A 144,179-nucleotide genomic window follows, 5' to 3' on the forward strand; every position below is an offset into this window, starting at 1 on the left:
GAATCGAATTACTGTAACTTCGCTCATCTCTACTGAAAGGGGTACTCCGCTGGAAAACATTTTTTTAAATCAACTGGTGCCAGAAAGTTAAACAGATTTGTAAATTGCTTCCATTAAAAAATCTTAATCCTTCCAGTACTTATGAGCTGCTGTATGCTCCACAGGAAGTTATTTTCTTTTTTAAATTCTGACACAGTGCTCTCTGCTGACACCTCTGTGCATTTTAGGAACTGTCCAGAGTATAAGCAAATCCCCATAGCAAACCTATCCTGCTCTGGACAGTTCTTAAAATGGGCAGAGGTGTCAGCAGAGAGCACAGTGGTCAGACAGAAGAGAAATTTAAAAAAAAAGAACTTCCTGTGAAGCATACAGCAGCTCAAAAGTACTGGAAGGGTTAATATTTTTAAATAGAAGTAATTTACAAATCTGTTTAACTTTCTGGCACCAGTTGATTTAAAAACATTTTTTCCAGTGAAGTACCCCTTTAAGGTGCCTATGTGTATGAGATCTGATGCAGATCGTTATAACAAGATGCGTTTAATTTAGAATTATGTATTTTGGAATGTTTTGCATTATTGTATTAAAAGCCCTTTAAGCAGAAGGAAATATATGTATGTTACATCAAAGATGTAGAATGCAGTTCATGTACTTTATTGTAGTCAAACAGTCTTGGAAGCTATGCTCATATGATAATGGCTCTAGCCCAGTGGGGACTGACGGATGGGCCGTGATCAGAGAAATCTCAGATCCAGGATATTTTACCCCTTAGATATCACTAGTCAATAGCAACAACATTATCTAAGATGATTGACACCATAAATATTGACAAAAAATGCTGGAATAGCTTTTTCCTTGTGGGTTTTTTTTTCATCCCCAAAAAAAGAAATTGTAAAAAATAATTAATAAATTATATGTTCCTCAAAACCAAACCAACAATAATTTCAAAATGTTCTGCAAAAAAAGGCATAAAAAAACTAAAAGATGTGTAAAATTTGTAAAACATAGTTGCTATTTTTTTACTGTACGGACATAACTATGACAGAATTGCTGGCTTAAAAATAAATAAATAAAAATGTTATGGATCTTGGAAAGTGTGGATAAAAAGGCAAAGAAAGGCTCTGTTTTTAAGCTCCTTTGTTCTTAAAGGGGTACTCCGGCCATAATACATCTTATCCCCTATCCAAAGGCCATCACGCCCTCTCCCATAGACTTGCATTAAGGGAGCGGGCTGTGGTATCACCAGGGGGAAGAGCTGTGATGTCACAAGGGAGCGGGACCGTGACATCACGATGCTCTGGCCCCTGTATCGACCGTCATTACGCACAGAGGGAGTTTGCTTTGTGCAGTTATGACAGTGGGGTGCCGCACCCGGGATCCCGGGGGTCCCCAGTGGCGGGACCCCTGCGATCAGACATCTTATCCCCTATCCTTTGGATAGGGGATAAGATGTCTAGGGGTGGCGTACCCCTTTAAGGGGTTAATCATGTCTAAATGTAAACTTTTAACGCACATACATCAAGGGGAATTTATCATTGGTCCTGGTGTGTAGTTGTTTTTCTCTGTATTTCTTTTTGAGTTGAATTATGTAGAGGTGAAGGACAGTTATTAAAAGTTTACAAGATGCGTGGTAAATTTTGCACAAGTACACTAAAAAAGGCTGTGGGATTAAAAACGTGTAAGAAATACTTTTTTTAGAGCTCTACTTGGATGGTGTAGATTTGCAAATTTTTTATGAGTTAGCGTCGTGTCTTTCTGTTTTCATGCAAATTTCGCACTTGATAAAATCATTACTACTGTATGTACATCCAGTGGAAAATGCCTAGTTAGTCACTTTTGTTGAAAGCGCAGTGCCAGCAGATGTTTGAGAAATCCGCAAAAATTGCAAATGAATAGAATTAGGTGCACAAATGACACAAAAACTCAGTCCAAAATGATTGATATATCCATCTCATCATCTTTTCACATTTTATTTATTTTGTAATAATTGATAACCACCACAAGAGGGCACTGCTTTCTTTCATGTTATTACATTAAATCAGAAACTATACTGTCCTTAGTAAAAGAAAGATTACAAATGCACACATGCATATCCATACTTGTATCCATCTGGTATCAACACCGCTGCAAAGTGTGAACTAATGTAGTTGGCTGTGAGAATGAAAAGCATTTACCCAAGCAGATGTAGAAACACAAACACGTACAATTTCTAATTCTGTTTTATTAGCTAATGAATAGCTGTACAGTAATAAGAAGTATATGCACAGTATCACCCTCTATCATATTCTCCTTGCTCAGATTTTCATGTAACCCCTTATTTAGCTTTGCATCTTTAAGGTTTAGTATTAGGTGTTTTTATACCTGTCGATTTACAGGGGTACTCCAATGGAAAACAGTTTTTTTTTTTTTTTATCAACTGGTGCCAGAAATTTAAACAGATTTGTAAATTACTTCTATTTAAAAATCTTAAAGGGGTATTCCAAGAAAAAACTTTTTTTTAAATATCAATTGTAAATTACTTCTATTAAAGGGTACCTCTCATCAAAAAAACTTTTGATATATTATAGATTAATGTATACAGAATAACTTTACAATTGCATGTCATTAAAAAATATGCTTCTTTCTATTTCATTTTCCACTTTGAAGAAATGACCACTAGGGGTCTCCCTACCAGTCCTGGCAGCAAGCATTTCAGACTCATGCTGGAGTCCTAAACACTACGAGCTGCCAGTCTGCTTTGTTCACAAAGGAGAACACTCAGAGCTGCCAGCCTGCTTTGTTCACAGCCTGTTTGGCTGTGAACAAAGCAGGCTGGCAGCTCTGAGTGTTTAGGACTCCAGCATGAGTCAGAAATGCTTGCTGACAGGACTGATCGGGAAAAATACAATGGAAAGAAGCATATTTTTCATTAACATGCTATTGGAAAGTTATTCAACATTCATTAATCTAAAATATATCAAAAGTTTATTTGATGAGAGGTACCCTTTAAGATATCTTAATCCTTTCAGTACTTATGAGCTTCTGAAGTTAAAGGGGTTCTCCGGTGCTTACACATCTTTTCCCCTATCCAAAGCATAGGGGATAAGATGCCTGATCGCGGGAGTCCCGCCACTGGGGACCCCCAGGATCATGCACGCGGCACCCCGTTTGTAATCAGTCCCCGGAGCGTGTTTGCTCCGGGTCTGATTACAAGCGACCACCGGGCCGGCGGCGTGTGACGTCACGCCTCCGCCCCCGTGTGACGTCACGCTCCACCCCTCAATGCAAGCCTACGGGAGGGGGCATGACAGCTATCACGCCCCCTCCCGTAGGCTTGCATTGAGGGGCGAAGGCGTGATGTCACACGGGGGCGGAGGCATGACGTCAAGCGCCGCCGGCCCGGTGGTCGCCTGTAATCAGACCCGGAGCGAACACGCCCCGGGGACTGATTACAAACGGGGTGCCGTGTGCATGATCCCGGGGGTCCCCAGCGGCGGGACTCCCATGATCAGGCATCTTATCCCCTATCCTTTGGATAGGGGAAAAGATGTGTAAGCACCGGAGAACCCCTTTAAGGTTGTTCTTTTCTATCTAAGTGCTCTCTGATGACACGTGTCTCGGGAACTGCCCAGTTTAGAAGAGGTTTGCTATGGAGATTTGCTTCTAAACTGGGCGGTTCCCGAGACATGTGTCATCAGAGAGCACTTGAACAGAAAAAGAACAACCTTATCTTCAGAAGCTCATAAGTACTGAAAGGATTAAGATTTTTTAATACAAGTAATTTACAAATTGATGAAAAAACACTATTTTGTAAGTTTTGGGGGGCTTTCGTTTCTACGTAGTACATTTTTCGGCAAAAATGACACCTTATCTTTATTCTGTAGGTCCATACGGTTAAAATGATACCCTACTTATATAGGTTTGATTTTGTATCACTTCAGAAAAAAATCATGAATACATGCAGGAAAATTTATACGTCTAAAATGGTCATCTTCTGACCCCTATAACTTTTTTATTTTTCTGCGTTCAGGGCGCTATGAGGGCTAATTTTTTGCGCCGTCATCTGAAGTTTTTAGCAGTACCATTTTTGTTCTGATTAGACTTTTTGATCACTTTTTATTCACTTTTTTGTGGTATAAAAAGTGATCAAAAATGCGCTATTTTGGACTTTGGAATTTTTTTGCGCGTACGCCATTGAACGAGCGGTTTAAAAAGCAGTATATTTTTATAATTCGGACATTTCTGCATGTGGTGATACCACAGATGTTTATTTTTATTATTATTTACACAGTTTTTTTTTATTCTTGGAAATGCCGGGTGATTCAAACTTTTATTAGGGGAAGGGATAATTGAAAGGGTTAATGATTTTTTTTACACTTTTCTTATGCAATATTATAGCTTCTATAGGGGGGGCTATAACATTGCATTAACTGATCTTTTACACTGATTGATTCATCTCCATAGGAATGGATCAATCAGTGTTTTCGGCGATTGAATGCTCAAGCCTGGATCTCAGGCTTGAAGCATTCATTCGGCGATCGGACAGCACAGGAGAAGGTAAGAGACCTCCTCCTGTAGTACAGCTGTTCGGGATGCTGCGATTATACCGCGGCGACCCTGAACAGCTCCCTGAGCTAACCGGCAACTTTCATTTTTAGCCGCGCGGCTCAGCTTTGAGCGCGCGGCTAAAGGGTTAATAGCGCGCGGCACAGCGATCAGTGCCGAGCGCTATTAGAGGCGGGTCCCGGCTTCACTATGACGCCGGGCCCGCCACGATATGATGCGGGGTCACCGTGTGACCCCGGGTTACATCGCAGGACCGGGACCCAGGACGTACCCATACGTCCTGGGTCCTTAAGAGGTTAAAAAGTTTGAGGACCCCTGAATTAGGGCCTAATGTGTGGGTGAACAATGCCTGTGCCTAACGTTTTGGTGTCAACAAATGGTAACGTACCCTATTATTGCTAAGAAAGCGCTGGAGATTTTCATACCGTTTGTTATAACATATCTTTGCGAGCAATCCTTTTCCAGGATGCTGAACATAAAAACAAAGAAAAGGAACAGACTTTGTTGTGAAAATGACATGAGAGTGGCACTTGCCAAGGTAAAGCCGCGCATTTCTGAACTGGTCTCTGAAAGACAACAGCAGAAGTCACACTGATTTGCAGTAAATATTCATTAAGTTTTTGTGTGAAAATCATGTTTTCATGGATTTGTTCTTTGTTCTTAATGGTTTTGTTCATTTTGTGCACCTATGTATAAATATATACTTAAATATATACCTCCTATGTTTTGTATTTGAAAAAATCATATTTTATTTGTCCAATTAAGAGGGGTTCAGTGAATGCGCATATGAAACTGGTGGGGTTCAGTACCTCCAACAAGGTTAAGAACCACTGATCTAAGGCTTGCCCAGTCCTCGAGTCCTGTTTACAGGTTATATTTTCAGGATTTCTTTAGTCTTTCACAGGTGATATAATAATGGTCAGTGTATAAAGCATCACAACAAGTGTCCTCCATATGGCATGTCCCCAAATCATTTTGGGGGTACTTGAGGACTGCGCTTGAGAAAAACTGAAGGAAAAGAGATTGGAACCACGAAGAAACTAATAACCCTTTTTTATTTAAATTTTTTATCTGAGGGTCTTTCATTTGTCCTGTAGGAAAATATTATGTGTTTGCATGAGTGGGGGATGTAAATTTGTTCACAAGAAAACTAATGTGGCATGAACATTTCCCCAACATGATGAACAAAGGGGTCATGGATTAGGAATAACTAGGGATAACATGGTTGATGTAAGATTATGGGGTCAGACTTAAAAGTCAGACTTAAAGGGGTACTCCGTTGGAAAAAAAATATTTCATATCAACTGGTGCCAGAAAGTTAAACAGATTTGTAAATTACTTCTATTAAAAATGTTTAATCTTTCCAGTACTAATCAGCTGCTGTATACCACAGAGGAAGTTTTATAGTTCTTTTCTGTCTGACCACAGTGCTCTCAGATGACACCTATGTCCGTGTCAGGAACTGTCCAGAGCAGGAGAAAATCCCCATAGTAAACCGTTCCTGCTCTGGACAGTTCCATTCTGGCACATGTAGATTTGAAGAAAAAAATGGAAGCACTGGAAGGATTAAGATTTTTTTTAATAGAAATAATTTACAAATGTTTTTAACTTTCTGACACCAGCTAATTTGAAACAAATATTTTCCCACCAGAGTACCCCTTTAAATTGACAGCAATAGGATGCAACCACCAATAGATTCTCCAGCTATTGACGTATTTTAGAAATTGGGAGTAGATTAAATGGACAGACAGACTGACAGATGGCTGCATTTTGATAATATTTTTTCAAAATCGCAAATGATTTAAATGCCAAGATTTTAGTACGTACCTGGCAGACAGTAATGGACATGCTTAGGAAGCATCTGTGCTTGTCTTGGGGCTAAATGGCTATGTTGTGAGATTACCATAATACTGTGACTAGCTTTTTGTGAACTAGTATTTCCTGTTTGACTTTTCTTTTTTTGACTACAAATCCCACAATTCCATTTTCCTCCCTCCCACTGATCAGCCACCCCACCCATTGAAATATAAATGAGCTGCATCCATTCAAAGACCTGTGGTTTTCAATCAGGGTGCCTACAGCTGTTTCAAATTGATCTCTCTCCCACCAAACGATCACTTCAACCATTGAAGCAGACAGGCTCCCGGTCATCAGCTGACTAGTGAGTCATGTCTCGGCCGCATTGCAACCTGGGAAAAATCTGAGACAACAGTAATTTTGTATGCTGTTAAAAATAAATTTTGGAGTGAAAATCACAGAAGAATTGTGAGAAAACCATCAAACACAGGTATATACGTTATTGTTAGGATTCGGCAGGCTGGATGTGGATCCTCTGTGTCAGCGAGGGATTGGCGTGGACCGTGTCGGTGGACCGGTTCTAGGGTTGCTACTGGTTTTTACCAGAGCCCGCCGCAAAGTGGGATGGTCTTGCTGCGGTGGTAGCAACCAGGTCGTATCCACCGGCAACGGCTCAACCTCGCTGACTGCTGAGAAGGCGTGGGACAGAAGGACTAGGCAGAAGCAAGGTCAGACGTAGCAGAAGGTCGGGGCAGGCGGCAAGGTTTGTAGTCAATAGTAATAGCAGGAGGTCAGGAACACAGTAATGGTAAACACAGTAGTAGCTTTCTCTAGGCACTAAGGCAACAAGATCTGGCAAGGAAGTGCAGGGGAAGTGAGGTTATATGGACAGGGGGGAGGTGAAAGCTAATCAGACTGATTGGGCCAGGCACCAATCATTTGTGAACTGGCCCTTTAAATCTTAGAGAGCTGACGCGCTCGTGCCCTAAGGAGCGGAGCCGCGCGAGCCAGGACGTGACATCTGGGGACCGGGACAGGTGAGTGACTTGGGATGCGATTCGCGAGCAGGCGCGTCCCGCTATGCGAATCGCATCCCCGCCGGCAGAGTCAGTGCAGCGCTCCCAGTCAGCGGGTCTGACCGGGGCGCTGCAGAGAGAGGAACGCCGCGAGCGCTCCGGGGAGGAGCAGGGACCCGGAGCGCTCGGCGTAACAGTTATATTATGAACAACCCTAACTTTACATCCCCTGCAGCATGGTCAATTGAAAAAAAAATCCTGGGATACCCCTTTAAAACCTTTTGACAAGGGAGGAAACAGTTTTATATTGTTCATGAGAGAGGATTACTATGTGTCTTGATCTGTTTAAGGATAGGCATATACCATTCTGACCAGCAGTTCCACTGAAAAGTTTCAGAAAGAACTGAGACCCTAGACAAAAGACTAATAAGAGATTAACTCAACTTCCTGTTTCCTAAGAACCCTCAAATCGGAACAAATTGGGAGCATAAAGCGCACCATCTGATATCTGAAAATACTTGTGCTAATTGGGCTAATTGTGCTGACTGGGTCAACTAAGATGGTGGCCAGAGTCCCCCAGTGCACCTCTGGTACGCTCTATGTAGATTTTCTTATACAGTCTGCATTGGCAGGCTGTATAAGCAAAGTACCAATAACAGTGATCAATGCTATGCTATGGCATAGCATTAAACAGTGTTAGCAATTGAAAGATTGCATGTCATAATCCCCTTATGGGCACTAAAAATGTGTAATAAAAAATTAATGTACAGACAATATCTTTATACTCTTGAATGGCACAACTGACCTTTTTCTGGAATTTGTTATCTCTCTATCAAAATGATCTAGGCCTAAGATTCGTCTTGAGCTTCAAAAGAACATTAAGACTTCCTTAAATGGGTACTCCGGTGAAAAACAAAGTTAAATCAACTGGTGCCAGAAAGTTAAACAGATTTGTAAATTACTTCTATTAAAAAATCTTAATCCTTCCAGTACTTATCAGCTGCTGTATGCTCAACAGGAAGTTCTTTTCTTTTTCAATTTCTTTCCTGTCTGACCATAGTGCTCTCTGCTGACACCTCTGTCATTGCCAGGAACTGTCCAGAGTAGAAGCAAGGCCCCATAACAAACCTCTCCTGCTCCGGACAGTTCCTGACATGGACAGAGGTATCAGCAGAGAGCACTGTGGTTAGACAGTACAGAACAACTAACTTCCTCTGTAGTATACAGCAGCTGATAAGTACTGAAAGGATTAAGATTTTTTAATAGAAGTAATTTACAAATCTGTTTAACTTTCTGGCATGAGTTGATTTAAAAAAAAAAATTGTTTCCTACCGGAGTACCCCTTTAAGATAAGTGAAAGTGGATCAGAACATCCTTAGAACAGACCCACACTTAAGAGAGGTCTTATCAGAAAGATCCTTGATCACATATTGAAGGGGAAGGTCTTTAGGTTATAGCCGTTATACACCAATAGGTCGTGATATGTGGCTGAAACTTTTTGTTTCTTTTAGGTGCGGAGAAAACTGTATAGCATTTCCTGTATTGGAAAAAAGCAAAACATTTTTAAATGAGACAACTGTTCTCACATACAAAGTGAAAACAAATGCTAATAGTAAAATATCTGGTGTTAGGTACCTGCACAAGTAAACATGCCCACTTAGCTACATAGGAAAAATTAAGAGATGTGGTTTCCCGGTACCGTATTGCATACCGTACCTAGTGTGGTGGTCCCATAAGTCAGAGAACTACACTCAGGTAGGGTACCCCCGGGTGAGACAGCCCCTTGTCGCCTCTTCTCTACTCTAATTCTATACTGTTAATACATGTACATATTTAGTAATAAGGTATATTTAATATAATGTATAGTACTTAGCTTGTTTAGCGTCGCAGGACCTTAGGTCATGTGACCATGTTAACATCCTCTATGTTGGAGGACCTTTGGAGGTCCTTGGGTCACATGTTACCCATAATCCTTTGTAATGGTGATTGACACAAGTATTGGGCCAATTAGCACTAGTCCAGCCCCTGCCCATATAAGGGAGCTGTAGTCAATTATCGCTCTCTTGGGTTGCTGCTCTCGTGGATGCCGGACGATGAGGTGGGGCCGAATCAACCAGCACCAACTGTTAGTCTCAATCCTAAAGTGTCACACTCTACCCTTACTAATGTGGTGTGGAAGAGCCACATTAACTCTTTGCCTGCTCGTGATCCTGAGAGGGGTAGAGGCTCTAGGCGAGGAGCAGGACGTCATCGCCAGTGTTTCGTCTGAACTATGACACTATTCTTGTCTTAAAGTTTTTTTTTTGTCTTCACAGACTTTCTGCAACGTTTAAGAAAAGTGCCTAGCAGGACTATGCTAAGACTGTTTAAGTTGAAACCGTAACCGTCAAGCTTTTTTGCCTGGTCCTTAGACCAAGAGACTCCTAGCGGTAGGAGATTAGTAAGTGTGTGCCCGTCTAATAGCTCTAGCCATGAAATTTGGACTCTTAGTGCAGGTGGACTGCTGATCCTTGCACGTCTGTTTACATGTATATACCTCAATAGTAACGTGACATTCTTTGCTAAAATTGCACTTATCAGGTGAATGCACCTGAACCCTGTTGGAGTGTTTAATAAATATTTGTGCTAAGGTAACTCAATGTAAATGGTTATTGTACACAGAAAAATTAGCCTTGTACATGTGTACATAAAAAATTTAAATAATAGGTGTTGTAGTAGTTGCTAGTAGGTGGCTTTCTCAGCTCCTCTGAGGATAACATTTTTGTCACCCATCACTTACACCGTCTCAAAGGTCCACTCAGGGAAAACTACCCCTAAGGTATCAAGACTGACCTCTCACATTGTACTACACACATAGTACCTCAAAATAATCACTTAAGTGTACTTACCTCACTTAAACTTAGTACACCAAACAACAAAAAAATCATCTCACACTCAAGTTAATGCTTTGGGAATTGTAGCTAATGTCATTTCCCTATTCCTGCCACTGTTATGTACACTAACTCATCTCTCTCCTACGTGTGCGAGATGCCCTGCCTGGCCAGTAGGTGCTCTTGCGAGCTAAAAATAATACACGTAATGAAAAGGTAACCTAGGTAAGGTTTATTTGTTGTGTTCTAGGGATAAAATCGTGTAGCCAATGGACCCTAGTAGCCAGTTTATTGGTAGAAAGCCTCAGACAAGCCAGTAAAGTTCTCAGTGTACTAAACAGGTATCTAAATGGCAAAAATATATAGTAAAATTCAAAATGTCTAGAAAGCTTTAAAAATGCTAAGTAGGATGTATCTCATGTAAATAACATCATCCTGTTACTAAATTCATGAACCTAACAATCCTGTTCATGAGTTTACCCAAGCAAATGTATGTACCTCAGAAAAAGTTAAGTAGCTTTATAATGTTGTTAACCGACCTTCACTTCATCCCTCTGTCTTGGGGGACAGACGTTGAGGCCGACTTATTTTAAGTAAGGGATTTGTGGTGTCCCAGTACCGTATTGCATATCGTACCTAGTGTGGTGGTCCCCAAAGTCAGAGTAACTACGCTCAGGTAGGGTCCCCCCGGGTGGGACAGCCCCTAGTCACCTCTTCTCTACTCTAATTCTATACTGTTAATACATGTACATATTTAGTAATAAGGTATATTTAATATAATGTATAGTACTTAGCTTGTTTAGCGTCGCAGGACCTTCGGTCATGTGACCATGTTAATATCCTCTATGGTATGTTGGGGGACCTTTGGAGGTCCTTGGGTCACATGTTCCCCATAATCCTTTGTAATGGTGATTGACACAAGTATTGGACCAATTAGCACTAGTCCAGCCCCTGCCCATATAAGGGAGCTGTAGCCAATTATCGATCTCTTGGGTGGCTGCTCTCGTGGATGCCGGACTAGCAGGATGGATCTGCGCAACTTGCAAAGACACGCTAGGCCTGAAAACCTACCGGCCTCAGCGGAACTTAAACCGTGAGTTCTAAACTACCCCCACTAAAGCTAGCGTTACTACTGGACTGCAACTAAATCCACTAAATCCAGTGGAACAGCGCATATTATCCTAAAGACTCTAAATTGCTAAAGTCACAACCTTTATCAATCTCCCAAAAAAAGCTTGCATGTATAGCAACTGTTCCGGTTATGAAGCTTGCATAAAATCTTCAGTAAAAGTTACAACTGTTTCAGCAAACTCTCCGGTTGTGGACATTCAATTATTATCTACCTCCCTATCGCTCTTGGGAAGGTTGGCGGTAGGACAAGCATTACTGAGGAGCCCGCACCCTTGCGTCACGTATAGCAAGGATTAACAAGCACCCTTTAGTCACCGCACAGCTACACTCCCCATACCTTACTCCCCCAGGCTATCACAAAGACATCTGCCATAGAAGAGATAACCCAATAGCATATATTATACAAACGTGAAGGTGATCTTTAGCTTTATGTGAAAAAAGTGATTTGGGTAAAAAGACTTACAAAAAAATCCTAAGAGAAAAAACAGAATGGTTCTATTACTCAACAGTAAACCCATTGGGATTAAATTGAATAGTAATTCTGCCCACATACTGTAGATTTTTACTTTTTTAAATATTCAGGTTCAAGATTTAATAATGATATTTTGGATCGGTGCATATATATATATATATATATATGTATATGTATATAGCCAAGGTGTCACATAAGACATCTCATGGTGGGTAAAAGCAAAGAGCTGTCTCAAGACCTTCCCAACCTAATTTTTGCAAAGCATAATGATGGCGTTGGTCACAGGCCCATTTCTAAGCTTCTGAATGTTCCAGTGAGCCCTTTTGAGGCCATAATACTGAAGTGGAAAGATTTCTGACAAAGGAGTCAAAAGAATAATCAGAAGACATGTCTAAGAGCCAAGGACCACTCATGGAGAGCTTCAAAAAGACCTGGAATTAGCAGGTACTGGTGTCTAAAAGAAACAGTATTTAGTGAGAAAATTGTGACGTGTTCAATACTTGTTTCACTCGCTGTATATAAAAAGTGGTACTAGTTTACTGTGCTCCCCCTAATGGTTTATTGCTAAATCTCCATTGGTGCTGGTATTGCTGCAGGACATAAAGGAAAGTGCCATTTTTTCTCACCATAAATTCTTTTTCCTTTAGGTCAACAGCACATATACTGTACATCCACCCAAGCGAATTGTTATACAGTAGACATTAAGGATTCTTGTTGTAGATGTTAGAAGAACACAGTATTTCTATGGAGTAGTAGGTATTACATAGATTGTGCAGATTAATTGGTTAGGATTGGTGTTGTCATAGGTAACACCCACAGGGCATTCATTAGGTTGGACTAGGTGAACAGTTGTCTAGTTTCCAAGACATAAGCAACCAACTAATAAAGTAAGGTTTATAAAATGCATGATGCTACTTACACCATAGATTACATAGTCAATATTGGTGACCAATAGAAAACCGCCAAGCGTACCAAGATGATACAATAGTACGTCACCAAATTCTATAAAAGTCACAGTATCTGTTGCTTGGTGAGTTTAAGATGGGTTCACACTGTATTTACTAACTACAGGAACCGGATCCGGCTGGGGGAGTTAAAACAGGGGGCTCCCATATCCCAGTTGGAACCGGCCTCCTTCTCATTCATTTGAATGAGCCGACCAGGGTCACATATTGACCCTGGTCGGCTCATATTTACCCCGTATCCGATTTTCGGAACAGACTGAAAATCACAGCATACCACGGTTTTCAGTCCGGTCAGAAACCCGGATCCGGTTCCTGTAGTTAGTAAACGCAATGTGAACACACCCTAAACTCGCCAAGCAACAGATACTGTGACTTTTATAGAATTTGGTGAGCCAATATAAATTTTTTTATGTTATATTAGTTTTTAGCACCCCAAAATTATGGAAGAACAGCTTTTTTCATGCTCACAACTTTTTACTTGTAGAACAGTGCAATTTATTTGTGTTCTCTTGACTCTCGATTCATGAGAAAACCCCTTAATCTCTTTTACTGTCCTAGATAACTCGAGATGTTAGATAATAAAAATCTAGTTCCCAAAACCTAATCCCCCTTTAAAAAATTATATATATATATATATATATATATATATATATATTATTCCCATGTCCTTTGGTTGTTATACTGTATCACAGAACATAGAAAGCAGAGATATTTTGACACAAATGGCTGTAAATTTCCAGTGAAATAGATTGCACATGGTGCCACAGTAATGATTTAACAAGCTTTGTTAGATAACAACTTTAGATGCTTTTGACATATATTAAATAAATTCATTTATTTAAACAAAATTATGTTTATTGTATTTCCATGTTCTGGTTTAATTTGTTTATGGTTGGCTATTTAATCATTAAAAAAGTTTGTCCCATTAGGGGGCTTTTAGTTTTAATTTCTGTTTTTAAACCATAATGTACTATATGTAGATGTGTACCATAAGGCTAGAATTCCACTGAGGTTTCTCATGCAATAACGCCAATAAAAACGCCCATTTTGCCGCATGGTGTTTTTTCTGTGAAAAAACGCCGTGGTCAGATGTTAGCTGCAAGTCAATGGTGAACTGCAAAATGCCAGATCCGCTTGGCTTTTTAATTGTGGCATTTTTTAAAATCCTTTGGGCGTTTTAAGGCTCTTTTGGGCTCAGAGGCTGGTTTTCAAAAACGCCAAGAAAAACGCCATGTGGGTTTTAACTTTGGCGTTTTAGCAGGCGTTTTATTCTTTTTTTGGACTTTAGCGATCCAAAAAAGGGATGGAGATACCTTTTTTTGTAAAATTTGGTAGGGTACCATTAAAATTTTTTTTAAAAGATATAATAGTAATGGAAAAAATAGTATTTAACAAAATTTATATTTTTTAGAGCTACATTTTTCTAAATTTTTAAACAGGGATCAATTTATGTGGGTGGGCAGAGAACTAAAAATATAGCCGGCAATATAAAAAATTTAGAAAGGGGCAATTTAATTATAAAAATTATATATTTTATATAATTAATTTTGTAAAATGTTTTATTAGTTATGTATTTTAATTATGTGGTTAATAAAATGTGTGTTTTTTTTACTTTTTTTTATAGATTTTTTTGGCAGTATTTCTACTCCCAACATGGAACAGACTGTTCCATGATGGGAGTAGTAGTACCTGTACTAATAGACAAATCGCAGCAGGTGTCACTCCTGACACCCGCTGAAAACTTCTGGTATAAGCTATTGAAGCGGGAGCAGCTGCATTTGTATGGTCCCCTGCACGCACTATACTCCGCTGTGATGTAAAGTTCTCTTCACTTCACAGATTCATATTTCCAGCTGAGAGCTGTGGCCGGATAGTGTTGGCCACTCACAGCTCTCAGCGGTATATACGAATCTGTGAGGTGAACCTGACATCACAGTGGAGTATAGTGCAGGGCAGGGGACCAGACAAGTGCAGCTGCTGCCTGCTTCTATAGCTCATACCAGAGGATCGCAGATATCAGGAGTGACACCCGCTGTGATCTGACCTCAACTGCAGGTACTACTACTCCCAACATGGAGCACACTCTGCTCCATGATGGGAGCTGTAGTACCTGCATTAATAGACAGATTGCAATGGGTGTCAGAAGTGACACCCAGGCCATCTGTCTATTAGTACAGAAACTACAACTCCCAGCATGGAGCAGAGTGTGCTCCATGTTGGGAGCATTAGTACCTGCAGTAAGGGACAGATCACAGCAAGTGTCATTCCTGACACCTGTTGCAATCGTCCTGAAGATAATTTCGGGACTCAGCTGTGCTCATGGCTACATAGCAGGGAGAGCAGCTGATGCTGAGCAATAGATATGCATATATCTACTGCCCAGCAAGAACTTACAGTGAGCCTGCAATGTGTATACAGTATACACATTGCTGGCTCACTTAACCCCTTGCTGAGCTGTGCGCTATGCGCCAGCCCAGGAAGGAAAGAGTTAACTTACACTGCTGGACAGTGTAGGTTAACCCTTTGGGCGGTATACAGAATTTACAGCTATCTATAGATAGCTGTATATAGTGTATAAAGAAAATGAAGACGTCCTCTTACCTCCCTCCAGTCCCGGCTGGGTCTATGTAGCTCCGCCCCTAGTGATGGCATTTTTAGGGGGTGGAGCTACAGACATGAGCCAGGCTGGTAAGGGTGTGAGGCTCTGTTAAAATTGTACGTTTTGTATAATGTGAACAGACATTCTGCCAGTGTCCTCCCAGACAGGGAGACTCCTGCTGTTTCTAAACTACAAGTTTTGCAACAATTGGAGGCTACCTGTTTCGGAAGACATTGCAAAATGTCTTAACCAATTTTTTGTGTTTCTTTTTTCTTCTTGTTTCAGATCCATGTATGCAGAGAATGCAGGCTACTGTGAATGAACTGGATTTTTTTCTTTTAATAAAATGGCTAACGAGGGCAGTGGGGGAGTGGTTTTTAAAATAAAAAAATGTTTCCAATGTGTTGTGTTTTTTTTTTTATTGAATTTTCAGGCTTAGTAGTGGAAGCAGTCTTATTGACGGAATCCATTACTAAGCCGGGGCTTAGCGTTAGCCCCAAAAACAGCTAGCACTAATCCCCAATTATTACCCCATTACCCACCGCCACAGGGGTGCCGGGAAGAGCCGGTACCAATAGGCCCGGAGCATCAAAAAAATGGTGCTCCTGGGCCTAAGCGGTAGCAGGCTGGCGTTGTTTAGGCTGGGGAGGGCCAGTAACAGTGGTCTTAGCCCACCCTGGTAACGTCAGGCTGTTGCTGCATGGTTGGTATCTGGCTGTGAATAAAAATACGGGGAACCCTATCCGTTTTTTTTCGATAAATATATAAATAGCTAAAAAACACGCATAGAGTTCCTCGTATTTTATGCTCAGCCAGATACCAACTAGTGTTGGGCGCGAATATTCGCATTTCAAATTTTTATCGCAAATATCGCAAATTCGCAAATTCGTGAATATTGCGAATATATTCGCTATATATTCGAAATTGCGAACATTCGCTTTTTCCCGCATATTTGCATATTTGAATATTCGCATGTGCGCATATTCGTATATGTGAATATTCGCATGTGCAAATATTTGCATATGTGAATATTTACATATTCCATCTTTTCACTTGTGGGCCAATTAGAATGATGCAAATACACTTGTCAGAGGTCATCAACAACATCCCTAGCAACCAAAAGTAAAGTTGCCCACCCCCTCACTGTTTTCTTCCTCGAATTCGCAAATATGCGAATATTCGCTTATGCGAATATGTGAAAATAACTAATACACGAAATTCGGGAATATAGGATGAAGATCCGTCTATATATATTTGCAAAATATCGTGAATTTGAATATGGGCAATGCCGCTCATCACTAATACCAACCAAGCAGCAACAGCCTGAGGTTACAAGGGTGGGCAAAGACCATTGTTACTGGCCCTCCCGAGCCTAAATAACACCAGCCTGTTACCGCCTTGGCAAGGAATTTTTCAAGCTCCAGGCCTGTTGGTACTGGCTCTTCCTGTCACCCCTGTGGCGTTGGGTACCAGGGTAATAATTGAAGGTTAGCGCTAGCTGTTTTTGGTGCTAACGCTTAGCCCCTGCTTAGTAATGGATTCCGTCAATAAGACGGATTCCACTACTAAGCCTGAAAATTCTATTCGTTCTCCGCTGAAATGTCTCCCCAAACAGACAGCCTCCAATTGTTGCAAAACAACAGGCTCTGGCTGTCTGGATATGCTGGGAGTTGTAGTTTAGCAGCAGCTGGAGTCTCCCTGTCTGGGAAGACACTGGCAGAAGGATCTGTTCACATTATACAAATGTACAATGTGAACAGAGCCTCACACCCTTACCAGCCTGGTTCCTGGTTGTAGTTCCTCCCCCCAATGACATCATCAATAGGGGGCGGAGCTACACAGACCCGGCAGGGACAGGGTGCGAGGGAGGTAAGCGGACTTTGTCTGCTGTATACACTATATCACTATATACAGCTATCTATAGATAGCTGTACATAGTGTATACCGCTCAAAGGGGCTATAGAAGCAGGGAGTCCTGTCAGTCTGGTGACAGGATTCCTGAATCCTGTATAGTATACACGGGTGCACTATGCATCACTCCTTACTCTGTGGACCGGGCACTCAGCATACGACCCACTGAGTGGTACCCTGAAGGCAGTGAAAAAACTACCACAGGGTACAAATTTATCTGTTTCCACACAATAGGAAAAACACCAGAAAAACTGTCAAAACGCAGGAAAAAGCTGTGGGAGTGGAATCCTAGCCTAACAGTGATTTATTTTAATATAACTGTTTGGAACATAAACACAGTAATTGATTTAGATGGGAAACTAAACAGCTTCATCCCCAAAACCAGCAACCCATCCCCCTCTAAGTAATGAAATCACACACTTTAGTACTCTGGTGTGTATTTTTAACTAATTAAGTGATTTATATTAAAGGAAATCTGTCATCAATGTCACCTGCACTAACCTGTTGGTACAGACAGGTAGTGCAGGTGACACTGATGACAACAATACTTACCTGGTCCTGTTTTGTGCTTTGGTTCTTCCTCCATTGTTTTTGTTCTGGGGCCCACTTGAAGCATGGGCTGAGCTTCCTGACATCACTGCTACTGTTTCTCTGCTGGGTCCCGCTGCTTGCAGTGATGTCAGGAAGCTCCGCCCATGCTCCAAGTCAGCCCCGGAATAAAAACAACAGAGGAAGATAGTGGGAGAACCAAAGCACTGAACGGGATCAAGTAAGTAAAGTTGTCATCAGTGTCACCTGAACTACCTGTCTGTACCGACAGGTTAGTGCAGGTGAAATTGGTGACAGATTTCCTTTAATATTACTATTTGGAACATAAAAGCAGTCATTTTTTCCATGGGCAACTACTTTAACCCGAAAACCAGCAGCCACTGCACTACTCCCGGGGTCCCCCTTTCTAAGAAACGGAGCTACACATTTGAACACTCTACTGTGTACTTACCCAGCTTTATCACTGCTACTGCTCTTCTAATTTAATGCTACAATTCTCTAATCGACAGGCTAAGTTATCCTCATACAGTGATTGAAAGTTGGTCATACTATATGATCATGTGCACTAATATTTTCATTATTTCTCATATTCAAGTGATTGTCATTTTTTATTTAGTTTATGACATTCTTTCATGCATAGCACTGTATCCTGTCTACCTCCTAAGTATCTTACCTTAATATATCCACTTGTCAGTCTTTATCACTGTACTTTATTTTATGCTTTCATTAAGACCAAACAAGCATCCTGTGTGTACTTTATACACGGCTTTATCCTATTAAGGGGATTGTATTGTTCACTATGAGGGATTTTGTTAGGTGTTGAAATAATAGGAAATTAATATCCATATAGTTATGATGATTAATAGTCCACTGTCAATAAGGGGATGGCTTGCTCTTCTTTCCAGCAAAACAAGACAACCATGTACAGATCAGCATGGCGACTGCTGCTCCACCTCCAGTACAGTAGTAGGCCCAGCCAATTTTGCAGGTTCCTAAAACAAGACAGAAAAAAAAAATGTTATTCTGTTTTGTGTAGCCATTATGACTCAAAAAGAAAACAAAAATCAAAGCAATTATTAGGATATTATTACCGTATATACTCGAGTATAAGCCGACCCGAGTATAAGCCGAGACCCCTAATTTCAAAATCCCAGGAAAAGTTATTGACTCGAGTATAAGCCTAGGGTGGGAAATACATCATCCCCCCCTGTCATCATCCAGACCCTTCATTAACATCCTCATCATCATCACCGCCTGTCATCATCCAGACCCTCATCATCATCACCTGTCATCATCCCCTTGTCATCATCCCACACATCCCCCCTTCATCATCCCCTTGTCATCATCCCCACCCCCCTTCATCATCCCCTTGTAATCATCCCACACACCCCCCCCTTCATCATCCCCTTGTCATCATCCCCACCCCCCTTCATCATCCCACACCCCCCCTTCATCATCCTCTTGTCATCATCCCACACCCCCCCTTCATCATCCTCTTCTCATCATCCGCCCTCAGTGTTCTTCAACCTGCGGACCTCCAGAGGTTTCAAAACTACAACTCCCAGCAAGCCCGGGCAGCCATCGGTTATAGTTTTGAAACCTCCGGAGGTCCGCAGATTGAAGACCACTGCGGCCTTCGACATCATCCAGCCCCCTCTCACCCCCCTTTAGTTCTGTACAGTACTCACCTCCGCTCGGCGCTGGTCCGGTGCTGCAGGACTGTCCGGTGCTGCAGCACTGTCTGGAGAGGAGGTGGTCCGGTGGGATAGTGGTTCCGGGCTGCTATCTTCACCGGGGGCGCCTCTTCTCCGCGCTTCGGGCCCAGAATAGAGGCGTTGCCTTGACAATGACGCAGAAGTACGTTGGCAATGAACGTACCTCTGCGTCGTTGTCAAGGCAACGTGACTATTCTGGGGCCGGGCCCGAAGCGCTTAGAAGAGGCCTCCCCGGTGAAGATAGCAGCCCGGAACCACTATCCACCGGACGACCTCCTCAACGGACAGTCCTGCAGCACCGGACCAGCGCCGAGCGGAGGTGAGTACTGTACAGAACTAAAGGGGGTGAGAGGGGGCTGGATGATGTCGAAGGCCGCAGTGGTCTTCAACCTGCGGACCTCCGGAGGTTTCAAAACTACAACTCCCAGCAAGCCCGGACAGCCGATGGCTGCCCGGGCTTGCTGGGAGTTGTAGTTTTGAAACCTCTGGAGGTCCGCAGGTTGAAGACCACTGCGGGTGGAGAGTTCACTCGAGTATAAGCCGAGGGGGGTGTTTTCAGCACGAAAAATCGTGTTGAAAAACTCGGCTTATACTCGAGTATATACGGTATCTTAAATCACAAGATATATCATAGATGCAGATAGCAAATGGTATACCATACAGTGGGACAAAAAACGTATTTAGTCAGCCACCAATTGTGCAAGTTCTCCCACTATAAAAGATGGAAGAGGCCTGTAATTTTCATCATAGGTATACCTCAACTATGAGAGACATAAGAAGAAAAGAAATCTATAAAATCACATTGTCTGATTTTGAAAGAATTTATTTGCAAATTATGGTGGAAAATAAGTATTTGGTCACCTACAAACAAGAAAGATTTCTGGCTCTCACAGACCTGTAACTTCTTCTTTAAGAGTCTCCTCTGTCCTCCATTCGTTTCCTGTATTAATGGCACCTGTTTGAACTTGTTATCAGTATAAAAATACCTGTTCACAACCTCAAACAGTCACACTCAAAACTCTATTATGGCTAAGACCAAAGAGCTGTCGAAGGACACCAGAAACAAAATTGTAGACCTGCACAAGGCTGGAAAGACTAAATCTGCAATAGGCAAGCAGCTTGGTGGAGCAATTATTAAAAAATGAAAGACATACAAGACCACTGATAATCTCCCGCGATCTGGGGCTCCACGCAAGATCTCACCCCGTGGTGTCAAAATGATCACAAGAATGGTGAGCAAAAATCCCAGAACCACATGGGGGGGACCTAGTGAATGACTTGCAGAGAGCTGGGACCAAAGTAACAAAGACTACCATCAGTAACACACTACGCCGCCAGGGACTCAAATCATGCAGTGCCAGACGTGTCCCCCTGCTTAAGCCAGTACATGTCCGGGCCCATCTAAAGTTTCCTAGAGAGCATTTGGATGATCCAAAAGAGGATTGGGAGAATGTCATATGGTCAGATGAAACCAAAGTAGAACTTTTTGGTAAAAACTCAAATCGTTGTGATTGGAGGAGAAAGAATGCTGTGTTGCACCCAAAGAACACCTTACCTACTGTGAAGCATGGGAGTGAAAACATCATGCTTTGGGGCAGTTTTACTGCTAAGGGACTAGGATGACTGATCTGTGTAAAGGAAAGAATGAATGGGGCCATATATCATGAGATTTTGAGTGAAAACCTCCTTCCATCAGCAAGGGCATTGAAGATGAAACATGGCTGGGTCTTTCAGAATGACAAAGATCCCAAACACACTGCCCGGGCAACAAAGGAGTGGCTTCGTAAGAAGCATTTCACGGTCCTGGAGTGGCCTCTCCAGATCTCAACCCTATAGAAAACCTTTGGAGGGAGTTGAAAGTCCGTGTTGCCCAGTGGCAGCTCCAAAACATCACTGCCCTAGAGGAGATCTGCATGAAGGAATGGGCCAAAATACTAGCAACAGTGTGTGAAAACCTTGTGAAGACTTACAGAAAAGTTTGTCTGTCATTGCCAACAAAAGGTATATAACAAAGTATTGAGATGAACTTTTGTTATTTACCAGATACTTGTTTTCCACCACAATTTGCAAATAAATTCTTTAAAAAATCAGGCAATGTGATCTTATGGATTTTTTTTTCTCATTAGGTCTCTCATAGTTGAGGTATACCTATGATGAAACTTACAGGCCTCTCTCATCTTTTTAAGTGGGAGAGCTTGCACATTTGATGGCTGACTAAATACTTTTTTGCCCCACTATAAAGAAACACAAGCTCAAAGCCATGGGCTACTCTGTCTTTAGGCATTTCTCTCCACCAGGGGCCTTTCATTCCCAGACACCAGTATAGTGATCCCCAGATGAGTGAGTGTTGCAGAAATCCACTGCCCTGTGCACATGCAACGTTTCAAGGGCTACCGTCCTCTTTGTCAAGCTTGGCTATAACTGTAGTATACGGGGCCTCCAGGGAACTTGCTAAGTAACCAGGTGGATAGTGATGACTCCAATCTTTTGTGTTTGTATCTAGTTAATGGTCCCATTCCTTTGACATGCATATATTGGAAAAATAGGCGAGCAATTTGGTAAATATCAAAATGCAAAAGTCCCATCAGCTTCAGTGGAGAGATGATAGTGCTTGGAGACTCTGATGGCCAGGAATGGGCATACACCCTCATTCACACCCTGGGGCATTCACCTTTCAGTTACTTCTGCCATATTCTGGGGGTATGTGCCTAAATTGAAATACTTCTTTAAGGCTAGGATTCCACTTGTTTGTTTTTTTTCCTGCATTTTTTTTCACTGAAAAAAATGCCAGAAAAAATGGCAGTGCAATTCCCTGCGTCTGATGTTTTTTTCTGGTGTTTTTGCATTTGAGTGGAAATTGCATTTTTGGCGCCTTTGACGTTTTTTTTTTTCAAAATTAGTTGGGTACCAAAAAAATAAATAAAAAAGGATGCTGTAGGGATGGGGAAAAATGTATTTAATGACGTTTTTATTAATAATAACATTTTTATTAATTTTTAATAAAGTGTGTGTGTGTTTCCCTTTTTCTTCGCTTTTTTTTTTTTTTTTCATTTTTAGGTAGTACTACTACTCCCAGAATGGAACAGACTGTTCCATGATGGGAGTAGTAGTACCTGTACTAATAGACGTATCGACCCGTGTGTCACTCCTGACACACAATGCGATCCTCCTATATATTGCAGAGATGTGGAGCGGCTCTATACAGCGCTCTCATCTCTGCTCTGTACTCCAGCCAGCCAGTGATGTGAATAGAAATTCACATCACTCATTCATATTTTCCGCACAGAGTGGGGATTGGCCCGACCATTGCAGCCAATCCCCGCTATCAGCGGGAAAGATGAATGAGTGATGTTTTATTCATATCACTAGCCGGCCGGAGTATAGTGCAGAGATTCGCTGTATAGAGCTACTCCTCATCTCTGCAGTAGATTGGACGATCACATCGAGTGTCAGGAGTGACAACCACTGTGAACTGTCCTTAGATGCCAGTACTACTACTCCAAACATGGAGCACACTCTGCTCCGTGTTGGGAGCTGTAGTGCCTGCATTAATAGACAGATCGCTGCAAGTGTCACTTCTGACACCTGTTGCGATCTGTCTATTAATGCAGGTACTACAGCTCCCAGCATGGATCAGAGTGTGCTCCATGTTGGGAGCAGTAGTACCTGTAGTTAAGGAAACATCACAGCGGATGTCACTCATGACACCCACTGTGATCCTCCTGTATAATGTATAGATGCGGCTGGCCACTCTTCTATGGTCCCCTGCACTGACGTATATACACCTATTCATATTTCCCACAGAGAGTTGTGATTTGCTTAAGCCCTCTGGCCAATCACAGCTCTTTGCGGGAAATATGAATAGGTGTATATATACAGCAGTGCAGGGGACCACAGAAGGATCTATAAATTATACAGAAGGATCATAAAAGACCTGGGGCGATCTGTTAATTAGTACAGGTACTAATATCCCCATCATAGAACAGTGTGTTCCATGCTGGGAGTAGTAGTACTGCCTAAAAAATTTTAAAAAATAAAGAAAAAAGTGAAAAACACACACACACACTACATTTTTATTATTGTCGGCTATATTTTAAGTTCCCTGCCTGCACTAATAAATTGATCCCTGTTTAAAAATTACTGAAAATGTTGTTATAAAAAAGATACATTTCGTTAAATACAATTTTTTCCATCACTACTGTATCTTTTTTATTATTTTTTTTACCCCGTTCCCTCATTACACTTGCAGTTACTGCAGAGTCCGGCAGCAGGCGTGCAGGGACAGTGGCGGCAACGAGGCGGCGGCAGCGATGTGCGGGAGGAGTGGCCCCCCCAGCCAGTGGCCGGGGAGCCAATGCGCTCTCTCCCGCCTGTCTGATTGACAGGCAGGGAGCGAGTGCAGCCTAACTGAAAAAGAACTGATTGCCACTCCAAAATCAGTCCTTTTTCAGTAGCTGGTTTTTAAATGTAAATTAAACCTTTTTAATAAAAAAAAAATATAATAAAAGTATATTAGAGATATGTTGTAGTACATAAGTACTACAACATATCAAAAAAAAAAGTTGGTGACAGTGCCCATTTAAGGAGGGTACATCGTCTGGTTGTGAACAGTGGACTTCAGTAAAGACAACCTTTATTTTCACAAGTTTTTTCTGCATGTCTGCGTGTCTGGAGTGCTTCTGTCGCACATCATCATCAGTAAACCTCCAAGTCTATGGGAGGGGGCGTGACGGAGCTCTCTGCATTGGCTCCAGCGTTCGGAACAGTTTGTTCCAAACGCTGAGCAGCGGAATACCCCTTTAAGCACAAGTCTTAGGTACCAGGGAGAACCTAGCAGATATCATTACTACCTCCGTGTTTAGCCATTTGATTATAACAGCCGACCTCACAATAAAGTGATTTAACCACATTGTAAATTAGTAAATATCTAAAGATGTGTTTTACAGATAACTTAGGGAAGCCGGCAATACCAGAAGCAGCTTAGTGTGGAATTACATTAGTACATCATCCCTGAGGGGGCCACTTACAAGGTCCAGCGTGTTCCCGGCTCCTCAGCAATTATGTAGATGAGGTTTAATGTGTTTCAAGGGATAGGAATAATGTACCTGCCTGGTAACAACACAATTAATTTTTAATGTTTTGCAATTGTCTTCTGCTACACCTGCGATTCTGTTATGATTCCTGCATTTATTATAGCATTTAATGCTCTCATTCTTCATATAGGAACTGCTAGGATGCATAACAATCCCTGAGAACAGGATTTTTTTTTCAACAGAAGTGTAGCCACAGAATTCAAACCTATTCTCGACCCAAACACTGTCCTAAATGTCGACCTCCAATAAAGAAACAATCCCTGCACTCTCACAGGAAGACAGACAGGCCAGGTCAGCAACACACGGACATGTTAAATCAGAAGGACAAGAGAATAAACCAGGGACAAGCCTGAGGGTCAAAACCAGAAGAACAGTACAAAATCAAAATCAGAATCACAACAATAAACAGTCAAGGGTCAAACCAGAAATTCAAAGTCAAGTCCAAATCAGCATGTAGAAGCTAGGTAAAAAAACAAGCAGAAGTCTGATCAGGAATGCAGTAAATACAATACACAGAATGCTAGTGACAGGTGATACCACAATCACAGGCATCTGAGCTAGGCAGACGCCCATTTAAACACAATATTGTGTTTGAGAGCCTATGCGGCTGCTGAGTGGCCTGGCACTCCCATCAACAGACTAAGCTGGCCACGCCCCACATTGATGTGTGACGCAGACCAATAAAAACTTTTGATATGTCCCTAGGAAGTCACAAGTTTTTATAATGAAATGTACACTTTAAAGGAAATCTGTCATTAGTGTCACCAGCACTAACATGTCGGTACAGACAGGCAGTGCAGGTCACACAGATAATAACCATTCTTACCTACCCCCGCTCCATGCTCTCGTTCTCCCGATATCTACCTCTGTATCCTCTATATAAGGCCCAACTTGGAGCATGGCGGAGCTTCCTGATGTCACTGTTTGCTAGCAGCGGGACCCAGCAGAGAAGCAGCAGTGGTGATGTCAGGATGCTCCGCTCATGCTCCAACTCAAGCCCCGGGAATAAAAGGTATGGAGGAATGTAGTGGGAGAACAGGACACAGAGCTGGTACAGGTAAGTATGGTCATTATCAGTGTCACTTGCACTACCTGTCTGTACTGACAGGTTAATGCAGGTGACATTGATGACAGATTTCCTTAAACTTGAGGGAATCCAACATTTCTCTAATTGTTCAGTGGTTGGTGAGTAGATTACTTATGTATTGACTCTATTGCTTGTAGATGTTTTTTTAACGGCTCCATCTACATGGAGTGACAAGTCAATTCTTCAATTATCTTACATCGCCATCAATGGGACTTTGATTTCTTGAGGTTTCCAAAGGTGGTTCAAGCTGGTTGGTCCAGTGGGGCTTCAAGAGGAGACGGGAGTGGCCCAGGGGACCACCCCCAGTGCACCGAGGAAATGTTAGTGCATTAACATTGCAAAAGGTGTTACTGTGTGTTTTAGCAGTGAAAGTGGCAAGGTAAATGTGGTGTCACTTTTCCTTTAAACAAAAGGAGTTTGTTTACATGGATTCCACTGAAAGAATGAACATGCTCATTCTTTCAGCGGATCAATTTCCGCAGAGGAATGGGTCAACAGAAATCTCATTTACACCAAAAGAGCTAAATTTTATGCACAGAAATTCCGAGTGTAAACATACCCTGAATGTGCCCTTTATGTTATGAGGTCATAGAGACATTCATTACAGAAAATGCGGTAATGTGAGAAGAAAATATAAATCTGTGGCAAATTGTATTTGGCTGGCAGGGCCAGACTATCCCACCTGAGTACCTGAGAATACTGAGGCAAACCACTACACTATTCTACACAGCAAAAAAATGCATGATAAAATGGACACCAGTCAAACATAATCACAAAATGCAGTATGAAACCAGACTTTTTAACAACCTATGATAATGCAGTGAATGAGTTAACAATCTTCCCAACAATATTGTGTTTCCAGCATTGTGCAAAGACTGCTGTATCAATTTCAATCCCTCCTGGTAGCAGTGAGTTTATGCAGCTAGTGCCTCTCTTACACACTCTACCAGGCCACGATCCGTGATTGGGAATCACTTGTTACCTAATTGGAACTGACTGGACGCATTGCCACACGCCTGCTGGATTTCAGGGCTGTTCCACCCCAGTGGATAGAGGGCACATCCGGAGCTAATGAGGAGTCCTACAGAGATTCAAACAGAGACAAAAAGGACATGTTTGTTTACTCAGCGGGAGCCACACCGCAGCCTGCACTATTCATTACAACCAATTACACCGTTATTTTTATGCAGAATATTCCTGTCAGTTGCCTTGTATATTTACTGCTTCAGAAAATCTGCAATCACAAACAATGGAGAAAAAAAGGGAACTATGTGTTAAAGGGAATTGTAGCATTCTAGGCCAGGTAAAAGCTTGTTCTAGACTTGGTACCTGTTTGTGAATGAATTGTTTTGTTATGAGAATAAATAACTGGGTACTGTGGGTAACAGATATCGGTGTAGTGAGTTATACTCAGAGCTCATTCTGTCTGAGAGACTTTTTTTGTAGCTTTTTTATTTTTTTTCTTATCTATGGAGAAGAAGAAATTAAAGGGTAAAAAAATTGATGACAGAATGAGGATGGGGTAAGGGGGAGAGGAGACTGAGGGTGGGGGGGTTGTTGTAAGGAGACTGAGGATGGGATGGGGGTGTAAGGAGACTAAGGATAGGGGTGGGGGCAGGGGCGGACTGACCAGCAAGTCCGATCGGACGTCATCCGAGGGCCCAGTCGGGATAAGAGGCCGCCGCCGCTACTGAGGATCCGGGACACTCGTCCCAGATCCCCAGCGGAGCGGACAGACCTGCCTTCTCCGGTATGTGCGATACACGCACATACAGGAGAAGGCATCACCTCTGTCTGAGCCGCATCTGCAGCTTACACGGAGGAGACGTGACGTCTGCCCCCACGCAGAACGCAGTACAGGTGCTGATGACGTCACTCATCAGTGCCTGTACTGTGGAGGGGAGAAGACACTGGCCCCTGCTGCTGAGGAAATCGCTGCATGGGACATCAGGTGAGCATCATTTTTTTTTTTTTTTTTACCTCTGCCTATACCTATGGGGAAGATGGGGTGGGCAACTCTGCCTATACTTATGGGGAAAGGGGAGGGGGGTAACTCTGCCTATACCTATGAGGAAAGGGGGGGTTACTATGCCTATACCTATGGGGAAGGGGGGTAACTCTGCCTATACCTATGGGAAAAGGGGAGGAAAGGGGGGGTAACTCTGCCTACACCTATGGGGAAGAGGGGGGTAACTCTGCCTACACCTATGGGGAAGAGGGGGGGTAACTCTGCCTATACTTATGGGGAAGAAGGGGTGTGTGTCTGCCTAAACCTATGGGGAAGAGGGGGGGGTAACTCTGCCTATACTTATGGAGAAAGGGGGAGGGGGTAATTCTGTCTATACCTATGGGGAAGAGGGTGGGTAACTCTGCCTATACCTATGGGGAAGAGGGGGGGGTAACTCTGCCTATAACTATGGGGAAGATGGGGTGGGCAACTCTGCCTATACTTATGGGGAAAGGGGAGGGGGGTAACTCTGCCTATACCTATGAGGAAAGGGGGGGTTACTATGCCTATACCTATGGGGAAGGGGGGTAACTCTGCCTATACCTATGGGAAAAGGGGAGGAAAGGGGGGGTAACTCTGCCTACACCTATGGGGAAGAGGGGGGTAACTCTGCCTACACCTATGGGGAAGAGGGGGGGTAACTCTGCCTATACTTATGGGGAAGAAGGGGTGTGTGTCTGCCTAAACCTATGGGGAAGAGGGGGGGGTAACTCTGCCTATACTTATGGAGAAAGGGGGAGGGGGTAATTCTGTCTATACCTATGGGGAAGAGGGTGGGTAACTCTGCCTATACCTATGGGGAAGAGGGGGGGGGGGTAACTCTGCCTATAACTATGGGGAAGAAGGGGGGTAACTCGGCCTATACCTATGGGGAAGAGGAGGGGGTAACTCTGCCTATACTAATGGGGAAAGGGGGAGGGGGGAAACTCTGCCTATACCTATGGGGAAAGGGGAGGAAGGGGGGGTAACTCTGCCTATACCTATGGGGAAAGGGGGGTAACTCTGCCTATACCTATGAGGAAAGTGGGGGGGGGGGTAACTCTGTCTTTACCTATGGGGAAGAGGGGGGTGGTGGTAACTCTGCCTATACCTATGGGGAAGGGGGGGGGAGGTAACTCTGCCTATACCTATGGGGAAAAGAGGGTTTAACTCTGCCTATACCTATGGGGAATGGGGGTGTTTAACTCTGCCTATACCTACGGGGAAAGGGGGGGGATTCTGCTGCCTATGCCTAAGGAGAAAGGGGGTTTAACTCTGTTCCTATACCTATTGGGAAGGGGTGTTAACTCTGCTGCCTATACCTATGGGGAAGGGGGGGGGGTTAAGTCTGCTGCCAATACCTATAGAGAAGGGTGGTGGGCTAACTTTGCAACCTATACCTTTGGGGAAGGGGGGTTAACTCTGCTGCCTATATCTACAGGGAAAAGGAGGTTAACTCTGTTGCCTATACCTGCAGGGAAGGGGGGGTAACTCTGCTGCCTATACCTACAGGGAAGGGGGGCTACCTACCTTTATACCTGGATGCCTAATGACTTACCTACATACCAGGCTATCTAACTACCTACATACCTAGCTACCTAACAATGTACATACCTGGCCTTCATACATGGCTGACTAACTACCTAGCTAGCCTTCTACTTACCTGGCTTGTCACCTACCTACATATCTGGCTTCCTGATCTACCTACCTAGTTACCCATTTACCTGGCTAAATACCTGCCCTTTTACTGTGCAGGATACCAAGGAGGGCATTATTACAGTTTGTGGGCCTATAGATGGAAAGATTGTGTAGAGGAGGGGAAGACACTGGAAAAATGCAGAGTCTGACATGTTTGTCCTGCAGATGTTAAGAGATCAACATGACGGTCTTATCCGGACAGAGAAGAAAGGGAAAGAGGACGCCACTGATCAGAAAAGAGTCCCAAAGAGTAACTGTAATCACTTATATGGTGTACAGATTCTGTGTATAGCTGTTATCTACCGCCGTATGGTCCTGTATATAATCACTTATATTGTATACAGATGTACAGTGTATAGTGGTTTCATTCCGTACAGTATGGCGGTATTATCCAGTTATTGTGTGGTGGTATATATTTATTCCTTGTACACCAGAATTATTGGTCATGGAAATTTACCTACGTTAAAGTGTTTCTTATATATATATAAATTTTAGTTTATTATGTGTGGGATTTGGGTGGAATAGGGGCTTGGCAGAAGATTGACGAGCTGCAGAGCCTAGTAGGGGCCCTTGCCTTTTTTTTGGTCCAAGGGCCCCGAGTGTTGTCAGCCCGCCCCTCGGTGGGGGGTGTGAGGTGACTGAGAATGGGGGAGGGGTTGAGGTGACCGAGGATGGGGGGGTGTTAAGGTGACTGAGGGGGGGGGGGGGAAGGGAAGAAACCAAGGATGTGGGTATGTGCTTGTGTACATATGTATGAGTGTGTGTGTATGTATGTAGAAGTGCGTATGATAGATGTGAGTATGTAAGATAGATGTGCGTATGTATAATGGTTTTGTGATAGATGTGTGTATGTCCTAGTGTTTTCTGGGCATAAATTCTGCACATAATCCGCCATGTCAGCATAGCCTAAGGGGTCTGGGGATGGGGCAGAGGAGCGTGAAGAGGCCTTAGAGTCTGGGGTGACAGAGGAGCCTGGAGGAGGACAGTGGGGTCTAGCGGAGAAGGACAGAGGGGTCTGGAGGAGGAGGACAAAGGGGTCTGGAGGAGGACAGTGCAGGGTGGGATTCAGCTTAACTGAAAAGAAACAGTGTGTGACAGTATTATTATTGCAGGCACAGTGAGTGACAGGTTATATTCGCAGGGTATAGTGCCAGTGTGTGGTAGTATTATATTCAGAGGGTGCAGTGTGTGGCAGTATTATATTCAGGGGGCACAGTGTGTGGTACTATTATATTCAGAGGGTGCAATGTGAGGCAGTATTATATTTAGGGGGTACAGTATGAGGCAGTATTTTATTCAGAGAGCACAGTGTGTGGCAGTATTATGTTCAGAGGGTACAGTGTAAGGCAGTATTATATTCAGAGGGCGCAGTGTGAGGCAGTATTATATTTAGGGGGTAAAGTGTGAGGCAGTATTATATTCAGAGGGTACAGTGTGAGGCAGTATTATATTCAGATGGTAGGCAGTTTTATATTCAGAGGGTACAGTGTGTGGTAGTATTATATTCAGAGGGTACAGTGTGAGGCAGTATTATATTCAGAGGGCACAGTGTGTGGCAGTATTATATTAAGGGGGCAGAGTATTTGGCAGAGTTAAAATATTTATTGTCTTCATATACAGGATGAGGATATCCTGACAAAGTGAGGAGCCAATGATGTCCGGGCTTCAGACTCTGCAGATAAGATGGAGCTCAGAGCTGTCCTGGTGTCTGGACCAGATGAAGAAGAAAAGACAACAGAGAAGACGTCACTCAGGTCAGTAATATCATTGTGTATTCTCCTGACTGTCCTATCAGAGCTGGAGTCACTTATAAATTCTGTAGTTATAATGGGAGAAACTGTACTCCAATCCGTGGCTCTCCAGCTGATACAAAACTACAACTCTCATAATGCATGAATCTTTCTAAGCATGACGGGAGTTGTAGCTTTGCAACAGCTGGAGAGCCACTTAAACAAAGGTGATCAATAGAGGTCCCAGTAGTCGGACCCCCAACAAAAAATGGGCTGCATCTAATCCATATGGACCCATGTATGTATTAGACACTGTGCTCCTTCTGTTTGGATTAGATACTCTGTTGCCCCCTCATATTAGATAGTGTGCACTTATTTAGGAATTAGATACTCTGCTATCCATATGGATTAGAATTAGATATTATGCTCCTTCTATATGGATTAGATGCTGTTCCCCCCAGACTATATAGGTAGCACAGTATTTAATTCATATGGGGGGCACAGTATCTAATCCATTCAGGGGGCAGAGTATTTAATCCAAATGCCTGGGGAGGGGGGGATAGTGTCATTTTCATAAGAGGAATTTCCTTATTGGTCAGGTAACCCGACTGAATCTCATTGTGTCTCTCTGATTGCTTAAAGGTGTTTTTAATTGATATTTATAGTTGATGAAAGAAAAACATGAACATCCCTGTGTCCTTGATCATACATGTAGAAATTCCCCCATGCAAATATGAGGTAAATTTAAAGGGGTACTCCAGTGGAAAACAATATTTTATAAATCAACTGGTGACAGGAAATGAAACAGATTAGTAAATTGCTTATATTTAAAAATCTTAATCATTCCAGTACTTATCAGCTGCTGTTTGCTCCAGAGGAAGTTCATTTCTTTTTGAATTTCTTTTCTGTTTGACTACAGTGCTTTCTGCTGACACCTCTGTCTATGTCAGGAACTGTCCAGAGCAGGAGCAAATCCCCATAGTAAACCTCTACTGCTCTGGACAGTTCCTGACATGGACAGAGGTGTAAGCAGAGAGCACTCTGGAGCATACAGCAGCTGAAAAGTACTCGAAGGATTAAGATTTTTTTAATAGAAGTAGTTTACAAATCTTTTTAACTTTCTGGCACCAGTTGATTACATTTTTTTTTTCCATCGGAGTATCCCTTTAAGTGGTAACTGCAGTATTTGCATAATAGCCCATATGATTCCTAACATGTTTGCAAATAATTTACTAAAAACAATTCCTTACTCCAGAAAAAAAAAGCTTTGGCTACCTGATGTCCCACTTCCCTGCAGTCTGCTGTCCATTGTCTGTTGTTAGGATCAGTCCCTTTCTAGCAACAGAGAAACCAAGATGGGATAGAAGTTAGGCTTAACCTGTGCTATGTTCTGGAGAAGCCCGGTCTTTGTAAAAGCAAGCTGAGCATGTCTGCCTTCTCCATACAGTCCATTGTGTTCCTGGAAGGTAAAATCGTGTCTTATCTCTGAACACTTTTCAGGAGGCTGTTGCTCCTCGAGGTCTTCTGCTGTATTTCATGTTTATGTCTTAACGCCTTAAGGACGCAGCCCTTTTTCACCTTAAAGCGGTATTCCAGGCCAAAACCTTTTTTTTATATATCAACTGGCTCCGGAAAGTTAAACAGATTTGTAAATTACTTCTATTAAAAAATCTTAATCCTACCAATAGTTATTAGCTTCTAAAGTTGAGTTGTTGTTTTCTGTCTAACTGCCACATGTCACATGTCACGTCCCTGGAGCTGTGCAGTTCCTATGGGGATATTCTCCCATCATGCACAGCTCCTGGGATGTGACATCATCATTGAGCAGTTAGACAGAAAACTTCAGAAGCTAATAACTATTGGAAGGATTAAGATTTTTTAATAGAAGTAATTTACAAATCTGTTTAACTTTCCGGAGCCAGTTGATATATAAAAAAAAGTTTTTGCCTGGAATACCCCTTTAAGGACTGAGCCCTTTTTCGCAATTCTGACCACCGTCGCTATACGAATGAATAACGCCAAAACGCTTTTACCGAATATTCTGAGATTGTTTTTTCGTGACATATTCTACTTTATTTTAGCGGTAAATTTTCGGCATCCTTTTTTGGTGAAAAATCCCCAAATTTCATGAAAATGTTGAAAATGTTGCATTTTTCTAACTTTGAAGCTCTCTACTTGTAAGGAAAATGGATATTCCCAATAAATTTTTATTTTTATTCACAAATACAATATGTCCACTTTATGTTGGCATCATAAAATGGACATATTTTTGCTTTTTGAAAAAATTAGAGGGCTTCAAAGTAGAGCAGCAATTTTCAAAAAATTCATGAAAATTGCTAAATCTGAAGGGACAGATGTTACAGAACTACAACTCCCAGCATGTCTGGGCAGTCCAAGCATGCTGAGAGTTGTAGTTTGGCAACATCTGGAGGGCTACCGTTTGGGCACCACTGTAACAGTGGTCTCCAAACTGTGACCCTCCAGATGTTGCAAAACTACAACTCCCAGCATGCCCAGAAAGCCTTTGGCTGTCTGGGCATGCTGGGAGTTGTAGTTTGGTCTTCCTAGTGGTTGCCACAGTAAAGATCACTTTACTTTCACTTTCAATTCCCCCCCGTATTTTCCCTACCTGAGCCAGGATCTTTGCAGTCTCCAGCGATCAGGGGGTTCCCAGGCATCTTCTCGTCCAGGTACTGGCCTCCATCTTCTGTCCATGTTCCCCTCGACATCCAGTGGTGGGCAGAATGGGGGTTGTCCACCCAACCCACTGTCCTGCTCTGCCATTGGTCAGAATCAGTTCTGACCAATGGCAGGGGATAGGAGGAGATCACAGCACTGCGACCTCACTCCTAGCCCTCAGGATGATCGGGGCTGTCCCTGACAGCTCCGATCATCACTATTTTCTGGGTGATCGGGTCACCAGAGACCCGATCAGCCCAGAATAGCAGAAAATCGCATGTCTGAATTGACATGCGATTTTCTGCGATTGCCGACATGGGGGGGTCTCAGGACCCCCTGGGCGATGTGCCGGGATGCCTGCTGAATGATTTAAGCAGGCATTCCGGTCCGGTCCCCAACCGGCTAGCGGCGGGGACCGGAATTCCCATGGGCGTATGCATACGCCCCACTTCCTTAAGGACTCGGGATGCAGGGCGTATGCATACGCCCGGCGTCCTGAACAGGTTAAAGGAGTTATCCAGGAAAAGAAAATCAGAGCTAATTTCTTTCAAAAACAGTGCTTTATCTGCCCCCAGGTTCTATCCATTAACTTCAATGAAACTAAACTGTAATACAACACACAACCTGGGGACAGACATGGCACTGTTTTGGAAAGTAATCAGCTCTATTTTTCTATTCCTGGATAACCCCTTTAAACCGTGTTTCTATGTAAAAGTGATGGTTTGCTCCAAGCCACAACATTTCCGTACAAGGAAACATTATGTCTATCTGTCCAGTGGGTCCCACTACAGCGGTAAAACCATCACAAGTGGATGCTTTAGGGAGAAGAGCAAAGCTGATGGGCCCTCTAGCAAAGGAAGGGCTAGGTTCAGGTATCCTCAGGGCCGGTCTGTCCAAGCGATGGACAAACGTCTGGAGACCCCCTTATGGATGTCCTCAAAGACAGTGACATCTCAGAGCAACCCAAGGAATTGTTAGGGAAGGAGGGGATCTTTGCAAGTTTACCATGGCCCACTCCCCCATGAAGACCCTTGTTTAAATTGTACTACAACTAGTACAAAGTACCTAAAATCAAGTCTTATGTATAGTCACAAGACAAGTATATGTGGTGTCCCAGTACGGGATATGGTCCCTCTGTCCCATCAGGTTGAGTCTCTGTCTGTGTCCGGGGCTCTCCTGTAGTGTCTCCCCTTGTGTATATAAGTTTCCCATAAAAGGGTTTTCACATAATGAGTAAAGGACCTTTATTGTTTGTCACATGATTATATTTGTACCACATGATTATATTTAAGTCACATGTTCAAGTCATTGATTGATTGTTACCCATAGAACCCAGTGACCAGGTGACCTCCCAAGTAACCTACGTGGAGGGGTCACATAGGTCACCCGTAGGTCACATGGTCACTGGTACCTTCCTTGGCTACAATCACATGAAAACAGTACTTAAACGCATAGAACAATTTATGTACATTGCATTGGATAACATATACATTGTTTAACGATTTAGGGTACATAGGTGAAGTGGAGGCTCAGGGGTCACGGAATGGAGTCTGCCTGACAGGGCAGCATTGGTTCAGGGGTGCAACTCCTGTGCTGGGCCACCGCAATAGAAAAAAGACAATTCAGATAAAGCATATAAGACAACAACTGAGATTTTATGCATTTAATTTATATTGTTTCATAGCCCACATCATCTTATTTAACAGCGGGATCAGATTAGAATCTGCAAGGGCCCTGCGGACTACCCCATCCTTCTGGTGCTCTAATTTTACTTGTATTTACAATTGTATTTTATCTACAAATAATCCTTTTTTAGTTACATATCAGTGGTATAGCGATTTTCTCACTCTTCCCCTCGCACATAACCTTCCCCTTCCTTCCCCCAACCCTCCCGTCCAACATATCCCATTAGGGAGTGCTTGAGGACCGCACATCCTTGCTTTTAGTATTCTATACAACCCACTAGGCACTTTGGGTATTAAGTGCCCCAAAGTTAACCTCAGCACCCCCCATTAGCCTTTGTGAGCTGCACTTTTTATCTTGTACAATTCTCAAGCCTGTTCAATTTCCCAACTTTGACAGTAGAGAAGTTGTACAGGAAACCTGCAGAAAACGGGTCGATATATGGCGATGGACCAATCAGCGGTCGTGAGCAATCACAAACACTGGATTAAATAAAAAAACATAATTTATTGCTTAAAAGATTACGGACCACGCATTTCAAGAAGTATCCAATTCTCCTCCTCAGGTTGGCACTTCTCTTCCTCAGCTCGATACCAACCTGAGGAAGAGAAATAGATGCTTCTCGAAACACGTTGTCCGTGACCTTTTATTGCTTTTTTTTAATCTTATCCGGTGTTTGTGATTTCTGGTGACCACTGCTCAGTCCTGCACCATATATTAACCCATTTTCTGCCGGTTTCCTGTACAACTTCTCCAGTTCAATATCCGATCATTTGAGGATCATTGGTCGGGATATAGGCTGTTGCCGAGGATGCAGCCAAAGGGCTTTAATATGATGCTGTCATAGTTGTTGAACTCTTCGTTCAACATCACTAGGTGAGCACTTTACCTGCATTTGTTTTTTTGTGCTACCAATATTACCAGAGATAATATACCAGGAAGTGCCCCTATCCGTCTTCCACTCAGTGGTGTAGCTATAGAGGTCGCAGTGGTCGCCATTGTGACTGGGTTTCTGCACCAGGGGGGCCCTGTGGGCCCCTCTTGCCACATGTACATGATAGCCGGCCACTGACATCATTACCTCCTCCAGTGTCATTCCATCCGGCAGCAGCAGAGACCAGATAAGGGCAAGGCAGGGACAGCGCATCGGCATAATCTTGCCTTGACTGTCCACCCCTGCCTTGCCACCAGGGACTGGGCACACCAAGAAACTAAAAACATAAATGCTGCTCTGGCCGCTCTGCTCCCCGTGAGGCCCCCTTCTCTGTAGGCGCTGAAGGGGGCCTTTCTCCGTCCGGTCCCCCAGCCCTGGTCCCCCAGAGGAACAGGAGCGTAGAGGATTACAGGGGGGGGGGGTCCTGGAAAAGGAGCACGGAGGAGGACAGAGAGACGGGGGGAGAGTTGGAAAAAAAAGTATGGAGGATGACAGAAAGATGGGTCTGGGGGGACTTAGAGGTTTGAGGAGGACAGTACAGGAGTGGGATTCTGACAAACAAAAAATTCTGTGGCAGTGTTATTTTTAGGGTTATAATGTCTGGCAAGATGTTTTTAGGGGCACAGTGTGTGGCAGGGTTATGAGGATTATAGTCTTCATACAGAGGATAAGTATCTGCTAACAATGTAAGGAACCAATGATGTTGGGGCATTAGACAACAGAGACAACTCCTGTGAGTCAAAACATTGCTTAGTCTGTCTCTCCCATCAGAGCTGTAGTCACTTGTAAATTCTGCGGGGATGATGAGTGAAACTGTCCCCCAATATGTGGCTCTCCAGCTGTAAAAGATAAAACTACAACTCCCTTTATGTCTGAGGCACTCCAGACATGATGGGAGTTGTAGCTTTGCAACAGCTGGAGAGCCACTTGAACCAAGGTAATTTAAGACTATACAGCCAATTTAATTTTGGTGGGAGTCTGACTGCTGGGACCCCCACCCAAAAGAAACTGGCTGCATAGTCTAATATGCGCAAGCCTATTTTTGATCCCAGTCCGGCCCTGCTTGCCCCGTCCAGGAACCCCTGCCCTTCCTCCTTTAGTGTGTTGTGTGCAGTGCAGCCACCCTGCACTTGAAGGGACAACTGACAAGCCACTTCGTCCAGACCCATACCCTGGCCAGCCCGCCGCACCTGTTATGCTGCTTTACTCCTTAAGGACACGACATGCTGTAAATGTACGGTGCTGCAGCGTGTCACTTCACGCACATCGCTATACATTTACGGCACTGCTATGAAGTGAACGCAGAAGCTCCAGGGGTCTTAGGGGGGCCCAGAGCATTTTTTTTGCATCGGGGGCCCTGTGGTTTCTGGCTACGCCCCTGCTTCTACTGTAACGGATCTGAATCACCAGTAAAGAACAAGTAGTTATTAAAAAATCCTGGCTTTTGAGATGTTCATTTCCCAAGGCCTTCATATGAATAGCATTTTTATGGTTAGCAGGAACTGTCATCATACCAAAGGGTTGCTAGACTCCAGCCACCAAACAACTACAAACCTCATCATCTACTATTGACTGTATTACAACCCTACTTTTGGCATCACAAACCTGACAACCTGCCACCTAAGCATTCATAGCATATAATTACCCTCCCGCCATATCACATCCACAAAATCTCAGGGCAGCTTTCTCTTGTGTAGCTAGTCATCAGCAGTTAGACCAGGACTGTAACATATTCCTTGCTGTGATGCTGTTAGTGTTTTCCTTTCTGCTCACATAAAATATTTCACACCTAGTGCATCAGATCATTACCTGTGTAAAAGATACCTGGGAGTCAGAAATCTTGCTGACTGATAAGTGATTAAATACTTAGTGAAATGCAAATCAATTCATAACTTTGTTGTCATTCTGTCTCTCATTGTTCAAATAAGCCCACCATTAAAATTATAGACTGATCATTTCTTAGTCAGTGGGCAAACATACAAATTAGCAGAGGATTAAACAATTTTGGAATTTTGGTCCCCGCTGTGCGCCGGGCGGGGAACGGAACAGGATGCCTGCAGAAATCATTTAGCAGGCATCCCGTGCAAATGCCTGGCGGGGTTCTGAGATCAATTCAGATCGTCGATTCTGGGCTGATCGGGTATCTGGTTCCCGATCGCCTGGAAAATAGGGATGGTCCGATAGGGATGGTCAGAGACAGCCCCAATCATCCTAAAGGATAGGAGTGAGGTGGCAGGGGTGCCACCTCCTCCTATCCCCTGAAATTGGGCGGTCAGGACTCACCGGTGAACTGCAGGTGTGGGGGGTGACAGTTCATTTCCCCTGCTCTGCCTGCCCCTGGAAGTCCGGGCAGAGCAGGGGAAGATGGCGGCGACGGCTGCGGGGGCCAGCGTGGCGGGGGGACCGGCGACAGTTACTTGATCACTGGCGCAGGCAGCGGGGGACTGACGCAGGCAGGTGGATGCAGCAGCAGCGGCGGTGTCAGTTGCAGCATTGAAGTTTGCCGTAAAGTGATGCTTCTTCACTGCTGCTTCTAGGTGTTTCAAATCTACAACTCCAAGCATGCCCAGACAGCCTTTGGCTGTCTGGGCATACTGGGAGTTGTAGTTTTTCAACATCTTGAGGGCCACAGTTTGGAGACCACTGTGCAGTGGTCTCAAAACTGTGCCCTTCAAGATGTTGCAAACCTACAACTCTCAGCATGCCCAGACAGTCCAGGCATGCTGGGAGTTGTAGTTGTGTAACATGTGGCCCTTCAGATGTTGCAGAACTACAACTCCCAGCATGCCTGGACAGTCTCGGCATGCTGGGAGCTGTAGTTTTGCAACATCTGAAGGGCTGCAGTTTGGAGACTACTATACAGTGGTGTCGAAACTGTAGCCCTCCAGATGTTGCAAAACTACAATTCAAAGCATGCCCAGACAGTCCAGGCATGCTGCGAGTTGTAGTTCGGAAACATCTGGCCCTTCAGATATTGCCGAACTACAACTCCCCGCATGCCTTGGCAGTCTGGGCATGCTTGGAGCTGAAGTTTTGACACATCTGGAGGGCTACAGCATCGGGGAGCGCGATGTAGATGCATGTAAGGCCTGTAGATGCTTGTATAGTTAATAAATGCAGATTGCAACAGATCTCCAGAGAATGAACTGATGCGATCCGCATTTAAGATAAAAAGCCGCTGGTACATGCAGCTACACTGCGCTCCTGTGCTCCTATATACACTGACATAATTCATAATCCCCGCCGGGAGGCAGGAGCTCTGATTGATGAAAAGCTATTCACCAATCAGAACTCCTGTCTCCCGGCGGCGGGGATTATGAATTAAGAACTGTATACAGGAGCGCAGGAGAGCAGTGTAGCTGCTTTTTAACTTAAAGGGGTATTCCAGGCAAAAACTTTTTTTTGTATATCAACTGGCTCCGGAAAGTTAAACAGATTTGTAAATTACTTCTATTAAAAAATCTTAATCCTTCCAATAGTTATTAGCTTATGAAGTTGAGTTGCTGTTTCCTGTCTAACTGCTTTCTGATGACTCACGTCCCGGGAGCTGTCCAGCTCCTATGGGGATATTCTCCCATCATGCAAGGGATATTCTCCCATCATGCAAAGCTCCCGTGATGTGACATCATCATTGAGCAGTTAGACAGAAAACTTCAGAAGCTAATAACTATTGGAAAGATTAAGATTTTTTAATAGAAGTAATTTACAAATCTGTTTAACTTTCCAGAGCCAGTTGATATATAAAAAAAGTTTTTGCCTGAAATACCCCTTTAAATGTGGATCGCAGCAGATCATTCTCTGGAGATCTGTTGCGATCCGCATTTATTAACTATAGAAGCCAGCGGTACATGCGTCTACACTGCACTGCCGCCTGCTTCTATATACAGCTGTCATAATTCCTAATCCCCGGCCGAACACGGGAGCTCTGATTGGTGAATAGCTATTGACCAATCAGAGTTCCCCTCTCCCGGAGGCGGGGATTATGAATTATGAGCGGTGTATATAGAAGCCAGTGGCGCATGTACCGCCGGCTTGTTAACTTAAATGCGGATGGCAGCGGGTCTCTGCAGAATGACCCGGTGTTATCTGCACCTCAGCCCCTGGACTATAACTCCTATCATGGGCAGAGTCTGTCCATGATGGGAGTAGTAGTCCTAAAAGTCCCACAGCCGGGGGATGTGCAAGTGCCATCCCTCAGCAGCGCTGTGGTACTACAACTACTCCCATCATGGGACAGACTCTGTCCCATAATAGGAGGATTAGTCCAAGGGATGAGGGGCAGATCCCTGCAGATCACTCTCCGGCGATCCGCATTTATTAATTATACAAGCCGGCGGTACATGCATCTACACTGCGCTGCCGCCGGCTCCTATATACAGCTCTTATAATTCATAATCCCCGCCGGGAGAGGGGAGCTCTGATTGGTGGATAGCTATTGACCAATCAGACCTCCCATGTTCTGACGGTGGGGATTATGAATTATGACAGTGTTTATAGGAGCCGGCGGCAGCACAGTGTAGATGCATGTACTGCCGGCTTGTATAGTTAATAAATGCGGATGGCAGCAGGTCTCTGGATAATGACCTGCTAGGATCTGCACCTCAACCCCTGGACTACAACTCCCATCATGAGCAGAGTCTGTCCATGATGGGAGTAGCAGTCCTTACTGTGTCAAAAGAGACACTTTGGTACGTGTTCTCTGAGGTGGTGTATATTTGCGCAAGGAAACGCCATTTGCGCATTTTTTTCCGCAAAAAAAAAACTCCAGTTAGTAAATTTGATTCTACAGTAGTGAGTGCTCTATGGTAAACTTAACCATAGACAAGGAGATTAAAAATTCTATCAAAATTTGTGCAAAAAAGACCCAAAAAAAACACTTGCGCATATTTTTGCCCAAAAAAATAGACACAAAACAGCTCTATATACAATGATAAATTCCCCCCATTGAGTTTTATATATATAGATATATGTGTGTATATGTAATGTATATATACAACCTATATATATATTATGTTTTAATAGAGCTTTATTGGGGAGATTGGGGGACATGTATCAAAGATTTTACCCCTGTTTTGTGTGTATTTTTTTGCGCAACATTTTGCGCAAGCCCCTTTTTTGCGCATTTTTTTGCGCACGTTTTGGTAGAGCATGTCGTCCAGATGTGGCTGAATCAGGGTACCTTGGAGTGACATCTATAGTACACATGGATTTATTACCTGCGTTCTTTTACTTTGCACCGAAAATTTTGTCGCACGTGCGTCTTTTTCCCCATAAATATAAGCCAACCATAACTGCACGTAGCAAAATCCTTTCTATTTCTGAAGGAAAGTTCTACTAAGGAACCACCAGAATGTTTTTACTTCCCCATCTCAATTCCTCATTTGGTTTACTTTATATTTTTACTCCTTGGTTATTCCAAAGCCCTTTGAAAATAATTTGCATATAGAATATTTGTTTCCAGTTCAGTTGTTCATTAGATCACTTGTATATTGTTATTTTATGATCCAACAATTTAATACATTTACATAGGAAATGTTTGATATCTTACTTATCGTTGAACAAGCTCTGTCACATTAAAATAGCTTTGTAATCCACTTAACACTGTAGATCATTCTCCTTTTATTTTTACAATTTACTGCTATCCGTTATACTTTTCCCCAGCGCCCGGTAAGATGGTGACTATCACTGATAGCCAGCCATCTTACCATGTGACCACGGGGGGTTTCATCCCACCCAGCCCCCCCCCCCCAGCGATCGCTGCTATCAGCTAGTCAAATCTGACTAGCTGATAGCAGCGTTTCGCTATGAGAATACTTAGCAGCGCGGTGTGTGAGTCCGGATCACGGGGATCGGGACACACATCGCTCTGCTAAGTGTCCCTTACCCGTCCCCCGGCGTCACTTACCCGGCCATGCGGTGTCCCGAGCGGTCCCGGTGCGAGCCTCACGCGGTCCCGGTGCGAGCCTCACGCGGTCCTGGAGGTGGTGCGTCCCCGGTGGTGAGTTTGCAGCAGCAGGGCGGCATCTTCATTGGCAGCAGTGAGATCGCCGTAAAGCGATCTCACCGCTGCCTCTGGGAGTTTCAAAACTGCAACTCCCAGCATGCCCAGACAGCCTTTGGCTTTCTGGGCATGCTGGGAGTTGTAGTTTTGCAACATCTGGAGGGCCACAGTTTGGAGACCACTGTATAATGGTCTCCAATCTGTGCTCTTCCAGATGTTCCAAAATTACAAATCTCAGCATGCCCACTGTGTCGAGGCATGCTGGGAGTTGTAGTTCTGTAACATCTGGAAGACCACAGATTGGAGACCATTATACAGTGGTCTACAAACTGTGGACCTCCAGCTGTTGCAAAACTACAACTCCCAGCATGCCCAGACTGCTCAAGCATGCTGGGAGTTGTAGTTCGTCAACATCTGACCCATGTCTGGCCATGCTGGGAATTATAGTTTTGCAACAGCTGGAGGCACACTAGTTGGGAAACACTAAGTTAAGTAAAAAACTTACAAGTGTTTTGCAACCAGTGTGCCTTCAGCTGTTGCATAACTACAACCCTCAGCATGCACGGACTGCCAAAGGGCATGCTGGGAGTTGTAGCAGTATGCCTCCAGCTGTTGCATAACTACAAGTTCCAGCATGTCCTTCTGCTGTCACTGCATGCTGAGATTTGAAGTTTTTGCAACAGCTGAAGGCACACTGGTTGCGAAACACTGAGTCTGTTTCCGTGTTTCGCAACGAGTGTGCCTCCAGCTGTTGCAAAACTACAACTCCCAGCATGCACGGACAGCCAAAGGGCATGCTTGGAGTTGTAGTTTTGCAACAGCTGGATGTTTCCCCCCCCCCCTCCCCCCATTGTGAATGGACAGGGTACACTCACATGGGCAGAGGTTTACAGGGAGTGCTGCAAGATTGAGATGCAGCAAACTCGCTGTCAACCCCCGCCCGTGTGACTGTGCCCTAAAAACGCTACACTACACTACACTACAATAAAATAAGTAAAAAACACTATATATACACATACCGCTACACAGCCCCCCTCCCCAATAAATATGAACAACGTCTGGTACGGCACTGTTTCCAAAATGGAGCCTCCAGCTGTTGCAAAACAGCAACTCCCAGTATTGCCGGACAGCCATTGACTGTCCAGGCATGTTGGGAGTTTTGCAACAGCTGGAGGCACCCTGTTTGGGAAACACTGGCATAGAATACCCCTATGTCCACCCCTATGCAAAACCCTAATTTAGGCCTCAAATGCGCATGGCGGTCTCTCACTTTGGAGCCCTGTCGTATTTCAAGGCAACATTTTAGGGTCACATATGGGGTATCGCCGTACTCGGGAGAAATTGCCTTACAGATTTTGGGGGGCTTTTTCTCCTTTTACCCATTATGAAAAGGAACAGTTGGCGTCTACACCAGTATGTTAGTGCATAAAAATAAAATTATTTACACTGACATGCAGGTGTTGCCGCATACTTTACATTTTCACAAGAGGTAAATGGGGAAAAAGATCCCCATTTTTTGGGACACAATTTAGCCAGAGTACGGAGATAACACATATGTGGGCGCAAAGTGCTCTGCGGGCGCACAACAAGGCCCATAAGGTAGAGTGCACCATGTACATTTCAGGTGATTTGCACAGGGGTGTCACAGATGTTAAATGAAGAATAAGGACATTGGTATAATTCATGTGTTATAATTGGGTGCAAAAAGTGGTATTATTGTGAGATTAAAACTCTACATAATGAAGAAAAAAATTCTAAAACTAATAACGAGGACACAATTACTGTTTAGGTGCAGATACACTGCAGACAAAGCTCCTACTAAATAGAGCTGCGGTGTAAATTTATGCTCTGAGGAGAATTCTAAATTTAAACGCAATTCAAGAAAGTAGTTGCACAAGAATGATAAATTTAACGCAGCTGCACCAAATTTAGACAACAGGCAGAGGGGTAAAAAACTTCTATTATACACTGGAAATGATAAATGTCCCCCATATATCTTATATCTATCTCATATCTATCTATCTACGCACACTTAATATTTATGCTTATGATACATATATATATATATATATATCGTATAAACGTATTTGTGTGTGTGTGTGTATATATCTATCTATCTATCTATTTATATATATATATATATATATATATATATATATATAGTATGTAGCAGTGTTTCCCAAAAAAGGGTGTCTTTAGCTGTTTAAACATTTCCTCACGGATCCTGTAGTTCCTAAAAACAAAACAAAAAAGTTTTATATTGGCCAGAACAAGCCATTCAAGACATCACTATTTTCTCTGGCTTGTATTAAATTCTACAGTAAAGCTACCCAATGAGAATGGATAATCCCAATACAGAAAGACTGTGGGATTTGCTAAGAAGTTTGAGAGATTGTATTGTTCCCAGACCTGTTTGTTAAGTGACCCAGTTTAGCTGCTGCTTGTTGAATTTATACATACATTCAGTTTCATTCTCTTAGATCAGATTAGACGTTTAGCAAAAAAAGATTAAAATAAACGCAGCAGAGTGTTGGACATGTTAGTGGTGAAAAATATGCAGTTCCTGTTGGGAGGGTATATTTTTAATTTTTTTAAATACCAGCCATTCCGATTTGCAAAACCATGGGGCTAAATGATAATATTCTGTCTGGCTGTTGCCACCAATAGGGGAAGCTTACTGAGTGTAAATATATTATGAGTTTAATGACAGCTGCATAAATCCTTATGATGGAAGGGGCATGGCGTCACGTTTCCCAGCGCAGGAACCCAGTGTTCTAAATATACTGTTTAAAATGCCAGGTTCTGCACAGTGATCACAGGGGGGCCCAGCGGCAGGACCCCTGTGATCAGACATCTTATCCCTTATCTTTTGGATAGGGGATAAGATGTCTAGGGGTGGAGTACCCCTTTAATTCCAAGAACAACCCACAAAAACTGCCATTTTAGAGATTTTCTTACCCAGTCATCTAGTCATCACAAATTGGCCTTTGTCAAAGTTTCTCGGATACTTCTGCTTACCCCTTCTTTTTGCCTACTACATATAATTTCAAGAACCGACTATTCACTTGTTGCTTAATATATCCCATCCCTTAAAATGTAGTAGTCAGATACTCAGTATTGTTTTACTCAGTCTATATAATAAATGATATGGCAGGTCCTGTATAAACTGAGTACACACATAACCTGGACATAATAGTTTGGCCATTTAGAAATAGAAGTTAAAATAGAATTACCGTATTTTTCGCCGTATAAGAAGCACTTTTTCTTCCCCAAAACTGGGGGGGAAAAGTTGGTGCGTCTTATACGGCAAATACACATTAAAACCTGTCCTATCGCGGCGGTCCCTGCGGCCATCAACGGCCGGGACCCGCGGCTAATACAGGACATCACCGATCGCGGTGATGCTCTGTATTAACCCTTCAGACACGGCGATCAAAGCTGACCGCTGCATCTGAAGCGAAAGTGACACTAACCCGGCTGCTAAGTCGGGCGGTGAAGTCGCGGCGTCCCGAACAGCTTACAGGACACCGGGAGGGACCTTACCTGCCTCCTCGGTGTCTGCTCCGTGCCGGGATCCCCTGCATGGCCGGCGCTCTCCTTCGTCGTCATCACGTCGTCCCGCACTCCGTTCCGTCATCCAATAGGAGCGGCGTGTGTAGCGGCATGTGTAGTGGCGTGATGGCGGCGACGGAGAGTGAGGATACCCGGCAGCAGAGATGTTCCGGAGCGACGGGGACACCCCGGGGATGCGGCGACAGCGATGGAGGGCGAAATCCAGGGCATCGGTGATGGGTCCGGAGCGGGGGGGGGACACGTGAGTATTACCTCCTATACAAGTGGTCTTCAACCTGCAGACCTCCAGATGTTGCAAAACTACAACTCCTGTCATGCCCGGACAGCCAACGGCTGTCCGGGCATGCTGGGAGTTGTAGTTTTGCAACATCTGGAGGTCCGCAGGTTGAAGGTTCAGAATCTTTTTTTCTAGATTTTCATGCTTTAAAATTGTCTGCGTCATATATGCCGGAGCGTCTTATATGGCGAAAAATACGGTACAACTTTTATATAGACAGTTTTCTTACCTCCAATAAATTGTATAGCTCCTTGGAATCTACCAGTCATTCTGGAGATGAGGTCACCAATACAGCAGCCAAGAACTGCAGCTAGAGATGCTAAAAGGAGTAAAGCACAACCAATGCCAGTCACTAGAGTACAGATCTGCCAGGATAGACTAGGGATGGCACTAAAGCTGGCATATCTTCCACATTCTTCAACCATTACTACGTTTTTCTCCTCTGTATGTGCAGGGTAAGTACACCGGCGGAAAGTACTGAATGAAACTGGTTTCCCCATTTGAAATCCATACAACCAATAAGGCATGAAGAAACTGGTGCAGCTGGCAGCAGCTGATAGAAATGACAGAAGTGCCCAAAAGGCACCAAGTAATGTCAGACTGCTTTCCATCTTCTACAGCTGTATTTTCCTGTTTGTTCTTGTTAGTGTAAATCTCGTCCTCCTAGAACAAGGGTTGACATTGTTAGAGAACTTGATCTGCAATCATTTGTCTTCGCTTGTTTCCAGCGTTACGCAACAATCTCCTGCTCCGAGCTATTCTGCTCTCTTTTACTTCATAGTCTGAGTGTAATTCTTAAAGCATTTGTATCCCAAGACATAATAGTCTCCATCCTCTAAAGCTTGCCACTTCAGTAAAATCTCTGATGCTCTTATGGGATATCTTCTCTCCCATAAACTATTTTATTGTAGCCACTAAAAGGCTCTTCCTGTTGAGGGTAAAAATAAAAAGGCAATGGGTTAAATTGCTGCTTATTTCTACAAGGGAGCATTAGCTGCAGGTGCAGTGTCTTTGGGATAAGCTGGATTGATATAGGGTCTATTCATATGGCAGAATTTCTGCTAGCGGAATTCAACTTGTAGAATTCCGCCTCAAATTAAAGGGGTAATCCAGGAAAAAACTTTTTTATATTTATCAACTGGCTCCAGAAAGTGAAACAGATTTGTAAATTACTTCTATTAAAAAATCTTAATCCTTTCAGTACTTATGAGCTTCTGAAGTTAAGGTTGTTCTTTTCTGTCTAAGTGCTCTCTGATGACACGTGTCTCGGGAACCGCCCAGTTTAGAAGCAAATCCCCATAGTAAAGCTCTTCTAAACTGGACGGTTCCCGAGACACGTGTCATCAGAGAGCACTTAGACAGAAAAGAACAACCTTAACTTCAGAAGCTCATAAGTACTGAAAGGATTGAGATTTTTTAATAGAAGTAATTTACAAATCTGTTTAACTTTCTGGAGCCAGTGATATATAAAAAAAAGTTTTTTCCTGGATAACCCCTTTAAAGCCAATAGACTTCTGAAGTTCAGAAGTGTGAATGGGAGTGCGGAATCCCACAGAGGTCTATGGGCTTTAATTTGAGGCAGAATTCCGCAAGTTGAATTCCACTAGCGAAAATTCTGCTGTGTGAATAGACCCATACTGTATCCGTTTCCTAATGCTCCAAGTAGCGTCACTAACTATGCATCATTTGTCTCGCATGTCTACTTTCTATTGCAACAATAACATTGGATCAAAATATATTTAACCAATTAATAGGCCAGGAAATTTATATTTTAGCATTTTTATTTTTTCCACCTCCCCTTCTAAGAGCCAAACATTTTTAATTGTTCCATCTGCACAGTTTTATATGTACTTTTTAAAAATTGCTAAACCAAAATTGTAAATTAAATTAAAATAAAATAAAAATAAAAAAAAGCAATTTTGCTAAATTGAGGAAGGTTCAATTTTACACCATTCTTTGTGTGGTAAAATTGACAGATTATCTGAACAAAACAACAATATCCAATTTGTACAGTTTTTGTTGTGTTTTACTAATTTTTTTAAAATGTAATCTAACATTTGTAAGGGGTTGTCCAGTAAAAAAATATCTTATACCCTATCCACAAAAATGTATCAAAGGGGTTTGACCACAGTACAGCACTTGGGAATCTTTGGCACTCCCATACAAATGAATGGAGCACATGTCATCTACAGCCCATGCTTTTTCCGAGAGCAGAGGTCCTATTCCAGAGATCGTGGGGGGAGTCCCAGCAGTCGGACCTCCTGTGACGAGACACTTATTCCCTATCCTGTGGATAGGGGAAAAGATATTTTTCAACAGGCAATACCTTGCTTTAAATTGCCACTCTGTGACAACTATCATTTTTTTTTTTATTGTTCCTTTCTATTAAAGGAAAACTGTCACAAAACTCCCCTCTCTTACTGGCAGGGGCGGGGTAACATGCCTCCATCTGGCACTGTGATGTCAGCGCCGCTCATCCGCAGCACTGTCCGCCTTATGAATATTCATACCCTCCCTCTGCCTCTCCCTCTCCTCCTCGCTCTGTATGTGACTCCACTGCGCATGTGCCAGCTTCCTGTGTACACCCAAAAGCGGCCTCAGCCCAGTGGAGTCCTGAAAAGAGCTGGTAGGAGAGGGAGAGGCGGAGGGAAGGGATGAATATTCATAAGGCGGACAGTGCTGCGGATGAGCGGCGCTGACATCACAGTGCCAGATGGAGGCTGGAGGATGTAACCCCGCCTGTGCCAGTTAGAAGATTATTTGCACATCAGGAATAATGAAGATAATGGGCGAACGGCTGGACGGATACGGGCATGGTAGGCAGCATATTGATCAGTGTCCCCCGCACTACCAGCCAGTACTCTGGTTAGTCCAGTGTGCGTTTAGTGACAGTTTTCCTTTAAGCCAGAACTCACTTTGGCACTGTGATCTGTATTTATTTATTTTTTGTTACCTGGAACTTTTTGATTACTTTTTATTTTACTTTTCTGAGATGTGATATGACCAAAAAACATTAACTATTAAGTTAAGTTAAGTGTTTGTGTTTATTTTATTTTTTTGGCTATGCCATTCACTGTGCAGGATCATTAAAGGAGTAGTATAGTGAAAAATTTCTTTATCCTATTGTGCCCGGGCTGCAAAAAAAAAAAAAAACAAGAAACATTAACTCACCTTCTTCCATTCCCCTATTGCGCCTCTATAGCTCTTCGTTCCTCCAGTCCAGTCTACTTCTTTCTTCTGTGTGCACAGATCGTTACCCTACAGTCAGCGTATCGCCGGCCGCAGCGATGTCCAGTGATAGGCTGAGTGCAGTTTCATGTAAGGAACCTGGGCCCCACCTTCTCCCTGCTTCCTGGGTCTGCTACATGACACTGCGCTCAGCGTATCACCAGGACAATGCTGCGGCCGGCGATATGCTGAATGCATTGTGACCATCCGTGCACACAGAAGAAGACCGGACCGGAGGACTGAAGAGCTATCGCGGTGCAACGGGGGGGGGGGGGGGGGGGGAATAGAGGAAGGTGAGTTAACGTTTGTTTAGCATTTTTTTTTTGCAGCCCAAGCACAATGGGATAAAGAGCATTTTCCCTATACTATTCCTTTAATATATTTTAATAGTTTGGACTCTTCCGCAAGTGACAATAACAAATATGTTTGTTTTTGTTTATATTTGGGGGGAAAGAGGGGTGAATAGAATTTTCATACAATTTTTTTTGAATTTTTTACACTTTTTAAGTTACCAAAGGGGACTTGTATGAGCAATTTAATTGCTCATACAGATCAATGTAGTATATATGTAATGCAGTGATCTATTAGATTGGCACTATAATGGTACATAGGCAGGCTATATCAATAGCACAAAGGCCTAGCAAAGACCTCAGGCTGCAATGACAATGGATCATATCGCAGGGAGCCCATCTAAACCACTGAACACCAAATGTGCCATTTAAATGGGTAAATAGCCTGTATCAGAGATCGCGGCGGCCCTTGGTATGTAATTAGTATGAAGCAGGGTCAAGCAGCAGGCCTTCTCCATACCCCCTTAACAAAAATAAAAATCATGGGTCATTAAGGGCTTAAAGGAAGTTCTTATAAAAACCAGGGTTAGAAATTATTAGTATACTACTATATAAAGCAGTGGTCCCAAACATGGCTCTCCAGTTTTTCCTAAACTACAGTTCTCGGCATGACATGAAGATCAAGTTCTATATACTAGCACCAGGCCACATGCAGCCCACCGAACATAGAGGTTCAGTCCGCTGGAGATCTTGCTGGAGAAAAAAAAAGCATAGGGTCCATGTATTATTTAAAATAGTATATAGACATTATACTTTATTTTTTGAAGTAAGTGCCCCAATTACCATATCCTTTTACCATGCAAGTAAATGCAAACAATGGCATGTAATGTGTAACAAATTAGGAAGGCGATATACAAAGAATTAATTTTACTCCTAAGAAATCTTTATAACATTGAAAAAAATGAATGTGCATTATATTTCTGAGAAGCTCTGCTGTGGAGTATTAGCATGCATTACACAACTAAAAGATCATATTTATATAAAGTGACCCATAGCAGAAAAAATCTGGACACTCCTGTACTAACACATTAAGACTGTAAGGTTCTGTTGAAGAGAAAGTCATCTTTAAGACAACAGTGCATCCTGTCGCTTACTACTAGAGTTTTTGCTTCACATGCAATATAGTCTGAGTTTAAGACCAGCACAGAAAACAAAAAGAGGTTGAATTAACTTCAAGGGATATTCCAGGAAAAAAAAAACTTTTTTATTTTAGATCAACTGGCTCCAGAAAGTTAAACAGATTTGTAAATTACTTCTATTAAAAAAAATCTTAATCTTTCCAATAATTATCAGCTGCTGAAGCTGAGTTGTTCTTATCTGTCTGCAAACAGTGCTCTCTGCTGACATCTCTGCTTGTCTCAGGAACTGCACAGAGCAGAATAGGTTTGATATGGGAATTTGCTTCTACTCTGGACAGCTCCCGAGACAGGTTTCATCAGAGAGCACTTAGACAGAAAAGAACAACTCAACTTCAGCAGCTCATAAGTACTGAAAGGATTAATATTTTTTTTTAATAGTGTGAAACAGCCGGCATTGCTTCCGAGCGCCCACCTGTCTGCACCGATGCTGTGATCCAGCCTTTCCGTGGACCGGACTCCCATGCTGAACAGTCTCCGTTGAGCGGTGAGTGCATGCACGTACCTTTGTTGCTACATTTGTTGATACTTCACACTTTTCGTATGTGCTCCCCGCAGGAGACGCATTTATAGGCCTCTGATGTCATGCAGTATCCCTGTTTTTCAGGTGCAGTAACGCTATAGTGTGCCCTCTCCTTTCCTGGTCTTTTTGCATAATTTACAAATCTGTTTAACTTTCTGGAGCCAGTTGATATATAAAAAATGTTTTTTCCTGGATAACCCCTTTTAGTCTATAAAGGTCTACTGTGAGCCCTGTCAAATTGCAGGAAGGATAACAACCACCCGCACATACACAATTTTTATGTAGGATGATCTATACAAAACATTGTGCTCTGTAGTTCCACCTCTGGTCCTATGTTACAGCACACTTCACTGCAGAGCAGAGAGCAGCAGTGGGCCTCTGCCCAACCTTGCCCAACAATTTTCAGTTTGCCCCTAATGCCAACACAGCTGCATAACAACAGAACTGCCCTTAACCACCCTCACCATACTGTCCGATTCCTTATATTCCCTTCTTGGTCTTCCGTATGAGTGAAATATATGCTAAAAATGTTTCCTCTCTACCATTTTAGGGTAGATGTGACATGTACAATTGTAATAGATCTTACACTGCAGCCTTCAGAAGACATCTATCTGCCATGACAACTGAGTGGTGCCTCACAATTGCATCACAGGGGAGCCAATTGGGACCAGAAGAAGAATAGACACCTGTAAAGTGACTGCGGCATCTAAAGAGCCAAACAATTGACACTGGACTGATCAAAGGGTGTCAGCTACAGATAACAGCTAGCAGCTGGCAGGTACTTCCCCACCCGATGTAAACCATATATATACATGCTACGTCAGGAGGGAGTTAAAGCACATCTCTACCTTTTTAAGGCCATTACATGTTTAAGTCCAACATTTTGTGATGAATAACATAGGGATACCAATACAGAGCCAGAGTTGCAAGAGTAACAATACTGGTACCACCACTGCCCCTATCCTCCAGCTGATGGCAGAGTCCTCCCAATGCACAGTACTAGTAATCACTGGTGGGCAGTGGCAGTAGTGACTCCTCTTGCAGTGCTGGCCACGCACTTCCTTTTCCTAACCTCTCACTTACATTATTGCCGGCAGCACATACCCTATTTACACATGGAAATGCCCTACCAACTAATAAATGTTTTGTAGGGCCGCACGATCCCAGTGATCAGCCAACAAACAAGCATTTGCTCATTGTTCAGCTGATCGCTGGGTTTTTTACACAGGGTAATATTCGTCCCTTCTGCCAATAATCACCCTGTGTGAAAGGCCCCAAAACACAAAGCAAATCAAGGCCAGCCGCACCATAAATTCTGTTTTTATTTACCACTGTGTAGCAAGATGTATACACCGGCACCGCCAGACAAATAAATATCCTGCCGCAAATTAACTTCCAGGTTTTGAGCACCTGTGTGTATAGACTTCCCCTTCAGGCAGTGATAGGTAGTGCTTACACATATGACAGTTCCATATGATCCACTTCAAAAGATATGAAGAAAAAATGGAGCACATACCATGTTTAAAGGGGTACTCCCATGGAAAGCTTTTTTTTCAACTGGTGCCAGAAAGTTAAACAGATTTGCAAATCACTTCAATTAAAAAATCTTGATCCTTCCAGTACTTTTTAGGGGCTGTATACTAAAGAGAAATCCAAAAAAGAAATGCATTTCCTCTGATGTCATGACCACCGTGCTCTCTGCTGACCTCTGCTGTCCATTTTAGGAACTGTCCAGAGCAGCATATGTTTGCTATGGGGATTTTCTCCTGCTCTGGACAGTTCCTAAAATGGACAGCAGAGGTCAGCAGAGAGCACTGTGGTCATGACATCAGAGGAAATGCATTTCTTTTTTGGATTTCTCTTTAGCATACAGCACCTAAAAAGTACTGGAAGGATTAAGATTTTTTAATAGAAGTGATTTACAAATCTGTTTAACTTTCTGGCACCAGTTGATTTAAAAAAGAAAAAAAGTTTTCCACGGAATACCCCTTTAAGATGCCTTCATTTTCTTTATTGCTTCATTTTGGGGTAAGCGGTAAGAGGGTTGGGAGGGTGGATGGGTGCTTCGGGGAAACCTTGGGCAACGGTCCGTATCACGCTTGAACATGCTTCATCAGGCCCTGAGGGCCTGATGAAGCGCGTTCAAGCGTGATACGGACCGTTGCCCGAGGTTCCCCCGAAGCACCCGTCCACCTTCCCGACCCTGAGGGCCTGATGAAGCGCATTCAAGCGTGATACGGACCATTGCCCGAGGTTCCCCCGAAGCACCCGTCCACCCTCCCGACCCTGAGGGCCTGATGAAGCGCGTTCAAGTGTGATACGGACCATTGCCCGAGGTTCCCCCGAAGCACCCGTCCACCCTCCCGACCCTGAGGGCCTGATGAAGCGCATTCAAGCGTGATACGGACCATTGCCCGAGGTTCCCCCGAAGCACCCGTCCACCCTCCCGACCCTGAGGGCCTGATGAAGCGCATTCAAGCGTGATACGGACCATTGCCCAAGGTTCCCCCGAAGCACCCGTCCATCCTCCCGACCCTGAGGGCCTGATGAAGCGCGTTCAAGTGTGATACGGACCATTGCCCGAGGTTCCCCCGAAGCACCCGTCCACCCTCCCGACCCTGAGGGCCTGATGAAGCGCATTCAAGCGTGATACGGACCATTGCCCGAGGTTCCCCCGAAGCACCCGTCCACCCTCCCGACCCTGAGGGCCTGATGAAGCGCGTTCAAGCGTGATACGGACCGTTGCCCGAGGTTCCCCCAAAGCACCCGTCCACCCTCCCGACCCTCTTACCGCTTACCCCGAAATGAAGCAATAAAGAAAATGAAGGCATCTTAAACATGGTATGTGCTCAGTTTTTTCTTCATATCTTTTGAAGATGATCTGTTTTTATTTACTTTCTCATTAAAGAAGGCATGGGAACAGGCAGGAAGCACATTACCACGCCTGGGTCTGGCTTTTGTTGTCCTCATCAATGTAGGTGTGGTAATACACAGTATACTATCACACACCCCTCACCTACAACTGTTTCTTTATCCTCAGTAACTATCGGATGTCATTATAAGATTTATATTCCGAGCTGTATGGCTTTATAATAACATGATCTATGGTGCCAGTTCACTTTCATGTGTATATTCATTTAGTCATCCCTATCGGTTATTAGTTATGCTTTTATGTGTATACAGTCATTATCACTATTAGTTATAATTTTATGTGTATAAACATATGGTCATCACTACTCATAGTTCTTCTTTCATAGGTATATGCGTATAGTCATCTATTAGGTATTAGTGATACTTAGTTGTGCTTTCATGTGTGTATCCATATAGTTATCATTACTTGTTGTTACTTATACTTTCATGAAATAAAGTCACCACTCTTACAGTCCATAATGCCCAGGGAAATGCTAAAGCCATAGATCATTATTTCATCTACATGTCCATATGTGAAATGATATGGTTATAGATGTTTCGGGGTCTAACTGTTGATTTATCATCAAAAACTGTGATTTGACAGGTTGGATTCCTCTAAGATAAATAGCACCAACTGTGTCTTAATTCTGTTTTCAATGATAATAAATAAATAATTGAATCAAATAAACAATCTTATTTATGAGACAGTTGGGGCTGATGGACAAATACATCTGTGAAGAACTTTTACGCAATGGTATATATAGCATACAGCCAGCTTGTGCACCAGTTAAGAGTATTCCTTCTCACTGGTCCACACAGGATTCCCCCATGAGGGTACGTTCACAAGGGCGGATTACCTGCAGAATTTCCGCAGTGTATTTGCTGCGGAAAATCCGCAGCAGATAACCTGCTACCATTGAATTCAATGGGTCCGAAGGAAAATCTGCAAAACTGCTTCTATTGCGGATTTTCTGATGACCCATTGAAGTCAATGGTAGCAAAATCCGCTGCGGATTTTCCGTAGCAAATATGCTGCGGAAATTCCGCAGGTAATCCGCCCGTTTGAACGTACCCTTAGGCTTCTGATCTGACAATGATCAATGTGCTGGCAGGTCACCAATTTTGTTCTTATTACTATCAGGCCTTATCTACTGTATATTCTATTACTCTGATGCATGTTATCACACAATGCCGCAGCAGTGACCCAACTAATAGTCACGAATGCAGAAGCAGCTGCCCCTTTACTCCCCTTTGTGACTCAATTCCTTAGAAATCTGATGCAACGGAAAGTAGTTTTATGCTGATACCAAGTGCCAGATTTCTGCATTATTAAATGTTGCATTTAGAGATGAGCGAACTTACATTAAATTCGATTTGTCACGAACTTCTCGGCTCGGCGGTTGCTGACTTTTCCTGCATAAATTAGTTCAGCTTTCAGGTGCTCCGGTGGGCTGGAAAAGGTGGATACAGTCCTAGGAAAGAGTCTCCTAGGACTGTATCCACCTTTTCTAGCCCACGGGAGCACCGGAAAGCTGAACTAATTTATGCAGGAAAAGTCAGCAACCGCCGAACCGAGAAGTTTGTGACGAATCGAATTTACTGTAAATTCACTCATCTCTAGTTGCATTGAAGGAATTTGCTGTATTCTGTATAAAAATCATTCATTGGATAAACTCTTCTAAACCATAGGGGGAGATTTATCAATACCAGTGAAGAGGAAAAGTTGCTGAGTTGCCCATAGCAACCAATCAGATCGCTACTTTCATTTTGCAGAGGCCTTGTTAAAAATGAAAGAAGCGATCTGATTGGTTGCTATGGGCAACTGGGGAACTTTCCCTTTGCACAGGCTTTGATAAATCTCCCCCATGTGTACACTTTCTAGTAAGTCCCTGTTATTTAGCTATGTGCAGTATCCTGACCTTTTAGACTTGCGATTTACTAGTAATCACAAGAAGGTATTCAAGATTTCATACAAATGAACCAAGATTCAAACATGTTTTGATTAAAATGCAAAGACATTTAATACAAATATTTACTGTATTTTTCACCGTATAAGACGCACTTTTTCTTCCCCAAAACTGGGGGGGGAAAGTTGGTGCATCTTATACGGCGAATACACACCTATCGCGGCGGTCCCTGCGCCCATCAACGGCCGGGACCCGCGGCTAATACAGGACATAACTGATCGCGGTGATGCCCTGTATTAACCCTTCAGACGCAGCGATCAAAGCTGACCGCCGCGTCTGAAGCGAGAGTGACACTAACCTGCCTCCTCGGTGTCTGCTCCGTGCCGGGATCCCCTGCATGGCTGATGCTCTCCTTCGTCGTCATCACGTCGTCGCGCACGCTGCCCCGTCATCCAATAGGAGCCGCGTGCGTAGCGGCATGATGGCGGCCACGGAGAGCGAGGATACCGGGCAGCAGAGACGTTCCAGAGCGACGGGGACACCCCGGGGACGCGGCAACAGCGATGGAGGGCGACGTCCAGGGCAGCGGTGACGAGTGGTGACAGGTCCGGAGCGGCGGGGACACGTAAGTATTACCTCCTATACCAGTGGTCTACAACCTGCGGACCTCCAGATGTTGCAAAACTACAACTCCTGGCATGCCCGGACAGCCAACGGCTGTCCGGGCATGCTGGGAGTTGTAGTTTTGCAACATCTGGAGGTCCGCTGGTTGAAGATCACTGTGACCTATACTTTACATTGTATTCTAGATTTTCCTCATTAAAAATTGGGTGCGTCTTATATGCCGGAGCGTTGTATAGGGCGAAAAATACGGTACGTAAGAAAGTAAATTGGAAATTACTACTGTAGATGGCTCCAAATTAAAACTTCAATTAAACTGCTTCCACACCTCAAAGATCCTTAAAAAAACTACAATATTGCCCTAATTTTTTTCTCGATACAATTAAAATATTAGTGTAAACATAAAATGCTCCAAAGGGAATGCATCTGTCCCTAAAAAGCACAGCACAAGTGACTGTAACGCTACGCTCATTTTTATGGTAGGATGTGATGCTAAGATAACGACAATTATCATCATACCAGAGGATTTCATTTTCTCTTAAGCTGAGAACACGACTGAGTATTCTAATGATTTGAAACTATTAAAATAAGATTTAGTTCATTGAGCAAACATTAAAGGAGCATTTACGCCACTTGTAAAAATCCTTCCGAATCCATTAGCGGATTTCTATTTTAACCCGCTGCTCCCCATGAGTTTCTTTTCTAAGGACATCGCACATTAATTCAGTTTAGGCTAATGATAACTGCATCTGCAGTGTCCTCCATCTGGACATATTATGCAGAGGAATAAATAGATTTTAAATTGCCAAATGAGATTTTAGAACATTCCTGTAAGTAATATGTAACAGCTTGCTGTATCCTTGCGAAGGAGCCCAGACTATTCGTGCAGACAGTAAAGAGTTAATTTGATATCTTTGGCTACAAATATGCCAATCATAGTCGAGAATTAATGAATGTGAAGAAATGTTCTTACCACGCAGATGGAAGCTTCTCTGGCATCATGTACAGCGCAGGATCTTCTGGAGAGTTTTCCCCGAGCAGACGCCTCACCTTACACAGAGGTGGAGTTTATTATGACAGCATCCAATAACCTACAAATCTTATTTAAGAAGGTGCTTCTGGCTGTACGGAATATTCACCCGGGGAATCAGCCTTCTTCATTGCAGATAATGAATACAGGAAGAGTGATTTCCCGCAATATCAGTCTTGTAAATAAAGCTTTAAAGGAGAACTATCGTGCAGGACAACTTATCCCCTATCCAAAGGATCTCGGATTCCTGGGAATGGAGCGTGTTGACCCCAGCACAAAGCGATGGCCGACATGCCCCCTCCATGTATCTCTTGAGACGGAGATACAGCGTTCGGGTATCTCCTGCTCTCCCATAGAGATACATGGAGGGAGCTTGTTGGCCGCTGGTTTGTACTGGGGTCGACACGCTCCATTCCCAGGGAGAGCCAGAGTCCCAAGCAGGAGCTTGTGGGTGGTGCCAGCAGGTTTAAGCCTAAAGTTTTGCACCTTACCAATATACAGTACTTTGTAGTACTGGATAGAAAATTGTAGATTGCACTCACCCGGTGTAGTTAAAACGTCCTCTTTTTTAGATAATTTCTTTAAAACATGTCCAAGGTAGGGTAGAGAGATGCGGTCAGCATAAGCTGACTGACCGGCCTCGGCTGACTGACCGCATCTCTCTACCCTACCTTGGACATGTTTTAAAGAAATTATCTAAAAAAGAGGACGTTTTAACTACACCGGGTGAGTGCGATCTACAATTTTCTATCCAGTACTGCATTTGCTATAGCTAACTATTGATCTGCACCCCCGGCTTGTCACTACCTATGGACTCCTGTGCTACGAATTGTTTCTCCAGCTTTCCTACCATATTAACCCCTTATAACCCAGCAATAGTGCCTGCCCAGCTTTTCTCAGCCAAACTATACAGTACTTGGTGTTTCCTCACTATTTTCAGATTTATTTTTGCTGTCAGGAGATTAACAGGCGTCAAAGCCCCATCCCCAGACAATGTACAGTGCCGCACGTCCCTATGTGTGCTGCTGTCCTAAAGATATACCTCTAGAGGAGAGCACAATACTGCAGTGTTATATACCATGCGTTAAGTTATCATGGAGCTTAAAGGGATACTCTGGTGGAAAACTTTTTTTCTTAAATGAACTGGTGCCAGAAAGTTAAACATATTTGTAAATAACTTCTATTTAAAAATCTTAATCCTTTCAGTATTTATTAGCAGGTGTGATACAGAGGATATTCTTTTCTTTTTGAATTTCTTTTCTGTCTGACCACAGTGCTCTCTGCTGACACATCTGTCTGTGCCCCTCACATATAATGCCCCCTGTGCTGTGCCCCTCACATATAATGCCCCCTGAGGAGACAGGACAAGGGGCATTATATGTGAGGGGCACATGACAGGAGCATTATATGTGAGGGGCACAGCACAGGGGGTATTATATGTGAGGGGCACAGCACAGTGGGCATTATATGTGAGGGGCACAGCACAGGGGGCATTATATGTGAGGAGCACAGCGGCATTATATATGGGGGGCGCATGATGGGGACATTATATGTGAGGGGCACAGCACAGGGGGCATTATATGTAAGGGGCACAGCACAGGGGCATTATATATGGGGCGCATGATGGGGGCATTATATGTGAGGGGCGCATGATGGGGGCATTATATGTGAGGGGCGCATGATGGGGGCATTATATGTGAGGGGCGCATGATGGGGGCATTATATGTGAAGTGCAAATGATGGGGGTATTATATGTGAGGGGCGTATGATGGGGGCATTATATGTGAGGGGCGCATGATGGGGCATTATATGTGAGGGGCGCATGATGGGGGCAATATGTATGGGGGCGCATGATGGAGGCATTATATGTGAGGGGCGCATGCTGGGGACATTATATGTGAGGGGCGCATGATGGGGGCATTATGTGTGAGGGGCACAGCACAGGGGGCATTATATGTGAGGGGTGCATGATGGGGGCATTATATGTGAGGGGTGCAAGATTTGGGCATTATATGTGAAGGGCGCATGATTGGGGCACTATATGTGAGGGGCGCATGATGGGGGTATTATATATGAGGGCGCATGATGGGGCATTATATGTGAGGGGCGCATGATGGGGGCATTATATGTGAGGGGCGCATAATAGGGGCAATATATGTGAGGGGCACAAGATGGGTCATTATATGTGAGGGGCGCATGATGGGGAATTATATATGAGGAGTGCAATGGGGCATTATATGTGAGGGGCACATGAGGGGGGCATTATATGTGAGGGTCGCATGATGAGGGCATTATATATCAGGGGCGCATGATGGGGCATTATATGTGAGGGGCGCATGATGAGGGCATTATATATCAGGGGCGCATGATGGGGCATTGTATGTGAGGGGCGCATGATGGGGGCATTATATGTGGGGGCGCATGATGGGGGCATTATATATCAGGGGCGCATGATGGGGGCATTATATGTGAGTGGTGTATGATGGGGGCATTATATGTGAGGGGCTTATGATGGGGGCAATATATGTGAGGGGCGCATGATGGGGGCATTATATATCAGGGGCGCATGATGGGGGCATTATATGTGAGGGGCGCATGATGGGGGCATTATATGTGAGGGGCGCATGATGGGGGCATTATATGTGAAGTGCAAATGATGGGGGTATTATATGTGAAGGGCGTATGATGGGGGCATTATATGTGAGAGGCGCATGATGGGGCATTATATGTGAGGGGCGCATGATGGGGGCAATATGTATGGGGGGCGCATGATGGAGGCATTATATGTGAGGGGCGCATGCTGGGGACATTATATGTAAGGGGCGCATGATGGTGGCATTATGTGTGAGGGGCACAGCACAGTGGGCATTATATGTGAGGGGTGCAAGATGGGGGCATTATATGTGAGGGGTGCAAGATTTGGGCATTATATGTGAAGGGCGCATGATTGGGGCACTATATGTGAGGGGCGCATGATGGGGGTATTATATATGAGGGCGCATGATGGGGGCATTATATGTGAGGGGCGCATGATGGGGGCATTATATGTGAGGGGCGCATAATAGGGGCAATATATGTGAGGGGCACAAGATGGGTCATTATATGTGAGGGGCGCATGATGGGGAATTATATATGAGGAGTGCAATGGGGCATTATATGTGAGGGGCACATGAGGGGGGCATTATATGTGAGGGTCGCATGATGAGGGCATTATATATCAGGGGCGCATGATGGGGCATTATATGTAAGGGGCGCATGATGAGGGCATTATATGTGAGGGGCGCATGATGAGGGCATTATATATCAGGGGCGCATGATGGGGCATTGTATGTGAGGGGCGCATGATGGGGGCATTATATGTGGGGGCGCATGATGGGGCATTGTATGTGAGGGGCGCATGATGGGGGCATTATATGTGAGTGGCGTATGATGGGGGCATTATATGTGAGGGGCTTATGATGGGGGCAATATATGTGAGGGGCGCATGATGGGGGCATTATATGTGAGGGGCGCATGATGGGGGCATTATATGTGAGGGGCGCATGATGGGGGCATTATATGTGAGGGGCGCATGATGGGGGCATTATATGTGAGGGGCGCAAGATGGGGGCATTTTATGTGAGGGGCGCATGCGGCCCAGCCTCACCCAGTCTCTACCTCCAGTGGCCCCCAGATAATTTGAGTTTGAGCCCCCTGACCTATATTTGAGACCCCTGACCTATATTAATTCTGTTATAGTGAATGACCTCAGCTTGCCTACTTGATCCATTTCTGCCTGCTCCCTTGTTTTACATTTGCCTCTGCTGTGTTAGACCTCTGCGTAAAGGGGTACTCCACTGCTAGACATCTTATCCTCTATCCAAAGGATAGAGGATAAGATGTCTGATCGCGGGGGTGCCCCTGCTGGGGCCCCCCGCGATCTCCCGCAGCACCTGGCATTCTAAACAAACACCGGGTTCCTGTGGCAGTGGTCGTGAAGTCATGGTCACAGCCTCCGGCTCCTAGCGTTCTGAACAAAATCTTCAGAACGCTAGAGCACCGGAGTATCCCTTTAATAGAATATAAACCTGTGCTGTCTTCCTGGACCAATTTGCCTGTCTTTGAATACGCATATACATGAGCAGCCAAAGACCTCAGTACTCAGATTCATCCTTGCATGTCCCTTTGGTACATCATAATGGTGTCTTTTAGACCACTGTGCCAGCTGCCAACCATACCAGGACTACTCCCATAGGTGATGACCTAGAAGACTTCTGCAGCTAAAACCAGAACCTCAAAGGAAAGAGTTAAAGAGTGAAAACTAGGGGGCTACTCTCATGGCAACCAAATGCCAAGCTAGTTAATTTGCACAATGGGCCCACACCCATTGCCTGTTACAAATGTATTTAAATTCTATACATATAATATGCTGGTTAATATTACCATGGTCACAGAAATGCAACCCAACTGTGACACATAGGTTAGTGCTTCCAGTTTATTGGCTTGGATCAAAGAAGCCTGCAGCTGACAATACCACCACATTTCCTGCCCCTTGAACAGTGGTTAGAACTCATCCCCTGTCTAAAAGCATTGAATACTCTGTACTTTATGTTCTAGGTATTGATTGTGCAGCTAATGGCGGATAATGATGATCTATTTTAGCTATGTGCAAACATCTATTGTCATAAAGGCTAAGAAGTTTAAAGGGCTTCTTAATATTTCATAAGACTTGAGAGAGTAGAATTATACACATTTTAGTGACAGATAGGTTTAACTGGCTCTTGTAGTTGGTTTTACTGAAAGACGAGATTTTAAAGAGGCATCTTGTACCACTTGGGAATGTTCTATATGTGTACACAATAATCCTCTGGACTTGGTGGGATGCCAGCTTAGCAAATTTTCCAGACCATTTCAAATTTCAAAGTTTATTTAAATGAGGGAGAATCATGCTGTGCTACAGAAATAGACATGTTAACATATTCATTCTAATGTAGGCTTTATCCTATTATTAATTGGGGGTTAAAAATCAATAAGGATTGCAGTTCATCATCCTATTAATGTGTAGGTTAATCTTCCCGTAAAGCAGGAGAGGGGAAGAAAAGCAGAGATGCCGCAATATAGTGCAATTTATCCTAATTGTGATAGGTTGGACAGTTGTCCAAAGTAGGAATATTGCTCACCTATTGGTGCTGTGCAGGCAGGCACAACACTGGCGATCGCATGTAACAGGTAGCAGGTAGCGGTGTGCATTGTCGGGAGGCAGCCGACCGTCTCTCCTACTGTGCCAGCGGTGTAGATACAGGAGGAACAGCTGGTTCTGGGAAAACCTGGCAAGACTACCGCAGAACTCCGGCAGAAAAATCCTGAAGAAGAAGGATGAACCTTTGAAACGCGTTGTCCCATTTATCCTGCATGTTTTATGAACCAATAAAGCCTGCTTTTGTACACAACACTCGGGTGTGCGCCTTATAGCCAAAATCTGATTTTTCTGCCGGAGTCCTGCGGTAGGGGGGCGCATAGACGTAACTTGTATAGACGTTACTTGTCTGGGGTAAGAGGAAATATGTTAATGTAACATCATAAAAATCAAGAACAACATATTTCATATGCAATATATTTATTAATTAAAGTACAACACTGTAATCGTGTAGCAACTGGTGTGGGCCAGTATTTTTTAACAAACACAAAATTAGATAGTATACTTAGGATCGAGCATGAGTAAGGCGTGACTAGTATGTCCCTATCTATTAGCCCTGCCTGGCGATACTGTAAGTCCCCTGTCCTAGTGACCTGGGCCTACACTGGAACCTCCTATTGGCCCTAGGCTGTAAAGGGGATATTGAAACAATATTGCGGCATCGCCAAGACACAGTTGACCGAGGCTAATAGCCCGACAGATCCAATATACAGTATTTGATCATAAATATCACGCTTTAAGGTATTTAGAGGTGTAACATACATGTGGTAAAAATAATAATACAATATCAGGACCCGAGGAAGGTAGCCAGGGGTATGTAGTAGTATTCACGTTTAAATACACAGAGATTGCATTAATCCAACGCGTTTCGCTCATCCGTGTGAGTAAAGATAGCTCCTCAGGGATTCTCGTAGAGAATACTTGCAGAAATATGGTCATGGGAGACCGTACATATAGTAGCAATGCATCATCACATGTAGATTGAAGAAGCGTACATTAGATATACTTGTATGGTGATATGATGAAAGTGACACACTGATCTGGACAGCTGCGTATGAATATCAGTCTAGAATAGAAGATAGATTGGTGTTATAATGAACAGATAAGTAAATAAAGTAGGTGAAAGAGGAGGACTAGCCGGAGGTGAGAAGTACCTTGGGTCCGGGTGCTTGGTGACTCCTCCTAGTAGGATGTTGAAAAAGAATCTCCACTCCGACGTAGGTTTACTTAGAAAATGCTAAGATGATAGTCAGTATGGTGGAAAAGGAGCCGGGGGAAATTGTGAATGTAGTGATATGAGTAATTAAGCAGCGTGTGGATGTATGTGATTAAGTACAGAGATATGGCGAATGGTTATAGATGGGTGGCCAATACGATAGTAGGAAATTTAGAAATTGCACAATCACAATTCCCACGATGGGGGTTTCATTGGGTTGTCATTGTTACGCCGAGCGCTCCGGGTCCCCGCTCCTCCCCGGAGCGCTCGCTACATCTTCGCTTCTGCAGCGCCCCGGTCAGATCCACTGACCGGGTGCGCTGCGATACCGCCTCCAGCCGGGATGCGATTCGCGATGCGGGTGGCGCCCGCTCGCGATGCGCACCCCGGCTCCCGTACCTGACTCGCTCTCCGTCGGTCCTGTCCCGGCGCGCGCGGCCCCGCTCCCTAGGGCGCACGCGCGCCGGGTCTCTGCGATTTAAAGGGCCACTGCGCCACTGATTGGCGCAGTGGTTCTAATTAGTGTGTTCACCTGTGCACTCCCTATGTATACCTCACTTCCCCTGCACTCCCTCGCCGGATCTTGTTGCCATCGTGCCAGTGAAAGCGTTTCCTTGTGTGTTCCTAGCCTGTGTTCCAGACCTCCTGCCGTTGCCCCTGACTACGATCCTTGCTGCCTGCCCCGACCTTCTGCTACGTCCGACCTTGCTTTTGTCTACTCCCTTGTACCGCGCCTATCTTCAGCAGTCAGAGAGGTTGAGCCGTTGCTAGTGGATACGACCTGGTTACTACCGCCGCAGCAAGACCATCCCGCTTTGCGGCGGGCTCTGGTGAATACCAGTAGTGACTTAGAACCGGTCCACTAGCACGGTCCACGCCAATCCCTCTCTGGCACAGAGGATCCACCTCCTGCCAGCCGGCATCGTGACAGTAGATCCGGCCATGGATCCCGCTGAAGTTCCTCTGCCAGTTGTCGCCGACCTCACCACGGTGGTCGCCCAGCAGTCGCAACAGATAGCGCAACAAGGCCACCAGCTGTCTCAACTGACCGTGATGCTACAGCAGCTACTACCACAGCTTCAGCAATCATCTCCTCCGCCAGCTCCTGCACCTCCTCCGCAGCGAGTGGCCGCTTCCAGCCTACGACTATCCTTGCCGGATAAATTTGATGGGGACTCTAAGTTTTGCCGTGGCTTTCTTTCACAATGTTCCCTGCACTTGGAGATGATGTCGGACCAGTTTCCTACTGAAAGGTCTAAGGTGGCTTTCGTAGTCAGCCTTCTGTCTGGGAAAGCTCTGTCATGGGCCACACCGCTCTGGGACCGCAATGACCCCGTCACTGCCTCTGTACACTCCTTCTTCTCGGAAATTCGAAGTGTCTTTGAGGAACCTGCCCGAGCCTCTTCTGCTGAGACTGCCCTGCTGAACCTGGTCCAGGGTAATTCTTCCGTTGGCGAGTACGCCATACAATTCCGTACTCTTGCTTCCGAACTATCCTGGAATAATGAGGCCCTCTGCGCGACCTTTAAAAAAGGCCTATCCAGCAACATTAAAGATGTTCTGGCCGCACGAGAAATTCCTGCTAACCTGCATGATCTCATTCATCTAGCCACTCGCATTGACATGCGTTTTTCCGAAAGGCGTCAGGAGCTCCGCCAGGATATGGACTTTGTTCGCACTAGGCATTTTTTCTCCCCGGCTCCTCTCTCCTCTGGTCCTCTGCAATCCGTTCCTGTGCCTCCCGCCGTGGAGGCTATGCAAGTTGACCGGTCTCGCTTGACACCTCAAGAGAGGACACGACGCCGCCTGGAGAATCTTTGCCTGTACTGTGCCGGTACCGAACACTTCCTGAAGGATTGTCCTATCCGTCCTCCCCGCCTGGAAAGACGTACGCAGACTCCGCACAAAGGTGAGACAGTCCTTGATGTCAACTCTGCTTCTCCACGTCTTACTGTGCCTGTGCGGATATCTGCCTCTACCTTCTCCTTCTCTACTATGGCCTTCTTGGATTCCGGATCTGCAGGAAATTTTATTTTGGCCTCTCTCATCAACAGGTTCAACATCCCGGTGACCAGTCTCGCCAGACCCCTCTACATCAATTGTGTTAACAATGAAAGATTGGACTGTACCATACGTTACCGCACGGAGCCCCTTCTAATGTGCATCGGACCTCATCACGAAAAAATTGAGTTTTTGGTCCTGCCCAATTGCACTTCCGAAATTCTCCTTGGACTACCATGGCTTCAACGCCATTCCCCAACCCTTGATTGGTCCACAGGGGAGATCAAGAGCTGGGGTACCTCTTGTTTCAAAGACTGCCTTAAACTGGCCCCCAGTACTCCCTGCCACGACCCTGTGGTTCCCCCTGTAACCGGTCTCCCTAAGGTCTATATGGACTTTGCTGACGTATTTTGCAAAAAACAAGCTGAGACTTTACCTCCTCACAGGCCTTATGACTGTCCTATTGACCTCCTCCCAGGCACTACTCCACCCCGGGGCAGAATTTATCCCCTGTCCGCCCCAGAGACTCTTGCTATGTCCGAATACATCCAGGAAAATTTAAAAAAGGGGTTTATCCGCAAATCCTCCTCTCCTGCCGGAGCTGGATTTTTCTTTGTGTCCAAGAAAGATGGCTCCCTACGTCCTTGCATTGACTACCGCGGACTTAATAAAATCACGGTAAAGAACCGCTACCCCCTACCTCTTATCTCTGAACTCTTTGATCGCCTCCAAGGTGCCCACATCTTTACCAAACTGGACTTAAGAGGTGCTTATAATCTCATCCGCATCAGGGAGGGGGACGAATGGAAAACTGCATTTAACACTAGAGATGGACACTTTGAGTATCTGGTCATGCCCTTTGGCCTGTGCAACGCCCCTGCCGTCTTCCAAGACTTTGTTAATGAAATTTTTCGTGATCTCTTATATTCCTGTGTTGTTGTGTATCTGGACGATATTCTGATTTTTTCTGCCAACTTAGAAGAACACCGCCAGCATGTCCGCATGGTTCTTCAGAGACTTCGAGACAATCAACTTTATGCCAAAATGGAGAAATGTCTGTTTGAATGTCAATCTCTTCCTTTCCTAGGATACTTGGTCTCTGGCCAGGGACTACAAATGGATCCAGATAAACTCTCTGCCGTCTTAGATTGGCCACGCCCCTCCGGACTCCGTGCTATCCAACGTTTTTTGGGGTTCGCCAATTATTACAGACAATTTATTCCACATTTTTCCACCATTGTGGCTCCTATCGTGGCTTTAACCAAGAAGAATGCCAATCCTAAGTCCTGGCCTCCTCAAGCGGAAGACGCTTTTAAACGGCTCAAGTCTGCCTTTTCTTCTGCTCCCGTGCTCTCCAGACCGGACCCATCTAAACCCTTCCTATTGGAGGTTGATGCCTCCTCAGTGGGAGCTGGAGCGGTTCTTCTACAAAAAAACTCTTCCGGGCATGCTGTTACTTGTGGTTTTTTTTCTAGGACCTTCTCTCCGGCGGAGAGGAACTACTCCATCGGGGATCGAGAGCTACTGGCCATTAAATTAGCACTTGAGGAATGGAGGCATCTGCTGGAGGGATCAAAATTTCCAGTTATCATTTACACCGATCACAAGAATCTCTCCTATCTCCAGTCTGCCCAACGGCTGAATCCTCGCCAGGCCAGGTGGTCTCTGTTCTTTGCCCGTTTTAATTTTGAAATTCACTTTCGCCCTGCCGACAAGAACATTAGGGCCGATGCTCTCTCTCGTTCCTCGGATGCCTCGGAAGTAGAGCTCTCTCCGCAACACATCATTCCTCCTGACTGCCTGATCTCCACTTCTCCAGCCTCCATCAGGCAAACTCCTCCAGGGAAGACCTTCGTTTCTCCACGCCAACGCCTCGGAATCCTCAAATGGGGTCACTCCTCCCACCTCGCAGGCCATGCGGGCATCAAAAAATCCTTGCAACTCATCTCTCGTTTCTATTGGTGGCCGACTCTGGAGACGGATGTTGTTGATTTTGTGCGGGCCTGCACTGTCTGTGCCCGGGATAAGACTCCTCGCCAGAAGCCTGCTGGTCTCCTTCATCCTCTACCTGTCCCCGAACAGCCTTGGTCTCTGATTGGTATGGACTTTATTACTGACTTACCCCCATCCCGTGGCAACACTGTTGTTTGGGTGGTCGTTGATCGATTTTCCAAGATGGCACATTTTATTCCTCTTCCTGGTCTTCCTTCAGCGCCTCAGTTGGCAAAACAATTTTTTGTACACATTTTTCGTCTTCACGGTTTGCCCACGCAGATCGTCTCGGATAGAGGCGTCCAATTCGTGTCAAAATTTTGGAGGGCTCTCTGTAAACAACTCAAGATTAAATTAAACTTTTCTTCTGCTTATCATCCTCAATCCAATGGGCAAGTAGAAAGAATTAACCAGGTCCTGGGTGACTATTTACGGCATTTTGTTTTCTCCCGCCAGGATGACTGGGCAGATCTTCTACCATGGGCCGAATTCTCGTACAACTTCAGAGTCTCTGAATCCTCTTCCAAATCCCCATTTTTCGTGGTGTACGGCCGTCACCCTCTTCCCCCCCTCCCTACTCCCTTGCCCTCTGGTTTGCCCGCTGTGGATGAAATAACTCGTGATCTTTCCACCATATGGAAAGAGACCCAAAATTCTCTCTTACAGGCTTCATCTCGCATGAAAAAGTTTGCCGATAAGAAAAGAAGAGCTCCCCCCATTTTTTCTCCCGGAGACAAGGTATGGCTCTCCGCTAAATATGTCCGCTTCCGTGTCCCCAGCTACAAATTGGGACCACGCTATCTTGCTCCTTTCAAAATTTTGTGCCAGATTAATCCTGTCTCTTACAAACTTCTTCTTCCTCCTTCTCTTCGTATTCCTAATGCCTTTCATGTCTCTCTTCTTAAACCACTCATCATCAACCGTTTCTCTCCCAAACTTGTTTCTCCCACTCCTGTTTCCGGCTCTTCGGACATCTTCTCCGTAAAGGAGATACTGGCCTCCAAGAAGGTCAGAGGGAAAACCTTTTTTTTGGTCGATTGGGAGGGCTGTGGTCCTGAAGAGAGATCCTGGGAACCTGAGGACAATATCCTAGACAAAAGTCTGGTCCTCAGGTTCTCAGGCTCCAAGAAGAGGGGGAGACCCAAGGGGGGGGGGTACTGTTACGCCGAGCGCTCCGGGTCCCCGCTCCTCCCCGGAGCGCTCGCTACATCCTCGCTTCTGCAGCGCCCCGGTCAGATCCACTGACCGGGTGCGCTGCGATACCGCCTCCAGCCGGGATGCGATTCGCGATGCGGGTGGCGCCCGCTCGCGATGCGCACCCCGGCTCCCGTACCTGACTCGCTCTCCGTCGGTCCTGTCCCGGCGCGCGCGGCCCTGCTCCCTAGGGCGCGCGCGCGCCAGGTCTCTGCGATTTAAAGGGCCACTGCGCCACTGATTGGCGCAGTGGTTCTAATTAGTGTGTTCACCTGTGCACTCCCTATGTATACCTCACTTCCCCTGCACTCCCTCGCCGGATCTTGTTGCCATCGTGCCAGTGAAAGCGTTTCCTTGTGTGTTCCTAGCCTGTGTTCCAGACCTCCTGCCGTTGCCCCTGACTACGATCCTTGCTGCCTGCCCCGACCTTCTGCTACGTCCGACCTTGCTTTTGTCTACTCCCTTGTACCGCGCCTATCTTCAGCAGTCAGAGAGGTTGAGCCGTTGCTAGTGGATACGACCTGGTTACTACCGCCGCAGCAAGACCATCCCGCTTTGCGGCGGGCTCTGGTGAATACCAGTAGTGACTTAGAACCGGTCCACTAGCACGGTCCACGCCAATCCCTCTCTGGCACAGAGGATCCACCTCCTGCCAGCCGGCATCGTGACAGTCATGATATGTGTCTAGGCACATTATTGAGGTATATGGGTGCAGATAGGTGGGTGGCCAAGTTTAGAAATTAGATAATACACAGTCATATTAAGAGGGTTTAGGGGAGGTGGTTAGGATAGGAGAGGGGGGAGAGAGGGGGAGGGGAGGGTGTCTCTCATAGGAAGGGCATGGTAAAAATGGCACTGTCCGTTGTGTTATAAGGAGAAGGAGTGTGTCCTAATATGGGAGGCCCAAACCAAAAGAGAATAAAGTTATACCCGAATTGGGGATAGGAAGAATAAGAAGTAAAAAGATAGTCGCTTATTGAAATGGCTGGTAGAGGAACATGCGTTCGAGGATTAAGAGTTATATGATTATATGAAGCTGGTGAAATTCAAATTTTCATTTAGACCATGTGGTTGGACTGTATCCAGAAGAAAGATCCAGCGGGTTTCTTTTTGTGTTAGTATTTTATCAAGGTTACCTCTTCTTTGGGAGGGTGAAATAATTTCCAAAGCTTGGAATTGGAGGACTGTTGGGTTGCCATTGTGTTTGTTGTTGACATGTTTGGCAATAGGTTTATCCCGATTGTTGTTCACATCCCCAATATGTTCCAAAATCCTGCATTTGAATTCCTGGGTGGTTTTACCCACGTATCTAAGCCCACATATACAGGTGGCGATATACACCACCCCTGTGGTTTTGCAGTTTGCAAAGGTTCTGCTAGGGAAGGACCGGTGAAAGTGTGGGTAGGACAAGATCGGCTCTGTGCACTAAGGACAAGCAGGGCTCTGTACACTGAGGACAAGCAGGGCTCTGTACACTGAGGACAAGCAGGGCTCTGTACACTGAGGACAAGCAGGGCTCTGTGCACTGAGGACAAGCAGGGCTCTGTGCACTGAGGACAAGCAGGGCTCTGTGCACTGAGGACAAGCAGGGCTCTGTGCACTGAGGACAAGCAGGGCTCTGTACACAGGACAAGCAGGGCTCTGTGCACTGAGGACAAGCAGGGCTCTGTGCACTGAGGACAAGCAGGGCTCTGTACACTGAGGACAAGCAGGGCTCTGTGCACTAAGGACAAGCAGGGCTCTGTACACTAAGGACAAGCAGGGTTCTGTGCAGTGAGGACAAGCAGGGCTCTGTGCACTAAGGACAAGCAGGGTTCTGTGCAGTGAGGACAAGCAGGGCTCTGTACACAGAGGACAAGCAGGGCTCTGTACACTGAGGGAAAACAGGACTCTGTATACTGAGGACAAGCAGGGCTCTGTACACTAAGGACAATCAGGGCTCTGTACACTGAGGACAAGCAGGGCTCTGTGCAGTGAGGACAACAGGGCTCTGTACACTGAGGACAAGCAGGGCTCTGTACAATGAGGACAAACAGAGCTCTGTGCACTGAGGACAAGCAGAGCTCTGTACACTGAGGGAAAGCAGGTCTCTGTACACCGAGGACAAGCAGGGCTCTGTACACTGAGGACAAGCAGGGCTCTGTGCACTGGGGACAAGCAGGGCTCTGTGCACTAAGGACAATCAGGGCTCTGTACACTGAGGACAAGCGGAGTTCTGTACACTGAGGACAAGCAGGGCTCTGTACACTGAGGACAAGCAGGGCTCTGTACACTGAGGACAAGCAGGGTTCTGTGCACTGAGGACAAGCAGGGCTCTGTGCACTGAGGACAATCAGGGCTCTGTACACTGAGGACAAGCAGGGCTCTGTGCACTGAGGACAAGCAGGGCTCTGTACACTGAGGACAAGTAGGGCTCTGTGCACTAAGGAAAATCAGGGCTCTGTACACTGAGGACAAACAGGGCTCTGTGCACTGAGGACAAACAGAGCTCTGTACACTGAGGGAAAGCAGGTGTCTGTACACCGAGGACAAGCAGGGCTCTGTACACTGAGGACAAGCAGGGCTCTGTGCACTGGGGACAAGCAGGGCTCTGTGCACTAAGGACAATCAGGGCTCTGTACACTGAGGACAAGCAGGGCTCTGTACACTGAGGACAAGTAGGGCTCTGTGCACTAAGGAAAATCAGGGCTCTGTACACTGAGGACAAGCAGGGCTCTGTACACTGAGGACAAACCGAGCTCTGTGCACTGAGGACAAGCAGAGCTCTGTACACTGAGGGAAAGCAGGTGTCTGTACACCGAGGACAAGCAGGGCTCTGTACACTGGGGACAAGCAGGGCTCTGTGCACTGGGGACAAGCAGGGCTCTGAGCACTAAGGACAATCAGGGCTCTGTACACTGAGGACAAGCAGAGCTCTGTACACTGAGGGAAATCAGAGCTCTGTACACTGAGGACAAGCAGGTCTCTGTACACTGAGGACAAGCAGGGCTCTGTGCACTGAGGACAAGCAGGGCTCTGTGCACTAAGGACAATCAGGGCTCTGTACACTGAGGACAAGCAGGGCTCTGTACACTGAGGACAAGCAGGGCTCTGTACACTGAGGACAAGCAGGGCTCTGTGCACTAAGGACAATCAGGGCTCTGTACACTGAGGACAAGCAGGGCTCTGTACACTGAGGACAAGCAGGGCTCTGTGCACTGAGGACAAGCAGGGCTCTGTGCACTGAGGACAAGCAGGGCTAAATACAGAAAGTGTGGGTAGGACAAGCAGGGCTCTGTACGCTGAGGACAAGCAGGGCTCTGTGCACTGAGGACAAGCAGGGCTCTGTACACTGAGGACAAGCAGGGCTCTGTACACTGAGGACAAGCAGGGCTCTGTACACTGAGGACAAGCAGGGCTCTGTACACCGAGGACAAGCTGGGCTCTGTGCACTGAGGACAATCAGCGCTCTGTACACTGAGGACAAGCAGGGCTCTGTGTACTGAGGACAAGCAGGGCTCTGTACACTGAGGACAAGTAGGGCTCTGTGCAGTGAGAACAAGCAGGGCACTTTACACTGAGGACAAGCAGGGCTCTGTACACTGGGGACAAGCAGGGCTCTGTACACTGAGGAAAAGCAGGCCTCTGTACACTGAGGACAATCAGGGCTCTGTGCACTGAGGACAAGCAGGGCTCTGTGCCCTGAGGACAAGCAGGGCTCTGTGCCCTGAGGACAAACAGAGCTCTGTACACTGAGGACAAGCTGGGCTAAATACAGAAAATGTGGGTAGGACAAGCAGGGCTCTGTACACTGAGGACAAGCAGGGCTCTGTGCACTGAGGACAAGCAGGGCTCTGTACACTGAGGACAAGCAGGGCTCTGTGCACTGAGGACAAGCAGGGCTCTGTGCCCTGAGGACAAGCAGAGCTCTGTACACGGAGGACAAACAGAGCTCTGTGCACTGAGGAAAAGCAGGGCTCTGTGCACTGAGGACAAGCAGGGCTCTGTGCCCTGAGGACAAACAGAGCTCTGTGCACTGAGGAAAAGCAGGGCACAGCCTCAGATCACACAGTATGATAACTGACAAGCCAGGAGCCTGCACAGAGCCCTGTATGACCAGCCCTCAATTCCTGTATTTTGTCTCTGCACAGAGACACGTAGGCAATAGCTGCAGAGACAAAACTGCATTTTTTTCACCCAAAAATATACACATTTTTTAACCAATATATATATTACAAATATCATATAATGTGATCAGCATTATATAAAAAGTTTTTGCAAATGCACACTTTAAGGTACACTTTAAGCTTTGTTCAAAGTAAAGGTGTTTACTTTTATCAGGTTACCACAACAAGAACAGCCCAAATATGAAAAACAGCCTCCTCTTTTTTGGCCCAGAAATGTTTGGGACAGGCCCCATGGCACGAGAATGTCTCTCAGATCACAACATTAAATGAAATTGTGGACATTTCATCTGTAGATTCTCCCAATGTTTTTTCAGAATATTTGAAATCTGATACAAAAGGGGCCATTTTGTTATTTAATTTGTCTTGTATAGTTGTCTTGTCTAGTTATCCCTACCTGCTTTGATAGCACGAAAAGTTCAAAATAAATCAAAAATCCAAGCAGTTCATTTAGAAACCATTTCAAATCCTCAGTACCTTACAAAAGCCTGAAACGCATGCAAGCCTCTAGGACCACCATAAAGATGTTAGCATAACTTGGCGCCACATTAGACCCCATAGTGGTCCCACAGCGCTGCAAGTAGTATTCGACTTCCAAACACAAAGAAAAACATTGCTGAGGATGAACCCCAACAGTGCTGGGTTGAGTTGTGCATGTTCAGGGGCCATGTCCATGTTTCATAGCTTTTTTCAACTGCAGACAACCCAATGTCATGTGCAATTTAGGTATAAAGTGATACACATCAAATTAGGCCAAAATACTGTTTTCAGAAACCTATAGAGAATCAATATTAGTTCTGTAGGAATGGTATGGAAAATAATTCTTAGTCACATGTACCTGGTTATGTATTTCATTTCATTTGCACATGTGGACAGCCAAGTTATGACCTGCTGAGGAGAAGTTGCATAATCTGTCTATAGAGCCTATTTGAAGATGGGAGGATGACAGCAGCATGAACAGAATATGTCTACGTATAAAACTTGTTTTTGTGCTGTGCTCAATGTTTCGTAACATTGTGACACTTCATTGTAGAAGTAATTGCCCTGTGTGGAATGTTTGTTGTATTTTAAGGGGGCTTGAACACAGCACATTGGGTGCAAGTAAAGAGTATAACCCACACGAGGAGCTTAATAACCCAGAGAGGAGCCCAATGTTAGGGTTAAGGTCTGGATGCTCCCCTGTGTGGGCCATACACCTTCTCTTAACTGAGTTGGGTGGTGCCCATATACAGGGTTTATACCCCCAGTATAAGGATGTTAGCCCCTCTAAAAGATTTATATGAACGATGACACATTTGGTGATTTTCCTGTATCAATACTGACTTCTGGAGCAGTGTGTACATGAGCATTTAGGCTAGGTTCAGACTACGGAATCTAAAGGGAAGAAAATTTCCGCCCGGAGATTCTGAGTTCCGCCTGCGCCGACTGAATTAGACGGCGCTAGGACCGCGCGGACACTGTAGTCCCCTATAAACTGCTATGTGTTCCGCTAGGATTTCCGCCTGAAGAAAGAGCAACCCCTTTCTTCAGGCGGAAATTTTCTAGCGGATTTTTCATCCGGATTTTCCGCTTCACAAATTCCGAAGTGTGAATTTGTGAACGGAAAACCATTCCCTACACTATGCATTATAGTAAGCGGAATTTCTGCCGGAAATTTCAAAGCGAAAATTCCGGCGGAAATTCTGTAGTCTGAACCTAGCCTTACAGTAGAATTTATTTGCACTTTTTGCAGCCTCATATAGATCCTTTATGTTTACATTAGAGCACTGATTCCCTTTATTTAATGGTTTACATACAGTTAAATAGGCTTAAAGAGGTTATCCAGGAATAGAAGAAGAGCACTAATTTATTCCAAAAAAAAAGTACCACACCTGTCCTCAGGTTGTGTGTAATATTACAATCTGTCTCCATTCACTTCAATGGAACTGAGCTGCAAAATTATACATAACCCGAAGAAAGGAGTGGAGGTGTTTTTGGAAGAAATTAGCTCTGTTTTTCTATTTCTGAATAACCCTTTTATTGCTTAAAGCGACCACAATCTTTTAACTAAGACTGTTGTAGATAACGATGGCTCTGTAACTCAGAGCGCATTATATATCCCTTCACGCTGTCTCCTTTACAATGATGTCTGTTTAATCAGGTAACAGCACGTCATCAGCACCAAGATTAATATTACTGAATGATGTAATGTGATGTCATCATGTAGATTGGCAGATTGTAGATTTTATGGCTAAAGCAGCACCCAGAGCCTGCCTAAGATACTGCGACTCCACTGAGTGACTCCTATTTAATCTAAAATCAATTGGTTTTCTATCCTCTTACCATTTCTATAAAACACCGCTTCGGGTGGGGGTCGTGACGTGCCGCTGTATAGGAGAGCCGGAGCTCTAAACAGGAGATCGCGGGGGCCCCAGCGCTCGGAAACCCCTGCGATCTAAAACCTATCCCCTATCCTTTGGATAGGGGATACGTTTTTTTTACATGATACTTGTCCTTTAAGAAGGCTAACTAATTTTTCATTTGCCATCATCCAATTTGGACTTGACAGGTTCAAAGACATAGCTTAAGTTTTCTAACTCATACCAATAGAAATCTTAGCAGCTAGAAAAATACAGTGGTCCCTCAACATACGATGGTAATCCGTTCCAAACGGACCATCGTTTGTTGAAACCATCATATGTTGAGGGATCCGTGCAATGTAAAGTATAGGACAGTGGTCTACAACCTGCGGACCTCCAGATGTTGCAAAATTACAACACCCAGCATGCCCGGACAGCCAACGGCTGTCCGGGCATGCTGGGTGTTGTAGTTTTGCAACATCTGGAGGTCCGCAGGTTGTAGACCACTGTTAGAGAAAGTTGTACTCACCTGTCCCCGCCGCTCCGGACCGTCACCGCTCGTCACCGCTCGTCACCGCTGCCCGGGATGTCGCCGTCCATCTCTGTTGCCGCGTCCCCGAGGTGTCCCTGACGCTCTGGCAAGGCCTCTGCTTTCCCTGGAAACCGTGCACTCCGTCACCACCATCACGTGGCTACGCACGCTGCTCCTATTGGATGACGGGACGGCGTGCGCAGCGACGTGATGGCGATGATGGAGAGCGCCGACGATGCAGGGGATCCCGAAGAGGACGAGCCGGAGCCCCGAGGACAGGTAAGTGACCATCACCGGAGCTCACGGGGCACCATAAACGGCTATCCGGTGGCAGCTGAAGCAGTCTGCGCTGCCGGATAGCCATTTATGCGATGGCCCCGACATAAAAAAGCATTGCATGTTGATGCTGCCTTCAACATGTGATGGCCTCTGAGAGGCCATCGCATGTTGAAATGATCGTATGTCGGGGCAATCGTATGTCCAGGGGTCACTGTAAAAGCTTTCTAGTACCCCTGTGTCTCAGGTATCGGAGCATTCAGAAGGGCTTGTTCTAGCCCCTTCCTAAGGTTACATCCCATTACAGAATAAATCAGATGGTAAGGGTCTATTCACACGTACAATATTCTGCGCAAATTTGATGCGCAGGATTTCAAGCTGTGTTCAGTCATTCAGTTTACATTGAAATCTGCAGCAGAAAATCCTGCGCATGAAATCTGCGCAGAATACTGTACGTGTGAATAGACCCTAAATGTGAATCTAAAAGCATAGCACATGAGGACAGTCCCACCATATATGAAGTATGGCTCCCCTATTTTGGCCACTATGAAAGGATAAAGGCCTAGCAGCCATTTTGACTAGCATGGGGAGATTTATCAAAACCTGCGAAGAGTAAGAGTGGTGCTGCGAAGAGTAAGAGTAAGATCGCTTGTTTAATTTTTCCCAGATCTCTTTAAAAATTAAAGAAGCAATCTAATTGGTTGCTATGGGCAACTGCACCACTCTTACTCTGCACAGATTTGAATAAATCTTCCCCAGAATGCACAAATTTCACCATAGCATAAACAGTTGTAAAAATCAGGACAAAGTTGATTATGTTATTGGGTGACTGTTACTAGTGGGGTACCACAGGGGTCCATCTTGGGTCCTGTCCTGTTTAATATATTCATTAATGACCTTACAGAGGGGTTGAATAGTAAAGTTGCAATCTTTGCAGATGACACTAAACTCTGTAAAGCGGTAAACACTATAGAGGACAGTGCACTGTTACAAATGGATCTGGATAGGTTTGAGGTTTGGGCTGGGAAGTGGCAGATGAGGTTCAACACTGATAAATGTAAGGTAATGCACATGGGGAAGAAAAATCCGGGCTGGGATTATGTATTAAATGAGAGAACACTTGGGACTACTGACATGGAAAAGGACTTAGGAGTCTTAGTTAACAGTAAATTTAGCTGTAGTGACCAGTGTCGGGCAGCTGATGCCAAGGCTAATAAAATCATGGGGTGCATCAATAGGGGCATAGATGCCCATGATAAGGAAATAATTCTACCGCTCTACAAATCACTAGTCAGACCACACATGGAATACTGTGTACAGTACTGGGCACCAGTGTACAAGAAAGATATAGTGGAGCTGGAGAGGGTTCAAAGACGGGCAACCACAGTAATACGGGGAATGGGAGTTATACAGTACCCAGAAAGATGATCGGAATTAGGGTTACTTAGTTTAGAAAAAAGAAGGCTTATGGGAGACAGTGGCGGATCCAGGGGGGGGGGGGCAATTGCCCCCCCCCCTCCCGAGATTGCTGCCCCCCGCCTCCTAGAATGGTGGAGCCGAAGTTGTAAGCTCCCGCTCCACCATTCACTAACCTTGGCTGTCACACGCTGTGAGTACACAGCGTGTGAGCTGCGGGGACGCGATCCACTGCAGGCCGACGCGATCCACTGCAGGCCGGCGCGATGGCGCCCGGAAATCCCGTCCCCGCGGCCAGCATACTGTAAGTGCTAAGAGTATGCTCAAGGCCCAGGGGATTTGGGGGACAGAATATGTGCCACTGTTAAGGGCACTATATCGTACAGGAGGAGGGGGAGGGGGATTTTAATACTTGGGGGGGGGGAGAGAAAGGGGAATTTTTAATGTGAGGGGCTGCAGGGCAAAGCACTGGGGGCACTATATGTGAAGAGCACATGACAGGGGGGCCCCCTGTGCTGTGCCCCTCACATATAATGCCCCCTGTGCTGTGCCCCTCACATATAATGCCCCCTGTGCTGTGCCCCTCACATATAATGCCCCCTGTGCTGTGCCCCACACATATAATACCCCCTGTGCTGTGCCACTCACATATAATGCCTCCTGTGCTGTGCCCACACATATAAATTATATGTGTGGGGGGCACAGCACAGGGGGTATTATATATGTGGGGCACAGCACAGGGGGTATTATATGTGTGGGGCACAGCACAGGGGGCATTATATGTATGGGGCACAGCACAGGGGGCATTATATCATATAATGCCCCCTGTGCTGTGCCCCACACATATAATTCTCCCTGTGCTGTGCCCCACACATATAATGCCCCCTGTGCTGTGCCCCACACATATAATGCCCCCTGTGCTGTGCTCCACACATAATGTCCCCTGTGCTGTTGCCCTCACATATAATGCCCGTGCTGTGCCCCACACATATAATGCCACTTGTTCTGTTCTCATCACATATAATGCCCCCTGTGCTGTGCCCCTCACATATAATGCTCCCATCATGCGCCCCTCATATATAATGCCCCCATCCTGTGCCCCTCATATATAATGCGCCATCATGCGCCCCTCACATATAATGCCCCCTGTGCTGTGCCCCTCACATATAATGCTCCTGTCATGTGCCCCAAACATATAATGCCCCCTGTGCTGTGCCCCTCACATATAATGCCCCCTGAGGGGACAGGACAGGGGGCATTATATGTGAGGGGAGCATGATGGGGGCATTATATGTGAGGGGCAAAGAACGGGGGCATTATATGTGAAGGGCACAGCACGGGGCATTATATGTGAGGGGTGCATGATGGGGGCATTATATATGAGGGGCAAAGAATGGGGGCATTATATGTGAAGGGCACAGCACAAGGGGGCATTATATGTGTGGGGCATATGACAGGAGCATTATATGTGAGCGGCTCTGCACGGGGGGGCATTATATGTGGGGAGCAGAGCACAGGGGCATTATATGTGAGGGGAACAGCACAGGGGACATTATATGTGAGGGGCACAGCACGGGGGGGCATTATATGTGAGGGGCACAGCACAGGGGGCATTATATGTGAGGGACACATGATGGGGGCATTGGATGTTGCCACATATTGCCTCTTGAGAACGCCATGGTGACAGCAAACATGTAGAGGCGGCAATTTTGTGTTTTAATTAGTGTCACAATTGGGAAGTTTGGGCTTCTGCAGAGCCCTGTACACTGGAGCCATGTTGCCCCAATAACTATATTATTTTCCCATGTGACATTGTATTTTTAATCATCACTTTCTGTATTTGTTACTTTTTAGATATATACTATTAAAAGTTATGTTTTAGGGGGGAGAAAATTGAGGTGTTTGCACCCCAGGCTGCGGCCTTGGGGTTTGGTTAATTATATTGTTCTGGCCTCTTAGCCCCTTTTTGGGTCATTTTGTAGTTTTTGATTATATGTGAGGGGCAAAGAACGGGGGAATTATATGTGAAGGGCACAGCACAGGGGGAAATATATGTTAGGGGCACAGGGCATTATTATGTGTGGGGAACAGGACGGGTCATAATTATTATATGTAGGGGCACAAGATGGGGCATTATTACTATATGTGAAGGCACAGAGTGTTCTGCATTTCAGAAGTATATTGTAGATTATGAGGAATTTCTGGGGTGGTACGTTTTTTATGGGCCACAATACATTTGGGTATTTTATTCAGAGAGTGCAGTGTGTGGTAGTATTAAATTTAGAGGGCACAGTGTGTGGTAGTATTATATTCAGAGAGTGCAGTGTGTGGAAGTATTATATTCAGAGAGTGCAGTGTTTGGTAGTATTAAATTTAGAGGGCACAGTGTGTGGTAGTGTTATATTCAGAGGGCACAGTGTGTGGTAGTATTATATTCAGAGGGTACAGTGTGTTGTTTATTCAGGAGGTACAATGTGTCAAAATTATATTCAGAAGGTATGTGCCAGTATTATATTCGAAGAATACAGTGTCTGGCAGGTTTATAATAATACTTGTTTTCATATAGAGGATGAGAATGCGCTGACATAGTGAGGAGACGTCAAGTTCTGCAGAGAGAACATTTAGCTGGAACAAGTCCCGGCGGTATGTACCAGCTGAATTAGATAAGGAAAGACTATAGAGAAGACGTCACATGTAGTCACTGATATCATTCTGTATCCTCCTGTGTGTGTCCCATCAGAGCTGGAGTCACTGAAGAAGTTCTGCAGTAATGATGGGTGAAACAACAACTCCCAGCATCCCCTCACCACTGCTTAAGTCATACTGGGAGCTGTAGTTTTAAATGGTAAAAACCTCTTTAGCACTTTCCCATTCTGTGGCAATTGGTATATTTGATTATTATTCTGACATGTGAGCACGGACTAAGAGTCTTAAACAAGGTTAGGACTGTATGATACATTTAATAATATTGTAAGTTCCGTAAGCAATATCTTATTTTCTGTCCGCCAACACAAAATTCTCTAATAGTGCCCCTCCCGAGACTCGACTCTGGATCCGCCCATGATGGGAGACCTTATAACTATGTATAAATATATCAGTGGACAGTACAGAGATCTCTCCCATGATCTATTTATACCCAGGACTGTATCCATAACAAGGGGGCATCCTCTACGTCTAGAGGAAAGAAGGTTTCTACACCAGCACAGACGGGGGTTCTTTACTGTAAGAGCAGTGAGACTGTGGACTTCTCTGCCAGAGGAGGTGGTCGTGGTGAACTCTGTAATAGAGTTCAAAAAGGGTCTGGATGCATTTTTGGAGAATAATAACATAGCTGGTTATGTATACTAGATTTATAGGGACAGAACATTAGAACATTAATCCAGGGATTTATTCTGATGCCATATTTGGAGTCAGGAAGGAATTTTTACCTCTAGTATGAGGTTTTTTTTGCCTCCTCTGGATCAACTCAATAGGGACTTATTTGGGTTTTAGGTTGAACTTGATGGACTCTTGTCTTTTTTCGACCTTATGAACTATGTTACTATGTTATGAATTATGTTACTATGTGCACCATCTCTTCTACCCTTTATTATAACATTTTTTAAAAATATGTGAAGGATATCCACTTTCTAGGCTGCCATAAATTGGACCCTATAGTCTGCAAATATTCTCTCCTTCAGAAGGAAGAAAAGTATCCCATACAAGCCAAAACAGAACCCCATGGGCTTGCATTGAGGGGGTGGAGCGTGGTGTCACATGGGGGGGCGGAGTCGTGATGTCACAATACTCCGGCCCCATGATCGTGATTCATCAGACCCGGGAGCTGATGATATCGGGGTGCTGCATGAAAGATTGCGGGGGTCCCCAGCGGTGGGACCCCCTAGATCAGACATCTTATCCCCTATCCTTTGGATAGGGGATAAGATGTCTTAGGCCCGGAGTACCCCTTTAACCCCTTCAGGACGGAGCCCATTTTGGCCTTAAGGACCGGAGCGTTTTTTGCACATCTGACCACTGTCACTTTAAACATTAATAACTCTGGAATGCTTTTACTTATCAATCTGATTCCGAGATTGTTTTTTCGTGACATATTCTACTTTAACATAGTGGTAAATTTTTGTCGATACTTGCATCCTTTCTTGGTGAAAAATCCGTAAATTTGATGAAAAATTTGAAAATTTAGCATTTTTCTAACTTTGAAGCTTTCTGCTTGTAAGGAAAATGGATATTACGAATACATTTTTTTTTGGTTCACATATACAATATGTCTACTTTATGTTTACATCATAAAATTGACGTGTTTTTACTTTTGGACGACACCAGAGGGCTTCAACGGTCAGCAGCAATTTTCCGATTTTTCACAAAATTTTCAAACTCAGTATTTTTCAGGGACCAGTTCAGGTTTGAAGTGGATTTGAAGGGTCTTCATATTAGAAATACCCCATAAATGACCCCATTATAAAAACTACACCCCCCAAAGTATTCAAAATGACATTCAGTCAGTGTATTAACCCTTTAGGTGTTTCACAGGAATAGCAGCAAAGTGAAGGAGAAAATTCACAATCTTCATTTTTTACACTCACATGTTCTTGTAGACCCAATTTTTGAATTTTTACAAGGGGTAAAAGGACAAAATTTTTACTTGTATTTGTAGCCCAATTTCTCTCGAGTAAGCACATACCTCATATGTCTATGTAAAGTGTTCGGCGGGCGCAGTAGAGGGCTCAGAAGGGAAGGAGCGACAAGGGGATTTTGGAGAGTACGTTTTTCTGAAATGGTTTTTGGGGGGCATGTTACCTTTAGGAAGCCCTTATGGTGCCAGAACAGCAAAAAAAAACCACATGGCATACCATTTTGGAAACTAGACCCCTCGGGGAATGTAACATGGGATAAAGTGAACCTTAATACCCCACAGGTGTTTCACGACTTTTGCAAATGTAAAAAAAAAATAAAAAATTTTACCTAAAATGCTTGTTTTCCCAAAAAATTTTTATTTTTAAAAAGGGTAATAGCAGAAAATACCCCTAAAAATTTGAAGCCCAATTTCTCCCGATTCAGAAAACACCCCATATGGGGGTGAAAAGTGCTCTGCTGGCGCACTACAGGTCTCAGAAGAGAAGGAGTCACATTTGGCTTTTTGAACGCAAATTTTTCTCTGGGGGCATGCCGCATTTAGGAAGCCCCTATGGTGCCAGGACAGCAAAAAAAACCACAAGGCATACCATTTTGGAAAATAGACCCCTCGGGGAACGTAACAAGGGGTTAAGTGAACCTTTATACCCCACAGGTGTTTCACGACTTTTGCATATGTAAAAAATTTTTATTTTTTTTTTACCTAAAATGCTTGTTTTCCCAAAAATTTTACATTTTTAAAAAGGGTAAAAGCAGAAAATACCCCCCAAAATTTGTAACACAATTTCTCCCGAGTACGGCGATACCCCATATGTGACCCTAAACTGTTGCCTTGAAATACGACAGGGCTCCAAAGTGAGAGCGCCATGCGCATTTGAGGCCTAAATTAGGGATTGCATAGGGGTGGACATAGGGGTATTCTACGCCAGTGATTCCCAAACAGGGTGCCTCCAGCTGTTGCAAAACTCCCAGCATGCCTGGACAGTCAACGGCTGTTCGACAATACTGGGAGTTGTTTTGCAACAGCTGGAGGCTCCGTTCTGGAAACAGTGGCGTACCAGACGTTTTTCATTTTTATTGGGGAGGGGAGGGGGGCTGTGTAGGGGTATGTGTATATGTAGTGTTTTTTACTTTTTATTTTATTTTTTGTTAGTGTAGTGTAGTGTTTTTAGGGTACAGTCGCACAGGCGGGGGTTCACAGTAGTTTCTCGCTGGCAATTTGAGCTGCAGCAGAAAGTTTGCGGCAGCTCAAATTTGCAGCCAGATACTTACTGTAATCCTCCGCCCATGTGAGTCTACCCTGTACGTTCACATTTGGGGGGACATCCAGCTGTTGCATAACTACAACTCCCAGCATGCCCGTTGGCTGTCGGTGACTGCTGAGAGTTGCAGTTTTGCAACAACTGTAGGCACACTGGTTATGTATCACTGAGTTTGTGACCTAACTCAGTGTTTCACAACCAGTGTGCCTCCAGCTGTTGCAAAACTACAACTCCCAGCATGTACGGTGCATGGTGTACGGTGACTGCTGAGAGTTGTAGTTTGCAACAGCTGGAGGCACACCGGTCGTGAAACACTGAGTTAGGTAAAAAAAAAACTCTGAGTTTCACAACCAGTGTGCCTTCAGCTGTTGCAAAACTACAACTCTCAGCAGTCACCGACAGCCAACGGGCATGCTGGGAGTTGTAGTTATGCAACCAGCAGATGCACCACTACAACTCCCAGCATGCACTTTAGCTGTTGGTGCAAGCTGGGAGTTGTAGTTAGACAACAGCTGAAGGTACACTTTTCCATAGAAAGAATGTGCCACCAGCTGTTGCAAAACCATAAGTCCCAGCATGCCCATAAGGGAATGCTGGGAGTTGTGGTGGTCTGCCTCCTGCTGTTGCATAACTACAGCTCCCAGCATGCCCTTTTTGCATGCTGGGAGCTGTTGCTAAGCAACAGCAGGAGGCTGTCACTCACCTCCAACGATCCAGACGCTGCAGGTCAGTCCCTCGTCGTCTCCGCCGCCGCAGCTGCTCCTGGGGCCCCGATCCCAACAGGGGCGCCGGGGATCGGGGTCCCCAGCACCGGGGGTCGTCTTCCCGCACCCGCTCACGTCCTCCAGAAGAGGGGCGGAGCGGGTGCGGGATTGACACCCGCAGCAGGCGCCCTGATTGGTCGGCCGGTAATCCGGCCGACGAATCAGGGCGATCGTGAGGTGGCATCAGTGCCACCTCACCCCTGCAGGCTCTGGCTGTTCGGGGCCGTCAGAGACGGCCCCGAACAGCAAGTAATTCCGGGTCACCGGGTCACCGGAGACCCGATTGACCCGGAATCGCCGCAGATCGCTGGACTGAATTGTCCAGCGATCTGCGGCGATCGCCGACATGGGGGGGCATAATGACCCCCCTGGGCGATATGCCGGGATGCCTGCTGAACGATTTCAGCAGGCATCCGGCTCCGGTCCCCAACCGGCTAGCGGTGGGGGCCGGAATTCCCACGGGCGTATGGATACGCCCTCGGTCCTTAAGGACTCGGGATTCAGGGCGTATCCATACGCCCTATGTCCTGAAGAGGTTAAAGACAGCTCAAGGGGAAGGTACTGATTCTTATTGATTTTCCTGATGTTTATTGTCTGATATTTGAAAACTGCTGTGTGAGCTGCAGCCAGTGCTTCAAGTTTAGTTAGAGAATTCTAATAGGTGAGCGCCTCTTGTATCATAGTGCATAGTGATTCTCTGTTCCCTGCAGAGCAGCCAATACAAATAGCATTTTGGCCAGCTTGTCAGAGGCAAGGAGCAGAGCCTGTTCAGACCTGCCGTTGAGCTGGAGAATGCCGTGCTAATACAAATGTACAATAAGGCTAAGTTTCTACTTGTTTTTTTGGGGGGGGAAAAACGCCAAGAAAAACGCCAATTCTACCGCATGGCATTTTTTCGGCAAAAACGCTGCGGCCAGATGTTAGCTGTAAATCAATGAGAAATCGCAAAATTCTTTTTTTACTTGGTGTTTTTCATTTTGGCGTTTTTTAAAACCTTTTGGCGTTTTTTCACTCTTTTTTGGCATTTTTCAGCTCCTTGGCAGTTTTGCAAAATTGCAGCACGTTTAGCCACTGGCGTTTTCTTTCCCTGAAATCGTGGCGTTTTTCTCCCATAGAAATCTATAGGAGTAAAAAAATTCCAAGAAAAATGCCATGTGGGTTTTAACTTTGGCGCTTTTTCAGGCGGTTTTTATTCTCTTTTGGACTTTAAAGAAATGTATCTTTTATATAACAAAATTTTTATAAATTTTTAAACAGGGATCAATTTATGTGTGCGGGCAGGGCACTAAAAATATAGCCGACAATAATAAAAATGTAGTGTGTGTGTGTTTTTTCACTTTTTATTCTTTATTTTTTAGGTGGTACTACTACTCCCAGCATGGAACACACACTGTTCCATGATGGGAGTAGTAGTACCTGTACTAATTGACAGATCGCCCCGGGTTCCATTGCGGTCCATCTGTATAATTTATAGATGCGGCCAACTGCTCTTCTATGGTCCCCTGCACTGACATATATATACACCTATTCATATTTCCCGCAGAGAGCTGTGATTGGCCAGATGGTTCCAGCCAATCACAACTCTCTGTGGGAAATATGAATAGATGTATATATACGTCTGTGCAGGGGACCATAGAAGAGAGGCCGCATCTATACATTATACAGGAGGATCACAGCGGGTGTCAGGAGTGACATCCACTGTGATCTTTCCTTAACTGCAGGTACTACAGCTCCCAACATGGAACAGAATGTGCTCCATGATGGGAGTAGTAGTACCTGCAGTTAAGGAAAGATCACAGTGGGTATCACTCCTGACATCCACTGTGATCGTCCTATCTATTGCAGAGATGTGGAGCGGCTGTATACAGCGCTCACATCTCTGCACTATACTCTGGCCAGTGATGTGAATAGAACATCACCATCCGCCAATCCCCAACTCTGGGCGGAAAATATGAATGATGTTCTATTCACATCACTGGCCGAAGAATAGTGCAGAGATGTGAGCGTTGTATAGAGCCTCTCCGCATCTCTGCTATATTATGGACGATCGCATCGGGCGATATGTCTATTAGTACAGGTACCACTACTCCTATCATGGAACAGTGTTAAAAATTAATTACAATTTTGTTATAAAAAATATACATTTTGTTAATTAAATTTTTTTCCATCACTACTGAATCCTTTTTTTTCTTTTTGGTACCCAACAAATTTTGAGTACAAAAAAAAAAAAACGGGGCCAAAAATGCAATTTCCACACAAATGAAAAAACGCTAGAAAAAACGCCAGACGCAGGAAATTGCACCGACGTTTTTTCAGGTTTTTTTTCTTGCGGTTTTTTTCCAAACCAAAATATGCAGGACAAAAAACCAAGTAGAGACTTAGCCTAATAGTCAAGTGAAGCAGACGCATAAGTAGAGAAGACACCCGTAAAAGCTATTCAAGGAAAATTTCCTAAAAACATTACCTAAACATGTGTTTTCAATAACCAGTAACCACTGCTTCAACATTTGATGTTTTTTTTATTTGATTTTGTGGAGACAAGAACAGACATTAGCAAAACAATACAATGCCGATCACAGTATACAATACAAAGAGTTTCTGGAAAGTACTTTTCATAATAATAAAATAGATGCCATGTACCAAAATACCACAAGGACACTCTGACGACTATGACAACTGCTGTGTCTATTACATATGGCCATGATTTAAATGTATTACTAAATACGGAGGAAAGATTATATCAAACTATTTAACCCCCCCTACTGTTATATGAGTTTTCTGGGCGTATTATTCGAAGATAAGTATATTCATATTCAAGTTAGCAAAGCAACCATGCTCCCAGATGTGTGATTGAAACAAAAATAAAGAATGGATTTCTTACCTTACTCCCTCGGTATATTTATATACACAGTTGCAGTCAAAAGATACAAAATTCTATTGTTTGGCATTTAGTCCAAACAATAACTTAGCTCTACTATATAAAATGTTGTAACATTCTAGATGAATATTTCTGTATAAAACAATTTATTTATTAAAACAAAAACAAAAAAAAAGGAAAAGATCAGTAGAGCAAATGATTTACAAAGTTATTGAACTTTTAGATTTAGAATAAAATTGCAAAAATGATTAATAACCTACAAAAAACAACTTGGGATTTGATCTGTTGTATTGTTCCATACTGGGACTGACCTTGTAAGATATAATTCGAGTAGTATTCCTCTAAAACCTGTTCTAATGTAGAACTGCCACTAGAGGGAGACATATATCAAGAAATAATACTAAAGAATAGGTATGTGGCAGATTTATGTGCTGCTGCCACGGCACTTTTCAGTGCTAATTACTATATGGACTTTTATTTATTTGTCAATATTAATAATTAGTAATTCCCAACCCTTTTCTGCCCGCAGATCCATTAACATCTCATTTCCAAAAAAGTGTAACCCCCTCCAGCATATTAGTGACATGCTTTGAATTAACATAGTTGTTGTTATTTTAAATGTATATGCTTTTATTTTTTTACTCCATTACTTTTCCCTAGGCCCCCCTGCTTCTCTCACCACCTATGTACACAGAGTGATCGCACCAGCAGAATAGCAAGTGCAGCTCTGGAGTATCGGATGTAACTCAGAATCAGTACAGGATAAGTAATGTAATACATATACTTCAGAGCTGCACTCACTATTCTGCTATACTGCTGAGTCACTACATACTTACATTACTTATGCTGATTGTAATGTATATACACAAAGATTACAGATCCTAAGGGAATTGTAAATTTTTTGGCAGATTATTACGAGATATTATATAACCTAAAGGGAGACCGAAATACTATTCAACCAAACTTAGCAGAGATTGATGAATTTTTGAGTAAAATCAAGCTCCCGAAAGTGACGGAAATGCAACTTGAGAACATGTCAGCATCCATTTCTTTTCCAGAAGTTAAATTAGCAATAAAACTCCTAAAAAATAATAACTCACCGGGACCAGATGCATTATCTAACGCGTATTATAAATTACACCAAAATTGCCTGGCACCATATTTGGCCCGGTGTTGCAACGCGGCTATACTAAGTGGCATATTCCCAACCGAAATGCTTTGGGCAACCTTGATAACAATTCCAAAGACAGGTAAACCTCCAACTGAGCCCTCTAGCTTAAGACCTATAACCCTATTAAACACAGATCTAAAAATATATGCGGCAATAAAAGCATATAGATTAAAAAACATCCTACCCAGTTTAGTGAAAAATGACCAGGTGGGCTTTGTAAAAGGGCGACAGACTGCAGATGGTACACGGAGATTCCTGGACATAATTCATGTTTTGGAAAGCCGTCGAACGCCTTCTCTGCTCTTAACTCTGGACGCGGAGAAGGCGTTCGACCGAGTACATTGGGGATACTTATCCAGAGTTCTAACCAAATTTGGGTTGGTGGATAACATTGGGAAGGCGATAATGGCTCTGTATTCTGTCCCTTCAGCAAGGATATATGCCTAAGGCACGCTATCAAAGGATTTCTTCATCTCAAATGGCACACGCCAGGGATGCCCCCTGTCTCCACTGATTTTTGTTTTAAGTATGGAGCCTTTGGCCCAGACCATCCGGAACTCACAGGAAATTTCTGGAGTGGAGATAGGGGGGAAAGATCATCGAATAGGCCTATACGCAGACGACGTACTTCTCAGCATTATATACCCTGAAAAATCCCTGGCAGGAATATCAGGTATCCTGAACAAATTTAGCAGTATAAGCTACTATAAAGTAAATGCGTCCAAATCTCTGATTTTAGATATAGGAATCACATTAAAACTTAAAAAAAAAACTTCAAAACCTATACCCATATAAATGGAGTGATGGCCAAATCCCGTATCTGGGTTTAACACTGACATCCCCTTTGAGTAATCTGATACAGGTAAATTACACCAATTTAAATACAGCAATTGCTAAGGATATTACTAACTACTGGGGGTGGAGGGGTTAGAACAGTCATAAGTGATAAGAGGAAAGGAAATAGGAAAGAAAACATTAAGTTCATGTGCACTAATGCCAGAAGCCTCAATAATAAGATGGATGAACTGGAACTATTAATGTTGAAGAAAGACTGTGATATAGTGGGATAATAGCTGGATGCGAGCTTTGACTAAGCGGTTAATATGCAGGGTTACAGTCTGTTCAGAAATTACCATACAGGTAAAAAAGGGGGAGAGGTTTGCTTATATGTAAAATTCTGTCTTGGGCCCATTCCGCATGTGGACATTGGTGAGGAGGATGATCATGTGGAGTCTCTGTAGATGAAAAGAAGGGGAGTGGGGAAGAACAATAAATTACTGATTGGGGTTTGTTATAAGTTTTCAAGTATAATGGAAGCTGCAGAAAACCTACTAATAAGACAAATAGATGGGGCAGCAAAGAAGGGTGACATTATTATGGGGGACTTTAACTACCCTAATATACACTGGGAAGCTGAAACCTGCAGGTCCAGCAAGGGAAATAAGTTTTTGGAAATAATAAAGGACAATTACCTTTCCCAACTAGTGCAGGACCCAACAAGAGGGGAGTCACTTCTGGACCATATACTAACCAATAGGCCGGACATAGCAACTGAGATAGAGGTGGTGGTGGTGGTGGGGGGGGGGGTTATCTTGGTAATTGTGACCACAGAAAAATATGTTTCTCATTTATCCTATAGGAGGACGTCTACTAGTAGGGTTACAAAAACATTAGACTTCAGGAAGGACAATTTTCAACAACTAAGAGAGGACCTTAGTGACATAGATTTAGACCATGCCCTCAGTAATAAAAGTACACAAGCTAAATGGGACATTTTTAAGAGAATTATAAATAGATCTTGTGAATGACATATACCCTACGGGAATAAACATGCTGGAAATAGGAGAAAACCAATGTGGTTAAGCAAAACAGTTAGGAATGCGATAAAGGATAAGAGGAAAGCATTTGGACTTCAAAAAAAAATTATAAAGAGAAGAAAAAATTCTGCAAATAAGAAACAGAGAGAGGGATTGCCATAGAAAGTAAAAAGAACCCCAAAATATTCTTCACCTACATAAATAATAAAAAATAAATAAAAAATAAGACTGTTGGTACCCTGAAAAATAATCTGGGCGTATTGGTGGAGGAAGATGAGGAAAAGGTCAATCTACTAAATGCCTTCTTCTCTACTGTATTCACACAGGAAAATGCAATAATAGATGACATGAGTAGGGATAATATAAATTCTACTAATAATCTCACCTGTTTAACTCAACAAGAAGTGCAGCACCGCTTTAACAACATTAAAACACACAAATTACTGGGCCCAGATGGAATCCATCTTACTGTGTTAGACAGACCCTTATTTCTTATATTTAAAGATTCTAATATGACAGGGACTGTTCCACAGGACTAGCTTAGCAAATGTGGTACCAATATTCAAAAAGGGGTCAAAAAGGGATCCTGCTCCAGATTAACATGGTTTCAGCTGATCTTATGTGGTATTATGTGTATGAGAAAAAATGAGGAGAAATCCCATATACTGAAGCACAGTCACCATTAAGCACTGTGCCAGGTAATGCAAGGCACTTACAGTTTATGTCTCTGCTCCTGTTTACATTTCATGTAGCCGGTATTCCTCTATAAACATCCTGTGGGGATTTCCATTAAATTACTTCAGCAGATGAAATGCACATCAGACCTTCCTCTCTGCTCCCACCTCATATAACCCCCATCATCACAGCATCACTATTGTCCCTTTAACCGAGTCATATTTTACTTGGATAACACTGAGTTGTAAAGGGAAATGACTCTACTGATCATCTATTAGGCAATATGAAAACAAGTCCTTATACTGTCACACAAAGCGTAGGTTTACACGGCATGATACTCACTTAATGATGTGATGACATGCTTCTAAACATTCCAAATGGTTACAGATGAGGAGGTAAAAGCCCTGCAAAGACTTAGCAGCAAGCTCCACATCTACATACATAGACAAGCCTGGCTCTGCAGAAATGCCCTACATACTGGACCTGATCACAGGTTATATGTATATGACACCTTGTTTATGAAAGGTCACAAAGTGCAAGAGCTGGGGAGCACTGATGTGGCCACGATACAGTTAAAAACTGAGTAGTTTTCAATTGCTTTATGATTGTATTTGGCTGCCTGACTTCTGTACCATAAGACCCTATCCTAAAAATGCAGGGCAACAACCTTACAACATTCGCAGTACAGAATCTTCACATGGATATTCCATCTGCTGTGGGTGCTGACTGATTCAGTCTGCACTTGGACTGCTAAGGACACGCGCTGTCTCCATAGACGGAAATACATATCCGAGCATGTGTATTCTTTTAGCGGGTCAGGGCAGAGAAATCATCAGTGTGAACAATGCAGCAGAATGTAGCCTAACTTGTGGCCCAACAAAAAAGCCTGGATGAGACCATTATGAGCAGTGGGAGCAGGAATCCCTGAGTCACATGGGCACCAGCAATAGGTTAAAATAAACTTCACTCCAAAGAAAAAGAATGCGGAGCACTCACTATGCGTCTTTTTGCAGAAAAGCTTTGCTATTTTCCAAATAAAAGCAACAGACAAAGTATAAGGGGCAGACAAATACAGGGCAGTGGGAATGCTCATGGGTGACGGTCTGTTTGATGCAACTATCGGTTTATCAGGCCCATATGGGTCTGATGAAGCGCTGATTGCGTGAAACGGACCGTCACCCTTTAACAACCTCTACTGCTCTGTTTGTCTGTCCCCGCCCCCCCCCCCCCCCTTACTTCCACGTGCATTATATGAAGAGAAGCTTTTCTGCTAGAAGAAGCATGGCTCTGCATTATTTTTCTTTGTATTGAAGCTTGTCTTATGTGTATTAGTGTTGTGCACCCTAAAGTTGCAGTTGATGAGAGTCTGCATGGAATGGTGAGTAACTATTGGAAAGTTCTACCCTAGGGGATAAGTTGGAGTATCAATGTGAAGTAGATTAAAATAAGTGTGTGTGTCCCATGACTGGTCCTTTCCAAGCGTGTATTCCCATGTACACTGTCCTGCACATATTTGAAGCTACATATTGTAATCTGTGGCTAGTCATACATTGAATTAAGTCAGCAGCTTCAAATCCTGTGTATCAAATAGGCGCAGGATACTGTACATGTGAATACATCCTTAACCACTTAAGGACCCAGGGTGTACAGGTACGCCCTGACCCCCGGGTACCTAAAGGGGTATTCCAGGCCAAGACTTTTTTATATATATATCAACTGGCTCTGGAAAGTTAAACAGATTTGTAAATTACTTCTATTAAAAAATCTTAATCCTTCCAATAGTTATTAGCTTCTGAAGTTGAGTTGTTGTTTTCTGTCTAACTGCTCTCTGATGACTCACGTCCCGGGAGCTGTGCAGTTCCTATGGGGATATTCTCCCATTATGCACAGCTCCCGGGACGTGACATCATCATTGAGCAGTTAGACAGAAAACTTCAGAAACTAATAACTATTGGAAGGATTAAGATTTTTTAATAGAAGTAATTTACAAATCTGTTTAGCTTTCCGGAGCCAGTTGGTATATATATAAAAAAAGGTTTTGCCTGGAATACCCCTTTAAGGACCCAGGTACGCCTGTGGGAATTCTGGTCCCTGCCGCTCACCGGGGGCGGGGACCGGAATGCCTGCTGAAATCATTCATCAGGCACCCCGTGCGAACCCCTAGGGGAGTCAATTCAGACCGGTGATAAGCGGCGATTCCGGGTCAATCGGGTCTCCGGTGACCCAGAAAAAAAGGGTGATAGGTGGGGTCCGAGACCCTTTTCCAGCAGGAGTGAGGTGGCACGGGTGCCACCTCACGATGGCATGATTGATCGGTCCAGATGACCAATCAATCACCGAGCCTGCTGGGAGGTGATCGGGTGGCAATCGGGCAAGTCAGGGGTCCCTTATCTGTTCATCTAGGCAGGCGGGGCTTCCTGGCATCGACGTGAAGGGTCCCTGGAGTCATCAGGGGAGGACCCCGGGCGGCGGCAGCAGCAGCATCCTCAGCAGGATACAGCAGGAGGGGAGTTGTTTGCCTCCTGCTGTTGCTAAGCAACATATCCCAACATGCACAGCCAAATGGCGCTCTTTCTCTTCTGAGCATTGTAGTTCGCCCACAGAGTACTTTTCCATCCACATATGGGGTATTTCCTTACTCAGAAGAGATGGGGCTACAAATTTTAGGGGCTTTTTTCCTATTTTCCCTTGTGAAATGAAAAATGTAGGGTAACACCAGCATTTTTTTCATTTTCAAATCCAACTTTAATGAAAATTTGTCAAACACCTGTGGGGTGTTAAGGCTCACTATATCCCTTGTTATGTTCCTTGAGGGGTGTAGTTTCCAAAATAGCATGCCATGTATTTTTTTTTTTTTTTTTTGCCGTTCCGACACCATAGGGGCTTCCTAAATGTGACATGCCCTCCAAAAACCATTTTTTTAAACTCACTCTCCAAAATCCCATTGTCGCTCCTTCCCTTCTGAGCCCTCTAGTGCACCCAAAGAGCACGTAACACTTAGCACTTAACACTTAACATGCACATATTAGGTATTGCCTTACTTGAGAGAAATTGGGTTACAAATTTTAGGAAGATTTCTCTCCTTTTACCCCTTGTTAATATTTAAAAACTGGTTCTTCACGAACATGCAAGTGTAAAAAAATGAAGATAATGAATTTTCTCCTTCACTTTGCTGCTATTCCTGTGAAACACCTAAAGGGTTAACACACTTTCTGAATGTCATTTTGCATACTTTGAGGAGTGTAGATTTTATAATGGGGTCATTTATGGGGTATTTCCAATATGAAGGCCCTTCAGATCCACTTCAAAACTGAACTGGTCATAAATTATGCAAGTATCGACAAACATTTACCACTAATATAAAGTAGAATATGTCACGAAAAAACAATCTCGGAATCAGAATGAAAAGTAAAAGCATTTAAGAGTTATTAATGCTTAATGTGACAGTGGTCAGATGTGCAAAAAATGCTCGGGTCCTTAAGGTGAAAATGGGCTGGGTGCTTAAGGGGTTAAAAAAGATCAATCATGGGACTACAGCCTAAAGGTAATATCCAGTAAACAGCATAAGTTTCAGTAAAAATAAATATTGATATTATTTGAATTGCTATATAAACATCAGCCTGTGTATTCTGCCGACATGACTGCAGCCCTGCATATCAGTCTTAGATTTCTTGATCTGTCGCAAATATAACGTTATATTAGAGGATTGCTATCTAAAATAATATTAAAATGGGTTATCTAACCAAATAATAACTTATACTTTTGCATCAACCACTTGATCGCTACTTATCCAGCTGTCTCCAGGGGAACATGCAGCCGCTTCTGTAGGTGAAATAATGTATAAGGGTACATTCACTCGGGAGCGCATCCACAGCGTATTTGATGCCACTGATTCGCTCCCAGCACACAGAGTTACCACAGAGCAAGCTTCCTGCCTTTGCTGCCATAACTCTGTGTGTCCTCTCATGACTGCTGGCGGGAAATCCACAGTCACGAGCGAACACACAGAGCTACGGCAACAGAAGCAGAGAGCTCGCTCTGCCATAACTCTGTGTGTGCTGGCAGCGCATCCAGGGCATCAAATATGCTGAAGATGCACTACTGTGTGAACGTACCCTAAGAATAAGGTCACAAATTGTAATCAGATTTTCCTCTTTAAAATTAATTTGGAAGGTCAAATTTGCCACATTTCTGCACCAAATCTGCAGCAATCCACAACTGTTATAAAAACTAATTTTTATTTATTCATTCATTTATTTTCAAACATAAAGATGAACTATTGCAACGGTTACAAATTCTGAAATCACACAATACACATACTAGTGTGGTGACCCAGTACAGAATCACGTGTTCTTCTGTACTCCTGCCTATCCTGTGTGGCAGATCCTGCTCAATGTCCATCATGGGTCCCCTCTCCTCAGAACTCTCTATAATGCACTATATAATATATTGTCATATAAGGGTTAATGCATTTGTGTTATCTATGTACTTGTTGCCTTAAATCTATTGTTGCAAAGGACCTTTTTGTTAAGGGGAGTATGCAGTGGTGAACATGTGACTTATCCGGACAATGGGATCTCTCTAAATTCCTCCCATATATAGTGAGGTCAGGGTTCAGCTCTCTCTCTTGAGCTCTAGCTCTTAGTGCAGGGCTGAGGTACAGTTTGGTGAAGAGTGAAGTCTGTCTGTGAGGTGGATCAGAAAGGAAGCCTGAGGCCTAGTGCAGCAACCACGCATCTAATATAAGTTAACCCCACTACCGAGGTGAAAGTCAAAGCCTTGCGGTAAGCCTACAGTCTTGGGGATATTATACAAGTTAAGCCAGCAAGTTAGTCAAGTCCAAGTCTTTTAAGTATAGCATGGGCTGAATAAGTCATATACAGCACAATCAACTCCCAGCAAGCCGATAAGCTTCCCTAAGTTCAACCTGCAACTCCTTCACGCAGATCTGAGCTGTAACGGATTGTAACATCTTTCCAACCTCAGTAAAGCAAACCAGTTAACTGTAACCTTGCGTAGGAGTGATTATTTGCCCCACGCCTGGCACTGGCGAAGCTGGAATACAACAGGGTACCTGCAAAACAGAGGGGGAGTGTCAGCTGTTATCACTCCCACAGTCCAGGTGCAAACTAGAAGCTTCTGCAGCACCTCTTTAACCTGTTGGGTACGGAGGGCGTACAGGTACGTCCTTGCGTCCTGTACTTAAGGACGCAGGGCGTACCTGTACGCCCTCCGTATTTCCAATCACCGCAGCTCGCCGGGCGATGATCAGAACAGGATGCCTGCGGAAATCATTCAGCAGGCATCCCCTGGCAATGCCTAGGGGGGTCCTGAGACCCCCCAACGGCGATCGCCGTGATTCGCCAGTCAATTCTGACTGGCGAATCACGTTTTTTCGGGGATGATCGAGTCTCTGGTGACCCGATCGCCCGGAAAATAAGGGTGATCGGCGATGTCTCTGACAGGATAGGAGTGAGGTGGCAGGGGTACCTCCGCTTATCCCCTGCCATTGGTCAACAAATGGCAGTTTGGGCGGGGCTTTAAAGTAAATTCCCCTGCTTACCGGAGCCGCGGCGGCAGCAGAGACGTCGGGCGGCGGCAGAGGTGGCAGGCCGGAAACTGCGGTGGCAGAGGAGGCTGCAGTGAAGATTACTGGTAAGTGATCTTCACTGTGGCCTTCTAGAAGTTGCAAAACTACAACTCCCAGCATGGCCAGACAGCCAAAGGCTGTCTGGGAATGCTGGGAGTTGTAGTTTTGCAACATCTGGAGGGCCACAGTTTGAAGACCACTGTGTAGTGGTCTCCAAACTGTAGCACTCCAGATGTTGCAATACTACAACTCTCAGTATGCCCAGACAGTCCAGACATGCTAGGAGTTGTAGTTCTGTAACATCTGGAGGGTGCCCCCAGCTGTTTCACCACTACAACTCCCAGCTTGCCCTGACATCTACTGGCTGTCAGGGCATGCTGGGAGTTGTAGTGGTGAAACAACTGGAGGCACCCCGCTCCCCCCTGTTGAAATCAATAGTTGCCGCAGCGCTACCCCGAACCCCGCTCCCCCCCCCCCCCCCAAACATACCCGAATGCAGAGCAGCAGCGGCGGCGTGTGAAGCCAGGGAGCCAATGCGCTCTCAGTGCTCGCTTCCGCCTAATAAGTACAAGAAGGATTAAGATTTTTTAATAGAAGTAATTTACAAATATGTTTAACTTTCTGCCACCAGTTGATTTAAAAGAAAAAAGGTTTTCACCGGAGTACCCCTTTAATGAAAACATTTTTTATATATTTATATTAGAGATATGTTGTAATACATAAGTACTACAACATATCAAAAAAAAGTTTGGTGACAGTGCCCATTTAACCCCTTAATGACGCAGGACGTATATTTACGTCCTGCGCCGGCTCCCGCGATATGAAGCGGGATCACGCCGCGATCCTGCATCATATCGCGTCGGTCCCGGCGCTCATCAACGGCCGGGACCCGCGGCTAATACCACACATCGCCGATCGCGACGATGTGCGGTATTAACCCTTTAGAAGCGGCGATCAAAGCTGACCGCCGCTTCTAAAGTGAAAGTGAAAGTAACCCGGCTGTTCAGTCGGGCTGTTCGGGACCGCCGCGGTGAAATTTCACCGCGGCGTCCCGAACAGCTGACAGGACAGCGGGAGGGCCCTTACCTGCCTCCTCGGTGTCCAATCGGCGAATGACTGCTCCGTGCCTGAGATCCAGGCAGGAGCAGTCAAGCGCCGATAACACTGATCACAGGCGTGTTAATACACGCCTGTGATCTGTGTAAAAGATCAGTGTGTGCAGTGTTATAGGTCCCTATGGGACCTATAACACTGATAAAAAATGTTAAAAAAAAAGTGTTAATAAAGGTCATTTAACCCCTTCCCTAATAAAAGTTTGAATCACCCCCCTTTTCCCATAAAAAAAATAAAACAGTGTAAAAAAAATTTAAAATAAACATGTGTGGTATCGCCGCGTGTGTAAATGTCTGAACTATAAAAATATATCATTAATTAAACCCCACGGTCAATGGCGTACGTGCAAAAAAATTCCAAAGTCCAAAAAAGCGTATTTTGGTCACTTTTTATACCATTAAAAAATGAATAAAAAGTGATAAAAAGTCCGATCAAAACAAAAATCATACTGATAAAAACTTCAGATCACGGCGCAAAAAATGAGTCCTCATACCGCCCTGTACGTGGAAAAATAAAAAAGTTAGAGGGGTCAGAAGTTGACATTTTTAAACGTATAAATTTTCCTGCATGTAGTTATGATTTTTTCCAGAAGTGCAACAAAATCAAACCTATATAAGTAGTGTATCATTTTAACCGTATGGACCTACAGAATAATGATAAGGTGTAATTTTTACCGAAATATGCACTGCGTAGAAACGGAAACCCCCAAAATTTACAAAATGGCGTTTTTTCTTCGATTTTGTCACACAATGATTTTTTTTCCGTTGCGCCGTGCATTTTTGGGTAAAATGATTAATGTCACTGCTAAGTAGAATTGGCGACGATAAAATTAAGCCATAATATGGATTTTTAGGTGGAAAATTTAAAGGGTTATGATTTTTAAAAGGTAAGGAGGAAAAAACGAAAGTGCAAAAACGGAAAAACCCTGAGTTCTTAAGGGGTTAACAAACTTTTTGAATGTCATTTTGAAAACTTTGAGGGGTGCAGTTTTCATAATGGGGTCCATTATAGGGGATTTCCAACATCTGGTGGCCTGACAGCGAGCGGCTCAAGTCGCCGGTGGATCCAGTACTGGTCCCTTAGAACCCTGTTGGGCGCAGTTCCAGGTAGGGGATGCCACTACCCCCTCAAGACCAGATTAATGGAGTTGTGAATATAGCAAAGAGGTATCATGAAGCCTTCAGTAAGCACCCAACGGACTTTGCGAATACGTCAATGATCCAACATCGCATCCTCACAGACGATAGCCAGCCTATCAAAGCCCTGGACTTAACCAGCAGATATAAGTGCCCATGGCCCTGGATGATCGGGAGAAGAAATCCATGGGTTTGTTCGAGTTCAAAAGTATGCCGTTTGGGCTGTGCAATGCCCCTGCTACATTCCAGGGTCTGATGGAAAGGTGCCTGGGACACCTGAACTTCCGAAATGTGTCTTGTTGTATCTGGATGATGTCATCGTGTATTCAATGTTTTACCAGGAACACCTCGGTCATCTGTCAGATCAAGCATGGGCTGAAGATCAAGCCGTCAATGTGTCACTTGCTCAAACCCCAAGTCCATTATCTGGGCCATGTTGTAAGCGCAGAGGGAGTTCAGCAAATCCTATTCTAATTTGTGTTACTTTATGCGCTCTGGCTGCACACGCTGGCCGTGAGCGTATGGTCCCGTTACCTCCTGCTGCCGGCGGGGCTGAGATTCGTATTGCAGGACGTGCCTGCATGCGAATCGCAGCCTGTCACTCACCTGGTGCTTCTCCTGCCCCCGCCTCTGCCTCTCTGCTCCAGCACGCGTGTTCCCGTCCCCTAGGACGCCAGAGCTTTAAGATTTAAAGGGCCAGTGCGCCCATTAGTGAAGTAACACATGTGGCTCATTGATAAATTCCTCCACCTCCCACACTTCCCTGCTGGATCTTTGTTGCCCTAGAGCCTTAGAGAAAGCATTCCTGTGTATTGCCTTGCCATGTATCATACCCTTGCTCAGTGACCTGACCTTGCTCCTTTGCCGCCTGCCTACTGACGATTTGCTACGTTCCTGACTACGCTACTGTGCTGTCAGCCCTGACCTTTTGCTATCCAGACCTCAAGTTGCCTTATCCCACCTGTGCCTCGAATCTCCTCTGCCGCCTGTGTGGTCAAGCAGTGCCAGGGGTAGCGACCTTGGTGCCGCCTGCCACAGCAAGTCCATACTGCTTTGCGGCGGGCCCTTTGCAAAACTAGCGGCAACTTAGACTCCGTTCCCTGGTATGGCCCGAGTCATCTACCACACAGGTCCAGCGAATCCACTATCATCAGTGTTCCAGTCTACGGAAACATGAGTGTTACAGTTAGATCCGGCCATGGATCCCGCTGCGGTACTCCTGCCTGAAGTCGCGGATCTTCCCTCCGTTGTGGTATGTCAGTCTCAGCAATTGGCGTGACAGGCGCAGCAACTTACCCAACTGTCTGCTATGATGCAACAGCTATTGGCCTTGCAACCACAGCAGCAGGTACTGCAACCTGGCCCACTCACCAAAACCAGTTCCTGCAGTGTCTTCTGGCTCCCAGCTACGTCTGCCTTTACCTTTTAAGTGTGATGGCGATTCCAAGTTATGCAGAGGCTTCGTCACACAGTGCTCCATGGAACGTGCAAAGGTGGCTTTTCTAATCCGAAGGTCTGGACTCCAGAGGCCGAAGAGGCCTTTAAACAGTTAAAATCTGCCTTCACTTCTTCTGTTGGTGCAGGTGCTATTTTGACACAAAAATCATTCAAAGGAAAAACTGTAACCTGCGGCTTCTTCTCTAAAACCTTCTCACCTGCTGAGAGAAACTATACAATAGGAGATTGTGAGCTCTTGGCTATTAAGATGGCTTTGGAAGAATGGTGCCATCTCTTGGAGGGCTCTGTACATCCACTTACCATTTATACTGACCACAAGTTGCTATATCTACAGATTGCTCATCGTCTCAACCCTCGACAGGCCCATTGGTCACTGTTTTTCTCCAAATTTGACTTTTTATTAATTTCCGGCCAGCAGAAAAGAATCGTCATGCTGACGCGCTATCTAGATCCTCTGAAGTATTAGATCAAGAGTCACATCCTCAGCATATTATACCTCCCGATCGTCTCATTACTGCAGCTCCAGCAACTCTTCAGCCCCTGCCTCCTGGGAAGACCTACATTACTCCCCGCCTAAAACTACAAATCTTGAAATGGGGTCATTCCTCTCCTTTCGCCGGCCACGCCGTTATACGTAAATCCTTGCCACTCATCTCCCGACACTATTGGTGGCCAACTCTGAGAAAAGATGTTGTTGACTTCATCCGCTCTTGTTCGGTCTGTGCCCGGGACAAAAAACCCCATGCTGGTCTCCTACAATCTTTGCCAGTTCCTGAGTTGCCCTGGACCAACATAGCAATGGACTTCATCACCGACCTTCCATCTTCCAGCGGCAACATGGTCATCTGGGTTGTGGTTGACCGGTTTTCTAAAATGGCCCTTGCCAGGTTTGCCATCTGCACCGCAGCTTGCCAAGCTATTCTTCGCTCACATCTTCCGTCTCCATGGATTACCAACCCATATTGTCTCCGACCGGGAGGTCCAATTCATCTCCAAGTTCTGGAGGGCCCTCTGTTCCCGTCTCCAAGTAAAATTGGACTTCTCCTCGGCTTACCACCCTCAATCCAATGGTCAAGTCTAAAGGTCCTGGGGGACTATCTTCGCCATTTTGGCTCCGCCCGTCAAGACGACTGGACCGATTGACTGGACCGATTTACTACCCTGGGACGAATTTTCTTATAACCATAGGAATTCTGAATCAACTGGAACTTCCCCCTTCTTTGTGGTCTTTGGCCTTCATCCTCGTCCACCTTGTCTTCCTCTTCCTTCGGAGTACCTATGGCTGATTAACTGGTTCGGAATTTCGCCTCCATCTGGCAGAATACTCGTCATTCCCTTCTTCTTGCTACGAATCGTATGAAGTCGCAAGCGGACAGAAAAAGACGTCCTCCTCCAGAGTTCTCTCCTAGGGACAAGGTGTGGTTGTCCTGCAAGTACATACATTTTAAGGTACCCTCATATAAGCTAGGTCCACATTTTCTGGGTCCCTATAAAGTAAAAAAACAACTTAATCCCATGGCTTATTCCCTCCATCTGCCTGCCTCTCTCCGGATCCCGAATTCCTTCCATGTCTCCCTATTGAAACCTGTCATTCACAATCGTTTTTCTCAAAAAGACCTCACACCTTCCTCCATCTCTGGTACCTCTGATGTCTTTGCTGTAAAGGAAATTCTTGGTTCCAAGCTGGTCAGAGGGAAGCGTTACTTCCTTGTGGATTGGGAAGGATTCGGTCCTGAGGAGAGGTCTTGGGAGCCTCAAGACAATATTCTGGACCAAGATCTTCTTAAAAGGTTTCTGAGCCCTGAGCACAGTGTCCTGCGGTCCCCGTCTGTCGGCGGGGCTGGGATTCGCATCGCGGGACGTGCCCGCATGCGAATCCCAGCCCGTCATTTACCCTGCTCTGCTGCCACTGTAACGCAGCTCTGCCACGCTCGTCCCCGTCTCCTAGGGCACGCGCGCGGCGGAGCTCTGAAATTTAAAGGGCCAGTGCTCCCATAATTAGTCTTGCACCTGAACACCACATTATAAGTTCCTGCACCTCCCACACCCCCCTGCCGGATCTTCAGTGCCTATTGCCTGAGAGAAAGCGTACCCTACTGCCTGTTTGACATATCCGTGTACCCAAACTTCCCGCTATGTTTTTTGACTACGAACCTTTGCCGCCTGCCTTGACCATCTGCTACGTTGACTACGCCTCTGCCTTGTCCTCCTGTACCTCGCCTTGCCCAGTTACCTGTATGGTCGAGCCATATTGGGGGTAGCGACCTGGCTGTCGCCTGCCGCAGCAAATCCATCCTGCTTTGCTGCGGCCTCTGGTGAAGACCAGCGGCACCTTAGACTCCGTTCCCCGATATGGTCCGAGTCATCAGCCACACAGGTAGGGGATCCACATTCTGTTCCAGACCGCCCACATCCAGGTGCGTGACAGCCTTTTCTGCTGAGGTTTTGCTGAACCTCTGTCAAGGGAATTCTTCCGTTGGTGACTACGCGGTTCAATTCCAGACTCTAGCCTCAGAACTTGCATGGAATGATGAGGCCTTGTGTGCCACATTCAAAAAGGACTGTCAAGTAGGATTAAAGATTCCCTCGCAGCACATGATCCTCCACCTTCTTTGACTGAACCTATCCACTTGGCTACACGCATTGATGTGCGTTTTGCTGAGAGACAGGAGGAACTGCGCTAAGAGAGGGAACAAGCCCGAACACAGAGATATCCTCGCCTGGCACCCGTGTTTCAACGTCCACCTCTTCAGTTTCCTGCTACTCTTGCCGAAGAGTCTATGCAAGTTGATCGTTCTTGTCTTACGCAACAGGAGAGGTCACGACGACGCAGTGAGAATTTGTGCTTGTATTGTGCTAGCCCGGAGCACTTCTTCAAGGACTGTACAGTTCACCCACAGCGACCAAGAAGCACCTAGGGTACGTGGAAGAGGCGTCCCTGCTTGTGAATACTACCTCTCCATGCTTAACTATTTCTGTACAAGTCTTCGCTTCAGCCAAGTCTTCCTTCAGTGCTACAGCATTTTTGGACTCTGGATTAGCAGGTGACTTTATTATGCTTCTTTGGTCCACAAGTATCATCTTCCTTTCACTCGGCTTGCCAAGCCCTTGTTCATCTTCTCTGTTAATGGACACAATCTGGACTGTGTGGTTCGCTTCCGTACAGAATCTCCCATCATGCAAGTGGGTGTATTGAATAAAGAAAAGATTGAATTCTATGTTCTGCCAAACTGTACTTCAGAGATTCTTCTTGGCCTTCCTTGGCTGCAACGCCATTCTCCGCAACTGGATTGGAGAACTGGAGAAATAATTAGCTGGGGACAATCCTGTCAAAATCTTGGCCTCCAACCAGTTCAGCCTAAAGTTGATTCTCGTCTTCCTCCTTTACCTGGCCTGTCACCACCTTACCAAGATTTTTCTGACATATTCTGCAAGAAACAGGCTGAGTCTCTGCCTCCACATCGTTCTTATGACTGCCCTATTGATCTTCTGCCTGGTACCACTCCTCCTCGAGAATGGATATACCCTCTATCAGTTCCTGAGACCAAAGCTATGGCTGAGTATATCCAGGAGAATCTCCAAAAGGGATTTATCCATATGTCCTCTTCTCCTGCTGGAGCTGGTTTCTTCTTTGATGGAAAGAAGGATGGCTCACTCCATCCATGCATTGACTACAGGGGACTTAACAAAATCATGGCCAAGAACTGTTACCCACTACCTCTTATCTCAGAACTTTTTGACCATCTAGGTGGTGCCAAGGTTTTCTCCAAGATGGACTTACATGGAGCGTATAACCTCATTTGTATCCGCAAGGAACATGAATGGAAAATGGTCTTCAATACTCGTGACGGACATTTTGAGTATCTCGTAATGCCATTTGGTGATATCAATGATATCTTCTGTGATCTTCTCTACAACTGTGTTGTCGTATACCTAGATAACATCCTGATCTTCTCTTCCAACTTAGAGGAACATCGTACTCATGTTCGTCTGGTTCTCCAGTGACTATGGAAGAATCATCTCTACTCCAAACTGGAGAAATGCCTGTTTGAGAAGTCTAGTCTTCCATTACTTGGCTACATTGTCTCTCATCGGGGCCTTCAGATGAATCCAGATAAATTGTCTGCAGTATTGGATTGGCTTTGTCCTTCGGGCCTACGTGCTATTTAGCGCTTTCTGGTATTCACTAGCTATTATCATCAATTTATTCCACATTTTTCGTACTTGGTTGCTCCAATCGTTGCTCTCACTAAGAAGACTTCTAATCCTAAGTCTTGGCCTCAAGAGGCTGAAGAGGCCTTCTCCCATTTAAAGTCTGCGTTTGCCTCTTCTCCTGTGCTTACAAGGCCAGATCCGGAGAGGCCCTTTGCTTTAGAGGTTGATGCCTCATCTATTGGAGCGGGTGCCGTTCTTACTCAGAAGAACGCCAAGGGCAAGACTGTAACTTATGGGTTCTTCTCCAAGACCTTTTTCCTGCTGAGAGGAATTACTCCATTGGAAATCGTGAACTCGCTATCAAGCTAGCTTTGCAGGAATGGTGACATTTATTGGAAGGTTCTTTTCATCCGGTCAGCATCTACTCCAACCATAAGAATCTTCAATACCTTCAGTCTGCTCAGCGTTTGAACCCCCGTCAGGCAAGGTGGTCACTGTTCTTTTCTAGGTTAAACTTCTTTATCCACTTCCATCTGGCAGATGAGAACATCAGGGCAGATGCTCTTTTAAGGTCCTCGGACTTCGTTGGTTTGGACTACACGCCTAGGCATATAGGGTGGTGATTTATCAAAACCTGTCCAGAGGAAAAGTTGCTGAGTTGCCCATAGCAACCAATCAGATCACTTCTTTCATTTTGCAGAGGCCTTTTCAAAAATTAAAGAAGCAATCTGATTGGTTGCTATGGGCTACTCAGCAACTTTTCCTCTGGACAGGTTTTGACAAATCTCCCCCATTATTCCTCCTGACCGTTTGATTCCTGCTGCTCCTGCTGAAATTCAGCAAGTTCCTCCGGGAAAATCCTTTTGCCCACCAGATTGAGACGCAAGATACTGAAATGTGGTAATTCTTCCTTGACAGCAGGACATTCTGGAATACGCAAGACTCTACTTCTAATCTCCCGGCACTACTGGTGGCCCCATCTTGGACGTGATGTTTCTAATTTTGTTTGTTCCTGTGAAAATTGTGCCCATGACAAAACTACTCGACAGGAGAGACCTGCAGGATTCTTACAGCCTTTACCCATTCCGGAGACTCCCTGGTCCCATATCACCATAGATTTCATCAACCTAATACACAAAAACTTTCTTTTTTGTATATTTGGTATTTGCCACAGCAGGGGGCACCTGTGTATTAGGTTGTTGTGCTGGCTATTTTTCCTTTTGTTTTTACTTTGTAAGTTGGGGGGTGTGGCACCCTCTTTAGCCGTGCACCCCACCCCTCTCAGACTGGAGGTGGTTTAGTCAATGGCTGATCCAACATGTCACACAGTCAGAGGCTATATGCACAGCAGAGGTGAGTTATCATGTTAGGGTCCAATCCGATATGAGGCCACCTCCGCGTGGTGGATGGGGGGACACATTTTGATCAAAAAGTGCGCTAAGAGCCTCCATTTTTTGACCAAGAGTGCTGTTGCAACTTTCTTTTTTGTACATTTTGTTTCGCATTGTGCTGTGCAGTTTGGCTCTAAGTTCTGGCAAGCCTTTTGTAACCATCTGGACATCAATCTGGACTTCTCCTCAGCCTTCCTCCCTCAGTCAAACGGTCAGTTGGAGAGGGTTAATCAAATTCTTGAGACTTATCTTCGGCATTTTGTTTCTGCTCGCCAAGATGATTGGGTCGACCTTCTTCCCTGGGCTGAATTCTCATATAATCATAAGGATTCTAATTCCACAAGGTTGTCTCACTTTTTTGTTGTCTACGGACTCCATCTCCGTTCACCTCTTCCTCTCCCAGTTTTCTCCAGTGTGCCTGCTGTTGATGAGCTGGTCCGTGACTTCTCCATCATCTGGCAACAGACCCGACAGTCTTCATCCCAGGCTTCTTCACGCATGAAGGCGCATGCTGATAAGAGTAGAAGACCTCCTCCACCCTTCTCTCCTGGGGACATGGTGTGGCTTTCATCCAAGTACATCCGCTTTAAGATACACTGTACAAGCTTGGTCCTCGCTGCCTTGGTCCCTTCCAAATTCTACAAAAAATGTATCCTGTCTCCTACAAACTCTGTCTACCTGCTACGTTACGTATTACCAATTCCTTCTACGTCTCTCTCTCCTCAAGCCTCTTGTCATCAACCGGTTTTCTCAAAAGAATCTTGTCCCCACACCTGTCTCCGGCTCTTTTGACGTCTACAAAGTTAAAGAGATTCTTGCCACTGAAAACGGGAGAGGTAAACAATTTTTTTCTGGTCAACTGGGAGGGTTACAGTCCTGAGGAGAGATCTTGGGAGCCTGAGGAGAATATCCTGGAACGTGACCTCCACAGGAGTTTTCCGAATCGTAAAAGGAGGGGGAGACCAAATGGGGGTTACGTTATGCGCTCCGGCCACACACACTGGTTGTCAGTGCATGGTTTCTCTACCTGCGGGGCTCGTGTCCCCATCCCCTAGGATAATGCATAATGCCCTCTGCACAGGTCCCAGAGCATGAATAACATGATGATAAAAGGTGAACAGTAGATGAGCACAATGGAAGAAATGTATCATTTCTTGTTCCAGCTCTGTTTTTGGACATATCTTTTTTTGCAATAAAGTCATCAATGCATAAATGAAATAAAGAATAGATGCAGTTCAGACATTCTGTAGTTTTCCAAGGGGCAATGAATTGGATGCAGAATACCTCAGTAACAGACCTGATGGTTTCCAATAGTTACGCAAAAAAACTTAGATGTAAACTTTTCTATTCAGTAGTTAAGCATTAAGATGTACTCTGAAAATAACTTATTTTTTACATCAAGTTTTGATGTTAAACATATATTTTGACAAAATTTTTGGTGATGCTTTTTCTAATTTTCCAATCTATATTTTCAAATAATTCTAAACTCTTGCTGTTCTCAGTGTGGCCATCAGGCCTACTATTAAGCTGATACTTCCTGTTCTGTACAGATGACATTCCAGCAGTGTTTTCCTTACAATCACAAAAAGGATTACAGTAAAAGGTGACACCAATAAATTGATAAAACCTGATGAATGACCTCTGTAAAGATCGCAGAGCACTCCCACTAACCTTTCCCATTCATGTCAGTGGGACGGTTCCTGTCTATTGTTGCCTACGTCCATGGGGCATGTAAAGCATATCTCTAAATACTGTTAAAAAAAAAGCCTAGGCAAGATGGCTGCCTGATGCCTGTTTAAGCTGGGAAAGCACAGTGAAATGCGTTGCATTTGGACAATAAATCTGATTTTATCCATTCCTGCTGTGTGCCTTGGTCCTGTCAGCACTGTGGATCCTATCTACTTCTTGAAGCTACTATGAAATATTGTGTTATCCATTAGCGGGAAGGAGCAGACGGTCCTTTATTACATACCATTATACCATTATGGGGCATGTAATGCATATCTCTAACTACTGTTAAAACCAGCCAAGGCAAGATGGCTGCCTCCAAATGAAATTGAAAAAAAAATACAATCAGAAAATTGAATTAGAATAGAAAAATATGTTTTAGCATCTAGCTATAATCAGTTAAAGAAAAATCTAGGCGATACATTCCCTTTATCTGAATTTTTAGCCTGAAGCATTGACATTGCTTTGCAAAATGCATCTCCCATGACTAGTGTCACATGGGCATTCATTATTATCACATTTTCCCTATGACAGCACCACATGACTTAAATCAATATTCATGCTAATACTGGTCTGAAATCAGAAAGGAAATACACAGCCATCACATCATCAAGTGTTTGGATAATTGAATTTGCTATAATATAGTATTGTTGTATTTATATATACATGGTGTGTGCTCTAATTTATTAAATTATCTTATTACTCTTGGGCATAACGTGATTCCAATTCTAATTCTCTACAGGACCCCTATCTGCCATGGTCTTGGCCGCAATTTCTTGAAAAATAAGGTCTCTTTCATTAATAAATCAATTGTTTTCTATAACAAATCAAATTCTTTTCTGCAACTGGATTAAATTGAATTTTTTTCTCCTATATTTTTTTATCTCTAGAAATATTTTTAGCTATCTTAAATGCTGAGCATCAGTTTTTTTTAGCATTATCTCTATTAAGCATTTGGGATTTTAAATCTGTGATTTAATGTTGAAACATCAACATTGATGGGAACATCATTCAGCTGCGCGTGTGGGTGTGGTTTTGTCTACACAGGAAAATCGGAACAAATATCTGCCCCCTTTTGTCTCATAACAGTGTACTTTCAAAAACGACCAGAGAGCGAGCAGTGAAGCGCTGGGGAACAGACCAGGTAGGACTTTTTTCTGCTCCCAGGAAACCCCAAGTTTTTATTTATTTATTCTATGAAACTGTCCATACCGGATATCTTTCTTTTTTACCTGTTTTTCTTTTATTAAAATTTTCCTAGGTACCTGCACATTAGTTACTCTGCCAGGTCTGTTGGTTTATAGTACATACACTGCTCAAAAAAAATAAAGGGAACAATAAGATAACACATCCTAGATCTGAATGAATGAACTAATCATACGAAATACTTTTGTCTTTACATAGTTGAATGTGTTGACACCAAAATCACACAAAAATTATCAATGGAAATCAAAGTTATTAACCCATGGAGGTCTGGATGTGGAGTCACACTCAAAATCAAAGTGGAAAACCACACTACGGGCTGATCCAACTTTGATGTAATGTCCTTAAAACAAGTCAGAATGAGGATCAGTAGTGTGTGGGCTCCATGTGCCCGTATGACCTCCCTACAACGCCTGGGCATGCTCCTGATGAGGTGGCGGATGGTGGATGGACTAGTGCATGGGCCAACTCCTGGACAGTCTGTGGTGCAGCGTGGCGCTGGTGGAAGGAGCGAGAGATGATGTCCCAGATGTGCTCAATCGAATTCAGGTCTGGGGAATGGGTGGGCCAGTCCATACCATCAATGCCTTCCTCATGCAGGAACTGCTGACACGCTCCAGCCCCATGAGGTCTAGCATTGTCTTGCATTTGGAGAAACCCAGGGCCAACTGCACCAGCATATGGTCTCACAAGGGGTCTGAGGATCTCATGTCGGTACCGAATGGCAGTCAGGCTACCTCTGGCAAGCTCATGGAGGGCTGTGCGGCCACCCAAAGAAATGACACCCCACACCATTTCTGACCCACCACCAAACCGGTCATGCTGGAGGATGTTGCAGGCAGCAGAACATTCTCCACGGTGTCTCCAGACTCTGTCACGTCTGTCACATGTGCTCAGTGTGAACCTGCTTTCATCTGTGAAGAGCATCGGGCACCAGTGGCGAATTTGCCAATCTTAGTGTTCTCTGGCAAATGCCAAATGTCCTGCACGGTGTTGGGCTATATGCACAACTCCCACCTGGGGATGTCGGGCCCTCATACCACCCTCATAGAGTCTGTTTCTGACCATTTGAGTGGACACATGCACATTTCTGGCCTTCTGGGGGTCTTTTTGCATGGCTCTGGCAGTGCTCCTCCTTGCACAAAGGTGGAGGTAGTGGTGCTGCTGCTGGGTTGTTGCCCTCCTACGGCCTCCTCTATGTCTCCTGATGTACTGGCCTGTCTCCTGGTAGCGCCTCCATGCTCTGGACACTACAATGACAAACACAGCAAACCTTCTTGCCACAGCTCGCATTGATGTGCCATCCTGAATGAGCTGCATTACCTGAGCCACTTGTTTGGGTTGCAGACTCCATCTCATGCTACCACTAGAGTGAAAGCACTGCAAGCATTCAAAAGTGAACAAAACATCAGCCAGGAAGCATAGGAACTGAGAAGTGGTCTGTGGTCACCACCTGCCGAACCACTCCTTTATTGGAGGTGTCTAGCTAATTGCCTATAATTTCCACCTTTTGTCTGTTCCATTTGCACAACAACATGTGAAATTGATTGTCAATCAGTGTTGCTTCCTGAGTGGACAGAGTGATTTTACATAAGTGTGATTGACTTGGAGTTACGTTGAGTTGTTAAAGTGTTCCCTATATTTTTTTTGAGCAGTGTATAAAGCAGAGCACAGTTCAGAAAGAACCATTGACTTATCAGTAAGGTTTAGGTATTTAGATAAGACCCAGGCAAGCACACAAGTAATTGTTATACTTCAGTTGCCAGGAACAAATTTTGTAGAACAGTTATTTGATTTCTCTTGCCTAATGCTTAAAGCGTCTGGGGTTATGGAAATTAAATGAACATGTTTTAAAGGTTTTAGCCATTTATTCGAGTCTAATACAGTGTTTATAGCAGTTCTTTGGAGGAAATGTTCCTGCTCAAACCACACTGGTGTTAATTGGGAAGCTTGAAGGAAAGGTCTGCATGACTTTTTAATGAGTATATTGGAGAATGCATGGCTTTATGGTAATAGACTTAAAGAATCAGTCACTAAAACCTAAAAGAATCAGGACTAGAGAGAGTGCTGATATGTACCCAAAAGCTTAAAGGGGTACTCCGCCCCTAAACATCCTATCCTCTATCCCTATCTCCGGGCCAGCACTGCAGCGTTCTGAACACAGAAGCTTGGAGCTTCCGTGTTCAGGATTTCACTCCATGCCCCCTTCATTCATGTGTATGGGAGGGGGCATGATGGCTAGTACATAGCATCATGTCTGCTCCCATAAACTTTAATGGAGGGGGCCTGAAGGCTGTGGTTGCCTGTCATCCAGGGAGTTCACTCCATGCACCAGATGACTGGGGTGCCGTGCTGGAGATTGTGGGTGATCTCAGTGGCCGGACATAAGATGAATTTTAGCATTACAAACATTCTCCCAAAATATCATCTCCTTTCACACCAATACATTGTAAAGTTCAGTCATGTATGGTTTGGAATCTCTAGCACCCTATTGAATGTTAGAATTGATATTTTAATAAAATTCTGATGCTAGACTCTAGGTCCAGGGCATATGGACCAAAATGACAAAAGAAAATTTCCTCACTGAAATTTTGGTGCTGAAATGCTCCTTATCCTCCAAAAAGTCTGTATTTTCTGAATTTGCAGCACTATGAGGCTACAGTCATGGCCATAAATGTTGGTACCCCTGATTTTTTTCGAGAAAATGAAGTATTTCTCACAGAAAAGGATTGCAGTAACACATGTTTTGCTATACACATGTTTATTCCCTTTGTGTGTATTGGAACTAAACCAAAAAAGGGAGGAAAAAAAGCAAATTGGACATAATGTGACACCAAACTCCAAAAATGGGCTGGACAAAATTATTGGCACCCTCAACTTAATGGTTGTACACCCTTTGGAAAAAATAACTGAAATCAGTTACTTCCTATAACCATCAATAAGCTTCTTCCACCTCTCAGCCGGAATGTTGGAACACTCTTCCTTTGCAAACTGCTCCAGTTCTCTCTTATTGCAAGGGCGCCTTTTCCCAGCAGCAATTTTAAGATCTCTCCACAGGTGTTTAATGGGATTTAGATCTGGACTCATTGCTGGCCACTTCAGAACTCTCCAGCGCTTTGTTGCCATCCATTTCTTGGGGTTTTTTGATGTATGTTTGGGGTCATTGTCCTGCTGGAAGACCCAAGATCTCAGACACAAACCCAGCTTTCTGACACTGGATGCCAAGCACACATGATGCCTTGCACACATTCAAGGCACCCAGTGCCAGAGGCAGCAAAACAACCCCAAAACATCATTGAACCTCCACCATATTTCACTGTAGGTACTGCGTTCTTTTCTTTGTAGGCCTCATTCTGTTTTTGGTAAACAGTAGAATGATGTGCTTTACCAAAAAGCTCTATCTTGGTCTCATCTGTCCGCAAGGAGTTTTCCCAGAAGGATTTTGGCTTACTCAAGTTCATTTTGGCAAAATGTAGTCTTGCTTTTATATGTCTCTGTGTCAGCAGTGGGGTCCTCCTGGGTCTCCTGCCATAGCGTTTCATTTCATTTAAATGTCGATGGACACTGATGCTCCCTGAGTCTGCAGGACAGCTTGAATATCTTTGGAACTTGTTTGGGGCTGCTTATCCACCATCCGGACTATCCTGCGTTGACACCTTTCATCAATTTTTCTCTTCTGTCCACGCCCAGGCAGATTAGCTACAGTGCCATGGGTTGCAAACTTCTTGATAATGTTGCGCACTGTGGACAAAGGCAAATCTAGATCTCTGGAGATGGACTTGTAATCTTGAAATTGTTGATATTTTTCCACAATGTTGGTTCTCAAGTCCTCAGACTTCTCAGTTCTCTTCTCCTCTTTCTGTTGTCCATGCTTAGTGTGGCACAGACAGACACAAAATGCAAAGACTAAGTGAACTTCTCTCCTTTTTATCTGCTTTCAGGTGTGATTTTTATATTGCCCACACCAGTTACTTGCTCCAGGTGAGTTTAAAGGAGCATCACATTTTAGAAACAATCTTATTTTTCCACAATTTTGAAAGGGTACCAATAATTTTGTCCAGCCTATTTTTGGAGTTTGGTGTGACATTATGACCAATTAGCTTTTTCCTCCCTTTTTTGATTTAGTACCAAAACACACAAAGGGAATAAACATGTGTATAGCAAAACATGTGTTACTGCAATCCTTTTCTGTGAGAAATACTTCATTTTCAAGAAAAAATTCAGGGGTGCCAACATTTATGGCCATGACTGTATGTTCACACAGCCGAAAATGTGCAGAATGTAGCCTGGAAAATATGGGCAGACATTCCGCACATTTTCTTGATACACCATTTTTATAGACGGCAATGCATTTCCTGGTGGAATCAACAGAAACATTGAACCATTTAATGTTTCTGTGGATTCCACTTGGAAATGCATTGCGATCTATAAAAATGCTGAAATTGGGATTTCCACTGTGTGCATGTGCAGCAGAATCCCATTGGAAGCAATGCAGTGGAATTTCGGAGCACAATATTCCAGCAGAATTTCACTCAGAAATTCTGCCATGTGGACATACCCTTAGGCAAATTTGGAGCAAAAATACAAAGTCCCAATGACTTCAATGGGATATTCCCCCCTGATTCTGCCTTAAGAATTGACATTCCTCATTTTGCACATCCCTTTAGGCCAATTATTAATGGATGTAATATGGTCACATTTTTAGTTCGTATTACCACTGCAAGTCTCAGTCAAAGCAATATCTGTCAGTTTGGGTTATCAGACTTGCAGTCAGTTCAGACCATTAGACCCACAGTTAGGTTGGGACTGCAGTCACGCAGACACTAATTGTAGCCATCCTAAGGCCCTGTTCACACACAGTTTTTTTTAGATGTATTCTGAAGTGTAAAATGGCTTTATTACCTCTCAAAATACACCCATCATTTTTTCCAGATTCAAATCAAATTGATGTCATGTAAGTGTAGCAGCCACCTATAAGTATTAATAGCAGCAGCCCCCTTTAGGTAAAAGTAGCAGCCTCCCCTTTAGGTAGTAGTTGCCTGATGGCAGAAATGCCCCTGCATGCAGATGTTTTAGCTTGGTGGTCCTACACACTTGTAGATTGCCAAAGCTGATATCCCGGCTGGTCCCACAATCTGGCAGAGTATTCCTGGGGAACCCTTGATGTCAGTTAAAGCCCTCCTATGAGAGGTAACACATGAGGCAACAGGATGTCCTGCATATATCACTGAGCTGTTAGTGTCTCATGTACCACTATTGGGATTACCAAGGCAGGATTAAAGCCTTACCTCAAGGCCTTCATGTTCTAACCCCACTGTAGTCACATCTTGGATTTGTTGATAAAGATTATACGGATCCAGTCCATAGCAGTTCAGGTTTCTAGTTCATGACACCACTAAAAACTAAGGAAACAACGGCTCAATGTCAATGGCAATACATGTTACAGACGCTGTGACATCAAATTTCCTTCTGCTAAGCTCCTGGAAATAGTGTGGGCAGAGAGAGGGGTATGTAATGAAGGTCTTGTTCTCAATCTTGTTCTGGTAGTAGGGTTAAAGAGGTATTCCGGGCAAAAACATCTTATCGTATCGTGAGGCAGGGGTGGACACAGACAGCAGAGGGCCCCTGTGCAAAGATTGTGCCTGCCCCCCCCCCATATGTCTATTGTTCAGGACCCCCCCCCCCCCCCCCCGTTCTTATTACCCCCCTGCTTCCAATAACCCCCTGCTCCTTGCATTCACCTCATCCTGCCCCTCCTTCCATTCACTCTCCACTTCTATTACCCCCCCCCCCTCATGCTTCCATTCCCCCCCTCACTGCTTCCATTGACCCCCCTGCTCTTTCTTCCATTCACCCCTCCTGCCCCGGCTTCCATTCACCCCCCCCCCTTGCTTCCATTCACCCCCCACTTCCATTACTTCCATTACCCCCTGCTCCTTCCATTCTCCCCCTCCTGCCCCTTCTTCCATTCACCCCCATGCTTCTACTACCCCCCCTCTGTCTGAACAGAGCACTACAGAGACGCACTGCTTACACAGAAACCGACCTACTAATCTGATTAAGCTGTTCATACACCTGCTGCCCTAGTTGGGAGTTTCACCTACCTGCCGCACTGATTTGCTTCTGCACGCTGCCATCTTCACGAGTTCTCCGGTCTGACGAATTCAGCAGAGGTCCGACACCATCGCGGCCGCACGCCGCTGCCGCGGACCTCCGACATGGGAGTATCATGCCAGAGCCCCGCTTCCAGACGGATTCCAACTTATGCACAGCAGCCAAGCTTTTGGTTACAACATACCAACTGTAACCTGCACCAACTTCGGCCCGTCGTAGCACGGGGACCAGCGGACAGGGTGAGAAACACTTAACCCCTTAAATGACTTTGAACAGCTCAGTCTGACAACTTAAAAGACTGTTTTACTATCTCAAACATCTAATTTCCGGATTATAAGTTTATTCCTGACAGCCGGCCAACACTAGCAGTGCTATATCCATACATTATACCATTAGGGCCCAATGGTAAAATATTATATATACATATTACTATTGTTCTGTTAATTATGTTTTTTTTTTGTAAAATTACATTTTTTATCTATTGTGTTTTAATAAAAATCCTTAGCATTTTTTCAAACTAACTGTTTCCTAAACCATTCATTTACTGTGTACCCAGCAGGGTGGTATTCTTGAGGGGTGGTTGAAATTTTCCTTTAATTTACAAATCTGTTTAACTTTCTGGAGCCAGTTGATATATAAAAAAAAGTTTTTTCCTGCATAACCCCTTTAAGGTGTCAGTTTATCTGCTGGGAACCTTATCTTTATGTAAACATAATCACTGACTCAGGCTCTTCTGCTTGTGTGCAAGCTATAATGTGTCATGCCAAGTGCTAGTAGCTTGCACACAACCAGCACATCCTGTGTCTCTGAAGTGTCAGTCACAGAGGAAGAGCCCTACCTGTTTAAAACAGGAATAAAGAGGAGGCTCGGCTTTGTACATTACTGAAAACGGAAATGAGAAAACCTCTTTAAAGAGAAGTTTCCTTTTCAGAACCACTTAAAAAGGGAGGCCCTAAAGGTGACTCCAGGTTACTCTTCCAGAATTTAATTGGGGCAAAATGCAAATTTGCCTTTTACAGGGAACAGGATGATCTTTTAGAAAGGAGAGGACTGCTAACCTAACATCTTGCCTAACCTATACCATTTGGAACCCCCAAAAACGATCACTGGGTGATCCATTCCACTATACCATGCCGACCGACTTTCTCCTCCTTATTTTCCATGGCTATCCTTCCTTTTTCCCTACCTTCCTCTCTCTTCCAATCTTTCTTTCCTTCTTTTATTTTTGTTTTTTATTTAATATATTTTTTTAATATATGAACTATCTTATGTGTTTATTAATACTTATAGTTACAAAGTTACATAGTTAGTACAGTTGAAAAAAGACAGCCACCAATTGTGCAAGTTCTCCCACTTAGAAAGATGAGAGAGGCCTGTAATTTTCATCATAGGTATACCTCAACTATGAGAAACATAATGAGAAAATTATCTGATTGTCTGATTTTTAAAGAGTTTATTTGCAAATTATGGTGGAAAATAAGTATTTGTTGATAACAAAAGTTAATCTCAATACTTTGTTATATACCCTTTGTTGGCAATGACAGAGGTCACACATTTTCTGTAAGTCTTCACAAGGTTTTCACACACTATTGCTGGTATGTTGGCCCATTCCTCCATGCAGATCTCCTCTAGAGCAGTGATGTTTTGGGGATGTCGCTGGGCAACACGGACTGTCAACTCTCTCCAAAGGTTTTCTATGGGGTTAAAGGGGTACTCCTGTGGAAAACTTTTTTTAATCAACTGGTGCCTGAAAGTTAAACAGATTTGTAAATTACTTCTATTAAAAAATCTTAATCCTTCCAGTACTTTTTAAGGGCTATATACTACAGAAGAAATGCTTTTCTTTTTGGATTTCTCTGATGTCATGACCACAGTGCTCTCTGCTGACCTCTGCTGTCCATTTTTGGAACTGTCGAGAGCAGGAGAAAATCACCACAGTAAACATATGCTGCTCTGGACAGTTCCTAAAATGGACAAAAGAAGTCAGCAGAGAGCACTGTGCTCATGATGTCAGAGAAATCTAAAAAGAAAAGCATTTCCTATGTAGTATACATGTAGTATTGGAAGGATTATGATTTTTTATAGAAGTAATTTACAAATCTGTTTAACTTTCTGGCACCAGTTGATTTAAAAAAAAAAAAAAATTCCATGGGAGTACCCCTTAACCCCTTAAGGACTCAGCCCATTTGGACCTTAAGGACTAAGACAATTTTATTTTTACGTTTTCGTTTTTTCCTCCTCCCCTTCAAAAAATCATAACTCTTTTATATTTTCATCCACAGACTAGTATGTGGGCTTGTTTTTTGTGAGACCAGTTGTCCGTTGTAATGGCATCACTCACTTTACCATAAAATGTATGGCGCATCCCAAAAAATACTATTTGTGTGGGGAAATTAAAAAGAAAACCGCAATTTTGCAAATTTTGGAAGGTTTGTTTTCACGCCGTACAATTTATGGTAAAAATGACATGTGTTTTTTATTCTCTGGGTCAATACGATTAAAATGATTCCCATGATTATATACTTTTCTATTACTGTTGCGCATAAACAAATCGCAAACTTTTTAACCAAATTAGTACGTTTAAAATCCCCCTATTTTGAAGACCTATAACTTTTTCATTTTTCCGTATAAACGGTGGTATGAGGGCTCATTTTTTGTGCCGTGATCTGTACTTTTTATTAAATTCATATTTGCTTATACAAAACTTTTATTACATTTTTAATTAATTTTTTTGGGAATAAAATGTCATTAAAAAAGCAGCTATTTTGGACTTTTTTTTTTCCTACGTTCACGCTGTTCACCGTACAGGATCATTTACATTTTATTTTAATAGTTCGGATATTTACGCACGCGGCGATACCAAATATGTACCGTATTTATCAGCGTATAACACGCACTTTTTAGGCTAAAATTTTTAGCCTAAAGTCTGTGTGCGTGTTATACGCCGATACCCCCCCAGGAAAGGCAGGGGGAGAGAGGCCGTCGCTGCTTGCTTCTCTCCCCCTGCCTTTCCTGGGGTCTAGAGCGCTGCTCTCGGCCCTTCTCACCCCCTGGTTATCGGCGCCGCTGCCCGTTCTGTCCCCCTGACTATCGCTGCCGGCGCCGATAGCCAGGGGGAGAGAAGCGGCGCCGACAGCCAGGGGGAGAGAAGGGGCAGCGGCACCCATTGCCGGCGCCGCTGCCCCGTTGCCTCCCCCCATCCCCGGTGGCATAATTACCTGAGTCCGGTCCGCGCTGCTCCGCTGCTCCAGGCCTCCGTCGTGCGTCCCCGGCGTCATTGCTATGCGCTGAACGGCGCGGCGCATGACGTCAGTGCGCCGCGCCATGCATAGCAACGACGCTGGGGACGCACGACGGAGGCCTGGAGCAGCGCGGACCGGACTCAGGTAATTATGCCACCGGAGATGGGGGGAGGCAACGGGGCAGCGGCGCCGGCAATGGGTGCCGCTGCCCCTTCTCTCCCCCTGGCTGTCGGCGACGCTTCTCTCCCCCTGGCTATCGGCGCCGGCACCGATAGTCAGGGGGACAGAACGGGCAGCGGCGCCGATAACCAGGGGGTGAGAAGGGCCGAGAGCAGCGCTCTAGACCCCAGGAAAGGCAGGGGGAGAGAAGCAAGCAGCAACGGCCTCTCTCCCCCTGCCTTTCCTGGGGGTATATCGGGGTATACACGCGCACACACGCACCCTAATTTTATCATGGATATTTGGGTAAAAAACTTTTTTTACTCAAATATCCGTGGTAAAATGAGGGTGCGTGTTATAGGCCGGTGCGTGGTATACCCCGATAAATACGGTATATAAAATAATTTTTTTTACACTTTTTGGGGTAAAATAGGGAAAATGGGACAATTTACGTTTTTATTGGGGGAGGGGCTTTTTCACATTTTTTTTACTTTATTTTTTTACTTTTATTTTTACACTCTAATAGTCCCCATAGGGGACTATTTATAGCAACCATTCGATTGCTAATGCTGTTCAGTGCTGTGTATAGGACACAGCACTGATCAGCATTATCGGTCATCTTCTGCTCTGGTCTGCGGGAAGGCAGATCAGAGCAGAAGACTCCCGGAAGGCAGCGGAGCCAAGTGAGGGGACCTCTGTCTGCCGTGCAGGATGATCGGATCGCCGCGGCAGCGCCGCGGGCGATCCGATCATCCTGTTAAGTGACCACGATGCTGCAGATGCCGTGATCTGTATTGACCACGGCATCTGAGGGGTTAATGGCGGACATCCGCGGGATCGCGGGTGTCCGCCATTACCGGCAGGTCCCTGGCTGCGATCCACAGCCGGGACCTGCCGCGCATGATGCCGGCATCGCTCCGATGCCCGGGGTTATGCTCAGGACGTAAATGTACGTCCTGGTGCGTTAAGTACCACATCACCAGGACGTACATTTACGCCCTGCGTCGTTAAGGGGTTAAAGATCTGGAGACTGGCTAGGCCACTCTAAGACCTTAAAAATGCTTCTTGAATGAAGCCACTCCTTGTTTGGGATCATTGTCATGCTGAAAGACCCAGCCACATTTCATCTTCAATGCCCTTGCTGATGGGAGGAGGTTTGCACTCAAAATCTCATGATACATGTCCCCATTCATTCTTTCCTTTACACGGATCAGTGGCCCTGGTCCCTAAGCAGAAAAACAGCCCCACAGCATGATGTTTCCTCCCCCATGCTTCACAGTAGGTGTGGTGTTCTTTGGATGCAACTCAGCATTCTTTCTCCTTCAAACACAACAAGTGGAGTTTTTGCCAAAAAGTTCTACTTTGGTTTCATCTGACCATATGACATTCTCCCAATACTCTTCTGGATCATCCAAATCCTCTCTAGCAAACTTCAAAGGGGCCCAGAAATGTACTGGCTTAAGCAGGGGGACACGTCTGGCACTGCAGGATTTGAGTCCCTGGTGGCGTAGTGTATTACTGATGGTAGCCTTTGTTACTTTGGTCCCAGCTCTCTGCAGGTCATTCACTAGGTCCCCCCGGATGGTTCTGGGATTTTTTCTCCCTGTTCTTGTGATCATTTTGACACCACGGGGTGAGATCTTGCATCGAGCCCTAGATTGAGGGAGATTATCAGTGGACTTGTATGTCTCCCATTTTCTAATAATTGCTCCCCAGTTGATTTCTTCACACCAAGCTGCTTGCCTATTGCAGATTCAGTCTTCCCAGCCTGGTGCAGGTAACAAGTGGAGGACAGAAGAGACTATTAACCCCTTAAGGACGCAGGGTTTTTCAGTTTTTGCACTTTCGTTTTTTCCTCCTTACCTTTTAAAAATCATAACACTTTCAATTTTCCACCTAAAAATCCATATTATGGCTTATTTTTTGCATCACCAATTCTACTTTGCAGGGACATTAGTCATTTTACCCAAACATTCACGGCGAAATGGGAAAAAAATCATTGTGCAACAAAATCGAAGAAAAAATGCCATTTTGTAACTTTTGGGGGCCTCCGTTTCTACGCAGTGCATATTTCGGTAAAAATGACACATTATCATTATTCTGTAGGTCCATGTGGTTAAAATTATTTTTTGCGCCGTGATTTGAAGTTTTTATCGGTACCATTTGTGTTTTGATCGGACTTTTTGATCACTTTCATTCACTTTTTAATGGTATAAAAAGTGACCAAAAATACGCTTTTTTGGACTTTGGAATTTTTTCACGTGTACGCCATTGACCGTGCAGTTTAATTAATGATATATTTTTATAGTTCGGACATTTACGCACGCGGCGATACCACGTATGTTTATTTTCACAGTTTTATTTTTTTTATGGGAAAATGACCTTAAATGACCTTTATTAACACTTTTTTTTACTTTTTTTTTGCAGTGTTATAGCTCCCATAGGGACCTATAACACTGCAAACACTGATCTCTCATGCTGATCACTGGCGTGTATTAACACGCCTGTGATCAGTGTTATCGGCACTTGACTGCTCCTGCCTGGATCTCAAGCACAGAGCAGTCATTCGTCGATCGGACACCGAGGACGCAGGTAAGGGCCTGTAAGCTGTTCGGGACGCCGCGATTTCACCGCGGCGGTCCCGAACAGCCCGACTGAGCAGTCGGGTTACTTTCACTTCAGACGCGGCGGTCAGCCTTGATCGCCGCGTCTGAAGGGTTAATACAGGGCATCACCGCGATCGGTGATGTCCTGTATTAGCCGCGGGTCCCGGCCGTTGATAGCCACCGGGACCGACCCGATATGCCGCAGGGACACCGCGTGACCCCGCGGCATATCGCGGGAGCCGGCGGAGGACGTACATGTACGTCCTTCGTCGTTAAGGGGCTAAACAAGAGAGAGACAGAAATCTTGCTTGTTTGTAGGTGACCAAATACTTATTTTTTAACCTAATTTGCAAATAAATTCTTTAAAAATCAGTGATTTTATGGATTTTTTTTCTCATTATGTCTCTCATAGTTGAGGCATACCTATGATGAAAATTACAGGCCTCTCCCATCTTTTTAAGTGGGAGAACTTGCACAATTGGTGGCTGACAATACTTTTTTACCCCACTGTATATACATTAATATTTATGTAGATGATTCTAAAAGCTTACATGCATCGGTACATACATTTTGCTTCTTTTTTTTAACAACTAAATTCACACTTTAGGGTTTTTAACTGCATTTACTGCATACTCCAATACAGCAAAGGCTAAGGCATCTCTTTATTTTAAATCCATTTCTAGCTTTTGAAAATTGAATTAAAAATTAAATTAAAAACCTGAACCTGTGAACATAACCTCACAGAGTTGTCAATACGGTCTAATGAGTTATTTGTCAAACAACAAATAGACTCTGGTGGCAAGTGAATAGCTCCAGTCAGCTCCAAAATGGCGTTGTCTTCTAGTAGACCTTTGTAGCCCTGGGGTATTAGTGGTGTTGCTCTCTGTAGAATCATCTGGTACAATGATGGGCCAGTCCAATTCTGGACATGAAAGAAAGTTCATATTTTTCCTTTCAGACTTATGAGACCTGGACAAAAGGTATTGCCGGAAAGGGTCAAGTATCCATTTGAACTGATACTTAGGTAGCCTTTGGCTATTACTAAAGAGCTTTCAGTGACCCATCTATTCCAGAAATATGCTATACAATTTCAAACAAGTGATTTCTAGGTGTGCATTTCAAAGGTTGCTCAAAACATCAACTCGATGAGCAAATGTTTCTGTCTCAAGATATAGGTCATAAATCTCAAAATGTGAAAAGACTCAGGCTCTGCTTTTACTCCATGTTCAGTGTATGTGCCAGGAAAGCTGCCAACTCACTTGCCAAATATATGCGTGGGCCTCTGTGTTTCCAGCGTATGCCAAAAGTGTGGATTTTGGAAGAAGGTGGTTCAGCATATCTTTCTTTTTTATTACTGTATAGAAAAGCAATAGCTAGCTGCTCTTTCCTTTACAGAAGAATACCATATTTATATTATATGTTTTTTTGTTTTTTACAATTGTCAGTGGCAGACGTATGCCACTATTTGCCTATACAGTGACCCCTCGACCTACGATGGCCCCGACATACGATAATTTCAACATGCGATGGCCTCTCAGAGGCCATCGCATGTTGAAGGCAGCATCAACATACGATGCTTTTGTATGTTGGGGCCATCGCATAAACGGCTATCCGTCAGCGCAGACTGCTTCAGCTGCCACCGGATAGCCGTTTACGGTGCCCCGTGTGGTCCGCTGACGATCACTTACCTGTCCTCGGGGCTCCGGCTCGTCCTCTTCGGGATCCCCTGCATCGTCGGCGCTCTCCATCGACATCATCACGTCGCTGCACACGCCGTCCCGTCATCCAATAGGAGCAGTGTGCGTAGCGACGTGATGGCGGAGACGGAGAGCGCGGATGCCGGGGAACCAGAGGCCTTACCGGAGCGTTGGAGACACCTCGGGGACGCGGCGACAGCAATGGAGGGCGACATCCCGGGCAGTGGTGACGGTCCGGAGTGGCGGGGACAGGTGAGTATAACTTCCTATACCAGTGGTCTTCAACCTGCGGACCTCCAGATGCTGCAAAACTACAACACCCAGCATGCCTGGACAGCCAACGGCTGTCTGGAGGTCCGCAGGTTGTAGACCACTGTCCTATACTTTACATTGCACGGATCCCTCAACATACGATGGTTTCAACAAACGATGGCCCGTTTGGAACGGATTACCATGGTATGTTGAGGGACCACTGTATAGTCCCATATATAGGGTAGTGTCAACATATTCCCCTAACAGAAGAAACATCTTACAAATAGGATCACAAACTACAGATATTTCTACTGTGGAAATCCGCAGTGTATCCAACCTGTGTGAACATGTTGTGGCAGTGGTCAAACATAGAGTTTTGTGACATTTTTTCATTCAGTTTTTAACCCCTTAAGGACCAAGGTCATTTTGGCCTTAAATGGGCACTGTCATGAAATAAAAAAATTGATATGTTGTAATACTTAAGTACTACAACATATCTCTAATATACTTTAATTATAAAAAGTGATTTCAAAACAGTTTAAAATCACTCCTAGTGGCCGAATGCATTAGGCAGTGACGTCACTAATGAATTTCGACTCGTTGAAGCCTGGCAACGAGTCGGAATTCATTCACTGCGGTGCTCGCTCCCGCCTGTCAATCAGACAGGCGGGAGCGAGCACTTTGAAAGAAGAGGACGCGCGCAGGCTCCCTGGCAGGCCCCGGCTCCCGGCAACAGGTAAAAATATCTATGTTGTGTCTGTTTTCAATGTGTTTTTGTGCTTTTGCGGGGGGAGGGGATGGGGAGTAGTGGGTTGAGCGGCGCAGCGGGGCCAGGAGGGTTGCAGGCTTCGCGGCAGGAGCGGGATGTGCGGCCATTCACCTATACAGTATGCCTCCAGTTGTTTCCCCACTAGTCAGGCTGCTGCTTCCAAAGCCGGCAGGATATTGTCATGTATAAAAAGAGGCATGGACTCAAGGGACAGGGACATAATACTCCCCCTTTATAAAGCATTGGTACGGCCTCACCTGGAATATGCTGTTCAGTTTTGGTCGCCTGTCCATAAAAGGGACACTGCGGAGTTGGAAAGGGTGCAGAGACGTGCTACTAAACTAATATGGGGCATGGAACATCTTAGCTATGAGGAGCGATTAAAGGAGTTACAATTGTTTAGTCTTGAGAAGAGACGTTTAAGGGGGGATATGATAAACGTATATAAGTACCGTATTTATCGGGGTATACCACGCACCGGCCTATAACACGCACCCTCATTTTACCAAGGATATTTGGGTAAAAAAAGTTTTTTACCCAAATATCCATGGTAAAATGAGGGTGCGTGTGTGTGTATACCCCGATACACCCACAGGAAAGACAGGGGGAGAGAGGCCGTCGCTGCCCGCTTCTCTCCCCCTGCCTTTCCTGGGGTCTAGAGCCCTGCTGCCAGCCCTTCTCTCCTCCTGGCTATCGGCGCCGCTGCCCGTTCTGTCCCCCTGACTATCGGTAGCCAGGGGGAGAGACGCGGCGCCGACAGCCAGGGGGAGAGAAGGGGCAGCGGCACCCATTGCCGGCACCGCTGCCCCATTGCCTCCCCCCATCCCCGGTGGCATAATTACCTGGGTCTGGTCCGCGCTGCTGCAGGCCTCCGGCGTGCGTCCCCTGCGTCGTTGCTATGCACGGCGCACTGACATCATGCGCCGTGCCGTGCAGCGCATAGCAACGACGAAGGGGACACACGCCGGAGGCCTGCAGCAGCGCGGACCCGACCCAGGTAATTATGCCACCGGGGATGGGGGGAGGCAACGGGGCAGCGGCGCCGGCAATGGGTGCCGCTGCCCCTTCTCTCCCCCTGGCTATCGGCGCCGGTACCGATAGTCAGGGGGACAGAACGGGCAGCGGCACCGATAGCCAGGGGGTGAGAAGGGCCGGCAGCAGGGCTCTAGACCCCAGGGAAGGCAGGGGGAGAGAAGCGGGCAGCCACGGCCTCTCTCCCCCTGCCTTTCCTGGGGCGGTATCGGCGTATAACACGCACATAGACTTTAGGCTAAAAATTTTAGCCTAAAAAGTGTGTGTTATACGCCGATAAATACGGTATATAAATGGCCCATACAAAAAATATGGAGAAAAACTGTTCCAGGTTAAACCCCCCCAAAGAACGAGGGGGCACTCCCTCCGTCTGGAGAAGATAAGGTTTAGTCTAAAGGGGTGACACGCCTTCTTTACCGTGAGGACTGTGAATTTATGGAACGGTCTACCTCAGGAACTGGTCACAGCAGGAACAATTAACAGCTTTAAAACAGGGTTAGATACATTCCTGAAACAAAATAACATTAATGCTTATGCAGAATTATAAAACTACATCCCTTTCCCTTATCCCCTTACACCCTTCCCTTCAATTCCCTGGTTGGACTTGATGGACGTATGTCTTTTTTCAACCATACTATCTATGTAACTGTGTAACTCCCAGCATGCCCTGACAGCCAATAGATGTCAGGGAAAGCTGGGAGTTGCAGTGGGGAAACAGCTGGAGGTGCCCTGTATAGGTGAACTACGGGCGGATGTGTCGGCCCCAGCAGGCATCAGTGACGTGGTGCCTGCTGGGGAAGTCTGCCTGGTAGTGAGCACACTACCAGGCAGACAAAAAGGCATTTTTTTTATATGTAAAAAAAAAATTTAAGGCAGGGAGGGGGTTAGGGATAGATGGGTCAGAAAAAAGAAAAAAAAAGTGATGGTGAGAGCTACCCTTTAAGGACCAAAGCATTTTTTGCACATCTGACCACTGCCACTTTAAGTATTAATAGCTCTGGGATGCTTTTACTTATGAATTTGATTCCAAGAATTTTTGCGTGACATATTCTACTTTATCATAGTGGTAAATTTTCGTTGATACTTGCATAATTTCTTGATGAAAAATTTCCAAATTTCATGAAAAATTTGAAAATGTAGCATTTTTTTGCTCTCTGCTTGTGAGGAAAATAGACATACCAAATAAATTATGTATTGATTCACATATTCAATATGTCTACTTTATGTTTGCATCATAGTTTCTAAATCTGAATTTTTCAGGGAATTTTGGAAGTGGATTTGAGTTATTAGAAATACCCCATAAATGACCCCATTATAAAAACTGCACTCATTAAAGTATACAAAATGATATTCAGAATGTTTGTTAACCCTTTAGGTGTTTCACAGGAATAACAGCAAATTGAAGGAGAAAATTCTAAATCTCCATTTTTTACACTAACATGTTCTTAGGGGGTAGAAGGGGTCAAAGGAGAAAATGCCCCCTAAAATGTGTAACCCAATTTTGCTCGAGTAAGGAAATACCTCATATGTGGATGTAAAGTGCTCTGTGGATGCACTAGAAGGCTCAGAAGCGAAGGAGCGTGAATTGGGATTTTGGAGAGTGAAATTTGCTGAAATGGTTTTAGGGGGGCATGTTGCATTTAGGAAGTCCTTATGGTTTGATTAAAAACAACAGCAAAAAACGTGGTCTCAAATGGCTGGAGGTGCTCAACCCCAAATGCGGTTGTGCATTTATACTCGGGAAGCAGATCCTGCCCTTGTAGTCTGTTGCTAGGGGCGCTCCCCAGCATAAAAATGCATACAATGGAGGATGCCTGCAGCGGACTACAAGTGCCACAATAGAATCCTACACCAGATAGATGGTGTGGATGTGTAACAATTAGAACAATACAATACAGGAATTTAGGTGCACTACTGTGGTAGATGTATACAGTGACATTGGCTATCCCTCAACACTGATGTTAAAACTGAGACATTCGCCAGTATATCCTTATATGAAGGACATACCATAGCCCGCACACCAAAGCAAAGTTTTCTCAAATGCCACATGACCTAGCGCTAAACCTACCTGTGCGTGATAAGCAAAACAGGGGCCAGTGGGCAATTACGGCCACATTAGGTCGATTCACAGAGTCCTCCCAGGTACCCTCCAGCGTGACTAAGCACACATACAATGGGAGGGAGGGAGGCAAACTGCAAACCCTACCTGAGTTGGCTAATATAGGTGCATGGCCTCACAGGTGCAACCTTGATGCTGGATAATGTTCAAGGCGCGCTACATATGGAGTTTACACACCTCCAAGTGCAAACTTTAAACAACAGCAAAAAACGTGGCCTCAAATGGCTGGAGGTGCTCAACCCCAAATGCGGTTGTGCATTTATACTGGGGGAGCAGATCCTGCCCTTGTAGTCCTTTGCTAGGGGCGATCCCCAGCATAAAAATGCATACAATGGAGGATGACTACAGCGGACTACAAGTGCCACAATAGAATCCTACACCAGGTAGACGGTGTGGATGTGTAAAAATTAGAACAATACAATACAGGAATCCATTATCCAGGCAGCATCAAGGTAGCACCTGTGAGGCCATGCACCTATATTAGTTAACTCAGGTGGGGTTTGCAGTTTTGCCTCCCTCCCTCCCATTGTATGTGTGTTTAGTCACGCTGGAGGGTACCTGGGAGGACTCTGTGAATCGACCTAATGCGGCCGTAATTGCCCACAGGCCCCTGTTTTGCTTATCACGCACAAATAGGTTTAGCGCTAGGTCCCGTGCCATTTGAGAAACCTTGGCGTTGGTGTGCGGGCTCTGGTATGTCCTTCATATAAGGATATACTGGCGAATGTTTCAATTTTAACATCAGTGTTGAGGGATAGCCAATGTCACTGTATACATCTACCATCTTATGGTTCCATAACAGCAAAAAAATACATATGGCATACTATTTTGGAATCTACACCCCTCAAGGCATGTAATAATGGGTACAGTGAGCCTTAATACCCCACAGGTGTTTGACAACTTTTCATTAAATTCGGATGTGTAAATAAAAATAAAAAATTTTCACTAAGATGCAGTTTTTTTCCACAAATTTACAATTTTTACATGAGGTAACAGGAGTAAATGCCCCCCAAAATTTGTAACCCCATTTCTTCTAAGTATGGAAATATCCCATATGTGGACATCAAGTGCTCTGCTGGCAAACTACAGGAGAAGGAGCCACATTTGGCTTTTTGAAAGCAAAATTTAGCTGAAATGGTTTTTGGGGGGCATGTCGCATTTAGGAAACCCCTGTGGTGCATAACAGCAAAAAAAACACATGGCATACTATTTTGTAAACTATACCCCTTAAGGCACGTAGCAAGGCGTACAGTGAGCCTTAACACCCCACAGGTGTTTGACAACTTTTTGTTAAAGTCGGATGTGTAAATTAAAAAAAAAATTTCCCCAAATTTACTATTTTTACAAGAGGTTATAGGAGAAAATGCCTCCCAAAATTTGTAACCCCATTTCTTCTGAGTATGGAAATACCCCATGTGTGGACGTCAAGTGCTCTGCGGGCGAACTACAATGCTCAGACGAAAAGGAGCTTTTGGAGAGAGTATTTGTTTGGAATGGAAGTCGGAGGCCAGGTGCATTTATAAAGCCCCCATGGTGCCAGAACAGTGGACCCCCCCCCATATGTGACCCTATTTTGGAAACTACACCAAAAACTACACAGAATTTAATAAGGGGGCAGTGAGCATTTACACCCCACTGGTGTTTGACAGACTTTTGGAACAGTGGGCTGTGCAAATGAAAAATTAAATTTTTCATTTTCATGAACCACTGTTCCAAAAATCTGTGTGACACCTGTGGTGCATAAATGCTCACTGTACCCCTTATTACATTCTGTGAGGGGGTATAGTTCCAAAATGGGGTCACGTGGGGGGGGTCCAACGTTCTTGCACCATGGGGGCTTTGTAAATGCACATGGCCTTTAATTCCAGCCAAATTCTTTCTCCAAAAGCCCATTGGCGCTCCTTCTCTTCTGAGCATTGTAGTTCACCCGCAGAGCACTTTACATCTACATATGGGGTATTTCTATACTCTTTTGGGGGGCTTTTTTCCTATTACCCCTTGTGAAAATGAAAAATTTGGGATAACACCAGCATTTTTGTGAAATAATAAACATTTTCAATTTCAACGAAAATTCTTCAAACACCTGTGGGGTGTTAAGGCTCACTATAGCCCATGTTACTTTCCTTAAGGGGTGTAGTTTCCAAAATGTGGTCACGTGTGTTTTTTTTTTTCCGTTTATGTCCGAGGACATATTTTTATGTCCGAGGACTATTTTTTTAGATATATAAATGCAAAAAAACCAAGGACAGAACATGTAGGACCCCTTAATAATGATAATGGAGAGGTTGTAACAGGTGATAAAGAGAAAGCAGAGCTACTAAATGGGTTCTTTAGATCTGTATATACTAAGGAAGAAGGAGCTGACATTGGACAGGTCAGTGCTGGTAACACATCATGTAATGTACTGAACTGGCTTAATGTAGAAATGGTACAAGGTATGTTAAGTAATATAAATGTAAGCAAATCTCCAGGGCCAGATGGATTGCACCCAAGAGTTCTTAGAGAGGTAAGTTCAGTAATATCTGTACCCCTGTTCATGATATTTAGAGATTCACTGGTGTCTGGTATTGTGCCAAGGGACTGGCGCAAGGCGAATGTGGTGCCAATCTTCAAAAAGGGCTCTAGGGGTTCCCCAGGAAACTATAGACCGGTAAGTTTAACATGCATTGTGGGTAAATTGTTTGAAGGACTTATAAGGGATTACATACAGGAATACATAGGGGATAATTGTATTATAAGTGATAGCCAGCATGGGTTTACTAAGGATAGAAGTTGTCAAACCAATCTAATTTACTTTTATGAAGAGGTGAGTAGAAGCCTTGACAGAGGAATGGCTGTGGATATAGTGTTTCTTGATTTTGCTAAAGCATTTGATACTGTCCCTCATAGTCGTCTGACAGGTAAGTTAAGGTCTTTGGGCTTGGAAACTTTAGTTTGTAACTGGATTGAACACTGGCTCATGGATCGTACCCAGAGAGTGGTGGTCAATGATTCGTACTCTGATTGGTCCCCGGTTATTAGTGGTGTACCCCAAGGTTCAGTACTGGGACCGCTGTTGTTTAATTTATTTATCAATGATATAGAGGATGGCATTAACAGCTCTGTTTCTATCTTTGCAGATGACACCAAGCTTTGTAGCACAGTACAGTCTATAGAGGATGTGTATAGGTTACAAGATGACTTGGATAGACTAAGTGTCTGGGCATCCACTTGGCAAATGAGGTTCAATGTGCATAAATGTAAAGTTATGCATCTGGGTACTAATAACATGCATGCGTCGTATGTCTTAGGGGGGGATTAAACTGGCAGAGTCACTGGTAGAGAAGGATCTGGGTGTACTTGTAGATCACAGACTACAGAATAGCATGCAATGTCAGGCTGCTGCTTCCAAGACCAGCAGGATATTGTCATGTATAAAAAGAGGCATGGACTCGAGGGACAGGGACATAATACTCCCCCTTTATAAAGCATTGGTACGGCCTCACCTGGAATATGCTGTTCAGTTTTGGGCACCAGTCCATAAAAGGGACACTGTGGAGCTGGAAAGGGTGCAGAGACGCGCGACTAAACTAATATGGGGCATAGAACATCTTAGCTATGAAGAGCAATTAAAGGAGTTACAATTGTTTAGTCTTGAGAAGAGACGTTTAAGGGGGGATATGATAAATGTATATAAGTATATTAATGGCCCATACAAAAAATATGGAGAAAAACTGTTTCAGGTTGTCAGGATCTGGGCTGGTAGCAAGTAGCGGAGGCTGGTGGTGGATCCGCTGTGCCAGAGAGGTGTTGACGTGGGCCGTACCAGGGGAACGGAGTCTAAGGAGTTACTGGTTTTCACCAGAGCCCGCCGCAAAGTGGGATGGACTTGCTGCGGCAGGTAACCCCCAGGTCGTTCCTCCCAGTAGTGACTCAACCTCTCTGGCTGCTGAGATAAGGCAAGGTACAAGAGGATCAGGCAAAGGCATAGTCGGACGAAGCAAATGGTCAGGGCAGGCAGCAACGGTTCACAGGCGGTAGTCAGTAGCAATGGGTACGGCAACAGGCAGGGAACACAGGAACAAAGAACGCTTACTCTCAGGCACAAGGCAACAAAGATCCGGCAGGAGGCTGTGGGAGGAGATGGTACTTATAGGCCGTGCACAGGTGAGGCCTAATTAAGTTCAAGCAGCATTGCCTCTCACAAACCTTAACCCTTAATTAACCACATTGGACCAGGCACCAATCACCGGTGCACTGGCCCTTTAGATCTAAGAGTCCCGGGCCCAAGAGAGCGGGGGCGCACACTCTGAGACGCCGGAGCGGGGACCAGAGCGCTCGGCGTTACACAAGTTAAACCCCCCAAAGGACGAGGGGGCACTCCCTCCGTCTGGAGAAGAAAAAGTTTAGTCTCAAGGAGCGACACGCCTTCTTTACCATAAGAACTGTGAACTTATGGAACAGTCTACCTCAGGAACTGGTCACAGCAGGAAAAATTAACAGCTTTAAGACAGGGTTAGATACATTCCTGGAGCAAAATAACATTAATGCTTATGAAGAAATATAAAATCCCATTCCTTCCCCAATATCGAGCCACACCCCTACCCTTCAATTCCTTGGTTGAACTTGATGGACGTATGTCTTTTTTCAACCATACATACTATGTAACTATGTAACTTTGTCAGAACCGCTGTAACAATCAGCCACCCCTGTGCAAATCACCTAAAATAGGGGCAGGCAGAGTGGGGGATCTAAACTTTAACCCCCCACCCCCACCCCCCCTTCTAGCGATCACTGTGATTAGCCCACAGGGACCGATCACAGTGATCGCTGACCAGGACCATCCACAAATGGTCCTGGGGGGCTTGCAGAAGTTGTCCCCCACTGGTAACAGTGGGACTATATTTTTTTCCTATTGATTCCAGATCTGGCCTTGGCTTAAAAAAAAAACTTAATGAAATACTGCCACAAAAATGTAAGCCCTGTTTAACCCCTTAACGACAATTGATGTAAATGTACATCATCAGCAGCCAGGGACCCGCCGGTAATGTCAGACATCCACGATCGTGCGACTGTCCACCATTAACCCCTTAGATGCCATGATCAATGCAGATCACAGCATCTGCGGCAGTGCGGTACTTTATATGGATGACCGGGTAACCCAAAGCGCTTCTACGAGGATCCGATCATCCAGCATGAGGACCGGAGGTCACCTCACCTGCTTCTGCCCATCTCCAGGGGTCTTCTGCTCTTGTCTGAGATCGAGCAGACCAGAGCAGAAGATCACTGAAAACACTAATCAGTGCTATGTCCTATGTATAGCACTGAACAGAATTAGCAATCAAATTATTGCTATAAATATCAAAGTGTAAAAAAAAGTTAACATTTTTTTTTTTTTTTTTAAAGGGAAGAATCCCCTCCCCCTACAAAAATGTAAATCATCCATTTTTCCAATTTTACCTCTCAAAAAAGCGTTAAAAAAAATTAATAAACATATTGGGTATCGACACGTGAGTAAAAGTCTGACCTATCAAAATATATTGTTAATCATCCTGTACGGTAAACGGCATAAACTTAAAAAATTTTATTCCAAAATTGCTACTTTTTTTGTCACATTTTATTCCCCCAAAAAATTATGAAAACTAAAACCTAAGCAAAAGTGGTATGGATAAAAACTACAGAATACAACACAAAAAATCAGCCCTCATACCGCCAATATATGGAAAAATTTGAAACTTATAGGTGGTCAAAATAGGGCAATTTCAAACATACAAATTTTGTTATAATAGTTTGAGATTTTTTTTACAGCTGTACAATTATAGAAAAGCATATAACATGGGTATCGTAATCGTAATGACCCACAGAATAAAGAAAACATGTCATTTTTACTGTAAAATATACAGCTTTAAAACAAAACCTGCCAAAATTTGCTAAATTGCGGTTTTCTTTTCAATTTTTCCACATAAATAATATTTTTTTGGTTGCCCGGTACATTTTATGGTAAAATAAGTGATGTCATTACAAGTAAAATTGGTAACACAAAAAAACCAAGCCCTCATATGGGTATGTGGATGGAAATATAAAAGAATTAGGATTTTTAGAAGGCGAAGAGGAAAAAACAAAAATTAAAAATAAAATTGGCCTGGTCCTTAAGGCCAAAATGGGCCTGGTTCTTAAAGGAGTACTCTGATGCACCAACCAAAACATGCCACAATGTAGCCCATGAACGTACCTTTTAAACAACCCCTCTTTCATCTAAAATGGCCCAGCCGTTATTGTGTTATTGCTGCCCCAAGTTTCCGTTACTTCCGGGTTTTCTTCTTTCCACGCTCTGTAAAAAACTACTTCTCCCAGCATGCCCGCTCCTGATTTCCACCCAGCTCCTGCTCTCCCCCTGTAGCTCCCCTGCTTGGCCCCCTCCCTAAATTATAATATTGCACGTCCCCTCCTCTCCCACTTATTTCCCTATCCCCGCCTCACAGAATACGTCCTACTCACATGGTCGCTGAGCTCCAATGAGATTTCGGCCGCCGCTGCGTGCGCAGCTCAGCTCTGCGAATATATGAATAGATTACTGAGATGGGGAGTGGCCGACTCGGGACTGGGAGGCCGGAAGAGCCCGCAGTGACTCATGGGAGCGATGAGTCACCGGGCGAAGATGGCGGCGGCGCCTAAGAAGCAGCGGTCGAGCGTCATGGATTGAAGAAAAACGAGCCAGCTTCCGGTCGGAGAAGAAATGTGGGAGAAGACCAGGAAAAGAGCCATAAGGATAAGGTAAGTAATTTACAATGTTATATAACTTTGTTTTAGGCTTAGTTTGCCCTTAAAAAAACGAGCAAAGAAAAAAAAAACACTGTGTGACTTCAGCCTTATAACTGAATGATGTCATTACAGACACAAAGTTTAAACCAAGAAGACATATAAAAAATAAAATCAGGAAGCGGGCCGGCACTTTAAATTCTCAGTAGCATTTAAAATCTCTACAAAGTACCCCTCACAAAAAACTTACTTTCTATAGGGGAGTATTGCTCCTAACTCCCCTCATTCCAGGCAAACCTTCAAAGCCTTGGGATCATGCCCCTACTTGCTGGAGTTCCCACAGGCTGCAAATTAATTCTCACAAAAGGGTGATTTCCTTTCTGTTAGGCCAGATCATGACCATTACCATTTAAAACTTATATGGGTTATCCAGGAATAGAAAAACAAAGCTACTTTCTATCAAAAAACGCTCCCTTTCTGTCTCCAGGTTGGGTGTTGTTCTGCAGCTCAGTTCCATTCAAATGAATGGAGCCAAGTTGTAAAACCACACCCAATCTTGGAGACAGACAAGGAGTTGTTTTTGAAAGAAATTAGCCGTGTTTTTCTATTCCTGGATAACCCCTTTATGGTGTAGCAACATCCAAAGGCTTAATTTTTATGGACATTTATTAAAACGTGACTATAAAACAACAAAAATACACCAGAAATCTGACGCGTGTTTGGGGTTCGTACTCTTTCCTCACAGAAGTTCACAATTACAGGCACAAAGAGACCCAATGTGCTCCTGGTACCAGGTGCCACTGTACTAATGTCCTCCTATGTGGTGACAAAGGGGGCCATTGAAGGCCCCAGGATCTAGGTGGGACCACACTACCTATAGTTATGCTGGGACTTACTAAGGACTATAATATTTTTTAGATCATTTTATATAAAGGAAAGGAAAATCTAATGAAGATCTCTACACAGCCAAGATGGGAAGAGATGAATGTGTGTCCTGAGAACATTCGGAGCATCGTGAGATCTTTCTTGGAAAGACGTGCACAGTGGAGAGGAGATTCTGCAGAACACTCGGTTAATGCTGAAAGCAGACTAGATCTGGGCCTCCGAAAGGAAGTGAATTCATTGTAAACAGTTGGAGGCCTTTTTTTTTCTAAACAGATTATAATGAATTCCTCTCAGCAGAATATAAAAGCCAGAAATCCTGTGTCCTCACCCCACGTCTCCATGGCAACACAAGCAATTCACAGACAGAATGGTGATTGCAATTATACTGTGGATGCTCCGTGCACTCTGCCCCCTTTTAGCTGGGCTCCATTATTGGCTGCTGCATGCCAATGTATTACCCTCGGGCTGTGTTATTACCCTCGGGTGAGAAAGTAAATGATGTTTATTGGCACAATTATTACATATCATTTTCTTAGTATAACATAGCATGAGAATAAGCCAAGTTATGATGAAACTTTTTAAGTGAAGTTCTAGTTTCCAGTTTCAAGTCAATGAAGCATGATCATTGCATACTGAAAAGTCCTTTCTTATTGTGCGGTACTTTGTGTGTTAACTTTGCAGCTTGCTGTCAGTAAATGGGGCAATTTACGTCCTGGGGGTGAAAACCTGACTTCTACCCTAGCCCTGCTCTCTCATATGCTAAATACTTCAATACAGCTCAAGCCTTTTCCTTGTTCTTGTAGTGTACATTCATAGGTGAAATGTATCAGCCTGACGTTCAGACTGTTTTGCTCACAGAGATTTTCCTACAATGGATATCATTGACCAAACACACAGATTTAAGAAAACAAAAAAAAACTTAGATTTCTATTTACTGATAGGAAACAGAGATCCTGAAAATGGAATTCAAATAGCAAGTATTTCAGAAAGCTGTAGAATATTTAAAGGATTATTCTGGGCAAAAACATTTTATCCCCTATCCAGAGGATAGGGGATAAGATATCTGATCGCGGGGGGCCCGCTGCTGAGACCCCCACGATCTCCCTGCAGCAACCGCATTCTATGCAGGTGCTGAACCTCCAGTTTTGGAAACATCTGGGTTTCCGGGACTGGGGACGTGATGTCACACCACGCCCCCTCCAGTCATGTCTATGAATGAAGGGGGCGTGGACATGAATGGAGGGAGCGTGGTGTGACGTCACGTCCCCAGTCCCGGAAACCCGGAGGTTTCGTAAACTGGAGGTTCAGCACGTGCATAGAATGCAGGTGCTGCAGGGAGATCGCAGGGGGTCTCAGCAGCGGGCCTCCCCGCCATCAGACATCTTATCCTCTATCCTCTGTATAGGGGATAAAAAAAATTTGCCCTGAATACCCCTTTAATTATGCAACCTCTAAATTTATTACCTATCTACAGAATATGGCTGCTCTTGCATAGTGCAGTTTTGCTCAGGTTCGGTGGTGCAAAACAAGGTGTGGAATTAATGCATTAAAATAAAAAGAACAGATGCTACTTCTATTTTTTGTTTAATCCACTTCTGGGGTGGAATAGATTCAAAGTGAAAAAAAGAGTAGAAGTAGCATCTGTTCTTCATTTTATCTACTTCATTGTGATTGATAAAGTTCGTCCTGAACGAAACGTACGTCGGGGTTGGCAGGCTACGGTAGTCATTACAATGGGTAAGTTGTTTTACTTATGTACTACATATGGAAATGTGCAATAGTGTAGAGGTATATTCCTGGCTGAAAGACGCAGTGCACTTTAGTAGTTGTAATGCAACAATACCCACCCTCATTATGGTGAATGTAATCTATCAGTAATACCGGAACCCTGTATTTATATATTAGCCGTCCATTGAACCACCCATCCATATTGACTCTTTTAATGGTGTAATTTTTAAATCATGGTTTAATAAAATTATGTGTATTGGCAATGGTAATGCTCTCTTGGTGCTTTTGTGGTTATTAATGGTAATGGAGCTACATTGTGTATAGTAGTATACAGACCCCTACCCGGTACAATACCTATATAGAATAACAATTAATATGTTATACATGGGAGTTACTGGAATTGTGTTGATTCATTACGATTGACACCTGGTTTTGGCTTCAAAAATACACCACATAACTGCAGCAGAAATGCAGTGAAGTTGCAACAAGACAGCATTGTGTAAGAGCAGCCAGTTTTGTGATGCTATTGAAGTTCAAATCAAGTGTGAATTGTAATAATTTAGAGAATATGAAGATCATATGCTTCTTCTACTCCTTTTTCCTCTTGGTTTTGTAAAGTTTCAGGTGAATTGCATTTTGTCAATTACTGTATCAAGTACAGAACAAGGGATATCCAGCACCACAGTATCGGATAAGAACGTAGCTCTTTATTGTAGAATCATCGACAGGAAACGCGTCACTCCTTGGTCCGTGCTTTCTGTGTATGTTCCTGTCGATGATTCTACAATAAAGAGCTATATTCTCATCCGATACTGTGGTGCTGGATATCCCTTGTTCTGGTTGTCTTCCGCGTGCATCCGTGCACACAAGGCGGATTGGTGAGCTGGATATTCCGTTGCTGTGTCTTTTTAATGCAGTACTGCACTGTGTAAGAACACCATGGGAGATAAATGTATAATTGCTGAGAGTTTGACTATAATAACAACGGCAGTGCCTAAGTGCCCTATTAGACGACCCAATGCTTGCTGTAAATAAGTGGCAGCTTGCTTACATAGCATGTGACATGCCTCGAGCAACAGTCAAAGAGATCTGCACAAATGATTGCTAAATGGTTCATACTGCCCTTTGCTGCCATCATTCCTTGGCCACACATCCATGAGGAGTAATAAGGCGGACGAGCAATGATCTTTCTATTTAGATTGGTTTGCTTGTTCGTTGGCGGATCACTGTCCCTATTATAATATAATGGGGAACCTAACTCACCAGGAAAACCCTCAAACATCCTCAGAAGGCTTTGGATGGAAAATCAAATCTTCTCAAGTTTAAAGAACACTAAATGGTACCTGTCATCATCAATAAAATGTATTATATTATAGATAAGCTAATGTCTAATATACGGTATTTCTCATTTACTTCATTTTTTTTCTTGTTTTATGTAGGAAATAAAGCCCTGAAGATCCTGCTACTAGGTGTTGTACTTCTGTCCATTCTGTCCCCCGACGCTGCAGAATGGTCTCCTTGTCTGGCGGAGACTAAAGTCAGGAAGCAGATGAGGGATCATGGCTCTGCACTGGGTTCTCTGCCTGTCAATCAAGCAGACAAGAGCGAGCACTGTGCATGGCAAGTCCGCACCAATCTCTCTATTCTCTGTGTTGCTTGTGCATGGCAAAACAGAAAGTAGGGAATCCAGGAGCCCAATAGCAGCATAAAACAGGGAGGGCAGAAGTTCTCTCTAGCAGGGCTTTATGTGATGTCCCCCCTTGTACGGGAACGCCCCCTACAGCACGCTGCAGCTCAGAGAAAATGAGCAGAAGAAAGAGGGCCAAAGTTGGTGCCCAAAGCAAAAAAAAAAATCAATCTTATAATAAAGAAGGGGAAGTTATAGAATAAAATAAAACAAAGGGGTAGTGCAACTCACCCAGCAGCAATCCCGAGGTTAACTGGGAAGTCTAAATCCCACAAGACTTCGACAATGGGGCAGTAAGAAAATACACAAAGAATGTATACCAGTCCTCTAAGGATAGCAGAAAAAAAGAAATAAAGAAAAATGGAAAAAGGAAGAAAAAAGAAAGAAATATAGAAAAAAGGAAAGGAAAAAAGATAGAAAAAAGGGAAAAAATAGCAAAAAAGGAAAAAAGAAATAGCAAAAAGAAGAGAAAAAATAGAGAAGGAAAAAATATGGTATACAATAATGAATATATATAATAATTATATATAATAAAATATAAGTAATAAAAACCTGAGATAAAATGAATAAAATATAGCAATTTATTAAATAATAGTGTTAGTGTATACCTGGGCAGGGCCCTTGCTCCAGGTATACTAAGATAGCTAAAAAACTAAATAATAAAAAAAATATTGAGAGATATTAATCCATCATAATAGTAAAAATGTGCTGTCATAGAAAATGTATACAAATTGGCACTCAGACTTATTTCAGAGTTCAGTTGCAACAAAGTTCAATTGAGTTCAATAATAGCAAGAATAGTGGCTGCCGGCTACAATTGTTACAGGGTTCAATGCAGTTCAATTATATTGGTGAAAGTGACTGCCGACTTTTCAAAGACTTTTCAGAGAATGGTGCCGCTGATTGAATATTACCTACAGTGGACTGTGGAATTGATTGTATAGTAAAGTTGTGGTACCTTGTTTCCAGATGTTACCGTAATGAAAGCAATAAATCTCCCTCAGAGTGGCGTGCTCCGTGGATGTAGGGATCTGTGCTGGTACGGTGGCCGATGTTACTGGGGGTGACAGATAGTCACAGTGGCTCGGTTCAGCGTCCGGCCCTTAAGGTGTCCGTAGTGGCAGCGGCAGCGATAACAGCGGCAGACACAGCAGTATGATCTGGGGACCCGGCAGATGGTCCAGCCGGTATACCTGTTAGGATATTTGGAGTACCGCACTTGAACGCCCACTGTGCAGCTCGCGCACAATTCACATGAGGGACGCTGACCGCTTACCTCCCTCTGCCGTACGGAGCGCAGTTCTCCAACTTCTTCTTTGTATATTTTCTTACTGCCCCAAGTTGTAGAATAAATAAATAAAATTGATTGCACATGATATCAAGTAGTCTTTAAAAACTGGTTTCCAGCTTTTGTTTGTGAATTACATTAAACCTGTTATTGAGTCAGTATTAAACAGAAAAGTAAATGTTAAATGGAAGTTTGACCAAGCATAAACCAGTATTTTATTTATTGATAGTTTTCTATCATTTATTAACAAATGCATTATACACAAGCAACAGACCATCAGAGTGTGAAAAACAGTGGTATTAATACTGAGCTGTACTGCCAAGTGTCTGTTGGAATGATCCTGATCCAGGTATCCGTGGTATAGTCTTAAGCCTGTTGTGAATTGCTAGTATGGTTTTGGCTTTGAAGTCAAAGATTTATAATGCTGTAAAATTCACTGTTTTATTGGTGTATGGCAACACAATGATATCTAAAAAAAAAAAAAAAAAAAAAAACACGGAGCACATGCCCATTTTTTACACATTTATAAAATATAAATATAAAAATATAAAAAACTTAAGTAAGAATGACCCTTGCAATGACGGCCTAGGTCTGCCTCCTTTCATGTTGGGACAGATGATAAAGAGGTACTCCAGTGGAAAAAAAAAACATTTAAATCAACTGCTACCAAAATGTTAAACATATTTGTAAATTACTTCTATTAAAAAATCTTAATTCTTCCAGTACTTATTAGCTGCTGAATGCTACAGATGAAGTTAGGTTGTTCTTTTCTGTCTGACCCGAGTGCTCTTTGCTGACACCTCTGTCCATGTCAGGAACTGTCTTGAGCAGGAATAAATCCCCATAGCAAACCTCTCCTGCTCTGGACAGTTCCTGACATGGACAGAGGTGTCAGCAGAGAGCACTTTGGTCAGACTGGAAGGAAATTCAAAATGAAAATAACTTCCTGTGGTGCATATAGCAGCTACTGGCTCCCATACCCTGTTGAACTTACAACTAATAGCTAAAGAGGGCATGGGCTGGACTCACCTGGGCTCTTATGTTAGGGAACAGCCCCTTAACTTTTGAGTCTCATTTGCAAAATAATATAGAGCCTTAGGCACTGGAAAAGAAAATCGAGGAATAAAAATAGGTATGCCCATGACAGGTCTGCACTAAGTTTCCAAAGACTTGTTATTTTCTGCCCCTTAGTACCTCTAGTAAAGATTAAAAAAAACTTCTTACACTGTTTCTAGTCTCACTATGGGACTATGTATACAACACCTGGTAAAAATGAGGATGCAAAATTCTAAGAACTATAAAAATGCTGCAGCCGTATTTATGTCAGTGTCTCTTTAAGGGACTGTCATTTATGAGCTGCTTATCTAAAGAACAAATCGTAACCATTTGTTCTTGTGACATATTAAATAGAACAGCTTTGGCCAATAAAAAAAATCTAAAATAAAGAGGGTTTATTTTTATTTCACTAGACAGGAGAGCATATGGCATAATTTATTATGCAGAAAGAACCAGAACTATCTGCATATGTGTAGCCACATTTGGACTCGGTCTGCTTGGTAATTCTGTCAAACATGAAATTCTTCATTTCCATTTATAAAAGCAGCAGAATAGCCATAACTGTTTTCAGATCATAAGATTTGTGTAATGTCTGTTTTTGTATTTTTCTGTTTTGGAGTCTATTCAGACACTAGGTTTGCGCCTGTACTGTTTTCTGTGCTATTCTCCTTGGCTAAGGAATAGTTAATACGATTAGTCAATGGGAAATCGAATGTGGTTTTAAAACCCAAGCTCTGCTGAACTCTGTGCTGTTGATTAGTTCTTACTATGACTGTTTTATGATTCACCTTTGCTATGTCCATCTGTTAATATCTGAGTTTTATCCATGGTTTTATTCCAGTTAGGATATAGATTTTAGTCTGCTTGGTTTTAAGTACATCTGCCTGTTTTTAGGATTATGTAAGTCCATTCTGCTTTAACCTTGTTATCTTAGTCTGTGTTCACACTGTAAGTCTTGTGCTTGTACCCGTGCTCTGTATTAAGTATTCCTGTTTAGAGTCCTGACCCGTATTCCACCATGTTTTGGAGTTTGGCTTTTGAAGTTTTCTCTGGAGTCTGTTCAAACTCATCCGGTTCTCAGTCTAGTGTTCCATGTATTATATTTCTGTTTCCTTTTAGGCCAGTATCCTGATCACACGGTGGAATGTGCCCCCTGGCTAGGAGTCTATTTGGCTTTGGTATTGATGTTCCTCCATGTTTAGAGTGGGGAGTCTAGTTTGTTCTTTGTTCAGTGTGAACTGTGTTCTATGTTTCCTGACCTGGTTAGTGTTTGACATTCAGTTTAGTTGTTCATCCCCTGCATCTCCTGTTGTTTTCCCATTATGTTTCTGAACTGTCACCGACTATATACGGTATTAATTGTGTACCTTTACGCCCATTGCACTTTAGCGCAGGAAGGGACTGGCTCAAAGTTGTTGACCTGCCATTTAGGGCAGATGGGCTAGTAGGCAGGGAGAGTATTTCTAGGGACAGCTTAGGTCTCATTCTCCCTGTCCACCCCCTGGCATGATAATTTGTAAATTAAGTACTTTATTTACGCCATAGCCTATGAAGCGCATATTACTGAGATTCCATTGACAGATGGTTATTGGCTCCTTAGTTGGTGCAGGTGTTTAGTGATAAGAACCAACTGTGGCAGACACAGGTCAAACATTTATCATACACAACTGGAGTAGGCCCGGGCAATGTAGAAAACAAGTGTACATGTGTTAGGTCACATAGGTATCCATCAGGGTTAACAGGGTCTCATTTTTATGTCCGGATTAAAAAAAAAAAAAAAATTTGTATCTTAGATCTTAGCAATGCTGTGGAAATGGGGGGAAACTTTAGTTATGCCACCATTCTTACACCGTCATTCTTACGAGATATCTATACCACTTTGACTTGTACAGATTTATCTAAAGTCTTTAGACTAATTTATGTAAGATCAACTTTTGAAGTGGAAAATATTAGGCCTGACCAGGCATTCTTTTAAGACTTCAGCAGATTTATTTATGTTTTATAACATAGTTTTTGTTAGATTAACCCTTTATCGTGCCAACAAGGTAATTTTAGTGCCTTCACTAGTGTTATTGTGCCCTCCAAGGTGAACAGCTATTTCCCATCCTCTCTACTTCAGGAAGTGCGACCAGAGCTGGGTTGTTCGCCAGTAGTTCCCACAGAATTTTCTTTCTCTTACTTTTCTGCCCAATCACAGTACCACATAGCACATACTATAGCTCCTCACTGCTATGCCATGAAATAGTGCTGGTGAAAGTGCATTGGACTAAACAGGCTGGCACTGTGCTGGGCTGATGAGTTATACAGTCCACTCCTATAAAAGGCATATGGAAAGGAGAAGGGGTTACTGATGTACTAGGTATGCAAGGTGCTATGTGAGCAGAAAGGAAAATCAGAAACAGGATCACAGCAAGTAAGGGGTGACACTAAGCACTGAACTGTTATTTTTGCTGCTGACAAGCACTGTGAACAAACAGCAGTAGGTATGCTGGTTTTTACACAAGGTGCAGCTTTAAGGGTTGAAAATTAGAGGAAAGCCTTGATTTACCTTTTAGGAGCAGTCTAGATGATCTAGAGCACGCAGCTTGCAGGTACGCTGTGCTAAATAGTCTGTGCAGCAGGAAATATGCTGCATATTCTCTGATGATCATACACACAGGGCTAGCCGGCGGCAGCCCTGTGGGCCTGCGGCTCCGCCTCCAATCTTCACTGAAAACACAGGGCTCTCACCAGCTAGACCTGTGTGTATGATCATCAGAGAATACACAGAGTATTTCCCGCTGCGCAGCCGATTTAGCGCAGCTTGAAATACGCAGCATATGCAGTGCCCTTAAACATTATCTGTACACAGCATTGGGCTGGGGTTCATTTCAATCACCAGTACATGAGACTCTGAGAAATTGGATCCATATAGTTTTTAGACCCCTTGTGGTTTGCAGCAGAAGAGGCCAATGCATGTGCCCTTTACTTTTCAGAATTCACCCACAGAGGAATGTGCTGACCTCTCCCATAATCCAGAGCCTCACATTAAAATGACTAAACATTTAAATGATAGTTTTGTGTCCATGACATGTCAGGAGTGAGTTAATAAGGAGCAGTGAAGTCTTGTTTACCAGTCCTGGGTTTATTTAAAGCAAATGTGGAGGAGTTTAGAAGATATCACGTGCCCCTGAACTAAACTACACATTCTTGAGGCATAACAGCTGGAGCCATGTATGCTCAAAGATGTTCTTAACTCTTTATTGGACAATGAAACAAAGAACAGACTGACATGATTTAAAAGGAATTTGTAATATCAATCAATAGCATTAAATAAATGAGTGCTAAGTCTTATTCTCATCTTCCATTGAACTGCACATGGAAACGGTTACTGTAAATGATGAGTTTACAACAATAAAAAAAAGTAAGACAAGTCAGCATGCAATGGTCAGTATTAAGTTCATGACCAGTAATACCTGAGAAAATCATTGTCAAAGTATTGTATTGGTCTCATAAACCAAACCTGGTGAGGTCTA

At 44.2% G+C, this 144,179-nt stretch overlaps 1 protein-coding gene across 4 annotated transcripts; it reads right to left on the reverse strand.

The window, feature by feature from the left end:
* Nucleotides 1-18,138: 18,138 nt before the first annotated feature.
* Nucleotides 18,139-58,234, reverse strand: LOC130290506 (LHFPL tetraspan subfamily member 1 protein-like). Of its 4 annotated transcripts, none has more exons than XM_056538235.1 (4): nucleotides 57,958-58,231; nucleotides 46,539-46,972; nucleotides 26,730-26,828; nucleotides 18,139-18,844 (listed from the first exon to the last, which is right to left on the reverse strand). In XM_056538235.1, exons 2-4 carry the CDS (start codon nucleotides 46,918-46,920, stop codon nucleotides 18,726-18,728), a joined length of 600 nt encoding a protein of 199 aa, XP_056394210.1. In that variant the 5' UTR covers nucleotides 46,921-46,972; nucleotides 57,958-58,231; the 3' UTR covers nucleotides 18,139-18,725. The 4 variants fall into 4 exon arrangements, with proteins under 4 accessions (XP_056394210.1, XP_056394208.1, XP_056394209.1 ...); XM_056538233.1 differs by having other exon boundaries at nucleotides 46,539-47,237; nucleotides 57,958-58,230; XM_056538234.1 differs by lacking the exon at nucleotides 57,958-58,231 and adding an exon at nucleotides 56,164-56,194 and having other exon boundaries at nucleotides 46,539-47,237.
* Nucleotides 58,235-144,179: the final 85,945 nt, after the last annotated feature.

The sequence above is a fragment of the Hyla sarda genome, chromosome 9 (genome assembly GCF_029499605.1).
Source record: "Hyla sarda isolate aHylSar1 chromosome 9, aHylSar1.hap1, whole genome shotgun sequence".
NCBI classification, from domain to species: domain Eukaryota; kingdom Metazoa; phylum Chordata; class Amphibia; order Anura; family Hylidae; genus Hyla; species Hyla sarda.

Excerpts from the sequence above, each read along its gene's own strand:
- LOC130290506 (XM_056538235.1), bottom strand. The coding sequence starts at position 46,920 with ATGGAAAGCAGTCTGACATTACTTGGTGCCTTTTGGGCACTTCTGTCA. Across the intron at positions 26,829-46,538 it reads AGCTATACAATTTATTGGAG|GACTCCTCATTAGCTCCGGA; the intron begins GTAAGAAAACTG and ends GAATCTCTGTAG. Across the intron at positions 18,845-26,729 it reads GTCCAGTCAGTTCCAATTAG|GAACCTGCAAAATTGGCTGG; the intron begins GTAACAAGTGAT and ends GTCTTGTTTTAG.